The sequence below is a fragment of the Xenopus laevis genome, chromosome 3S (assembly GCF_017654675.1).
Source record: "Xenopus laevis strain J_2021 chromosome 3S, Xenopus_laevis_v10.1, whole genome shotgun sequence".
Taxonomy (NCBI): domain Eukaryota; kingdom Metazoa; phylum Chordata; class Amphibia; order Anura; family Pipidae; genus Xenopus; species Xenopus laevis.
In genome coordinates, this window is record NC_054376.1 from 83490999 (window position 1) to 83635177 (window position 144179).

Here is a 144179-nt window from a genome sequence, read left to right on the forward strand (position 1 = left end):
TAAAGCCTGTGAGTGCAGGATTTCAGCAAATCATTTTAGTTGTAGAAGTGGCCCTTTTACAGAATTTAAAGAGGAAAAAAATCTTTTTATTTTTGATTGAGCTCATTCAGTTGGGTTTCTGTAAAAAAAAAAAAAAAAAAATAGTGTTTGAAAACACTGTGCTCGTTCAAAAAATATATTCATTTTTTTGTGTTACAGTCATACCGGATTCCTCAAACTGAAAGGAACCATTGTAGTCTAACTCGTAGGAACTAGTTCCCAAACCTAACTGGCTCATTATATGTTGTATGCTATTTGTAAACAACAAACCGTGTGACGGTGAACCAAAAACCAAAAGATCCTAAAAATTAAAAGCGCAGATGAATAAAAATGCAGAAAGAATCTGAAAAAAATACTTGACTTGTAAGAATTTTCATACAATTACAAGCTGAGAATAAACCCTGAAAATCTGTAAAAGCTCAAAGCAAAGAAAGATTTTTACAACTGATTTAAGGAAGCTCCAATTGGCTTCCATATTACCTGCCAGCTTTTAGATGGTAAAGTTTTGTAGTGATTTATGTGGAGGTTTTTTTTTGTGGTTTAGAGTAATTAGTAACAGACAAGATTTGTAGCACTAAATACAATTAGGGGCTAATTCACTAAAAGACGAAGCGCCTAATGCTAGCGTTAATTCGCTAGCGTAGCGCATTTTCGTTAATTCGCTGATTCACTAACGGACACTGGCGTAAATTCACTAGTGTTACTTCGCACCCTTACGCCTGGCGAATTTGCGCAACGGAGGTAACTACGCAAATTCACTGACGCGCGCATTTTTCTGAACACTACCTTTTACGCCAGACTTCCTTCGCCACCTCAGACCAGGCGAAGTGCAATAGAGTAGATAGGGATTGCTTCAAAAAAAGTTAAAAAAAAATTTAACTCTCAAAAAACGCTGGCGTTTTTCTTTTTTTATGGGTGATAGGCTGAAAAAGATCAAAAAAATTTTTGGGGCTACCCTCCTTCCCCCCTACATTTCCTAACTCATGGCACCTTAACTATACAGTGGGCACATGTGTAGGGCAAAATAAAAATTTTATTTGATGTTTTGAAGGTTTCCCAGGCTTGTGTAGTGATGCTACATATATCTCCATTGTAACTTCAATTTGGCGCCGTATGCAAATTAAGCATCGCTAGCGTAGCTTTGCGAATTAACGCTAGTGCAACTTCGCAACCTTACGCTCCCCCTGAGCGCAACTTCGGATTTTAGGGAATTTGCGTAGCGCTGTCGAAAATACCCCTGGCGAAGTGCGGTGAAGTGGACGCTGGTGCAACTACGAATCTTAGTGAATTTGCCCCTTAGAATCAAGTACATGAAAAATACATTAAAAGGAGAGAAAGTAGCAAAAAGATCCAGAACTCCCCTGATCTAAATCACACCATGCCTCTGCGCATTGTATTTTAAAATCTATAATCCATGGCTGTCAGGCTTGAAGGAAACAATTACGTCCTGATCGACTGATCGTTCTGAACGATCAGTGGAAATTAGTGGAGATTAGTCGTTTAGTTGATTGGACAGGTAAGAAGATTTCTGTCGGCTGATGATATAGATGGGTGACTGTCGCTACTATTTGACGGACATAGCTTTCGTATGATTGCTGTCAAGGACAGAACATTGTCTGATTAGTAAGGCTTATCAGAAAGGTCCATCTAAATATACCAGTAAACCCCCAAAGTAGTGCTGCTCTGAGTCCCCTGTCAAAAGAAATACAGCATTTCTTTCCTTCTATTGTGTACACATGGGCTTCTGTATCAGACTTCCTGCCTTCAGCTTAAACATCATTGCCCTGGGCAAGAGCATGCTCAGTTTGTTCCTCTTTCCCACCCCCTCCCTTTTCTGCTGTAATCTGAGCCCAGAGCAGAGAGAGACTCAGGCAGGAAGTGATGTCACACCATGTTAATACTGCAGCTCCTATCCTAAACAAACAGAGAGCTTCTAGAGCTTTTTACTCAGGTATGGCAAAACATTATACAGAATAAATATAGCATTCTAGCTTGCACTATTGCAGCTAATCTATTGGCAATAAAATTCCTCTGTAGCTTTCCTTCTCCTTTAAGGGAGTTTCCAACACAGAAGTAAAATGTAAAGCGAGGAGCCAATCAAAGTTTTTTTTTTTTTCTTTCAAGTTGTCTTTTATTGGGCTATAGCAGGTCTAGAGAGAAGTCATGTTTTTTTCTGGCTTACATGTTATTCTATTTAGACAAATCAGAGCTTATTTTACCAAAATGAAGTAATCTAATGCCCAAGAGAGTATATGAAGTGTTTGTACAGTTTCTAAACTGTTCCAGACTTTTGATTATTTGCCAAGACTGGAATATATGTAAACTGAGTATTTGCTAATGAAGAGTCTACCTCAGTGTCACTTACTTTATACGGCGGCAAAAATGAATCTTATAGTGGACCTCTAGATTTGACATGTATAAGTGAAAACTGAATCACTGGTGCAGAATCATGACGTTCTCTTACAGTGGAGAAGTCATTTGATTCCACTGAAGGTTTCATGTTGGTCATCCTAGATTAAGGTGCATATACAGGTTTACAACAAAAAGACAATCTACAAAGTAGAAACCAAGATTTTATGTTTGTAGTGGAGCAGTAAGTAATTGGTATGGGATGAGTGTTGGTGCCATTTAGTGTTGGTCACACACATTGATGAGTTTCCCTTTTTTATTAAACATTTGTGATTGTGTGTGGTTTTCCTTTTTTAAACCACAAAAAAGTCACTTTTTAAAAAAACCATGAAAGTTATTTATTAAAAGATCCTGAAATTAAAAGTGCAGGTGAATAAAAACACAAAAATAATCCAAAAAATATGAAAACCTCAAAATCCTTGTCTTTGTAAGAATTTTCGTGCAATTACAAGCCCTGCCCGATCAACATCTGGACGATTTTTGTTGGGGAAGCCCATCTGAGGGCCCCATACACGGGTCAATAAGCTGCAGACTCGATCTGTTGCAGCTTTTATCGGCCCACGTATGGCCACCTTAAGGTAAATGTTGAAGGCTATGTGATGTTTAGACAGGTCAGAGCTAATCGAAAAGGCGGCAGGTTATAATCTGTATTTTAAGCATTTTTTGACACTGAAGATTCACCAAGTTTAGGATTTGGTTGAGATGTGGCTCCTTTTATAGAATTTTGCTTAAGCCTTGAGTGTATGGATGTGCCTTTAAATAACTGAAGATTGAAAAAAAAATGTATTCTGAATCCAGTAATTAGGTAGCCGCCATATCACTAAAGAAGAAACTGAAACCAGCGATAGGGCAAATAAAAAGGTAGAACAGACTATAAAGCAACAGGCAAGTTAATGTTGTATAGTAGAGACCCCATCATGTAAATAAAGAGCCTTATTGCAAAAAGGGCAAGAAGTCTTGGGGAGTTTTAATTATAGGAATTTCAATTATGTCGATATATTCCCTGGTGTAGCAGTAATCCCAACTAAGGGACTTCTTGTTCTAACTTTAGTATGTTAAATGTGAACCTATTCTACATAACCTTTATTCATTCTGTATGGTTTTTTAATCATTGGCATTCCTATTCAGCTTATTTCCAGCCTGCTGAAAAATCCTATCTGACCAAAAAAAAGCAAATTGACTGCGTGCCTTTAATTTTGTTCTTTTTTAACTTTTGTTTTTCCTTTAGACCTTATTTTCCAAACTGCTAACTGCTTTCTATGGTGTTTGAGTTCTGATAAAATTGATGGACAGCTGCTTATGTTAAAGGTTTGGGAGGGTGGTTAAGGGGTGCATGTTGAACACTGTAACATAATAAATTAGCTTTGTTAAACACATTATGTTCTCATTAGTTCTCATTTAAGTTGCTAAATGACCAGAGCGAAAGATAAAGTAGATGGGGTTATAGTAATACAATATTTGCATGAAAGCCACAATCCAAATTGGGCCAGAAGAGGAGAAGTAAGGAAATATACAGTAAATATTTCATGTAAGAACATTATATCTAAGGAACTGTTCCATGTATAAAATAAAGTGCCTGGTTGAGCCTGACAATAAAATGAACGTAATGGTACAGGTATGGGACCTGTTATCCAGAATGCTCTGGACCTGGGGTTTTCCGGATAATGGATCTTTCCGTAATTTAGGTCTTCATGCCTCAAGTCTACTAGAAATTCATTTAAACACTAAATAAACCCAATAGGCTGGTTTTGCTTCCAATAAGGATTAATTAAATCTTAGTTGGGATCAAGTACAAGCTACTGTTTTATTATTACACAGAAAAAGGAAATCATTTTTAAAAATTTGAATTATTTAGATAAAATGGAGTCTATGGGAGACAGCCTTTCCGTAATTCGGAGCTTTCTGGATATCGGGTTTCCGGATAAGGGATCCTATACCTGTACTTGCAAATCAGTTTTTGCAATTTACAGTCTGTATTGGGAAGGTTCACCCGGAACTGGAAATGAAAGCAAGATAGTCTGCCTCTGTTCTCATGGATGAGTTGCAGGGACTTCAAGTCCCTTTGATTGCCAGAGACTCTGTACAGCATCCATTATAGAATCCGAGAAACTCCAAGGCACTGAATCCAACACTGCACAATAGAACAAAGTGTGGGAAGGGTTGGATTACACTTGGTGTCTAAGGGGGCTTTGGAATTGGTTCTTATGATTAACATGATTTCCACAATCGGCACTCCGGAAAAAAGAAGGTTTATTGCAGTGTCCTGCGGATAACAGTCACCTTGGCTCTTACGATTAACATGGCTTCCTTTCAGTTTTCTGTATAGAGGCCCACCGTTCACTATTGATATCCATGTAATATGGAAGGAAATTAAGCAACTCAAAATTATTTTCCGCCCTGAAATATAACGGCTGTCGGGGCACTTTCGGGCCACCTTGCACCAAATACATTTCCCATACAGTTCCTGAAGTCTGTCTGAAGTGTGCAGCAAATTATCGTGGATTTCCAAATAATATCCCCGGGGGCACATAGAAGCCAGATCTGTAAAGTTCAGAAGCGCATCGTTACCTAAAGCAACATGATTGCTTACAAATGCCAATTGCAGTCATAAAATGTAGACTTGGGGCTATTCTGGTCAAGTATTTTCAAAATATTCTAAACATCTTGTTTTATTCAGAGAATAATCCACAGTCATAAAGAGCAGGTGCCCGGGGGAAAGGGGACACTTACAATCTGGTGCCAGTTGGTTCATATGAAATCATCATGGAATCTGGACCTGATTCCATTATTAGACTTGAGCTCAAACTATCCTTCACCGTAAGATGTTATTGCAGTGGAACCCACTCCACGCATTACTTTAACTTGAACTGTTTTATCACCTATTCTCAGGGCTCCCAAATCTTTTTTTTTACTCGTGAGCCACATTTAAACGTAAAAAAGAGTTGGGAGAGCAGCACAAGCATGAAAAAGTCCATGGGGATGTCAAATAAGTGTTGTGATTGGCTATTGGTAGCCCCTATATGGACAGCCTAAAGGAAGCTCTGTTTGGCATTACACCTGGTTTTTATATAACCAAAACTTACCTCCAAGCCAGGAATAATAAGCTCCTGCTTTGATGCCACTGGGAGCAACATCCAAGCGATTGGTGAACAAAATGTTGCTTGTGAGCTACTGGTTGGAGATCACTGACCTATTCTGGGTCTGCTCCATTATATAGGGAATCATGACCTCCATATTGAAACATGTACAGCTACAAGATTCGTGGCTCATGCTTAATTATCCAAACCACAAGTTGTTTAGTTACAGAGCATCAGATTCTGGGATATAACGGGACTTCACTTGCCTTACTTTTTACAGTTCCCAGCAGCATTAGGGGGTATAAAGTAGATATTGCTAGTGTGATTATTCTGGGTTGCACCAGGGGTACATGAGGATGGTTATATTGTGGAGACCTCTAATGCATTGCAGTCAGAAATACTTTGTGATTCTATGTGGCTTGTAGGACAATATTTCATTATTTCTTCCTGGATGGAGCTATTAGGTGGGAAAGTGATGCAGGTGAAGTGAAAAAAAGTCACAAAGAAAGATACTGGCCTCTGGGAAAATACTGCAGAATAGAGTAGCCTCAGAAACCTATAGGCTTCATAATGGGGCAAAACTCTATTGGAAATATGTGTGGTTGTTATGACACAACTTAACGCAATGCATTTTCCTGTTACTAAATATACTGTACAGATGCAAGGCACAGAAGGCAAAACCTTCTAAATATAGATACATGTTTAAAACCACATTAGTTAACCTTTTACCCCTTCTGTACTACTTAGTATAACTTGCTAATCTTCCTAGTGTCTTGGGTTTTCTTGAATAAACAGCAAACCAACCACAGCAAGCAGTGTAGAATTACATAAAAAAGGGAACAGGTAGAAAAAAAACCTGAACGTAAACTATAAATATAGTTCTGGTCAAGAAAGCTTACAGGAGACCTCATTCCAAACGAATGTTCAAAATATACCAAAAATTGTGTTGGGCTTTACGAGGAAGTGGAACTTTAGGAGGAAGTGTGCCATATCTATTTTTTTCTTTTTGCTTCGGGTTATTACTAATCGGCCTTATATTGTGACATTTCTATTCTGTGTACTGTATATTGTGAGTGGGTCCCTAAGCTCAGTAAGTGACAGCAGCACAGAGCATGTGCAGTGAATCAGCAGAAAAGAAAATGGGGAGCTACTGGGGCATCTTTGGAGACACAGATCTTTACTGCTAAGGGGCTGTGGTTGTCTTGGGCTGGTACAGAAGCACAAAACATAATGTACAATATTTCTAACCTACTTCTTTACTTAAGCTTTAGTTCTCCTTGAAGCTGAAAGTTAAAAGGCCAAACAAAGATGAAGTCAGTCTCAGCTCTTGCGTGAACAATCATTCTGGGGTTAGATGAGTTGCAGATTCCATTCAGGAAAAGTGAAGGGGAAGTTTATAAGACGCTGGGGCATATTTATAAAGGAGTGAAAACAGAGCTCATCACAGTTCACTAGAGGGAAATTTCACGGCTCTCCTTAACCTACACAGAATACTTAAGGTCATATTTATACAAGAGTGAAATCTCACTTTCACCGTTTAAAATGCCCTGAAAATCCTATTCAAGTAAATAGAAATAGTCATTTTTAATTCTGTTGAACTGTGCTGAGCTCTGTTTTCGCCTTTTTACAAATATGCCTCCAGTAGGAAGACTGACAGTGAAACCAGTTCAACGGACCTTGTACAACATAATTGGTAGTTATCTGTTAAAGCTGAAGTTGGTTTAATGGTCAGTCGGTATATTCCCCTTTTTAGTGGCAGCTCTGGATTAGTCGTTTATGGAATCCACTGAGTCCATATGCAGCCACCAATCTAGTAGCTGGACCTATAAAATTTTGGTTTTTTTCAGAGCAAGAACAATTTATCCCAGTGTGGAAAAGAACTGTTCAAGGGACTCTGTCATGATTTTTATGTTCTAGTTTTTATTTCTAAATCACACTTTACACTGCAAATAATTCATTCTACCATGTAAAATTTCATTCCTAACCCAAGAAGTGTATTTTTTTAGTAGTAATATTGGTGTGTAGGCTCCATCTCAGGTCTTTTTGACTGGTCATGTGCTTTCAGAAAGAGCCAGCACTTTAGGATGGAACTGCTTTCTGGCAGGCTGTTGTTTCTCCTACTCAATGTAACTGAATGTGTCGCAGTTGGACCTGGATTTTAATATTGAGTGCTGTTCTTAGATCTACTAGGCAGCTGTTATCTAGTTAAGGTGGCCATACACGGGCCTATAAAAGCTGCCGACAGACAGAGTTGGCAGCTTATTGGCCCATGTATGGGGCCCTCTGATGGGCTTCCCTGATCGATATCTGGCCGAAAGTCAACCAGATGTCGATCGGACGGGACTAAAAATCCCGTTGGTTCGCGCCCGCATCTGTTCGTTGATGCGGTCCCGCGATCCGACCACCCGTTACCCATCGTTAGGATCCGATCGTTGGGCCCTAGGGTCCACAATCGGATCAGCCCGATATTGCCCACCTCAAGGTTTCGGGTCAGAGTCCTTTCTTGAGTGACTCCCAAGTTCAATCTACAATAAGTCAGCCCCGTGTAGCACGGGCTCATCTATCGGCCTTAAAGTTGAATGGCACATAAGAATCAGGTCCAGTCACACAACAGCAGTTCAGCATCAAAACCATGGCAATGGCACATAAACCATTTTAGCTTGTGGGCAGGAAAATACCATAATAGTTACGGATGGAACGAATGCTGGATTCAGTTCAAGATTTGCCCAATTCCGAGACTTTTTTTTACCTATACAATGGTAAAAATTTACCACGCGCATCACCAGCCACATATTGGGCATTTTCAGTGCCACAGAGGGTTTGGATGTTGTTCAGTAATCAGCTGAATCCATTCCCCAGTATTCTGGTCGAACCCCCCAAATCCAGGTTCGGTAAATCCCTAATAGTCTATGAAAGGGTATTTTTATGTCAGGGAGCTAGAAATTATGTGTGGAAAATTCATGGGAAGATTCTCAATATTTGTTTGCCCCACTCAGAAAAGAAATCAGGCTCAATGTAGACAGAGAGGTGTGTCATAGGCTGTTATAGAGTTTATTTAGGCATTTTATGAAATGAAAGATTTACTTATTCTTTAAATAAAAGTTAATAAAATGTGAGCAACTTAAGTATCAAATTAAAAAGTTCTGAGAGGGTGTAAAATGAACAAATTAATTTCCAGGAAAAACTAAAAAATAAATGAAAGCCATTTTAAAAAATATTAGAGGCAATCATTCTGAAAACAATAAGGGACATATTGATAGAAAAATCCCATGAATTAGTAATGGATCTAGCAAATCAGTCGCCAAGATTTGTGAAGGTGAACTTCCCCTTAGGTAAAGTACCAACCAGACTTTAGAAAGTTAATTTGCAGATTCGTTCCCAACTCATTTTGAAGCATCATCATATGTAAATTCCCATTTATAATTCTATGTTTTGGCTATAAAATGTAACGTGTTGGTTGTACAATAAGGGGCTGATTCACTAAGGGTCGAATATCGAGGGTTAATTAACCCTCGATATTCGACTAGGAATTAAAATCCTTCGACTTCGAATATCGAAGTCGAAGGATTTAGTGCAAATACTGCGATCGTACGATCGAAGGAATATCCTTCGATCAAAAAAACTTAGGAAAGCCTATGGGGACCTTCCCCATAGGCTAACATTGACTTCGGTAGCTTTTAGCTGCCGAAGTAGGGGGTTGAAGTTTTTTTTAAAGAGACAGTACTTCGACTATCGAATGGTCGAATAGTCGAACGATTTTTAGTTCGAATCCTTCGATTCGAAGTCGTAGTCGTGGTCGAAGTAGCCCATTCGATGGTCGAAGTAGCCCAAAAAATACTTCGAAATTCGAAGTTTTTTTTACTTCGAATCCTTCACTCGAATTTAGTGAATCAGCCCCTAAATGTGGGATTAACACAGAACACACCAAAGGGCATTGTGTCAGCAAGTCATCCCTTATTTACTGTTACAGAGAGGTCCTTTCAGGATAACACATACACAATTGTTATGACAACCTCATAGCGCTCTAGCATAAAACAGTGCTCCGTTGTTTATAGCTCTACTAAATATTCCAGACAGTCTGTATTAACACTTGGCACCACAGGGACATTTTTTAGTATGACAATATTTTAAAATATTAAAGAGAAACACTCTCTCATATACTAGAGGATTAAGTTCCCCACCCGAGACTTCCATGATCATATAAGATGCAACGACACAAGCCTGAATAATTTACAATTTTTAGGGAAATATGAATTTTTTTAGTATCCTCCAACAGAATTTGGTTGCTGAAAAATATAGAAGGTGGAATACTGTGTTATGCATTCCAATAGATAAGATGATTATACATGGTGTGGTCCTGCAGGACTTTACCTTCTCCATCTTCTCCAGCGAAGCCCAGCATGCTGCAGGGAAACAGATTGGAGGCAGGGGTATTTGTGGGGTGGCATAACAAACTGATTATATTTAAAGGGGGACTATTGTGAAAATGAAAATTGAATACAAAACTTCAGCATACTGAAATGAGAAACTGTATAAATATAATCAATTAAGTATTCAACGTCATTTCTGAAATAATCAAGGTTATCTTCACTATCCCTCTCTCAGAATCTGTTTCTCTTCAAACTCTCTTCAAGCAGGAGTTGGGTGTCAGATTTTCATTGACAGTTAGATCAAAATATCTTATGGGGGGCTCCTTTTGCCTAGAAGATGTATTAGAGCTCATTCAAATAACTGATTCCAATACAAATGCAATCTAACAAAATTCTGCATGTAGAGAGACAGGATTTCTGGTGATTTTAATAAAAGTATTCAGGACTGACTCTACAATTTATAGGGACAAACAGGGAGTTATTCTCATACAAACTATCCTTACTCAATGTCTAGTTGGTCATGCATATGCATTTTGGCTAAACTCATCCTACATTCCTTTACTCTTATTTCTTATAAAACTCCATATATTAAGGAATAATCATAATATATAATAGAGAAGTCATCCCCCCAGCACACCATAGGCAGATTTTATAAAGCTTTGTAAGAAAATATACAGGCGAGTTTCACTCGCCGGGTGTAGGAAGAGGTCTAGCTGCATCTTCCTGAACCTTCAGCTAGGGGAGCGGATCAAAACGATATTGTAAATGGAGCAGTCAATCAAAGGACAGTCTTTCAGACTTGTAAAGTTTTTCTAGTTTATTGGTACAGCAGAACACAGCCTTACGCGTTTCGTATCTCACAGATGCTTATTCATAGGCTATGATTAAGTATCTGTGAGATACGAAACGCGTAAGGCCGTGTTCCAATGTACCAATAAACTTGAATAATTTTACAAGTCAGGCTGGAAGACTGTCCTTTGAGTGCCAGCTTTTATAAATCTGGCAGATAATGAAACTTGTGTTTGTGGCCTTAAGAATCCCTTTAAAATAAAACATCCGTCATTCCATCATGGCAGGTATCAAATATGGAACATATACACCCTCCTTTCAACTGTGAGATGTTGACAAAATATGGTCAGTATGGTGCAAAGTTGTGTGTGTTTTATATCTGACACTATGGAACAAGGCAGTTTTATTTAAAGTGAGGCTGAGACAAGCTCTTAACTAGTAAAACTTTTAGAAGGTCCTTCGTGAGTTATGTATGCAGACTTTCAAAATGTTATCATTTCCATATACAGAGGAATTGGTTTATAATACTTGGTCATTAGGACACCGGTGGCTCTCGGCTGATTTAAGCAGTTTTACATACAAGTGATATTTAGCCCTAAGCCCAATCTAAGATTTCAGAGCTCAGTGTAAAAATAAAAACTGGGTAAATAAATAGGCTGTGCAAAATAAATAATGTTTCTAATATAGTCAATTAGCCAAAAATGTAATGTATAAAGGCTGGAGTGACTGGATGTGTAACATAGAACAGAACTCAACTTCCTGCTTTTCAGCTCGAACTCTGAGTTAGTCAGCGACTTGAAGGGGGGCCACATGGTACATTTCTGTTCAGTGAGTTTGCAATTGATCCTCAGCATTCAGCTCAGATTCAAAAGCAACAGTTATGACATATGTGCCCCCCCTCAAGTCACTAATTGGTTACTGCCCGGTAACCAATCAGTGGAAACCAAGAGAGCTGAAAAGCAGGAAATAGTGTTCAGGCCATTATGTTACACATCCAGTCACTCCAGCCTTTATACATTACATCTTTGTCTAATTATATTGAAAACATTTTTTACAGCCTATTTAGCTAGTTTTTATACTGAATAAATCCTTTAACAAATGGACAACATGCTGGCAAATACTACATATTAGAAGCAATTATGTATGTCTAGGGCAGTAATCCCCAACCAGTGGCTCGTGAGCAACATGGATGGACCCCTTGGATGTTGCTCCCAGTCGCCTCAGGAGCTTATTTTTGAATTCCAGGCTTGGAGGCAAGTTTTGGTTTCATAAAAACCAGGTGACAGACCCTCCTGTAGGCTGGGAGTCCACATAGGGGCTATCAAGAGCCAATCACAGACTATATTTGGCACCCCCTTGGATTTTTTGCTTGCGTTGCTCTTCGCCTTTTTTTACATTTGAATATGAATCATGGGTAAAAAAAAGGTTGGGGATCCCTGGTCTAGTGTATAAGACAATAGGGGGAGCAGTCCAATAGTATTGAGTAAAAGTATTGAGACATAAGGTGGTGGTATCATGTGTGCTTGTGGGGGGTCTGGTCTGTCTAGATTTTGGCAGGAAATTGGAAGTAAAAATTGGTAAAATAGTTTTTCGTATGTGTGTGGGAGAAGAATAAGAGGGGATTGTGAAAGGGGAGCAAATTATTCAGGGCTCAGATTGCAAGCTTGGATGAAGTAGTGTGTATTAAGCAAGCTTTGGTAGCCATCGAGGCTCTGGGAATATCCAATGGGATAGAAAAGAGAATTTCGAGCAATGGGTGCACCATGTGAATAGTCCTTGATGTGGGAGTATAAAGAGGTAACAATAAAGAATGTTGTTCAGAGAAAGGTGCTCTAAAGGGGTACAAAAACTGCCCCTGAGTAGCACTCGGGGAGCAAAAGAGGTTTATGAGTCTGGCACAAGTGCTCAGGATGGATTGGAGGGAGGTGAGTTTATACAGTGGGACTTACAGCAGTCTATGAGGGATACAAATAAGCAATTTAAGACTAGTTTCATTGTCTTAAGTGGGGAGAGTAGAATGTTCCTAAGTTGATGGGGGAAGGGTTTTGTGAGAAGCAGGATGTGGGGAGTGAATATTGACGCCAGATATGTCATATTCATCACTTTATACCACCCAGACAGACACTCACACCAGAATAAAAGAAGCAAAACACAAGCTGATTAAAAGCACGGTTTTATTTTAATTCAGAGAACGGACTCAGTGTTTTAGAAATACTGGAACGATACAAATGCACGAGTCACCTAAACATAAGGGTTTAAAAGGAATAAGCTCGGACTATGGTTCATCCAATAAAATTAAGGGTTTTCCCGTTCACTTTGAGCCATAAATTAACCTGGAGCTATTCCTTGTGGGATTTTGTATTTACACCATTGCCTCTCCAGAAAACAAGCAGAAACAAGGGAGCATATCCAGGATTATCATATACTGCAAAAATGTGACAGCTTCACGTAAAAACGCCGGACACTGAAAAACAGCAAAGAGAAATCTTACGGAGAGGCCTTTTGTCAGTGATATCTTCTAGATGCGCAATATAAAAATAACAGCTTCTGCATTTAACATATACAATATATACAATTATTATTTGAACAATTAAATTAGAGCTGGATTTATTTAAAAGGCTACATTATAAATAACTTGCAGCAAGATATACTACATTTAGCTTGGTGTAAAGGTTCTCTAGGAAATACTATATTCAAAGATGATTAAGGCAATGGCACAAGGGCAGATTCCAAGTGGTTTGTTCCTGCAGTGATTAGTGGGCGGGAACCAAATGCTCGGAATCCTCCCGTGTGCCATTGTCCTTAATGTTTACCATCTGCATGTGCATAGCAATAGGCCAAACATCACAACCTGTGTGCAAAAATGGACACTTTGCAGAGATCTGAGCAATAAGTCTGAGCACCACAAAAGAAATGGAACCTTCCATGTCACCTGGGGGACTTAAAACTTGTCCTGCAGATAAAGAATCTTGCTTGACTTACTATTTAGTTCTAAGCTTCTTTATCAGAATAAATGTGTACTAGGTGATTCAATCGAAAGATGCTGGGAGAGAGTGGGCTGTCTACAAGTCTACACAAAGTTATTTATTAAAGTCCGAATGCCAAAAATTCGAAAAAAAATCGTTTTTTTTTACTATAAAATTTGAATTTTTAGTGGAAAAAAAAACCTAGAATTTTTCGCGATTTATTTTCCCCCAAGGCTGCTAAAAGTCTGAATCCGAAAATACTCCAACTCCAAGCTGTAAGTCGGGGTCCTGTAGAAGTCAATGGCAAAGGTCTCGTTTAAAATTTGAAGATATCATGGTCTGCCCTGAGTTTCGTTCAAAAATCTGAAAAAAAATCGGGGTTCTTGAGTGATTTCAGGGGGGAAAAAAATGTTTCGGGCATAAAACCCAAAAAAGTAGTGTATATTTTTCGCAAAAACCCCGTATTTTTCTAGTTTTATTCTGAACCGATTTTATTGAGTTTTTTCAGTAATACATAAGGTCAAATTGTGGATTCTAGTTTTGTCGGAATTTTTTTTACTTAAAAAATCAGAAAAAAAAAATCAGATTTTGATATATAACCCCCTAAGTGTTTAAGATAAGTAAAATCAGATTGCCAACAATGCATGTGGAAATCAGTCCAATATTCCAAGCAAATTAATATAAATCAAGGGAAAATAAACCATACTGATGTGTAAATTCAGACGCTGAATTACAAACACTAGAACAATATAAAAAAAAGAAAGTGAATTAAGGAATTTGTCATTTGAGTCAACAGTGGACACAAGTAGTGGGGTCTTCTGCAAAATGGAAATCATATGCTGGCAAGACTAATGTTCACTACAGAACTGTGCCCTATGGAATAAAACATCAAGCCTTAATGTAAACCTGTGACCCAACGCCTTAAATCTGATTTTCATTGTAAACACCACCGGGATTTGTTTGACACATTGGCAAACGCATTTCACAAATGGATAAAGTACAAAAAAGAAAAAAAAACTTTTTGTTCTGTTTTGGGCTGATGATGTAAATACACAGTTTTCATAGGAATTTAAATGATCAGGAATGATCCGGCAAACAAAATTCTTAGGAAATAATGCAGTTTTTGCCTTTGTGCCCCTTTTTCTTCTTGGATTTAGAGGTCCTTTGACTAAACTGAGAACTGGATAGTGCATTTGTTGGACTACATAAGTCATCGGAAAAATACTGATATCTCTGTGGCCGGGGCTTAGGAATAGGCTGGCCAAGAAAATAGCCTTCCTCTTCAGAATCAGAAGAGGATGAGGAACAGGTTGAACACCAAGAATCTTCATCTTCACCGTATAACCCAAGGAATTTATCCACAACTTGGCTGGGCAGTCCAACATTAGAAGCAGCATTTGAGTATTGTCCAAAGAGGTCAGCATTTTGAATATACGCCTGGACCTCGTGAGCAGATTTATTATGAAAAAGTCTCTCATAATCCTCTGCCGTGTAAGATCGTTTCCTTTCTTTCCCAGACGACTTGCTATCAGTCGCAAGATGAAGTGCATTTTCAGAACGTGATTTCCTGCTTTTCCGTCGCCGGTGATGATGATGATGATGAGGCCTCTGGCTTTGCTCTTCAGAGTTGTAAACCCTTCTCCGACTCCTTTCACTCATGGGCGGCCGACGGATTTCTATGCTGCTGTAGTCTCCATTATCAATGACGTCATCTGAAAATTTGACCTGAGGTCTTGTTTGGGATTTAGACCTTTTGAGTGCAGACGTGTGCATTGGCTTTTCCTCTGGAGGTGGCTTTTCCTGGCAAATCTCAGAATTTAAACTTTTCAGAGACTCTGTGCTTCTGTTCAACATGGATGAATTAAGAGTTCCCATATTGCTCATTTTATCAAAATCCCTGGTATTCAGTTCTTGAAAATTCTGGTAGGAAAATAGCGAAGGCCGTGACTTGCTCTCTGCATCCACAGATGCTCCTAAAGATAAACAAATGGCTGAAATTAGCAAAATGTAAAGAGAAATAACAAACACCTACTAAATAATCATTTCTATTTTATATAGGCTAAGTATATCTTAACCAATGGTTGCTTCTACTGCAGTGCTATGTCTCACTTGTTCTGGACTTTAGGTTTGCCGTCTTTTTGGTATAACTATGGTATAAGATTTACATATGTGAGGTATAGGTACCATGTACTATTACTTGTGTGTCATTTTAATGTGATAAACAAATCATTTTTAAGAGGACATAAATATAATGTGCAATATTAGGTAGAACTAGGCTGGAAAACATATTTGGTAGTTATTTGGATGAGACAGACTTGCCATAAAGGGGTTCTCCCCACCAATTCAAGCAACTTAACGGAAAATTTCACTGGATGATCATGTGATTTGATCCTTGGATCATTTCAACGGTTAAATTCCAATGAAGTACCATGTATAAGACTATTAATATCAACTTTTAAAATGAACATTCTCTGCATTATTTTGCTTCTTTAAGTAAATGCAACACATATCAATTAAATAGTCATATCTGTTTTTATGGCAAACAAGAATGCAATCATAAGGACAGTAAGTAAGAACACTCTACCTGTTATATTAGACAGTGCTAAAGAATCCATAGAGTCACAGATGTTCTCATTCTGCGGTTTCAGATTATTTGACAAACATTCCAAGGAACGTTTATACCATGGCATCTTCTCATGCATGTAACCTGAAGCTCCGTGATCCATATCCAGTTCTTGTAGCTTTCGGCTGCTAGCAGGACCAGGGTGGCTCCCATATGCAGAATCTCCAAGTCCATCCTGGGACTGGGCCCAGTACATGTCACTCTGATATTTTTTACTGGCTAAACTTTGATTACGGTTGTTCCTTTGTAAATCATTTTTGCCTTTAATATTCTCAGACATCCAGTGATCATTAGATCTGTTATCCTCAGGTGGCTGCTGAAACAGACCCTTTTCTCCAAATTTAAGAAGCAACTGAGTCATGTAATCATCATGTTCAGCCCATTCTTCGTGGTCCTCTGCAGTCTCCTGCTCATCTCTTGCTTTCCAAGTGTCATTATCAAAACCTGCTCCCTGCCTTGACATACTGAGATCATCCATCTTCCTAGACAGAGTATCGTCAGCATTGCCAAACATTCCTGGGAACTTGTAATTTACAGCAGGAGATAATAGCAGAGATTGTCTACACTGATCTGCAGATCTACTACTCTTGCCCATCCGTACACTTCTTCTGGATTCTCTTGATCTTGCAGACTGAAAGGCCGAGTCAGAAGAGTCCGATGCATGCACATCCTCTCCCAAACTGCATGCCTTGCAGCAATAAATCCGCCCCTTTTTGGGCAAGAAAGGGCAACCCAAAAGAGAAACTTTACACTGCGCACAAGAAAAACATGTCTCTGTAGCATGCCAGTGTTGCCCATCGTAGGTCATTTGTGCGTGATCCACTCCTGAGAAAAAAAAAAAAAAACATTGTCAAGAATATATGCAGTAGTATTCTTACACTTGTCCTACTAAAACAAATATGCCTGCTAAAATTTAAATCTATGAACATGGGAAAAAATCAACGCAGGAGCTGCTGAAGAAATAGTCATAAGAAAACTTATACACCTGAAATGACATTAGAGAACACTATTTACCTATATGTTCCCCACAGGATTCACAGTACTCTGCGTAATGAGATTCAAAGCAACCGCAGCAAAATGGGCGACCATCTTTCATGATGTATCTCTGGCCCCCGAGCACGGTTTCACACTCGTAGCAACAGAAATGGTTCATGTGCCAGTGGCGACCTTCAGCTTCAGTGCACTCATCTGCAAATATTATCTGCAATGTGAGAAAAAGAAACTTTATTAATATAGAATGGACCAACTTGCATTCAGATCTAGTCTATTAGGTTTCTCAATCATAAAAGAGACTTCAACTCAATATCAGAAGAGCTAAAGGGATACTGTCATGGGAAAATGTTTTTTAAATCAGTTAATAGTGTGGCTGCTCCAGCAGAATTCTACACTGAAATCCATTTCTCAAAAGAGCAAACAGATTTTTTTATATTTAATTTTGAAATCTGACATGGGGCTAGACATATTGTCAGTTTCCCAGCTGCCCCCAGTCATGCGACTTGTGCTCTGATAAACTTCAGTCACTCTTTACTGCTGTACTGCAAGTTGGAGTGATATCATCCCTCCCTTTCCCAGCTCCCTAAAAATAAAACAACGGGATGGTAACCGGATAGCAGCTCCCTAACATAAGATAACAACTGTCTGGTAGATCTAAGAACAGCACTTCATAGTAAAATCCAGGTTCCACTGAAATCACATGACCAGGCAAAATGAACTGAGATGGCTGCCTACACACCAATATTACAACAACAACAAAAAAACACTCTTGTTGGTTCAGGAATTAGATTTTATATTGTAGAGTGAATTATTTGCAGTGTAATTTAGAAATACAAACTATCTTAAAAATCATGACAGAACCCCTTAATTTTTTAAATGACCTGCTCACTTTCCTACCCCTAAGCAGAAAGTAAGAATACCTTGCTTGCAGCTGTGTAAAGCTCCTTCCACTCCAGGAAGAACAGAATGTACCATCAATATCGGCAGCAAAGGCAACGCCTAACTGTAAATGTATTTATCACATTGATTTATCCTAGGCACACAATGCTGGCGCACAGATGTCAGAGGCTATGTATTATAATGTAAAGGACAGAATGCTGGAGGTCTGACTTTATTTTATCTTTTCTGTGCCAAAGCAATGGCAACACGTAGTGCAACAAAAACTGTAAAACTTGTATGAAAAGCATGAAAAAGATGTATCCAATGAAGAGCCCTTATAGGGCGACCATAAATCCTAAACACTAAATGTACTTAATAATTGGTTCATAAAATACAATATGTCTTAATATGGTACAGTGGCCCTCAGCAAATCCAGATGGAAAGAACATGAAAGCTTGGGACATATTTTACCTCATCGCAAGCTGAGCATCTTGGCTTAAGTAGTTCCGCATGGTGCCTTCCGCAGTGTATTTTTCCATCTTGGTAGAAGTAGATTAGATCAACAAGTAACTCATTACATGTAGAACAAACAAAGCATGATGGGTGCCAGCACACCCCCGGGCCAGCTCTTGAAACAAAAATTGCGACTTCACCTCCATTAATCTTCTCTCCGCACTTGAAAGAAAAATGAAACAAAACCTTTAGCACGTTTTACCTTACCATACATGGGCCGATTGCTGCCATATTTGTTACCACTTTCATTAAAGGAAAATGTCGATATAAAACATGCAAAGAAAACTAAACATCCTAACCCTTAATAATTCAAGGCTAAAACTAAACACTAATTAATTATATTTAAAGGTGCCATTTAAACTTGGAGTCATTTTATTAAAACGAGCCTCTCGATCCTGCTGTGAATGCAGTAAGAGCCACTAAAGCTTATGTTTGATTTTCTTTTGTATCTGAAATTCACAGAATTCACAACTAATTTCTTGTGCTGCTTTAGTCACTTAATTTAGAGTTTATTAGCTACCTTCTATGAAGTGGTTACCAAACCTGCACATTGTTTCAGCATTGCCTAAGGGCCTTTCTGCTGACTGAAAATGCCCCAAATCACCTCCTGTAGTTTCAATTTAAGGTGGCCATACACTAAACGAGCAGATCTTAACCTGATATGGGTGATATCTGGTGAATACAAATGTTCGGCCCTGGGGCCGAACGATCGGATTACAATGCTACAAATGGGCGCCGACGGGTTGCAGAACCGCAACAACTAGCCGATGCGGTCCTGGATCTTACAAAAAAATCAAACTTGACCGAGCGATATCTGGCAGATTTTTGGCCCGATATCGCCCCCACACATGGACAGATAAACTGCCGAATTGGTCCATGTATGGCCACCTTAACTTGAATGGGAAACACCTGAATGTGCATATTGCCCTATGATGTCAAAAGGGTTGCCACCTGTCTGGATTTCACCCGGACAGCCCGGTTTTTGGAAGGGCTGCCCAGGTGAAAAGTTCCTGTCGGGATTTCCAAATTAGGAAATCCGGAGAGGACATCGAAGTGAATGACATAACGATCAGCCAATAGCTGATCACCACATCATCAGTCCTGCCCCCGACGTCAACCCCTATTTTCACAAAAAAAAAGTAGCAATCTTAGATGTCAAGCACCTAAAACCACCCACCTCCCGCAGGAGGCAATTTCAGGCACTTTTGAGCCTGTTGAGAAGCACCATACCTTCAGCCTAGGGGGGTAGTAATAAAAGGTGCAAGATCTAATCACCTATAGCAGCCAATCAACAGGTAGCATGGACTGGTCAACTGAGTACAGTTAAACATCTTATGCACCTGAGCACCTGCCTTCTACTACATACCGTGGCTGTTTGACTATAACCATCTATATCATCTACAGCGATCTTGTAGTATAAACCCCTTACAAGAAATCAGAAAAAAACAAGTAAAATATTCTATTATCTTTCTGCAGAAGTTGCACACCAACCAGCACCTACCTTTTCACACGTCGCATGCATCACAGCCCGTGATAACATTTTAATATTTCCTCTGCCAAGGGCCTCCTTTTTGCGTTGTGCACTAAACATCTGTAATTCCTTCTTCTCTTCTTCACTCAATGACTGACAATATCGCACCTACAAGCATAAGAGCATTTTTGTGAAAAAAAAAAACAAATAAAAGAATCACAGGTCAAATGCAAACAATTTATTTGCGGCTACCAGCGCCTCTCAAATAGTTTAGTGTAAACAGCTGACCAGTAAAATAGCATATTGTTAGGATAACCGGAAGGAAAAGTTTAGCAGTACACCAGATTTAAGGGAACAAAAGCAAACCGTTATTTTAATGATAGCAACTGCTTAAAAGATGTTTGCTATTCTAACACAACTGGCCCACATTAAACCCAGGAATTTAAACAATCCCCGTTACTAGAAGGTAGCAGCAAACACAATAAAATGGTTTACATGGAGATTCTAAAAATGGCTGCACCACAAAAACCGGAGAACGTGACAATAGACTAAAAATATCCCAACAAAAAATGTAATAACAAGCACAGAGAATGTGTATTTGGAAATTTTACAAAGAACTGAATTGCAGGAAATCCATTCCCGGTGGTGCAATTTTAAGTATAATAGAAATGCACCAATCTTGCCCTTCTATTGGTCAGCACAGTGGAATATTTTGGCGCATAATAGCAATAATAATACGTTCAGAATGAAACCTTTTTAAAGGACCTTGTGCAAAGCTATGCTCAAGATAAACTTACCTCATTGTCATGTGGAGGAAGTTGGTACAAGAGTTGTTTGATCCTATATTTCTCACCAACACTATTTACATAGGGGATTTTCTCTTCAGGCAGGCAAGCGAAGTATAACTGGACCTGAATAAATGTTAAGGACAGCCTGTTAATTACAACGTGGCACCGGGCAAGTGAGATACAATCATGATACATCATACAAACATGGACGGCAGAGACCCACAACAGCAGAGGTTTACAGTGAAATGTACATTAGTCTATAGCCGTTTGTGCTGATTTAACAAACACTGCATGAGCAAAGTCAGAAGCTACATGCTCAAGAGTTTACACCCAGCTGCTGAATTGCTCCTGAGGAATGCAACTCTCAGTGGCTATTATTGGGGTATCATAAATTATTCACATTTAATGCTGCTATTATGTCCACCTCTTCCAGAACTGGTCATCAAGCCATTGGACATTCCACCCAGGACTGTATACAATTACCTTTGCCAACATGTGAAACTAGCCAGGGAATGGCCCTTTAAACAAGTTGAATTTGCTTGGTGCATTTTACACATTGGTGAGACAAAAGCTGCTTTGTAAACTCCTGCTGGTAGATTCACCCTAAGCTTCAACTTTCATTGCCTCCATCTGAGCTTTTTACAGAAAAGCCAGACTCAACTTCTTAGAAGAGGTCACACTGCAACGTGTTTTTACCAGCTGCACATTTCACTTCCAAGGGATGCAAGAGCTATGCCAGCTGCTGTGCCAAATACACCTTCATCTGCACCAACTGCTCCTGCTGATTAAACTGCTTAACTAATAAGTCTAGAGAAAATTACTGAAAGCAGTCTTCTTGAACTGGAAATAGATTTATACCCAATAGAAATAAAACTAATAATGAATATGCCACAACCCTCCCAATAAGTGAAATAAAAGGGAAATTTGGGTGTGATTTATCATTTTTGGCACTCCGATGTTAAACTACAAGTCCTGTCCAGATGGAAAATATCACAGCTGAGTAGTGATGAGTTAATTTATTCACCATTCATGGATTTGCGGCGAAATTGCACATTTTTTCAACATGTTTTTTGCGGCAAATTTTTCCGCTGTGAATTTCCGCTGCAAAGAAACGCCCATTGACTTTAATGCATTTGGAGAAAAAAAGTCACCATAAGAAAAAACGCCCATTGACTAATGCATTAGGACAAAAAAGTTGCCATTAGAAAAAACACCCACTGACTAAAACATTAGGACAAAAATTGACTTTAATGCATTTGGAGCGAGAAAAATTATTATGCACATAAAAAATTGTCGCACATAAAAATGCTCATTGATTTCAAAGAGTTTCACTGATTTTTTTTTTTGCAGTTTCGCAAATTTTTCGGCTAGCGAAACAGGACAGATTCACTCATCACTACAGGCGAGTTGTGCAGCAACAATGTGAAGGATACTATTCTACATAACCATTTCCTCCCTGTCACAAGGACCCACAAAAATAGCTTCCAGTGTGTCTTTACTTATTTATTGATTTTTGGCCAACTGTACCTGTTCGAGCCGAAGACCTGGAGGAACCCATGTGTATTCTTCCATGGCACAACCAGAGTCATCATCTGAAGTGGAACTTCGCTGACACCCAAATGTAAGCTTGTTAACCTTCTGATCCATTTCCAAAGGCATGTATAAGGTTGTTATGGGTCGTTCCAGCTCATTAATTGCTCTGGGGAAAAATAAATGATGCCATTAAATGTGATGCTAAATCCAGCTAATTTGAGGATTCTTGAGCAGAAACACACATTTATTTCAAATCTACCAATGCAATGCACCGCAATGGAAACTTGTTTTGTAAGCTTCTATTGTGTTGCAGTTACACTTCTTTCAATGTAAATAGACGCAGAACCAAAAAATTCCTACATTTACTACTACTGAGAAAGAAAGGAGATATTTGTATACCATTACCCACAATTCATAGACAGAGGTTAGTGTTTTTTTTTAATCTTTGTGTGGAGTTGGTGGTCATTATCCACAGTAAATCTCCTAAACTTTCCAAACCTCTAGGCCGCCTCTAATATGTGATCAGATAAAAACTACTTCCTTTTCCCAGGATCACTAATGCAATCGTCATTTTGGGGTTCTAGCAGAATAAATGCAAAATAAAATAGAGTTTGTCCATGAAGAATGTGACCTTTTGGCCCTCTATAATAATAGACCACTCTGCTGCCTCTTCAACTGCTCAGCGTTAAACAAACTCCTCTACAACAGGTGCTCAACTACTGGCCTCAGCTACAAGCACTTGCTTTCCAACAGTCCTGGAAGAAATCTACAGCACTTACAAGATATAGCATGCAATCAACAATGTCTTATAGAGGTGTATTCCAAATAAACAAAGTCCTAAGTTCTGGAAGACTTTAAAGGACAACTAATTTGCTGGTTATATGTTGACTCAACTTTGTGCATAGTTTATTCTTGCCTCTCTCTAAGTCTTTTGCATGCGTCTGGCTCTACCCAAGGGTTCTGCTGCTGCTAATGGAGTAGCAAAGTACTACTCCTATTAAAAATACAATATTTATTTGTGAATATTAGAAAAACTATCCACTGTCTTTAGCAAATGTTTTCCCATTCCATTTCCACCCTTCCACTCAAGGACAAACAAATCACATAAATTCATCACACTATTATTTGCACTGTTAAAGCTTATTCTTTGTTTACAGGAATTTCTGTCAAATATACCATAGACGTAGTCATAGATACATGGCACAATTAAATGCAAGTTTAAAGTGTTTAAGACAAACCCTACTGTTAAATCAATAAGAGGGTGTGCTGAAAGGTCTACAAACAGACAATTTATTTTTCTGATTACAGAGCAGATCTCACGTATACATCTAGGTGGGCTGGTCTGATGAGAGTGGTCATTGGGCACAAAACAGATATTCACAAAATAATTTAAAAGAATCTGCACTTTCTCCACCAAAAACTCTAGAACATTCAAAATACCAAACGCAGTTTCATGCAGATCTAATGCTGGAGGCAGCCACTTGGCGGGGAATTAACACTCCACTGTGAAACATTCTGAAGCTTCAGGGGAGTCACAAAGAAGGTCTTATCCATGTGAAACATGATGGTTTCCCCAGGCTGAAACATTAGCATCCACATACACTAAACACACTGTGATTCATGTATAATAGCAGAGTTGTGCCCACAGCTGCAGGTCAAGGCTTGTGTTTTTAGAGACTTTTTAGCTTACTCTACACATTGAGGACCTAATGAGCACATCAAAATGATCACACACCACATTTGGGGCATATATATCAAAGGTCGAATTTCGAGTTTATGTGAATTTTTTTTTTTTAACTGTAATAAATTCGAATATACTCAAATAGGAGGTTATTAAAGAAAAAACTTGAACGTTGAACGAATATTACCAACCCAAAAACTCGAATTTCAATTGAATCGAATTCGACTAAACTCGAATTGAGTTTTTTTCTCCTAAAAAAAACTCGAATGTCAGGAAGGCTATTAAAGGAATTGTTCAGTGTAAAAATAAAAACTGGGTAAATAGATATGCTGTGCAAAATAAAAAATGTTTCTAATATAGTTAGTTAGCCAAAAATGTAATGTATAAAGGCTGGAGTGATTTGATGTATAACATGTCAGTCAGATCACTACTTCCTGCTTTTCAGCTCTCTTGGTTTACACTGACTGGTTGCCCTGGTTACCAGGCAGTAACCAATCAGAGACTTGAGGGGGGGCCACATGGGTCATATCTGTTGCTTTTGAATCTGAGCTGAATGCTGAGGATCAATTACAAACTCACTGAACAGAAATGTACCATGTGGCCCCCCTTCAAGTCGCTGACTAACTCAGAGTTATAGAGCTGAAAAGCAGGAAGTTGGATTCTGGCTGTTTTATTAGACATCTGTTCACTCCAGCCTTTATACATTACATTTTTGGCTAACTAACTATATTAGAAACATTTTTTTTTTGTTGCACAGCCTATCTATTTACACAGTTTTTATTTTCACACTGAACTATTCCTTTAACATCTTCAGATGGGTCACTGGACCTCTGCCATTGACTTCTATGTGGTGGTGAATAGATCAATTCAAGTTATTTCCAGGGTCCAGGTATAATCAATCTCAAATTCAAGTTTCAATTATTCCCAACTCGAATTTGTGAGTTTTGACCAAAAATCCAACTCGAAAATTAGCATTTTTTAATTTGACCGTTAATAAATCTGCCCCTTAATGTGGAATTTATCGAAGAATCAAGTTCCCTTTTGTTCTGTGATAAAGGACGTGTGTCACTAACCACAGAGAGAAAGAACAGGTCCAGGCAAAGTATATGCTATAAAATGAATCAGATAAAGGCTAAGAAGTGTTCGGTTATATGGGGTTTCAAACATTGTGCAATTTAACCTAATTGTGGTGTTGTGACAAGAAAATAATTAAAGGATGCACTACTTGAACTCAGCACCCACGTGATGTAGTAACATCTGGAGAGGAAAAAACAAGACATGAAGGCAGTGGAGATGTTGTACACTCAAACACCCAGCATCCTCTGTTTAATAAAGTTTGGGTAGGATTTTGGAGGGCTATATGACAATGGCTGGAAGGTGTGGATTGTAACATTGTTATGTGCAAACTAGTCTGCAAATAAACGTTTTAGTAATGTAAATGTTCCTCTCAGTGCAACTAGTAATAGGTTGGAAATGTGTGCCATTAATACCAACACCAATTCTGGAATGGAAAAGGCAAAACAAGAATGTAAGCTCTCACATGTGCACTCCAGTACAGTTTATGCAGAATAAAGAACAGGCAATTTACTACTCAATAATTGACTTGAATTCAAATAATAAAAAAAATACTAAGAACAACATTTTAATAAACAAAGAGGCCTGCCTTTATTTTGCTGAGGTTTAGTTAAACATATGGCCGAAGGAAAGCCGAGGAGAAGCAAACGTCCCAGAGCAGAGTCATAGGAATGAATGCTTTTACAGTTGGACACGTTCTTCAAAGGAAGTGGCCAAACTTGTGCTCATGTCAGGAGCCGTCAGCATGTTGTGTCCAACGGAGCAGCTGTGAAAACGAAGTCTGATGAAACAGTCTATTTTCAGGCCAGGCTGCAGATGACTGCAAATTGTTGCTTTGAAACAGAACTACTTGGATTTGATTAATGTTTTGCTGACACAATATTATAGTACTATTTTTTTTATCTAGGAATCAAAATGAAAGTATGCTTAAAAAAGTAATATTCGTTTTCTAGTTAATTTATAGTGTTTTATGTGTGCCAGCTCCATCTACTTACATATTTTTAGCCAGCTGAAAATTCTGCAGATACTCATGGTTGAGAAAACGGACATAGTGGAGACACCATTGCTTTAAGGTTTTTAGTTAAAGTATAAAAATAAAGTGAGAACTGGAAATTGCAGTTTTAATTATTGTAATGAGCGAGCAGCTTCTTTTCAATGGACATGATAGGAAAGCCCTGGGCAAAATATAACGCAGGTATTGGATCCGTTATCTGGAAACCCTGTATCCAAAAAGTTCACAATTACAAAATGACCATCTCCCATAGACTAAATTGTAATCATATTATCTAGATTTTTTTAAAAAGATTTCCTTTTTCTCTGCAATATTAAAACAGTACCTTGTACTAAGATATAATTAATCCTTATTGGAAGCAAAACCAGCCCATTGGGTTTATTTAATGTTTACATGATTTTCTAGTAGACTGAAGGTATGAAGATCCAAATCATGGAAAGATCCGTTATCCGGAAAAACCCCAGGTCCCCAGCATTCTGGATAACAGGTCCCATACCTGTATATGAACAGCAATTGGGCAAATGTACAGACTAATGGCAGTTGTATCAGTTTTGATACATTTTGTGGAGAGAAAAAAAGCCATTTATAATAAAATAAAAAAATCTGGGACAAAACCATGTATGTTTCCCCCAAAGTTGTATTGAAATGTCTATGGTTTAGATGATTTTATTGCAATTTTAACATTCCCATTCCACTGTTACCCCGTTCTGAACAACAGCCCCTTTGTGATTCCAAGAGAAACAAGCTTCCAGCAAAAACAAACACACAAAAAAAAGTCACATAACTGCAGATGGGAAAACAAAATTCCATTTCAAGCCTAAATTACCTTCACGAGGGAAAAACGACTTTAGGGAAGTATGCCAAATCCATGCCACAAAGTACATTTATCAGGAGCTTTATAGAGAAAAGCTACTCGTTTCCTTTGTTGTTAAATATTGCACCAGGGTTCAATCCTGTCCCAAACAGAAATTCTCAAATAACCCAGTCCATAGGAAAACGAGGGGTAATGTTACTTGGACCACCTGCGTATGAAACAAAGCTTGTGTACTGTGGCCCGCTGACAACAAAAGTGCACATGCAATGTACCAAAGCCAAGTTTGTTCAATAAAGAGGATGAAATGTGAGGCCATGTTGTATGTCACACAGAACAGACACTCACTGTGAGCAGCTCAGGCAGCCCTCACCTCTTAGCTTAGAGCTGCAGCTCAGCCATCAACCTCCAATTAACCTCACTTACAGAAAGGCCCAAGATTAAGTGACTGCAGGGAATTCATTGCAGAAAGTCCCAAGTGGAAAAAGATGCACGTGAGGGGGCAGTTCCAGGACAAAAATAAAGTATTATTTGTTTATCCCTCTACTTATAGTCAGCAAAAGTTCTAAAGCAATTCCGCAGAATCTTGTTTCAGATACCCGATAAAAAGAAAAATAGACATAACCCCAGCTGTACTCTTTGAAGCAAAACCAAAACTGCATTTAAATCCCCGTGACATGTTAGAAAAGGCAAAGCGCTTACCTTGATAAGGAAACCAAATTGCAGCATGTGGTAGCAGAGAGCAGCAGTCATTCATTTAATCGCTGCAAACATTCCTGGATGTTCCTCTCTAGCAGAAGCTCACTTTGTTTGTTTCCATTCTGTTTCTAAATGAGCTCTGCTGACTACAGCCCTACCTGTATTTAAAAAGGGCCGGCCCCTCTATTTAGTCATTGTCCCAAGCCCCGCCCCCCATTCATCCTGTGCTTACAAAAAATCCAGTCAGATGTCCAGCAGCACTGCAACTTCCTCTGCCTCAAGCCCATACATCCAGGAGTCCAGCCTGCATCAAAGCAATGGGAAGCCCTCTGTTGATTGCTCTTCAAAACACAGCAGGGGGCTCTCTACATAAACAGCCATGCATGTGAGCAAAACATTCCAGATGGACAATATGGAAACAGACTCCAAGCCAATGGGGGGGGAGGAGAAAGATAAAGCACTACTTTCCAAGCCAGACTGTGCACTTACACATTATATAAAAAAACAATTATTGATACCATTATAGCAAAACCCTTTACAACTGCATTCAAATAATGAAATAAACATCTCTCCTTGTGAGGCAACTTCGGGCGTCTTCGGCAAACAAAGCTCTACATTTGCCATCCCGCCGGCGTTTCGAATTCTTGCCGGCGGGAAGGCATTTGGGGGAGTTTAGTCGCCCGAAGAAGAGATTTCCCCCCGAATCTTACCGTGTGCCACCAGCCTAAATGGGAAAAAAAAAATCATTCCTAAATACAAGCCCAACTCAAATTGACTTCGATCAGCAGTAATTCTTCCCCAGGCGTCAGATTTAAGGTGTTGATGTAATCAGTGATAATACATGAAACGCGCAGTCCCTCAGAGTGGTTTCTCAGTTCCACCAAGTACAAGGCACTTCCACACAAATACACACAATTACACAGCCTTTAGCAAAGTTTCACTGCATGGGTTCCAACTGGTCTGACCAGACACTGGGTCTCACAACATACACATAACAAAGATGTCAGTAGGTAAAAGTGAGATCTTTTGTTTGAAAACGTTACATTACTAGCAACACAAAGGAACTTATTAACATAAAAAGGGAAAACTCCACTTTAATGGGCAAAATCGGAACAGCTTTTCTACTGATGCTCTAATATCAGCAGAACAGGGACCTATTTCTGTAGCCGAGGCCCACACTCACTGAGGAGACCCAAAGTGACTCATTTCATGAGACAAGACGGACAATTTCAAAATGGCAATGTTTATCAGAATAAACTTAATGTATGTGTGAATTTGAAACAGAACTAAAGAATGGCCAACGCCACTAATTCGAATGGAAAAGGTGCTGTTAATGGCTGTTCTAGAAGAAATATATATATAAAATACACAAAAGCCATGAATATCTTGTAAATGATAACCTTATAAATGGTGACTAGTGATGTCATCAGTTATAAATGGTGAGTAGTGATGTTATTTATGTCACATGACTCACTAAAACTTAGTAGTATAATACTTGTAAAAAAACTTGTAGTATAATAAATAAAGTACCACCTATAGTAAAATATAAGGATATTAGAAGTAATCTCGGAGTCCCATGACCTGTATAAAAGAACTCGGCCTCATGCTTTTATATGGTCTTTGAACTCCTTGGTGACTTATATTTTACAATAGGGGTACTTTAGTCACTATATATATACAAATATAGGCTGCACTCAGCATTGGTTATAGCTGGTAGGCTCCTGCATGATTCCATGGGGTATATTTATCAAACAGTGAAGATAGAGATAACCACAATCCGCTAGAGTGAAATACCGCCACTCTCCGTTGATTTCTATGGGATTTTTAAAGGCTTATTTGTCAAAGGGTGAAAGTTCATCCTTCGATAAATACGCCCTTACACTCTAGCGGACTGTAGTGATCTCTAACTTCATGTTTTGATACATATACCCCCATGTCTGAAACTCCACATGCTGACCCCTGTAGAGCAGCTATTAGCAAACAACCTGCTGCAGCTGGATTCCACTTCCATCGGGTAAACTCATTTTCCTACAGCCTCTGGGCTCCTTTATAATAGGAAATTGCCTGAAACCCTGTCATCAGAATCCAGAGTCAGACAATGTGCACAGGGGCACAGGTGAATCAATAAGAAGAGGCCCACCTGGGTTATGACTTGCTGCACCTGTGTAACAGACAAAGAGAAGGGCTGAGAAAGAGCTGAAAACTTCTGCCCAGTGCTGGACAGAACAGGCAGTTCCTTAGTATTCCTACCCAACAAGAGCAGCACTCCCACCTTGCCAAAATCAGTTATTAGAGCCGAGTGCAACATATAGCATCATGTGCAGTATAGTGCTTTATACAGAGATAGAAAATGTCATCAATATGAGTTTTTTGTTAAAGGGGTAGTTCACCTTTCAAACACCTTTTTCAGTTTAGTTGTTTTCAGATAGTTCACCATAAACAAATTATTTTTTCAATTGCTTTTCATGTTTTATTTTTTACTGTTTTCTCAAAATGTTAGTTTAAAGTTTAATGTTCCTGTTTCTAGTGTCTCAGTCTGGCAGCTCAGTGATCCAGGAGCAAGTGATGTGTGGGCCGACCCGGTCAGGTGGGTTCGGGTCAACCTCGCACTGCTCTTCGAGGCCCTTCAAATGCCGACTTCCGGCTTTACAGCGGCAGTGCGGGTTGGCAGGGGTCTATAAAAGGAACCCGGAAGTACGGGTGCGGGCGGCACGGGCTGAAGGAGGGGAGGTTAGGGTCGGGAAAACCCCGACCCGCACATCACTACCAGGAGCATTCTGAACTATTAAAATTTGCTGCATTTAGTTGATACAATTAGTTGATACATTTCTCAGCAGTACCCGTGTAATATTAGCAACAATTGTATCAATTCTAACAGCTCCTTTTAATAAAGCTCTGGGATTCTGCTCAGCAGGGACAAAGTTAACAAATGTACCAATTAAATGTATCAATTTAGAACAGTAAATGATTGGGTGACCCCCCCCCCGTCACAAATAGAAAATATAAAGCCTTTGGAAAAAGTCTTTATTTCTTGTGGACTATCTGAAAAAAAAAGTGTTTAAAGGTGAACAACTCCTTTAAGAATCCTGTGTCACAATAGGCAGGAGCAGCCAACTAGTTAATTGTCCTGCTATAAGAATGTCTGATTACTTTAAAAATGTCTGAGGGAGACTTGTACAATCAGCTTTGACTGAAATGCATTGTTATTGTCAAGGGTGAACACTTGGACAAGAAAAGGCGTGAGGCAAAACTGGGCTTCTCAACAACTGCCTTTTGTGTTGCCAGCAAACTAATGGCACCCTAAACCTGGCCCACTGCAATAACTGGGAGTCACCATTTCATGGCACCAAGGGCAAGAAAAACAGCAGTGATTACTTGAAAACAAGCTCATTTGAAATTAGTAGTTTTTACAAAATGTTATTTCTCAGGTTAACCAAATGTCAAAGAAGTGTCAGTTCCATGCGAGGGAAGCTTTCATACAAATATTCTATTATAAATAATAATATAATAATCAAAGTTTTGTATCAAGTGTATTGTGGCTCTGTGGCCTACCACATGGAACAATAAATTACAGTGGAACCTCAATTTTACATCCCCTTATTTTAAGAATTCCCTCATTTTACATTGTTGTTTTGTGATCCCACCTATATATTATGCAGAATACATTTTCCTGGTTTTACATTTTCCTTGATTTTACACCATGTTTTTCTGGTCCCCCGGAAAATGTAAAATTGGGGTTCTACTGTAGTTCATCTACAGCTTTCTTCTAGAATATAAAATAAGTATAAAATATCCATTTTTCATCAGCTTAATGGGCCATTGAAGCAATTTGTTCAATGCAGCTCTGAATATAGAAGTGGGGAACATATCATGGAGACCACAATTTGCACTTACTGCATCTAGTTCAATTCCAATATACAGAGAAGGGATGTTGTGTAAGGGAGCTAGCACACGGGCAGATTCGGGGAGATTTAGTCGCCTGGCGACTAATCGCCTCTTCTTCGGGTCGACAATCTCCCCGAACTGCCTTCCCCTTGCTATAATGAGAAAACGCCAGCGCTGATGCACTTATGGAGCTTCAATTTCTGAAGTTGCCCCGAAGTTGCCTCACAAGGAAACTTCGGGCGACTTCAGAAATCAAAGTGCCGCGAGTGCATTGGTGCTGGCGTTTTCTCATTATAGCCCATGTGCTAAAGCCCTTAAGCTGGCCATAGATGTAAAGTTTTTTAAAAGAACTTTTCGTTATAATAAGACCACGCTTATCTTGATGGACGATTTGTCCATCAACTACAAAAAAAAAAAACACTTCAAGCAATGTTGTCTAGTTGAAGCTAGGAAAACTGAGGGTAGCTGTCTGCTTGGCACTGCAAACAATTGGACAAGAGATTGATTTCACTGTGACCAAAGAAAATTTTCTAACCTGGCCGATCAATTTTCTGACCAATGTCGGACAAAAAATTGTTAGATGCACGATCGTTCGATTCCCACCAACCTCACGATAATTTGAAGGATTGGTTGGATTGCACTAAAATCGGTCATTTATCAAAAAAAATCCTTACATCTAAGGGGGCCTTAACTCTTATGGTCACGTATTGGAAACAATGAAAGAGAATCTCCACATTTTTAACCTTCAGTCTGGTTTCCTACATCAAGGGGCACATTTACTTAGCTCGAGTGAAGGATTAGAATAAAAAATACTTCGAATTTCTAAGTATTTTTTTGGCTACTTCGACCTTCGACTACGACTTCGAATCGAACGATTCGAACTAAAAATCGTTCGACTATTTGACCATTCAATAGTCGAAGTACTGTCTCTTTAAAAAAAACTTCGACCACCTACTTCGCCACCTAAAACCTACCGAGCATCAATGTTAGCCTATGGGGAAGGTCCCCATAGGCTTTCTAGCCAATTTGTGATCGAAGGGAAATCGTTCGATCAATGGATTTAAAATCCTTCGAATCGTTCGATCGAACGATTTTTCCTTTGATCGTTCGATCGTACTAAATGCGGTAAATCCTTCGACTTCAATATTCAAAATCAAAGGATTTTACTTTGACGGTCGAATATCGAGGGTTAATTAACCCTCGATATTGGACCCTAAGTAAATGTGCCCCCAAGTCACACACACACCTCCTGATGCATCAGACTACAGAGAAACAATGCACCTGCACTTACAAACAACAAGCTTACTATTGTCTGCATTTTAGAAGACTTGTACTCTAAAGTAATAGGGCTGTGAAGGGCAGTGACTGTCTGCTATTCTTCGGTCCTGTCTTAGCTCTACCTTCTCTACCATTTATACAGCTGCATACTGTCATAAGGGCTGGATTTCAGATGACATTTTTCAGCCAGTGCAAAAGTGCCCAAAATTGTCCACTGCCACTGAGTAGGGATTTGCCTAAAAGCAGAGTACATGTAGTGCCTATGCTGCTACTTTTGGCATGTCGAATTAAACTCAATGAGATGCAGAAGGTGCTTTTGCACTGCATGAAATATACCCAGTGTGTGCGCAAATTGATATTATTAAACCTTTAATGCAAATATTGTGGTCTGTTAGCCGGAAACCCATTATCAAGAAAGCTCAGAATTATGGAAAGGCTGCCTTCCATAGACTCCATTTTAGCTAAATACTTACAATGTTTAAAAATGATTTCCTTTTTCTCTGTAATAAAAAAAAACAGTATCTTGTACTTGATCCCAACTATATATACATAATTAATCGGTACTGGAAACAAAACCAGCCTATTGGGTTTATTTAATGTTTACATGATTTGCTAGTAGACTTAAGGTATGAAGATCCATATTACAGAAAGATCCCTTATCCAGAAAACCCTAGGTCCTAAGCATTCTGTATAACAGGTCCCAAACCTGTACTATAGATCAAACACGTCAAAGCTACAGTTCATTTATGAAAACTAATTTACATCTGCATGAGTCCTGAAATCAAAGCATTAAGAGGAGGTGTACGACAGCTAGTGACAGTAATTAAAGGGCACTCCTGCACATGAAACACTATCTCCCTTGGTAAATCTATAGTATAACCTGTTGTTTTGGGATTAGACAAACTACAACACGCACTGTCACCACTCCCACTTTAGCACATGGTTTTTATAATGGGCCCTGGCCTGCTCACAGTCACTCATAGCCAGAAGGGTCAATGGTTTTTCCCTGTATTTACAAGACATATAAAAAAGCGGCACACAGCACAAAGGTGGCACAAAGTGTGTTTAATGAGAAGCTGAGGAAAAAAAGCCTCCTGTTCAGATTTCCCCATTGAATACTATTTCTTTCCTTTCCTGTTCATTGGTTAGAAAATGAAATAAATGCAGATTCATGGGAACAAGCCTAAGTACAGTGTTCACTAAACTAGCACTACATTTTTTTTTGTATATGTGGGGAATTATATACACAATAAAGGCATCAACACAACTGTGTAGGACAATTTGCTCTAGAACTTACTATTGTGTGATCCCAAACCATTGTATTCATTTGGACAAAAAATCTGGCCTACCTTTGCCCCCCATCAGTGTGTGAGGTCACTGGCTGACCTGGAAGCAGCAGGAGCCCATATTCCTCCTTAACCACTTTAATACCTGTTTGGCTCACTTGGCTAAATAAATAGCAAATCAGTACAATCCATGGAGTATATTTATCCCTGGCCATCTCCTATAAGGAATGCAGGGAGGAGAAATCAAGCGCCGCACGATGGATTGCCCAATCGATTTCTGAAGAGGAGTGCAAGTGGAGTTTCGGTAAGTTGTTTTTTAATAAAGACATTACGATTTGAAAGTTTAATTTGTATTAGTGTTTTTTTTTATGTTACTGGTTCTTTAAGCACAGGAGATAAAAGGACTTAGATGCTTAAACTATGGAGCAGAACAACTGAGCTGAATACATATTTTGGGCTTTGTCATTGCACGGTTATATTCCCCCCCCCCCCCTCTCTCTCTCTCTAACTTAATATATATATTGTTAAACTCTAAAGTCCTCAGTCATTAAAAGGCTACTATGAATTATATACACCCTCTTGCGATACAGTTTAAACTATTTAACCCCTTCAGGTATATATATATATATCTACATATATATATATATATATATATATCTACATATATATATATATATATATATATATATATATATATATATATATATATATATATATATATATATATATATATATATATATATATATATATATATATATATACACAAAAGCCATGAATATCCTGTAAATTATATCCTTATAAACGGTGAGTTCTGATGTCATCAGTTATAAACAGTGAGTTCTGATGTCATTTCTGTCACATGACTCATTGAAATTTGTGTATTATAATAAATAAAGTACCCCCAGTTGTAAAATATGAGGATATTAGAAGTTACCTCGGAGTTCCATGACCTGTATAAAAACACTCGGCCTTCGGCCTCGTGTTTTTATATGGTCATGGAACTCCTCGGTAACTTATAATATCCCTATATTTTACAAAAGGGGGTACTTTATTCACTATATATATATATATATATATATATATATATATATATATATATATATATATATATATAAATTCCAGGAAATGCCAGCACTCACGAAAAAATAAATAAATTTGCCTGGGTGCGCGATCAAAAGATTTTGGTTTGTATATATATATATATATATACACACATACACACATATATAAATACATATATGAGCCAAGGTAATACATTTGGGAAGAGAATTTACACAAGGCTCTGTCCAAACAAGTACAACAAGGTCACCTAACAATGCATCACACCTGGTGGTATATACACAACTAACACAAGCAGGTTTACCTGGGGGGCTGCCCTCACATTCACAGGGAAAAGATTGCCAAAGCTGCCTAATAAACACTACACAACAACTGGAATTTATTTAATCAGTGACCTCTTTCAAACAGAAACACAATGTATCACCTATTAGCAGAGAAACCATTTTGCAGTCAATTCTACAAGGGATGATTGGCTTTCCAGGGATGCCTTATTCTGCACGGCTCACTAGTTTGATATAACAATGCACCTCTTCTTTTACAACATGGGAGGCACAAGTTAAAGGAGAACTAAAACCAAACATGGGTTTGTATGTTCTCCCTGTGTTTGAGTTTCCTCAGGCACAGGCAGGTTAATTGGTTCCCGACAAAATGGAGCAATATAGACATATAGAGAACAGAAATGGGGGACCCCAGCAAAAAGCCCAGTTTAGATCAGCATGAAAAACACCAATGCAATAAATTACCTTCAAAGTGGATTCATCTTATTTATTGTGGAGTATTTAGAGGACAGAAAATCTGCAACATTTACATGTGCAGTTATTTGGACGTGCATGATAGGTAAGCTTGAAAGACAGTGTAATGTATTGAAAATTATCTTCATCCATATAAAACGGACCATACTATAGATGTAGTATGGTCTGTATGCGACACATTTAGATAAAATGATGTCTAACGGGAGGAATCTAATGGGAACACTTTATAGCCTTTATTTCTCCTATAAATACTTACATCACCCTAGCCAGGCTATTATAAGCAGTTTAACACAGGCCATATACCATTTCAGGACACAGAAAAAGTAGGATAACATTTGTATCACCTCTCCTCTCAGTGTGATGGATAATGAGGAACACTGATGGGATTCAGGAACTGAAACCAACCTGAATCAGCTTTAAAGAAGTCCCTCACCCCTGCATTCCAATGAAACTCCCAGCAGGACACCGCTTCTCTCTGAACAAGTGGAATGTCTATAGGTTGGAAATGCCGTACACTTAGCAGGGAGTCGGAATGAAAAGAAAATATATTAGCCAAGCTTTTCTATAGTAACACCATGCAGCATGTTAGGTAACAGTATTCTGGCTGCCAGCTTCAAATCATTCCTTATTTTGAGTCAGACATTAAAAAAAAAAAAGAATTGCCATAAAACATCTAAAAAAATAAAAAACCATCAAAGGAGGAGTAGCTGCTGCCACACACAGTGGCTCCAGGCCCCTGTTATTTGGCTGGAAGAAAGCTTCATTATGCTACACAAGTATGTTTTGCCTTGATGTGGACAGACAGAGATTTAACCACAGTCCAGGCAGTAGCTGAGCCATTATAATAAATAGTAAAGTTGCACAGCACCTGAAAAAGTATAAAAAAAACGAGAATACAAAATAAAACAAGCACAAGCTCACACTAATCTGTACAATCCAATCACAGGGATGAGAAGAAGAAAGGCACTCAAGGATGAGACCAGTTCCCTGTGGGGTTTCTCTGCAGGGGACCCCAGAAACAAGATATTTACTGCAAGGGCGGAGAAGCTGTTTTGATCCTTCTGAAACTTACAATAGAATCCTTGTTCAGGGTCAGGGCAAACTAATGTTTTACTCAATTGTACACACCGTGTAACCATAGGGAACTTTAAAGCACTCTCCAAGGCGCCACCTTTGTCCTGTGCCAAGCAGCTTTTTAAAGAATCTACTAAGTATTAGTAATAGATCTAATATTTCAGATATGAAACTTGGACTTTGGACCAAATTCTAGACATTTCCACATGAATAACTATAAAGCTGAGGGTTTGCTGGTATGCTTTAGCTGTTCGTGGAATGCTGGGAGTTGTAGTCTAACAGCATTTGGAAGGCAACAGGTTGAGGTGTAATCACAGGACTGGATGGGAGACTTGCCATCTCCTACAATATCCTCTACTTGAACATATGAAAAGGCATACGTCACATTTACTATGGCAATGTCTTAATAGTTCATATATGATTTAGAATTGTGGAAACACATGCTTCATTATGCTGAAATGTAGTTTAGTTTATTGAATGGCCACTTTCCACTGGTCAGGTCTTGGTTCCCAGACTTTTTATTTAACAGCAACAGGAATGAAATGGGGTTTCCTCCCCTTGTGATTAAAATGTAAACTTTGCACTTATTTTAGATATGGTTTCTGCGTCAAAATCAGTTAGTTATATCATTTACAGCTTCAAAATGAAATTTACATAAATGTCTGATTTGCTAAGGAACAAACATATCTTCCTGATGAGATTTGTAACTTGATAATCAAATAAGTAGATGCTGCCAAGCAACCACTAAAGAAATACAGCAAAAAGGTTTCTATGAAAAAACTTTTTATTCAAAAACACATGGGGGCAGATTCCCTAAAGAGTGAAATGGCTAACGCTAGCGTCAATTCCCTGGCGTTACTGCTCGTGGGGACTTTGCCGATTTCCTAACGGGCGCAGGCTTCACTTCGTTAGCGAAGGAGACAAACGCTAATGTTGCTTCGCACGCAAATGCCTGGCGAATGGACGTAACTCCGCAAATTCACTATGATGTGGATTTTACTGAACGTTACCTCATTCACCAGACTTGCCTTCACCAGCTCAGACCAGGCAAAATGCAATGGAGTGCATAGGACTTACTCAATTTTTAGTGCAAAAAGTCCCAAAATATGCTGGCGTCTTTTCCTTTTTTCAGAGTGATAGCCTGCAAAGGTACGTAGATTTTTTTTTGGGTAACCGGGTTCCCCCCTCCATTTTCTAACATATGGAACATAAACTATACAGTGGGCTCATGTGTAGGGCAATATAACAACTCTATTTTTTATTAAGGTTCCCTGGACTTGTGTAATGTAATGTATTTCCTGCAACATATACGTTCATGTAACTTTATCATTTCCCACCATAGGCAAAATAGGCAACGATAGTGCATCTTCTTTTTGATTGCTAAAATTCGCTAGCGAAAATCAAAGATAGCAACAGCTGCCAAGACAGAACCCCATAAAATGTGTACAATCAACCTACAGAGAATTAACTACGTTAATTGAAACTTTCTTTGTGGGGAAAGTAATCTGTGTATAATTTGAAAAAAAAAAAAAAAGTACCCCAAAATGCTTGCAGATCCCCCAGAAATCATAAAAGAATGTGCTTTGCAGTGGGAAATATACAGCATGTCAGCCAATATTTTAAACAAGAATTTCTTTGTAGCCTTGGGTTATACAGATTGTTATACATGTTTCAATTAGGTTTCAACCCATACAAATGTGTTAGAGGAAAAATACATGTCTGGAATGCAGTGCAGTTGCTTTCATCTCCCACACACCCTCCAATGTCATTATGGAGACAGTCCCTTATAGCTGTCACCTTGCTGAACATTTGGCAGCTTTTACATATCTGTTGCTGTTCTAACATGTTCTTATCCAAATCAGTAAGCAGCATTATTATAACATCATTGTCTGGAAGTTTGATACTTTTGCCAACACTTCTTGCACTGCCCATAGCATCAGCATACAGGGAAGGAATGTGTTACCCTCCAGGGCTATGAACCTTACGATTGCCACATGAACCAATAATTTTGTCCATTCTGGTCATTATTAACTAATGAACAAAAAACATTAGTTACATTTTTAACAGCTAAACGTACTACTGGGACTCCAAGGGGGTTATTTATCAAAGTCCGAATTTATCTCAATATTTTTTTTTTACCCGAAAATTCCAGAGAACTCTGATGTATTGCACGAAACCCAGCTCACATCAAAAAATCATTGGGAATTCTGCCATTGACTTATATGCAACGTTGACAGGTCTGAGATGCCAGATTTTCAGATGCAGACTTTTCCCATCCTCGGGGTTTAATAAATTCCAAAAAATATTTTTTAAAAGTCAGATTTTATAAAAAAAAATCACGAATTTTTGCATTCAGAGTTTAGTAAATAACCCCTCAATTATATGACAAGAATAAGCCACAGATGCAGCCATCAGATGATTGGTTTAAAATAGAACATACTAGTTTGCTTTAAGGTTGAGCCACCCAAAATCCACTGCATTTATTTCAGAAATTGGAGGATACAGTGCCCATTGAGATATTTATATATCTATATATTATATTTAGATATTTTATGTCATATCATATGATGAGAAATGTGTGCAACACTGTGTATGTCTCAGACTATAATGGGCCCAGTTCTATAGTAGTTAAGGGGTTTGTTCACCATAAATAAATACATTTTTCCAATTACTTTATATTTTCTTTCTAATATTGAAGTGTAAAGTTTTCACTTTCTAAAGCAGCTCTGGGGTGAGGGGTTGATGAATCTGTTATTGTTCTTAATTGATACATTTAGTGGATATATTTGTTATCTTTACCCCTGCTGAGGAAAATCCCTCTGCTTCTATATAAGCGGGTTGTTAGAATTGAAACAATAGTTGCTAATATTCCACAGATCCTGCAGAGAAATGTATCAACTAATGGTATCAACTAAATGTAGCAAATTGTATCAGTTCAGAATGCTCCTGGATCACTGAGCTGCCAGACTGAAATACTACATACTGGAACATTCAACTTTAATTTTTTAGGAATACAGTAAAAAAATAAATAATAGATGGAAAGCAACTGAAAAAAAGTATTTGTTTATGATGAACAATCTGAAAACAACGCGAAATGATAAAAGTGTTTGGAAGGTGAACAACCCCTTTAAAGGAGAACTAAAGCCTAAAAAAGAAGATAAAATGCTGCACATAATATATAGGCGGGTTCTGCCAGCCCAAGGCAAATACAGTCCTTTAGCCCTGCCTTGAAAGATGCCCCTGTAGCTCCCCATTGTTTATTCTGCTGATTCACTGCACATGTTCTGTGCTGCTGTCACTTACCTAGCTTAGGGGCCGACGTATTAATTAAACTAATATAGTTTAAAACTGCATGGCAGCTCAGTGCTGTAGCATCAGCTCCTGTGAATTAAGGCTGAAACAGTAAGTGCAGCATATATATATATATATATATATATATATATATATATATATATATATATATAGGGTTTAGTACTCCTTTAAAAATCCATTCACACCTTTAGTTGCTAAGTACCCATAAGTTTGAGTTAATATGAGTTGAAACTGTACAAGAGATGTGGTGACCATTGCACATTAAGTGCAAAATACACAGTTCTTCCCTGTAAAGTTTGACCTAAAAGTGTGACTGACAGGTATTTAGTGGCATTCACATAAGTGCTTGGCAAACTACTAAATGTGGATAATCCCATAACTACGATTCCTAAAACAGTTAACAGGGTGGGATTAACCCCATGCATGCCATGGACTCCCCAGGGTACAAACTCTGAATTTCTGAATTTGGCCTTACTACTCCCTTCCCCTATAAAGTAATCTAGTTGGATTTCAAAGTGCTGCTGCATCTTTATTTGCATTTTACCTAGCTTCTGCGTTTCCTTCCTTCCTTGGAAGTGTCACCTCTATACAAAAGATCCATCAAGATAGATGCATTGTATGGGCACAGCAGTCAGGGTGAGAAAACCAGAACTCTGTGAATTCAATACAATAAACTGTCGCGTTGCTCTGCTCTGGAATTTCTATCCTATCTGTGGAGAAGGTGATTAGAATTGAAAACAGGTGAATGTGCCACTTATTTTCCAGTGTTTATCAGCTCATTTTCACAATGGCAAAAACACAGGTGTCAGCTTTGGCGCAGCATAACAATAGGATAGCCAGCAGACAGGCAGATACACACACATTACACACTCCTACATTTACATTTCTTCCTTTACACCGCTCTGTCATGTCACAACTTGTTCTGTGCAGGGCTCCTCCATTAAACCACTATTTGCTATGCTGAATAAAAGCATGATTCTTATTATTTTAACCATACAGCTATAAATGTAGAGAGGAATAATGGCAGCTTGCAAGGATATTAGCTGCAATGGAATGGTTGTAAAACTATTTTGCCCTGCACAAACATAACTATGCACACATGCTATGTACAAACAGCTTATAAATGATGCCATTAGCACCTTGTCAACACTAAACTGCCATTAGAATCCCACAGAGCCCCTGTACATACAACATTTGGGGGGCAGATTTATCAAGGGTTGAATTTTGAATTCCTGTGAGTTTTTAAAAACTCCCCTAAATTCCCATAATATTTTTTTTTTTTTTAAATAACAATTGAATTTTTTAAACTCGGATGAATGTAATCGACCTGAAAACTCTAATTGAATTCAATTCAAGTTTTAAAAACATGATTTGAGTTTTTCTCTGAAAAAAATTCGAATGTCAGGAAGGCTGCAAACAACTCAAAATTGATCCCTGGACGTCTCCCATTGACTTAGGTATGTACTCCACGGACAATCTCGGCACGATCCAACGCGTGCAGCGTCTGCATCTGATAGTCATGTTGCATCAGACGAACGTTGTGACACCATCCAACGTTCTTGATGCTTACCTTATTTCCGTCGCATCCGACTCAATGCCTGCATTTTTGCGCAGCGCGTAGGATTGCACTGAAAACGCCTGTGGAGTCCCTCCCTTAAACAGCAATTTGGCATCTTTTAGGTGGTGAATAGTCGAATTTGAGTTCTTAAAGGGACAGAGTATGATAAATCTTGAAAACTAATTACATTTTTTTTTTAAAAAAAAACTTGAAGCCCTGTTAGAATTCAATATGCTGATGGCCTCCCTGCCTTAGAGTCCATGCATGGTTCAGCCAACATAGCAACACTGAGGCCAAGATACTCCTTCTGCGGCTTCTCCATGTGAGAGCTTTCTGAGGTTGCTCCCGACTTGTGGTTTCCATAGACCAGGCCACACAAACCACTCTGTTGCAGAAGAGGAGCTGTGACAAAAATGCTTTAGACTAAGTTCCATTTGTTGTCTGGCCACATTAACTAGGTGGCAAGATGCCATAGAAGAATTATAATTGAAGTAGGCTTGGGTTTTTACAAAGGTATGCTTCTTTGCTGATGCAATTAAAATGAAGGAAAGTCATTCACTACCAGTTATTCTGAATGACATTTATGTTGCATTAACTAGGTCTCGGGGGGAACCAGGAATGAAAGGACAAAAAAGGATTTTTTGCTAATATTACCTTATACGGTAAACAAGAAAATTACATAAAAACTTAAAAAAATGTCTTTGTTAAACAACTAGGAAACAAGTATAGGACCAATTGTGTTTGCTAAGCAAAATATATACAAATCATAGGAGTGAATGAGCCAGTTCCAAAAGTAGCAACTCTGGCTAATAACATTTAGCTTGTTTTACATAGGTTTAGATCTTCTAGGGAGATTCATTGCTAAGCTATTAGGTACACAGGGACAGAACAGAGCCTTTAAACTAAATATTTAGTAAAAACGAATGTATACTCTGCATAGGGTTACACTTCAATTTATTTTACTTTAGACAGTAGTGTCTTAGTGCTGAGCTTATAGTGTGTGCACAGAACATTCATTCAATGCAGATTTAATTATACATGAATGAAAACGGTCACATTGCTAGCATCTGCTCACATGACAAAAACATAATTTTGCAACTGGTACGGGTGTGGTTACCATGGGGCAAAAAGTGGGTCCTTTCAAGGCAAGCAGTAAGTCAGCTCCCACTTATCTGCATAAAAGGTCAAACTTTGATTTATTTGCAAGAGCCACAGGCCATACAGCAGGGATTCTAAACCTATAGGACAGTAAGCAAATAACAGCCCCCCTTGATCTCCCTGAACACGGCAAAACTGCCTCCTAAATTGGGAAACAGTTATTAAAGCAAGGTACATGCCTGGTCCTTAAAGGGATTCTGTCATGATTTTTATGATGTTTTTATTTCTAAATTACACTGTTTACACTGCAAATAATTCACTTTACCATGTATAATTACATTTTTTAGTAACATTGGTGTGTCATTTTTGCCTGGTTATGTGCTTTCAGCACTTTAGGATAGAACTGCTTTCTGCCAGGCTGTTGTTTCTCCTACTCAATGTAACCGAATGTGTCGCAGTGGGACCTGGATTTTATTATTTTAACAGGCAGCTGTTATCTGGTTACCTTCTCATTGTTCTGTTGTTAGGCTGCTGGAGAGGAAAGGGAGGGGGGTGATATCACTCAAACTTGCAGTGCAGCAGTAAAGAGTGACTGAAGTTTATCAGAGCACAAGTCACATGGCTGGGGGCAAATGGGAAACTAGCAATATGTCTAGCCCCATGTCAGAATTCAAAATTAAATATAAAACAATCTGTTTGCTCTTTTGAGAAACGGATTTCAGTGCAGAATTCTGCTGGAGCAGCACTATTTACTGATGAGTTTTGAAAAAAAAAACATGTTTTCTCATGACAGTATCCATTTAAGTTATATATGTGTTGCAAAGTTGATTCTAACAATTAATTTGTGATTCCTGAGATAATGGTTCTGAAACATTGCCACAGAGCAACAATAGGCCCCTCACACTGCCATTGCATTTATAGCAGGAAGAGGTATTTCTAAATATGAACATGTAAAAATGTGGATATAATAGCAGGTGTATTGCTGACATGTAATGTCAGAGTACTAAAAATCTCATAACAGCCCAAACCTGCTAGGGGGCATGTGAAACATGCTGTTCAATCACCTTTTAAGGGCTTAAGTTTAGACATCCTTTCTGCAAAGTGCCGGTACAAATAAGAGGCAAACATGGGATTCTAAAACACTACCAGGGCTGTTCAGAACTAAGCTTTAACATTCAGATGGAAACATTTACCAAAATTGCACCCAACTAAACATCTAGTAAAAGTTAACTTTTTCAAAAGATGGGTCCTTTGCCTTCAATTTAATTTGTAATTAAAATGTTCCACAGGAAATATTTACGGCTACCTTAATTAGCCAATAAAAAATGCTCCCCCCTTTGGAACGTTTCATAGCTTTTACAGAGAACTTTAAGAACAAAATTGCAACAGGGTGCTCATTAAGTAGGTCATTCAATATAGTCTCAGTGATTGCACAGAGATCAGCATAAACCACTCAGCTGATTTCAACTCGACTTATCTTCAGTTTGTCCCTTTAAATTATATTGCAAAGTTCAATGCGGTCAGCACGATTAGTTATTTTCGGTTCAGGTATAATTCAAGTAGCAGTTTTTCCTTTCTGTGTGAAGATTGGGGTCCTGCTTTGCCAGCAATACAGGTATGGGACGTGTTATCCAGAATACGCGGAATGTGGATTTTCCAGATACAGGGTCTTTAGGTAATTTAGATTTCCATACCTTAAAGGAGAAACAAACCCATACTAGAAAAAAAACTCCTACGTCCCTACCCTGCATAGACCATTTTACTCCAGTCGTTCGTGACTGGAGTAAATTTCCGGTCATGAACGACTGCACATGCGCTGAAAGACTTTCGGCGCATGCACAGTCGTTCGTGACTAGAAATTTACTCCAACTGCGCATGCACCAAAACTCCGCTCAGATTCCAAAGAAGACCAAAAAAGAAGATGGCGCCCCTGAACTCCCGAGGCCAGATCTGCACAGAGGGGTAAGTAAAAAATTAGGGGGTTAGGCTGTGGGGGAGGTTCGTCTACGCTGGGTACGGGCGTAGGGTTTTTTCTAGTACGGGTTTTTCTCGTTTAAGGCTACAAAAAATCATTCCAACATTAAATAAACCCAAAATTAAGGATCAATTAATGATGTATCTTAGTTGGGATCGAGTACAAGGAACTGTTTTATTATTACAGGAAAAGGGAAATAATTTCTAATCTATTACTTATTTTCTTATACAAAATGTTCCACATAGAACAGTGCCTTCATTTGTTCAATTTGAATAAAGTTCTTCTCGGAAACTTGCAACACGTCATCTGCCAGTCATCTGCATACATGTACATTTCTGAGAGGAATATTACTGTATATGCAGACAATACTCTGTATGTTCAAAGAATCAAAAACCTATGGGGAATTTGGCTATCTTTGGCCATTACTGAACTGACCATTTGGTCCTAGGCACAGGGCAAATGCCGGCAGAAAGCCATGTTTACTACCAGGTTATGGCCAAATATGACCTTTTGTAAAGAGGTTATCAAATGACCAGGTCTGGACATACTCACTAATCTATAAGTAAGTGACAAGCAAATGAGAAAGGTGCAAAGGAACTCTGTACTGTCATAGGACTGTTGTATCTGGGAGATAATATAGCTGCCCTATTTGGACAATACACAATATGGACAATGACCCCTTGACAAGCAGGTCACAGTTTACCTAAGAGGCCATTAATATTACCCTATATGAGCCTAAATACGCACACCCCCAACACATACTTCCAGCTTTCGTCATTACAGTTTCACCAGTGTCCCAGATGATGTATACCACCCTCTGCTGATCACCCAGCAAAACTACAGCTTTTAAATGAGAGGGTAAAATAACGTAATGTTCCATTACATAGTAAATACATGTATTCCATACCACCTATCCTAGGCTTTTGGATCAAGTAAATAGAGGACATTCTCCAAAGACAGAAACTTACATATCTGGCCCTTGGGTGTCCTGCAAAATTTAAAAAAGTTTGGGACCTCTGGTTGGCTGATCCACAAACTGACACCGCAATATAGTAATAGAGACATTTGTTTGATACAAAGAACTATTGATATATGAGAAACTGTGCTTGGAATACCCATCACCCTCTTTCCTCTTCTCTACAATCTTTTCTTCATTCTACCTCTTTTCTATCGCACTAGAAATACAAAAGTTAATACAGAAAATCTTCCAAAAAAAAAAAAAAAACCACATTTCCATTAGTAACCTTGATGCATGTAAAATTATGCATAGCAAATGCAATATGCATTACAGCTCATTAAGCAAGTGATAGATCATGGGATGCACACACAATGCATAGACACATGCATAAATTAAATGCCCATAATTCTACATTTTAATATCATAGCACAGTTCAAAATGTGGTATTTTCAGAGATGGAAATAGACCTATAAATCTTTTTATTAAAATCTCAGCCTTGCTCTGGTTCATTCACGTTCTATGGGGTTATTGTTCTTGGAGTCGCTGCTAAAAAGGTGCCTCAGTATGCTGTATCACACCAACATGACCAGATCAATGAGATGCTTGTTGGGAGATTGGGCTTTCCTTCTGTATGGTAGCCGCAAATAAAAATTAAAGTCTCCTAAGCATAATCAACCATTATTTCACAACAAAGTAAGCTGTATTTGTAATGCTTAATTCCTTGACAACTAGCATTTTTAACTGCCATTTTCTATGTTAGAAACTCTGTGTAACATATGTTGCTGGAGGAAAGAATACAAATTTTAAAAATGCTGGAAAAAAAACTTGAAAAATGCAATATATATATGCATTTTATTTGCTTGTTCAGTAGACAAAATGATAGAATATGAGATATAGTTTGCAATAAAACCTTTTAAAAACTGTATGTTACTTTCACAGTATGTATACGCATTTTCACAGTATGTATAACACACTGCAAGATTTAATTGATTTAATAAGGCTAACAGACATAATCAGCCTAACAGAGACGTGTTTGCTAAAGATACCAGTGGAAAGTTTGGAAAGAATGGGTAAATATTTCAAGGGTAAGTATCTATAAACAGGATTTAAATGTACTTTATCTACAAATCTCATTACTAGACCAATAACTGGTGCCCCCTGAAGGCCATGTTCATTAAATTTAATAATTCTCACTTGTTATTAGCAACATTTTGGTAACAATGAAACATGTATTCAATATTTGTGCAAGTTTAACTATAACAGGAGGTGACTCGTGGCAATGTCTGCCATGTTATCCCCAAGAAACAGCTGCCATAACATGTCCTTATCATGGCACGCCAGAATTTGCATTACCAATGGACTTTTAATAAAAACCACAATGACCAAAACTCATTCCAACCCCCACAACCACTTCCCATTCTCTTGGCAAAGCCAAATTCCATATTCCTAAGCCATGCTCATCCCTGACTGGACCTTGACCTTCCAAGCCCAAAACATTTCCCATGGAAATGACATATGATGTGTTACCAAGATTTAAGTACAGGTTTCAAAGATTCAATAGTCAAGAAAATCAACCCCTTAATCACTGCTTTTACTCTTCAACTCCAGTTTTAATCACAGCCAACTAATCATACCATGTGCTACTCTGTTTTAAGAGTTGAACAATGTGGCTCCCAAACTGTGGAGTTAACCCCACAAGAAAAGCATGGAATAGATCAGGGATCCCCAACCTTTTACCCGTCAAGCACATTCAAGCGTAAATATGTTGATAAGCAACACAAGCATGAAAAAAGTTCTTGAGGGTGCCAAATATGAGCTTTGATTGGCTATTTGGTAACCCTATATTTGGACGACAGCCTCTGTTTGGCAGTACAACTGGCTTTTATGCAACTAAAACGTGCCTTCTATCTAGGAATTAATCTATAAACATCTGCTTTGAGGCCACTGGGAGTAAAGGTGGCCATACACGGGCCGATAAAAGCTGCCGACAGACCGTTTCGGCAGCTTATTGGCCCGTGTATGGCCCCCCCCCCCCCGCGACAGCCAGACCTCAATCGGATGGGACTAAAAATCCTGTCGGATGCGGCCGCATCTGTTCGTTGATGCGGTCCCGTGATCTGACCGCCCGTTCCCATTCGTTAGGATCCGATCGTTGGGCCCTAGGGCCCATGATCGGATCAGCCTGATATTGCCCACTTCAAGGTGGGCATATGGGAGAGAGATCCGCTCGTTTGGCCACCTTAACATCAAATGGGTTGGGGAGTATCATCAAATGGGTTGGGGAGCAACATGTTGCTCAAGAGCCACTGATTGGGGATCAATTGAGTAGATACTCCTTTAAACTTAGCATAAAGGTTACATTAGGATGAGTTGAAAGCTTATTGTCTGACAAACAACTATGGCTGAAAACAGAGAATAGAATTTTCATATATCTGATAATTTATGAGCGCAAGGAGAAGGACTCCAAAAAAAAAAAAAAAAAGAATAAAAACCTGTTTTAGCTACAGCATTCATCACCCTCAGTAAGCTCTATGATTCTCACTTTTCAAACGCCTAATTTTATCTTTGTGAATAACATTCTGTCACTTTGTAAGTTAATGACATTAAAAATCAATGAAGTGATTGTAATTTATTAGGAACTGTAGAACAACTGTTAAAAGTTAACCTGAAGAAAAAGTAAAATCAACAGAACCTCCAGACTGTGCTGAACAATAACTGTCATCATATTTGCATTTATACCGGTGTTTGTAAAACTGTACCACATACACAGGGATACAAAATGAATTTAGTACAACAGTTAAAGGAAAACTATACCCCAAAATGAATAAAGAAGAATCTTACCAAACTGGTAATATTTCAGAAAATCTTGCTCCTTTACATCTCTTGCCTTGAACCACCATTTCGTGATGGTCTGTGTGCTGCCTCAGAGATCACCTGACCAGAAATACTGCAACTCTAACTGTAACAGAAAGAAGTGTGGAAGCAAAAGACAGAACTCTGTCTGTTAATCTCTGAGGCAGTGCACAGACCATCACTAAATGGTGTGACCTAACATGTATGGTTTGTTTGGTATGTTTGTGTGCACAGTGAATCGTATGATCCCAGTGGATGGCCCTTATTTTTTAAAATGGCAATTTCCTATTTAAAATTACCCAATGGCACATACTACTAAAAAAGTGTATTTTTATGAAAATGGTTTATATACATGAAGCAGAGTTTTACATATTAGCTTTAGTGATGGGTGAATCTGTGCCATTTCGCTTGGGCAAAAAAATTTGCAAATTTACCACTAAATTGTCAAAACGGCCGAAATGCATTGAATTCATTTTGACACGCATCAATTTTCGCGAATTTATTTGTTGGCGGTGAAATGCAGAAATTCAAAGTGAATTAGTGCCTGGCAAATTTATTCGCACATCACTGATGAGCTGTTTTATGCATTTTATTTTTATAGTTTTCCTTTAAACAACTTCCCCCACCTCCATTTGTCTTCGTTACAGCTACACTGTTGTCTAGGGTAAAAAAAAAGAAGCTGTTAAAGGCTTTTGCTCCAGGGCAACACGTACGCTTCAGAGAGCACATGTCAGTGTTCAGTTCAAGAACCATTGGACACAATTTTCTGGAAAAAGCAGAGGGCTGGAATAAAATATTATAATCCCTAATGCTTGTATTAGTAGTGGTCACTTGTAGTTGGTTGAAAGTACACTAGATTGCCTCATATGGGGCAGAAAATGTAAAGTTTTGGTAAAATCATACAGATAAAGTGCCATGGCAAACATAAAACACATTAATACAAAAGGAGCAAAATTTTTTATCTTCTTTTGTTCTGAACATTGAAAAGTAATATTTAAGGGCAGAGACACTCGCTGCGATTCGGGGAGATTAGTTGCCCGGCTACATTAGATTAAACGGTCCCCTCCCCTTAAAAAGAGAGCGCAATCCAGAGCAAAAGGAGTGCATAGTAAAAGTGACCCCCTTGCTGGTATAAAGCTGGATATGCAGTTTCAGAAAATTACGTGAATTAAATGTTGTATATGTAGCTTTTCAACAGTAACAGGTATGAGCACACAATCACTGCATTTGCGAATCTATGCTTTAATCCATCATGGCCTACATACATACACACACATATAAAAACATACATATATATTGTATTAATAATATGCAAAACTTCATCAAAAACCTCTTCCATTAAAGCCTTTGAGAGTGTGAAAAAATAAGCATTTAGCATATTTCTGTACGTTCTAGTCACACACACCACTCCCGCAGGGCTAAGGATGAATGGCCAGGCCCTGAGTTCAGCATCTGGTTAATTGCAATAATTTACTTTCATTTGGAATAGAAAACATCTGCTTAATGATACAGTCACACTGTAATTATTTGTGGGGAAAATGTGATACAGTCAGCATAAAAGCCATCTTAAATGAAGAATTATGGCAGACAAAAACCCAAATGTAATGAGGATTGATATAGTCATTCATTATAAATGCCATATATTGCATTGTACATGGTTCATAGAACCAGCTTGTCCTTACAGGAACAGGAATGTAAGAACAACAACAGAAAACATATACTACAGTATGCCATTGACTTCGATCTTAAAGGTTTTTCCCTATGATATGGAAATTTGGTTTGTATTAGGAGCCATCTATATTTCCAGAGTATTCCCTCCAATACACATTTGGGGGTCTTGCAGGATAGCATAGATAGTTCTAATGCTCTCCAATGAGAAGTGAAATACAAGAGCAAGAAAAAGGCTGCCCTGCAGTTGCTTGTGAAGAGAGTGTGCAAATAAGCCAGACCCGTGAAGATCAATGCTCCCACCAATTATTGAAGTATATTCTTTGTTCATCTGTTTAATATTCAATGTGCTGTGGCCACCAGATACAACTTGTATTTGCAGTAACTGTGACTTTTCAGACGCAATAGTTACAATGCTTGTTGTTCAGTTTTTTTCATTTAAAGGAGCACTAAAGCTTAACTAAAGAAGTAAGTTAGAAATTTCATACATTATGTTTTGGGCTTTTGTACCAGCCCAAGGCAACCACAGCCCTTTAGCAGCAAAGATCTGTGTCTCCAAAGATGCCCCAGTAGCTCCCCATCTTCTTTTCTGATGATTCACTGCACATGTTCCGTGCTCAGGGGCGCTCTGCCAATGAGGTGAGTTGAGTAACTCGCCTCAGGCGGCAGCGCCAGATAGGTTTCCAGGGGAGGCAAAAAGACGCTCCTGGTGCCTTTAAGAGCCAAATTTCCGGTTTTTGAGCTAGTGCGAGAATGTGCTATTGCGCTCTCTGCACTAGCGTTGCTAGGAAAAGGTAAGCGGGCAGGGGGGCGGCATTACAGGAGCCGCCTCAGGCGATGTCTGTGCTGCTGTCAGTTACTGAGCTTAGGGACCAACTCACATTATACAGAACACATAGAATAGAAATGTCACAATATAAGGCTGATTAGTAATTATTACCGATACTACATGGCAGCACAGAAACCAGTGCAATCAAAATTGAATAATCATCATTGCAGCATCAGCTTATATTATAGTCTAAAATAATTTTTTTACGACAACCCCTAGCCTAAGCTTCTCAACAGCTGCTCACAGCCCACTGAGCATGTGAGTGTCGCAAACACTTTCCAAGATGGTGACTCCCTGTGACAAGTATGAAGTCCTGGATCATTGCTGCTATTGACAAGCTGAAACTTTAGGCTGGTGCAATAAGTTCAGTATATAAAATACGGCATTTTTAGCCATATTCATCTTTAGGGTTTAGTTCTCCTTTAAAGAGCAATGCCGTAATGACAAATAAGGTAAGAAGAAACAATATCAGCATCTGTCTGCACTAATCAGACTGGTTTGGACCAAATTGATTTTTAGCCAGATGAATAACCATTTGCCATCACTATGTTGGGACTTGTACTGGAGTCAAATAGCTCTGTCGGCAGCTTGCCCCAATCCAGTTTACTCAGAACTGGAAGCTCAACCCTCACTTTACTTTCCTGAGGCAGAGCTGCTATTGGACCTATTTGATCTCAAAGTTTGACTTAACTTAAATGGAATTTAAGAAATAATTGCAATGGTACATGTGTTTCCTGTGCACAACATAATGACAAGACAATTTCCCTGTACAGGGCATCAACGTCAGTTTGTGCATCAAGTCACTGCAAATCCTGCAAAAGCCACAGTTGCTACCATAAAAAATAACTTTATAAAGAAAAGATTTATAAATAATCATAGTCAAAAGCAAGTCTTTCTTCATAGATGTATAGAAAATGATTCAGTACAAATCTAGTATTTTTGCTTACTCATTGGCCCAAGAAAAAAATGTTGTGAGAGAACTGAACAAATATCCCTTTTTGAACTGGGGATATCAGCAAGCAATGGGTGATACCAGCAATCAGGCCTGTTAGCAGATGTCAGGGGTCACAGATAAACAGACAGCTTTTGTTTGATTTCGGCTCTTTGTGAGGAAGTCCATGAATCAATCTAGTCTGCTTCATATGTAAATATTGACTCCCTTAAAGACAGAGAGATGCTCAGAACATGCAGCGGTAGTGTTTGCATGAGAAATATTTCTTGGCTACATGCTGGCATCAGCTGATGCTTTCTGGTCATTCTGAAGTTTTAATGCAAATTGTGTGCTCACTGGCCTGCGAGATCTTCCAAGCTGGGCCCATCCATTTCAGTTTAATCTCATGGTTTCTATCCTCACAATGTACAATGATTGGGAAAAGCCCAGGCCTTTATTTAAAGAAACAGCACATTAGGTTACTTCTCTATGGGAAATACTGTCCTACATGCCTTCATCCTAAGTAGAACAAAACTGGGGCATTGCCATTACACTGGCCACAAAACTTATGGTCAGCAAACAGTCACATTCATTACACTTCTGTAGCATCTGCTGAGTGTTGAACAGCTGCGGGTTTCTGTAAATGCTATGGTTTTTACTTCTGGAAAACCTTCTTACATGTCAGAACATTTTATAGGTCACTGTTCTGGCCAATTCTACATGTGTTTTTACATTCAAAGCACTGCGTATCTTGACAGCGCTATATAAATAAATGATGATGATGATTTGGTGTCTCCTGCTGCCCTACTAGTATCTTGTACCCGTGAAACACTTTTAAAATGATAAGTAAATCAAGCAAATGCCCTACGATTTTTAGTTATAATACGGCCACTGGGGACAATTGATCTTAAGAAGAGGATAAATTACCAAGTGACGTAAGCAGTATGGTGAAACAATATCAAGGGTATTTGCTTTAGGACGTATTTTTTCATGAACAGCAGGCCAAGGACTAAGCTCTTGAGCAGCACTATAATTAATTTGTAGCATGAGGTCTCTAAGTTTGCTCTAGGGCAGTACAAACAGTCTGTTAACTGCTCAATAATACCTCCAGCAATGGATCAATAAAAAAAAAAAAATCACTTCTCTAAACAGAGAAGCTGCGGAGAGGTATAAATGTTGTGAAGTACAGTGTCTGGGCAACCAGTGGCCTATATAATATTAAGGCTGCAATATTATTTCTGGTAATACGGCAGCTATTGTCATGCTGCTGAACCAAAATAAAACTGTTCAACAAGAAATATTGAAGTAAATGACTGTTTTTAGACAGCAGATCTCTGGTCATTACATAAATATCTGGCGAGATTATTATGTGAATATGTGGTGATCAGCATCTTGCAGCCCTGTGGGTTATTACTCACAAACGCAATAGTTCCCAAAGAACATTAACTCTACAGAGTATTTATGGAAGGTTTAAACAGATTTCAGACCCAAACGGGAACCTCTTCACCATGTAATTATGCGTCTCTATAAGTCTATATCCCTTCCACTTGTCCTGATATTTTATATATAAAAAAGTAATGTGTTGCTTTCAGCAAAGTTTGGCAATAGAGAGGAAAATAGCTCATTACCAGCAACTGTAGATCTTCACCGAGCTTTAACAGATATTTCCATCTGGCATACCTTGTTCTGTTAAACTTGCGTTTGGCTTGCTGAATAGAACCCATGTATGCAGCAGATTAGCCTGGAAAAAAATATGGATTCCTGCAAATCTACCCATCTCCCTCAGACACATATAGGCCAACTCCAAAGGAATAGCAAAGTTCTAAGATCCTACAACGGATCTGAGCAGAGAAAAGTAGTGTGCAGTCTTTTGTTAACATTCCTCTTTTTAATCTTGTTATGGGTATGTAACCGCTTGTCTGGCAAGGATATGCATTGATTGCCAAGTTTTCTTTCTGGAAACTGGCCTGTTTCCATCTTTCCCAGGGGTCTGGATCCACTCATAGGGAGGTAGATTAAAAGGATAATGGAATGAGAGGATTTAACAGCAATGCCCAACCACTGAGCATATGCAGCTGTGAAAATGGGAGGTTGTGCAATTTATATAACCAAAAGCCGACTTCTTAGGTGTACCATCCAGATGTGATAACAGCTATGTTTTAAAGAGGAACTGAAACAAAAACTCACCCTCTCTTCATGTAGGTGTACCAGTGATCTCCAACCTGTGGCTCATTTGCAAACCTCTTGGATCTTGCTTCCAGTGTCCTCAACGCAGATGCTTATTTTTTAATTCCTGGCTTGGAGGCAAGTTTTGGCTTCATGAAAAACTTCTGGCAAACAAAGCCTCCTCTAGGCTGCCTGTCCACATAAGGACTACCAAATTGCAAACACAGTCCTTATTTTGTACCACCCAGAAACATTTTTTATGCTTGTGTTACCCCCCAACTCTTTTTTAATCTAAATGTGGCTCATGGATTTAAAAGGTTGAGGAACCCTGCAGTACACTGTAAAACTAAGCATCACTCTCCATTATGTACTATTCAAATGACTTTACCTTGAAAAAGAAGAGACGCATGACAGAAGACCCAGTCACAGTTTCTAAATTGGTCATGGTTTATTTCCAGAAATTATAAGGAACCCCCAAAGTACTTGGAAGGTTACATAAAAGTTGTCCTAGTGTAGTCAACCTAATGCCACAATTAAAATACCCTTCTAAAAAGCAGCAACTATTGAGACTCTGCTACGAGGCCACTTTTGCTGCACCCAGAGACAAAAGGCACTGCATAATGTTTGCACAGTTTTACCAAAAATATGTGAAATGACCTCATTTTAAAGTTGCCATACACAGGCCAATTTTTGGGTTATTCACACAGTTAGATGTAGAATTTGTTAAAAGGGTGGATGGCCAAACTGCACTAACCTGTTTATTAGGTTTTCAATGGAAGTAAAAGAAAAGTTAAAGAAAAGCCCCCTGCCTTTCCCAAGTCAGCAATGTTACCCTCTTCCTATTTGTAATTTTGGCTGACACAATGATATGTACAACTAACTTAAAAAATCTAGAAGTGAAAGGTAGAATGTCCCTGTAACAGACTTATCCTGGTCCCTGAACACAGCTAGTTTGTTATATATCTATCTTAGCAAAAGGAAAATGAATTACAGCAGACAATTACTGAGATCATGCTGCCTCCACTATGTTCAATTCTTATGGATATCCCCAAGGCAAGTCATACTGCCAGACAAGATAAGAATATGATAAGCAGCCAAAAACGTTTCAAGACACTAAAAGATTATGTAAGGGAAGTGAGCTAAGTGTTGTACTTTATCAAAACAGCATGCTTTGAATGCTTATCAGTTACCGGAGACTGTGTTGTTACAGACTAGGGATGGCTGGATCCCACAGACAAGTCATTTTCAGTAAAATGAACACAATTTAACTTGGAACCATAGTCCACTACATTTACTTAAAGGAAAACTATACCCCCCAAACAATGTAGGTCTCTATAAAAAGATATTGCATCAAACAGATCATATGTAAAACCCTGCTTTATGTTACTAAACCATTTTCATAATAATATACTTTTTTAGTAGTATGTGCCATTGGGTAATCCTAAATAGAAAATTGGCATTAAAAAATAAGGGCCACCCCCTGGGATCGTACGATTCACTGTGCATTCAAACACACCAAATAAACCATACATGTTAGGTCACATGAGCCAATTAACAGACTGAGTTCTGTCTTTTGCGTTCAGACATCTTCCTGTTACAGTTAGAGCTGTAGTATTTCTGGTCAGGTGATCTCTGAGGCAGCACACAGACCATCATGAAATGCTGGTTCAAGGCAAGAGATGTAAAAGGGCAGTTTTTACTTAAAATATATATTCCAGTTTGCTAAGATTCTTTCATATGCCACTTAATTTGATATAAACAATCTGTTGCGCAAGTATTCATTTTGGGGGTATAGTTTTTCTTTAAGGCTGCTGACAAAGGCCTCAACATGCACAGAGGGTCTTCTAATGGCTGTAGTAAGGCTCACAGATAGCCCCAGTTAAGGAACAGTTTTACCATTTCCATTTTGCTGGGTGTTAAATAGATAAGGCTCCACCAACCCAACAATATGCTCAGCCTGAAATCCTCACAAGTTCTAGCTATATGAGGTATAACAGCCATCTCTCCAAGAAAGCTTTGGTGCTACGATGCAATACCAGTCCTGGCCATCAGACACATAGACAGACTCCTCCCACACAACAAAGAAAACTGCAGACAAGCTCCCTAACTGGCAGCTCTGCCAAAACCCTATCCAGCCAGGGGCCCACTTGTCAACTACAACCCCTTATTGTGTGGGCAGATAGACCTGTCAATACAATTTTAATGAAATGTTTCAGTCAGTCAGTATCAATTATTATTTATATTCTACGTGCTATAAGACTTGGGTAAGTGCATTTCAGCTTAACTTCCAGCAGATGCTGTGCATTTAACTGTACAATCCTGGGTGGAATGTTTGAAATCCTTGGTGTAGCATTTCCAGATTGTGGTCCCACTGGCTAGTGGTTAAAAAACTGTATGACATACTTCGACTTCACCTTGACAGTCGAATGGTTTAACCCTCAATAGTCAGTGCTCAATAATAGCATACTGCACACGTCAGAAATTGGTAAATCAATAAAACAAAATTACAGTTGCCTCCAAGTTCTATGTTGGAAAAACAACATTTATCATATTTTTGGAAGAAAATGGGTTCTTGGCATCACACGGATTACACTCATTCATTGGCAGTTTTTATCCTACAAAAGATACCTTGTGGCACTTAATCATAGCAACTAATCCTATCTGTTATTCAAGTAATGTCTTTCTCAAACTGCTTTAACTTTTCAGATTTACCTTCCAACATTTCATTTTCATGCTCATCTAGATTTTTCCTTGAAACATTAGAATATGGCATTAACCAGTGCTTTACAAAGTAAAGGGAGACCTCTCTATTTAACATTGGAAGTCTGTAACTGCTTCATATCTTAGAGAAAACAGATACTTGTTGGGTTTACAGTACTTCAATCTAGAGGCATAACTACAGAGAAAGCAAACCCTGAGACTGCAGGGTGGCCAGGGGGTAAAGGGCTCTATGATTCTCTAATTGATATACAATTTCAATTCAATTCTCCCATTGACTTCTACATGAACTCAGCAAGTCAGAGTTAAAATACTTATTTATTCTGACTTTTAACACCCTTGGGGTTTCCCCTTTAAAAGGCCAATGAGAAAAAAAAAATCAGACTTTAATAAAAAAAAACCCCAATGAGTGCCAAAGCATCACCTGCTGAACATTCCTCCACTGAGTTCTTCTATTCATTTGTAAGTTTACTATTTCCCTGAAAGTGTAAAAAGACTGAACAATCTTTTTCCAGTCATACATCACTCCTGTGCGATCAGCCGTGACAGTTAAGGGAAATGGATTGTAGTGTGGAGAAGCCACAAAAAGGACTAACATGCTTAGTGTAATTAATGGAGAAAGCCGTCATTTATTATCCTCAGTTGAACTATGTAATTAAATGTCCTCCCCCAAAGGCTACCTCATGCTGATCACTTTACTGTCTCCTCAACAAAGGCTACAAGTATACATAAACACAAGAAAGGCCAAAATAAATATGTTTCTAATTTTTTCCATATTGGAAATCAATAGAGAAGGAATGCTAATGCTAAAAAGTGGTAGAGAATTATACATCATTTTAAAAGAGAACATTAACAGAGAAATGTGTTATTTTCTACCCCATTAAAACAGCAGTTTTGAGATTGCATCTATCATCAGTGGTTTGACGGCACCTTAAAACAGTTCATATTATTTAACAGGAAATTATACTATCCCATAATGAATTTAGCAATCAATACGCTTTTTCTTAGAATTTTCTTCATAGGCCATGTCGTTTTTATGAATTTATTTTCAGAAATGAGTAATTGGCACGCCCACGCATATTAATAAACACCTATACGCTGAGCAAAAAGATTCCCTTGGCACAGTAATGCATGGCAATAAAATTTTACTGAACATTTATAGAAGTATAAAATGAATGAAAAGTATACTTATAAAAGGGTTTTATTATTGTGACGGGGCACAGGTTAGTATGCATGGCTACAATCAGGGGCGATCCTGGCCCCTCCGCCGCCTGAGGCAGCAGCACTTGCTGCTGCCCCCCTTCCCCCGGAAATTCGCTCTTAAAGTACCAGGAGCAGCATTTTTGCTGCCGCTGGTACCTATTGGGCGCTGCCGCCTGAGGCAACAGTCTCTACTCGCCTCATTGGCGAAGCACCCCTGGCTACAATATTACTCTACATCAGTGCTGTCCAACTTCTATGGTACAGAGGGCCGGAATTTTTCTGGCCTACATAGTGGAGGGCCGATAATGGAAGCCAGCATTTACCACTGTTTTTAAACCACACCCACTTTAAACCACACCCATGTTATCACTTTATAACACTATATAAATTAGACAAAGGTCTGCTTCATAGTTGTTTTAAATTTTATTGCTGAAAACCAAATATCAAATTTATTCATTCATTTTTTCATTCAAAAATATTTTACTCTCCCATTTAGATACCCTCCCATTTAGACTGTAAGCCCTACGTGGTAGAGTCCTCCATCCTTTTGTCTCCTTGACACTGAACACTTAATCTGTATTGTAATTATATTTTATATGCATGTGAATTGTAATTCTAATACTGCATTTACTGTTACAGTGACCCCTTGTTTATAACTAATTTATTGTTTGGTTGTACAGTGCTTTGCCTTTAAGGAGAGCTATACAAATAAAAATATACATACATACAAGTTGATCTGCTTTGATTGACTGTATATTTATTTGCTCACTTTTATATAGAATGATTTTTTTTTTTAATTAAATAACACCAACATAGTCTCAGTCTTTTAGGAAACACAGACAGACAGACAGACACTGGGATAATATGTGAACATACATACTGACATATCAGCGCCGGCTGTTATAAAACCCAGAATCCCAAAACTGCAAGACATCAAATTTCATGACGCTCAACCATCAGGGTCACATGTCAAATGACAGCAGGTGGGCACAGAAAAAAACTGTCACCCTGTTAGTGGTGCTGTATTTGTCAGATGACTGGCCAGATCAATAAAGTGCAGAAGCTAGATGCATACACGTGAAAAAGTTAAAAGCATGAACCCTCATATAAATGTAAGCAATCTTTCAGCCGTCCTCTTCATTAAATACACATGCAAAATCCCACAACATGAAAAATTAAAAAAATAGAAAACATCTGCTTGACCTTTCTAAACGGGCTTCATCTGATAAAGATATTTACTTTGGCTCAGTGCTCAGCCTTTCATCATGTAACAGTTTTGGGTGCATAAACTAGTTCCAAATAAACTGTAGAAAACTATGCAGTGCACAGAGCAAAATGGCTCCCATCCCCCCCCCCCCGACACACCAAGATCAAATACAACCACCTCCATTTCTTTAGGCAACTATAAGCTAACAAGGCTACCATTCATAGTAATAAAAACCTTTGAAATGTGATATAAATATGCAAAGCCTGCAGTAAATTCATTTTCAATTATGTACTGAGGCTGCTGCCATCTATTTCTGATGTTTGGATCAGAAATCCAAAAGTTGCCACAGAAATTCAATCTAGAGGGCTGTTGAAGGGCATACAAAGACCTTTTGGTAACTTTAGCAAACTTTATAAAGTATTGATTACTATAATAAAGCAGCAAACAAATGGCAGGTAAGCAAAATGGAATTAGTGCTTTACAATGTCAAAGCAAACAATCTTCAATAAGACAATGTTCAGCTCTCTAACTCCCCACACTACATTCCTTCAGAGGGATTGTAATTTAAGGCTATTATAAAATGGCTAAGGGCTCTGCAGCTGTTGCCGTGAATCACAGTCAGAGTAACCAAAATATATCTGGCCATATAATGAGAAAACCCCAGTGGCTTTACAGATAGACGCTACAAAATGGCCATAAAAATATCCTTTGTAAAACTTGCCGCAGACAGGACAGAGAAATAGGCCAGAAGTGAGCAACATTTGCCAACACTTTCACAGGATTTACTTACCAAACCAGCAAATATCAAACCCTCTGGGCATTGCCTCTGAGGCTATTTATATTACTAAATTATAGATTTGCCACTGCACAGCCAATGCCACAAAAGTAATGAATGCAAAGCAACAGCAGAGCAGCCTTTTCTTCTTTTAGGGCAGAGACACACGCTGCTATTTCGGAGATTAGTCAACCAGCGACAAATAGTTTCTTCGTCGGGCGACTAATTTCCCCAAATTGCCTTCCCGCCGGCTAGAATGTAAATCGCTGGAGGTATGGCACTTGGATCGCTTCGGTTTTCCGAAGTAGCCCGTTGTTTCCTTGCAACTTTGGAAAACAAAGCGTTAGAGTGCCATCCCGCTGGCGATTTACATTCTATCTGGCGGGAAGGCAGTTTGGGGAGATTAGTCGCCTGTACAAGAAGTGATTTGTCGTTGGACGACTAATCTCCCAAAATAGCAGCATGTGTCTCTGCCCTTAATAAACACAAGATCCAAGAGGATCCTTTTCTTGTTAATCTGAAGGTGTGGTGCGGCTGGAGGATGAAGGTGTGGTATCCTCAGCTCAATTGAGAGGAAATTAAAAGGGAAATATGCTCATATTTACAACAGAAAAGATTGCTATGATAAAAAAAAAAAAAAATCTTGTAGGGGATATTTGCTCTATTTGTTGTCATTGTACCATTATTCTTAACCAGCCCCTTAGTATGGAGGAAGTGAATCTCATGGATTTACATTTCAAAATTCACAATTTAGTTTATTACTGACTGTGTTGGCATAAGTACACTGCCGACTCTTCTTTTCCCAATTACCATTAGCTTGGGGGTATGTCTTGGATGTTAGCAAAGATGCCCTGTTGTTCTGCCCCCACAAGTCATTCACTACTCAAGGACATGACCTCCAGCATGATTGCTTCAATAAGAACTGCCTTTTTGAAGCAGAGTTTCACCACTACCATAAATACCAATAAAATAAAGGTTGCCATATGTCCAATTGTACTCTTGAAGCAAAAACTATTACTCTGAATGAGTATTTGTAATGTTTATTGAAAGGCACCAATAGCCCTGCAGACTTTAATGTAACAAGTAGAAGGAGGGGGGGGGGGTGGCACTAGAATTTGACTAAAAGAGGTCTTTCATTTGTGAGATACACCTTGCAGATTAACCAAATTGCTATAACTGACAACTAGGAAAAGCATTCCTGTGCAGAAGGCTCACGTGGGCTCCGCGTTGCTTTCCGATAGCATTTTACAATCTTCAATAATTCAGTTACATCTACTACTAAAAAGCAGACTGCACTTTCTTTGAATCTGAGAATGTCATTGCTAAAGCAAGCAACATGGCTGCTCCAGCCGCAGGATGAGCTGGTGACAGAAAAGATTCAGTTGGTCCATTCTGGTTGCTCAAGAAATGCTTAGAAGTGTGGTTAAACAGTTTATACATTTAGGGGCCGATTCATGAAGCTCGAGTGAAGGATTCGAATTAAAAAAACTTCGAATTTCAAAGTGTTTTTTGGGCTACTTCGACCATCGAATGGGCTACTTCGACCTTCGACTAGGAATCGAACGATTCGAACTAAAAATCGTTCGACTATTCGACCATTCGATAGTCGAAGTACTGTCTCTTTAAAAAAAACTTCGACCCCCTAGTTCGGCAGCTAAAAGCTACCGAAGTCAATGTTAGCCTATGGGGAAGGTCCCCATAGGCTTGCCTAAGTTTTTTTGATCGAAGGATATTCCTTCGATTCGAAGGATTAAAATCCTTCGATTCGAAGGATTTAATCGTTCGATCGAAGGAATAATCCTTCGATCGTTCGATCGTAGGATTTGCGCTAAATCCTTTGACTTCGATATTCGAAGTCGAAGGATTTTAGTTCCTAGTCGAATATCGAGGGTTAATTAACCCTCGATATTCGACCCTTCATACATCTGCCCCTGTATGTCTCTTATGGATGAGTTTCCACCGCATCCTTCATGTTTGTTACCATACATTGCTATAGTGACAGCTTAAGTCAGTTAAGGTGTCTCATCTAAATCAGAAATACCACAGACTAAAATTCCATCTAAATAAAAGACTGGGATCAGACTTATCCAAGGATTAGAAACAATTAGCTGAAAACTGAGCCTGGGCTGCTATTCTGTTCTCCATTGTGCTTTCTTCGATACAAACAAACCAGAGCAGCTGTTCTGAGAAAGCGACTGGTTAGAAATCAAAATATTATGCAAGAATGAAATGGGAACAACGCCTCTAATCTATAGGTTAATCCACAATTGAGACTTCAAGTAAATAAAGTCAGTAAATGCCCATTTGCTCTCTCCTGGGGGTAAGACACAGGGAGTGGAGCTTAGGGCTTTTAGACACCATTTGCTGCTATTTGTACGGAGAGTCTATTAGCCTCTAACAACATAACTGCCATTAACATCAAGTTACAAACATAAATCAGTGTTTAGATCAACTAACGTGAACCTAACTCATTAAGATATCAGCGCCGGAATTGATAAAACTGGATTTGTAGAGAATATGGTTTGGCACATCTTGCGATTACAAAGGGGCCTTTAATTGTACCATTGAGAGAAGTCTACTAATGGCAGATTAGGGTGGCTATAAACAGGCTGATCTTTGGGCTGCGTACATAAACCTATTTATTCCATTAATCTGATCACAGAGTGTGGCTCCGTCTATCGCCACACTTTTCCAGTGATCCTATACATGTACTTATATTGGTCAACTAATCACAGTGACTTTGTGCATTAAACTTCATTATTATTATTTTACATACTGAGCCTCCAAACTGATCAGTACAAGTAATCAGTAAACTCCTTAAAACAACTCCACTCAAAATGTTTTTAATTAATTGAAATGGAATAATTTCAGTGTTCAATATTACAAATGTTTAATGTTTTTAAAGTTGTTTGTAATTGCATTTTAAAGCAATTTAAAGCAATACCTATCTGGTTGTTTATATTCTCTGCTCTTCTTGTTGTGATCTGGGAAACAATGTAGCAGAAACCTTCTACACTGTTTTAGGGTTGGGGCAGACGGGCAGATTCGGGGAGATTTAGTCGCCTGGCGACAATCTCCCCGACAAACTGCCTTCCGTCTGCGCTAATGCACTCATGACGCTTTGATTTCTGAAGTCGCTCGAAGTTGCCTCACGAGGAAACTTCAGAAATCGAAGCACCGCGAGTGCATTAGCGCAGACGATTCTTCATTCAAGCAGACGGAAGGCAGTTCAGGGAGATTGTCGCCACGCAGAAGAGCTGATTAGTCGCTAGGCAACTAAATCCCCCCAAATCTGCCCGTCTGCCCCAACCCTTAGCAGCCAGAATGAGATAAGAAATAATGCTTTTAGCTACATTTACAAATAAAGATAAACCTCACTTATTGTATATTGGTGAGATATTCATTATATTTTTCATTTTGGTAAAAATATAAGTGGAGATGCCCAAAAACGCTCCAAATTGGCTTGTGTCACTTCTTTCAGTATATAAGTAAGTTGCAATTCAGCTAAACTTGGCCTTGGATCTGACTTGTCTTAAAGGAACAGTAACATCAAAAAATGAAATTGTTTTAAAGTAATAAAAATATAATGCAGTGTTGCCCTGCACTAGTAAAACTGCTGTGTTTGCTTCAGAAACACTACTATTGTTTATATAAAGAAGCTGCTGCGTAGCCATGTGGGCAGCTGTTCAAAGGAGAAAAGGCTCAAGTTACACAGCAGATAGCAGATAAGCTCTGTAGAACATAATGTTATCTGTTATTCATTATTTATCCTGTGCCATATAGCCGTTTTTCAATTTACGCAATTGCTACTCAGCAGCTTGTTTATATGAACTATAGTAGTGTTTCTGAAGCAAACACATCAGTTTTACCAGTGCAGGGCAACAGTACATGATATTTTCATTACTTTAAAACACTTTTAGTTTTTGGTGTTACTGTATCTTTAAGGCAGGTGTAAAGTGTGTAAAAAGTCAACAGCCCTAAATGTGTGGGTGTGTAGAACATTCCAAAACATCCTAGACATGTTATGATACACATTTTCAAAAGAAACAGATCAAAAAATGATTTTTCTGCATGTTAAGGCTGATGGCACACTAGGAGTTTAGTTGCCCGTGATAAATCTATGCTACCGGGGGCAACTAATCTGCAAATGCTTTCCCATTGGCAACCACATAAATTGCCTGTGGAATAACATATGCATTGCTTCAGTTTTGAGAATTAGCTAGAAGTTTCCTCACAAGGCAACGTCAGGCTATTTCGGAATAACAAAGCGCTGTGTATGTTTGAATGAACCAGAGATACAGACGCTTAAAAATGTTTAGGACACCAGAATTGGGTTCTTTCCACGGGGAAAAAAAGAAATGGTGTGACAGAGCCCCTTTAAATTAAACTCAGATAAAACATGACACTATGGTGTCCTAACCCACCTTCACATTGAAGATGTAAAATCAAGATGCCCATTGACTTGCTTAAGAAAATAAATATGTATAAATATTACATTACCAATTATTTTACTGACTTTATTTATTTTACCTTGCTGTTAAAGAGGCTTAGCTACTCTAAGAACTATCATGGTAAAAAGGCAGAAAAGGGAGACTTGCACACCACCTCTCACAATCCCTCAGTGCGGGTCAGCAGAATGTTTGGTCTCAAAATAAAATATCTGGAAAGGTCTGTATTATAAGTAACTATAAACACATCATGTTATATTCATTCAGATTCTGAATACGTAAAAAGTGTTTCCTCATATTTTTTTTTGCTGCACATACAGACCTCTCACTAAAAAGTGTCACATTAGACATCTCAGTGACTTATAGAGATTTAATTAAAATCAAGAAGATGGAATGAAGCCAGAAATATATCTGGCTTGCAGCGGTCTTAAACTTTCAATAATTTGTTTATCTGGAAACATTTCAAAGTGAACAGTAGCCAAAGTAATTGGGATCTTTTAATTTGAGTGAGCTAAGAGGCAGCTGAAAAAAAAATAACATCTGGGGAACAAGCTTGTACCTACTGAAACCCCACAAACTCCAGTGACAGAAATGAATGACATAAACAAGCAAATATGCAGATGCAGATATTGTGCATGTTACTTGTTTCTTGTACTAACCTATACATATACCATCTGCCATCCTTAGGTGTGCTGGAGAAAAACAAGGAAGGGTACCAAGGCCTGTTTTAATTAATCCAGGTGTATCTACAGGAATAGTAACCAAGGGTCTTGTCCAAATCTTTGCTTCCCTCTTGATGGTAACTCAGACAGATCAAGGTTGAAACATATATCTTTGTTAACCGTTAACTTGCATTTAGTCTGCATTTTCCAGAATAACTGAACTTCCACAGTCTCAGTTATTCAGGGGATTGTGGCAAGTCCCTAATGATTAGCAGTGAGAAATCAGTATTGATCAGATTGGGTCTGTAAGTGAATAACGTTTCTGAGAAAAGCCAGGGAAGGGGGAACTGATATTTACAGCTTACAGACTGGAACAATCATACAGCCAACACAATTTCAGCAGGTAAAATTGGTGTTTGTGCATCAAAAACAGAGCTATAGTTTATATAAACAAGCAGCTGTGTAGCCATGGGATCAGCCATTCAAGCAGAATACATGACAGATAAGTTCTGAAGAATCCCATTGTATACTACCGAGCTTATCTGTTTTATACTTTGTATCCTATGCGTTTTCTCCTTTTTTCAGCTTTGAATAGCTGCCCCCATGGCTACACAGCAGCTTGTTTATATAAACTATAGCTGTGTTTCTGAAGCAAATACACCAGTTGTACCAGTGCAGGGCAACAGGACATTATATTTCCATCCGTTTAAAACACTTTCTTTTTTCTGCGTTACTGTTCCTTTAGAGTGGGTGTATGGGACCATGTGAATGTAACTGTGTGATGCCAGTGATTGTACAAACATCCCAAAGGTTGGGAGAACTGTCTATGCCAGACTGCAAATGTGTCACCTGCACAAGTAATACAATAGCAGATGCAAGTGAAATGTTAACATTTTACAATCTTACACCATTCTAGAGTTGTACAAAACGAGTGGGTTTATTAGAGTCCCAGTGAGGCTATAAGCAACCAAATGGTACGACAGACACATCCATGTCTTACCTTTAATGGATCTCTGTGCGAACAATATAAGTCCTTGTAGAGTTATTACAGCAACAGGAACATGCAGCAGCTCTACAGACCAAGCCTGTCCTACAACATTGTTAATATTGCAAACCTATGTAAATAAAATATCTATATACTTAAAACTGACTTGCCCTCCATCAAATTCAGTATACAAGCTAGTACTTAGGGCAAATAGTTTGCACACAGGCTTTACTTTTGAATCCCTCTCTAGGGGCTTCTGTGAGTGTGTAAAATATTTTGTGCCAAAATCATTGTAAAAGTTAGTGTAAGACATAGCGGCTTGTTATCCTTATGTGTGGATTAACATCGTACAATACAACCAAAAGAGCTTTTATTTGAAAGCCTAAAATGATACCATTATTTCACTACTCTAGACCTGGAATGACCTGCAAAAACATCAGCTATTATTACACATTCAGTTATTATATACATTGATACACAATTGCATAAAATGCTACAACATGCCAATGTTACACAAAATACCATTACAGCAGAAATGTAAATTCTACACTGAAGTCATTTTTATTAAGATAGCACTATAAACATACACCTAGATGATTTTGCTGTGATTGTCCTGGGTAAAGTTGAGGTAACAAATTTTAACTTCAAAATATAAATTACATTTTGGTTTCCTTTATTAAAGGAACAGTACAAGTCAGCGGTCTGTAGTCTTCCATATACAAACAATATGCCATGCAAAACAGATTCCATGACACATTGTTCTATAATTCTACAAACAAAAAAATAATTTAATAAACTCTTTTGTTCAGCTAGTGAATAGCATATATCTAAGCTAATTAGTAACAACCGGGATGTTTTAAGGTGAGTGAAGGCATTCTGATTACATCGTTACTGATATTGAAGTACAACTATTTACAGACACACTGCATTGATTAATGTTCTACTTTACAAACTGCTGTCAGATAAATCAAAATTAGGGACCCTTACAAAGGGGCGTTTTAATATACGTATATTGAAATTTCAAAACCATGAAACTGCATATATTGTGTTCCTGTGCATTTAATGCATTTTTGGGTGTTCAACATGCATTTTTCTATTGTAAAACTGAAATGAATAAATTAGCTCATTTAATGAGGTGGGATATAATTTGATGGGTGAATGACCAGTTTCGCGAAATTGTGAAAATTTTACCAAATGCATTGTTTATGGGCGACAAATTTTGTTGACATGCAACATTTTTTTGACAGTGTTTTTTTTTTGCTGCGAAAATTGACGAAAGATTTTGCTCATCAATAGGTAAATGCCTTAAATAACAGTGTACTAATAGAGTGGCCTATACTGTATTTGCATATTGTAACTTAAATGCTTTGTGGCTGAATCCTGCAAAAAGTATGATCTGGCCAAATGCCAAACGAAATTCTGGATTTGATGCATTCCTAGTTGAACGAAGTCTATTCCTGAAGTAAAGCCAAGTTGCGCAACAATATTAAAACCTGCAATAATCTTAGACATAACAATAGTTAACTCTGGGTGTGTCCAAACATTAATTAAACAACATACTTTGATGGTTTATAATCACTGAGGAACTGGCTTCATGATTAAAGTGTGTGAAATGTAATGACCCACCATGACAAGAACTTAAAAGAACTGAAACCATACAATTATTTAGCAATAATTGCACTTCCATAGCTTGAAATTAAAGCAACTTGACTAGTAAAAAAAAAATGCAAAAACGAGTTATTTTTGCCTGTATATGAAATATCCATGGTAGAACATAGTGCTGCCACGCATGTGCCACGTAGTGCTCTTAAAGGAACAGTATCAACAAACAATGAAAGTGTTTTAAAGTAATGAAAATATAATGTACTGTTGCCCTGCACTTGTAAAACTGATCTGTTTCAGTAATACAGTAATACAAGCTGTTTTGCAGCAATGGCGGAAATTGAAAAAAGGTTATATGGCACAGGTTAAATAGTGGATAACAGATAACATCATTATGTTCTACAGAGCTTATATGCTATCTGCTGAGTCTCTCCTTTGAATGGCTGTCCCGATTGCTACATAGCAGCTTATTTATATAACCAATAGTAGTGTTTCTGAAGCAAACACACCAGCAAACACTGCATTATATTTTTATTACTTAAAAAAAAAACAACTTTAATTTTTGACTTTAATGTTCCTTTAAGCAGCACTAAGCAAAAGAGATGAAAACAGACACACAGTTCAAAGAGTCATCGCAAAACACCTTACTGGCCATCTAGCGCCACATGGAAAAAAGGCAATCAAGAAAGATCAACCAGTCAATCTTTCAGTTGGTTGAAGCATGACTACCCTGGTGACTGCAGTTAGTCTCATCTTATTTTAGTTAATGCCACCTTAACTCCTTCCAAAGAACACCTCTCATTCCAATGATCATTAATTTACAAGAAATTATGCAAAAAGTTTTAATTAAATTAAGATTACCCAGTTGACCAGCTAAAACAGCCGTAACGGCAAAGATCAAGTAATCCAGACTTGAGTTCACCATAGGGACAGATTTGTGGTCAGCTCTCGGCCCTCCTAACGGACAGGACACACATATTGTCCGGTGTATAAAACCAAAACGATGTATACCCCAAACGATATCCAATTGGTGCTTCTTCCCATATTGATCAGTAGTGCCAGAAAATACCACACCAACACATGAGTGCAGTCTTCGTTCAGTACTTCTAAGCTAACAGGTTGATAAAACATGATAGAAGTCTAAGAAAACTGCAGTGGTTACATGCCAGATATTGCCACAGAAAATAGCCAAACATGTTTTAAGGCAATAATTGCCTGGATAGGTCACAACTATTCAGTTTTTTTCTTCTTCTGGGAAAACACAACTCCAAAAACTCCCTGCTGTACCAGCTGTACATTTCATGTGCCTTTTCAGGTATGGGACCTGTTATCCAGAATGCTCGGGACCTGGGGCTTTCTGGATAACAAATCTTTTTGTAATTTCATACGTTAAGTCTACTAGAAAATCATGTATACATTAAATAAACCCAATAGGCTGGTTTTGCTTCCAATACGGATTAATTATATCTTAGTTGGGATCAGGTACAAGATACTGTTTTATTATTACAGAGAAAAAGGAAATCATTTTAAAAAAATTGGATAAAATTGAGTCTATGGGAGACGGCCAATCTGTATTTCAGAGCTTTCTGGATATCGGGTTTTCGGATAACGGATCCCATACCTATCTGAAAATACAAACTTATTTTTGACCAACAATAATACAAAAACAGACATTTTTCCAACAGGGAAAATAAAAAATATCTAACAAGGCGCCTCCTCTGATTGATGTATGGGGTACTCCACTGGGCACAAATTAGCCACAAGCAAAATCCCTTGGACTGATTAGGTTTCAAGTACACTGTACCAGTATTTGACTGTACCCCAGGAATACATTTTTCCCAATAGCTGTGCACAATGATGCCATTAATTTCAAGAAAAAGCCAGTTACATTCAATCATTATCTTCCTGTGACTTTAAGAAAATCAATTTTAACAGTTTAGAATGGATTTAAAAACCACACCTTTGGTGAAAAGTCAAACATGGAACCTCCTGCAAAGAAAGAAGCAGTTTCAGTATCCAGTATCAGTGACTGAACACATGGGTTGATATTAACACTTCCCCACCATACACCTGCCGTGGCAGCTGGGCCACTCTGCAATGTATACAGAACAGGGAGCAGCTTGCAGGGCATGGAAACCAAAAATAACACTTTTGCCTATTGAAAGAAAACATTTCTAAGCAAATCCCCAATATACATTCATTAGACATATTTAATGGTTTTAATTTGTTTGTAAATTTATTACCTACTGGAAGCAGTGTGTCTTTCCCTCTAATTGGTGGATTTGAACACTCGTCAGAGCGCATCGCAATTATATTTAAAAATAATGTTAATAAAACACAGAAAATGTTTAATTAATGTATTCTAACTATCCTATGAAAATATTCAAACAAAATCAAATATAATGCAACATTGCTTTTGGTTATATTAGTTGTTACAGCCAGTTTCCGATATAAAGAGTTTTTTTTTTAAATAAACTCATCAATGTGTGACCTTCGGCTGTATTTTAGCATTGGCAAGCAGCATGGCTGCACCACAGTATGATAAAAGAAGCATAAAATACTCTTCCATAACAATACTTCTCATACTGCACTATAAATCTTATTGTGCAGTTTATTTTTTTATGTAGAGAGACTCATGTCACAGCATTCCACATATATGTAACACACTTAAAAACTAACACATACAGGGGATTACAGAGTTAATTGGCAGGAAAGGAGTCTTGGTATTCCCTATGTCCCTATTTGGCCTGCAGTTGGGAAGACCTGTTTCAAATAAATGGTTATTTTAGTTTACTTTTCAAAGATACATTTGCAAATATTGCACAACTTGCCTACATTTCAGTAAAGTATACAGCAGTGATCAAAGGCTTTTGCTTCTTGTCCTTCAACAGGCAAACACTGCAATCCAAACACCAGAGGAAAAAAAAAACATTCCTAATCTAGGACATAAACGTGACTATTTTTGGTTAAGAGGTCATCCTCCCTGTGGCACAGAAATATATTCTTTATTTCAATGCAATGCCTCTAGATTTCTCAGTCTCCTCAAAATTAAGGACAAATTTAATCCTAATGATTTTTATTTATTTTCTAAAGATGGTAGGGTCTATCTACAACACATTAAGGCTGCAGGCACAGCAACCTGAATCTCGACAGTCCCTATGCTCCGAACAGCCTACCCCTGTCTGCAGCCGGAGCCACTGTGACAGGTGCAGGCACCAAGAGCAGATTTTGGATATGAAAAGCAAACTCACGAGTTGCGGTGCCAAGATCTGTTCCATGTGCCTGCACCTGAGCTGATCCAGTGGCTTTCAGCTTTGTGTGGCCATAGCCTAAAGGTGGCCATTCACGGGCACTTTTTGTCATGTGAAATGTCACTTTTAGGATGATCCCATAACATTGTCTACTTATCGTTACACTGATGGGGCAAAACAAATGTAAAATTTATAATCATTCCAACCACATTGGCCCAACAGTCAGGTTTGAAAATGTTTGTTGTGAAACAATGAAATCGGCCCGTGGATGGAACAGTTAGATAATCAGCATTAAACAAACTCACTGTGCATGGCTTTATTTTGAAGGTTTGGGCTACATGAGAAAGTTAACAAAGGAACAGATAGCCATAGGCTGATATATGTGTGAACTTGCAACCAACACGACAAAGATTTGACAAAAGTCTCCTCACATTTTGTTAACCATTGATGGATGAATTGTTAGTTGGCCAATGAGATCATTGGCAGTGTGGTGAGAAAATTTGCCTGTGTATGGGCAACTTAAAGGGATCCTGTCATAGGAAAACATGTTTTTTTCAAAATGCACCAGTTAATAGTGCTGCTCCAGCAGAATTCTGCACTGAAATCGATTTCTCAAAAGAGCAAACAGATTTTTTTATAATCAATTTTGAAATCTGACATGGGGCTAGACATTTTGTCAATTTCCCAGCTGCCCCTGGTCATGTGACTTGTGCCTGCACTTTAGGAGAGAAATGCTTTCTGGCAGGCTGCTGTTTTTCGTTCCCAATGTAACTGAAGGAGTCTCAGTGGGACATGGGTTTTTACTATTGAGTGTTGTTCTTAGATCTACCAGGCAGCTGTTATCTTGTGTTAGGGAGCTGTTATCTGGTTATCTTCCCATTGTTCTTTTGTTTGGCTGCTGGGGGAGGGAAAGGGAGGGGGGTGATATCACTCCAACTTGCAGTACAGCAGTAAAGAGTGATTGAAGTTTATCAGAGCACAAGTCACATGACTTGGGGCAGCTGGGAAATTGACAAAATGTCTAGCCCCATGTCAGATTTCAAAATTGAATATAAAAAAATCTGTTTGCTCTTTTGAGAAATGGATTTCAGTGCAGAATTCTGCTGGAGCAGCACTATTAACTGATTCAATGTTTTTTCCCATGACAGTATCCCTTTAAGAGGTTACAAAAGCTGAACTATTTTTCTTAAGGATCTTGATGAAAACAGAGTCCCTTGTTTGGTTTTATACAGATCTGCCTCCAATCTTAATAGCTGAACCATTAACTCTATGATTCCCCCTTCAGCTGATTGTTGGCTTTTTGTAAATGCTCCAAAGACACCCTTTGCTGTTGCCACTCTGAATGTAGACACACAGCAGCACTCTGCACTTCTGATTATAAAACTGCTTTAGTTGCCCTAATAGATTGAATCTGTCACTTGGGTATATTAATTGCTTTCTCCTGAAACAGAGCCCCTTCTGATCACCAACTGGTTCAGCCCACAGTAACAGACACTGGAAACCAGAGGAAGACAAAAATCTCTACCCCAGAATTTTCGGCAAACAGAGAGAAAGAGAAAATACTACATGCCAATTTCACTTTATAAAAACACTGTCCAGCAGAGTCGTACATATTTAAAACAGACGCGAAGTCCCGTCTTTGCTCTATCTTATCTGTGTCTATGGTTCAAGACTAACCATTTCTTCCATATTCCACAATATGGACCCCCCACAGTATCGCCTTTGTTTCCTGCTGATTTCATTACGAAATAGGGCAGTTATCAGCTGTATCCACTTTTCCTTTCCTCTACCCTTCAGCAAAGGTATAATTCCAGATCTCAGAGCTAATCAACATAGGAATGGACAACAGACAGAAATGTAGACGGTGCTAAACAACAATTCTCAGCATCTAACTTTAAGCTGCCAGTGTGAACCCATATTTGGGTTAAGCCCCACTGAACTTTGCTAAACTTGCACCCGAGATAACATTTTTGTTGAGCAATGAAATCTAGGCTACTGCAAGCACATCAGCTATGGCTTTATTCTTATTCCCATAAGCACCTCCTCAGTCTAACCATGGCCAGCATGCACACAAATGCAAACTAAAAGGCTAATATCTTGAAATAGGGGTTTTATCTATAGTTGCTTTACCTCTTGATCATTTGCTTTAGGAAATTTCTATGTCATATGTATTAGTCAAACAAGACAGCCCTTCTCCCTAGAGGACAGGGTAAATTCTTAACAATAGCAAGTGGATGAAACATTGACACATTGCCGAGCATATTGGGGAAAGGAAAGGCTTACTGGGGAAAGACCAGTTGTCACCCGAGTGACAGGCAAATAGCTGAGCTGCCACATCTGGCGTCTCACTTGGGCAAATACTGAAACTCACACCCTTTAAGCTTGTCCTGAAGAGGAGGCAGACGGAAGCTCTCTTTTAAAGATTAAAAGCATATGCAGCATGTATACAAACACAGAGAAGAACGCAGAGTTTTGCCCATAACTTCAGAGTGTGATTTGCCTGCTTCCACCAAAATGATCACAAAATATATAATTACCACATATTATAACATTAGAATTATATATATACATTTAATTATCACAAATCAAAGTAAAAAAAAAAAGGGAACTCTGAATAATAAATTAGCATTTTTTAAACCTTAAATTAACAGATGTTTATGGACTACAACTCCAAGCAAATTCTGAAGAGGTAAAGCGTGCTGGGACTTGAAGTCCAGCAACATATGTGGACCCAATGTTAAAACAGCATTACAGTCTAGACACCTTCTGTCTCCCATGTATCAACAGGGCTAAATGCTTCCTCTGAGACTGCAAACCAATAAGGAGTTTTATACATCAAGGGGGATTCATTTATTATCAGAGGAGAGTGAGTTTCCTGAAATATCACAACGTTCACATACTAAAAATACAAAGTTTGATGTAATAAAAATAAATATAAAAATGGGCCCTAGTAGTTTAGTGTAAAGTACTGGAAGCTAAACAAATTTAAATGAAATTGCACACTTTATCTATTTACTCAAAGTGGCCCCCAGTGACTGGAATCGGCACCCCCTCCCACAAAATCAATCATGCTGTTTAGATTCTCTAAGCAACTAAGTGAGAATCAATATATAGGTTCAAATGCATTATGTCCATTAGAGGCAAGCCAAGCTCTTACCAGTAATCACAAATGAGAAATATAATACAATGGAGAGACGTGGTCTTAGAATGCCAGCCTTCATAGCACAATATTTATTTGGCTTCTTTTTTTTTTCCACTCAAGAAATATAAACAACTTCCATCCAGAATTCTAGGCTTTGGCGAACGGCTTGTTACTGTGCAGCCAACCCTGCTCCACAGGACAAACCCCTTTGGTTTGAGCATTATGCATTTGAGCAATGTTTAAATCCCACAAATTAACAGCGCACTGCCAGGGTAAGCATTCCCATATTGACTTTAGTCCATGCTTGTTTTTCCTTGGTTCTCTGCATTTTCACACATTTTTGCTGGATCGGATTTTTCTTTAAAATATGAAGATGGAAGTGCCCCTTTCTATCTTAACACAACTGTTACTGCATCTCTTACAATGTACTCAATTTTAGCCTTTGAATTCCAACTTTTCTCCAATCTTATTAAATGTATTTGACACTTCTTCGAATATGCAATGCAGGAGTTGGGAACACTTAGCCATAGATGTGCAGATTTACCTTTATATCGGACGAAGGATCGTTCTGTGCCTTCTCCCGACCTGCCACTAACCATTCAGATCAAATAAAGTAGTAAAAGAACAGGCGATGTTCTGCCCCTGACAGTAGTCGTATGAAAGTTATGTCCGACTGGTGACAGTCTCCCACTGATATCGTCAGAAATTTTCTAACCTGTCCGATCAACTGAACGACAGATCGCCATCTCACGAAAAATGTCGGGACACTCCACACACGGCTGAAAATCGTATGAAGCAGAGGTTTGTATGATCAAATCTTTGCGTCTATGGCCAGCTAACAGTCCAATGATTACCCAAGGATCAAGTCTGAAAGCCAAAACACTAGCTCTGCACAGCTAACAGTCCTCAGACTCTCCCCTGAAAGGACATGTGATTTAACCATCAGACTTTACCCAATTCCCTAAGGACCTGTAATTCATACTAAACTCAGTTTTCTGGGTTTTTTTTAAACAGCAACAACACTCTTATGTTTAACCCTAATAGGTGCCTCATGAGACTGGAACAGAAGAGGCCACTCATACTTTTACTGCTTATTCAAGTATCCGGAATATGTTGCTCTACAGCTGCAACTGAACTACAACCATCAACTTTCTAGAACAACTAGTGACATAGTCAGACAGGTCTTAGACGGAGCATTGTTACAGTGTCGAATAAAACATGTGCCCTTTCCTTTCTCAGGGCACGTGGGGAGCTTTAGCTGGAAATCACATGCAGAGTGGGAGCTAAGAATTTCTTTATTAAAGCGCATTCCATTTAAATGACACATATTTCCCAGCCGCCTGCAGGAGACGCTGGAGAGCAACGAGCTGCTGGACTCCCGGGAGTGAAGGGTTAAATGAGCAAGTGGTGCCCCAATCCCGGCCAGGCTGCTGTTCCCTATCCACCCCCCACTGCCGTTCCATTAATGAAGTTTCAGAAGACATTCTAGGTGACAGGATGGCCAGAGTGACTCGAATTCCTCAGCGTCACCCACCCCCACCCACCCCCACCCAGACCCTCACTACTGGAGAGACTTCAGTGCAGCCCCAGCACTCACTGGGGCTCATTTATAAACACAGGGCAAATTTGCCCTTGGGCAGTAACCCATAGCAACCAATCAGTGATTAGCCTTTTTCAGCCAGCTGCAGGTTGATCACTGAAAACAATCATCTGATTGGTTGCCATGGGTTAATGCCCAGGGGCAAATTTGCCCTGTGTTTATAAATAAGCCCCAGTCACTCACAGCTCTACACAAACTACAGTCTCCAACCTCAGCACACATCTCTCTCTCTCCTCAAACTGCATGCTGGGATTTGTAGTGCACAAACTGCCGCCCCATTATCAATTTGCACACGAGCGATAGAGAGCGCCCAGGAACTTAATGAGTAACGCAAACAGATATAAAACTTGCCCATGATCTCTCTATAGGAAGTGCAATGAATAATGAGTAGAATAGGCACATCTAAAAGCGACAACTTACCATGAAGTGACTGGGTCTCAGTACAGTGGAATATTCCTTGTATGGAGACAAGAGCAAGTTTCCAGTGTGCTTCACATGGATGGCAGAGCAGTGGAAAGGGCTTCTCAGTTAGACAGGGCGCATAGTCACTCAGTACATAACATACAACAGCCTCTAGGTGAGACTCTCCCTGACTGATCCAGAGCTCCGAGCTGCACAAGCAAAGCTGAAACGCTATGAGTTTTCCCGGCTTCGGATTGGACGCGACTTCCACTTCTTAGCCAATGAGGCCAGCGCATGATATTAGTGCTCAGAGTGTTCCATAGCTTGGCGTTTTCTAACTCCGAGCTCCCTGCAGGGGGTGTTTTCCTCACAAAAGGAATAGGTTGCACAACCTGATGCCAGAGTTCTTTTGGCAGTGGAGTAAAATAGGAAACGAAGGATGCCTTCAATGCAGCTCTATCTACCAGGCAGATAACAACTCAGCCACACCCTCCTCCCAGTCTAAACACACCTCCCCCAGCTGATTGGTCAGTACACTCCAGCATTGCTTTCAATGAAGTTGCCAGATATGGAGTGTGTGATGTCATCTGCTCCTCCCTTTGATGATGTGCTGTGTAATGTCATCTGCTGCTCCTGTTTCATGGCTGCTGAAGTCTGGAGGGAAAGTCATTTGAAAAGAGAGAGGATTCCTGCAGTGAAGCAGAATTTCAGTGAGAAGTTTTATGTAGGAGACTGCACAGAACTCTACAGAAAGTCACATACAGGTGGTAATCTGGGTGCAGGCAGGGAATCTGTGTGTGTGTGTAGGCTGTGTGTTTTTTAGTGAATTACACTGACTAATGTAACATGGAGACTCTGAGGGCAGAGAGCTGCAATTTATCTTTCTAGATCAAAACATATCTGCTTCCCAACTATACTTTTTGTATATTTGTGCAATAAATGTGCTGTACAAGCGATTGTAATGTGTTTCTTAATGCTAAAACAGTAAGTTGTAACCAGGTGCTCTCTGCCCCCCAGGATGATCTCATTTATGTTCTGCCTGTAGGATGGTGATGTCACTATATGAGGTGATAAAAGGTATTGAACCCGAAATATGTTGTGTTTACCACTGCCGGGAATAAAAAGTTGTTTGCAGTAATACTGCTGGAGTTCCTCTTCCTTCTCCTATACTTGGATCATTTGCAGCACAGAGCAACTATCAAGGAATTAGACGCATACCATTTGGAAAAGCTGTGCTAACCACCATCCCCCTCTTCTATTTGGAACCTAATACTTAACATTATTCCACAGAGGTGGGGACTAGGAGAGAATGAAGTAAACAATACTTATGTCCCTAATAAACAATTTTTTTTCCTGCATTTATGTACACAACGAGAAAGCTGCAGCACTCATAAGTTTGATTTTCTTAAAGAAATACAATAATTTCCTACATCCAGAGTATGGGCTTTGTATGTAATAGGTGCCTTTTAAATGATAAAATAAGAAATTTCACAACTCCAAAAGTACTGCAAAGTGGACACTCCCAGCATAGGAGATTGTGTGTGTTGAGCAATCTCTTTGGCCTCGCCTCCCCTCATATTTTACTATGCAATACATGGTCAAAACTTAACCATTTTTCATAAAAATTATAATTGCATCATTTGATACTCTACTGTTTTTTTATGGCAACTCCTTTAGGCTAAAGGCACACCAGACTGATTTCCCACCTGCAAAGAGACACAGGTTGAGATAAAACTGATCCATCGCTGGAAGTGAAGTGCACTGGGCAGGGAGTTGGCTTGTGTGCACATACATGTATAATGTGTTCTATGCTCAAGTCCACTCCAAGGGCAAAGTGGCTAATGCTCGCGACTTTTCCCCAGCGTTGCCACCCACACGGACATCGCTAGTGGTTATTTGCACTCTAGTTAACGGACACTACTCCGCAAATTCACTAAAATGCCGATTTTACTGAGTTACCTCTCTCAGACCAGGCGAAGTGCATTAAAGTAGCTAGATCTTCCACAATCTTCTGTCACTTACATTATATTCTGTGAGCAGAAAATGCCTCAAAGTCCAAAAAACACTGGCGACTTTTCCCTTTTTTCAGAGTGATTGCCTGCAAAAGTCCTAAAAATTTTTTTGGTGTAACTGGTTTCCCCCATACATTTTCTTACATATGGAACATTAACTATACAGTGAGCTCATGTGTAGGGCATTATATTAACTCTATTGTCTTTATTAAAGTTCCCTGGACATGTGTAATTAACAGTGGAAATGTAATGTATTTGCTGCAACACATAACATAAAGACATCCATTCAACTTAAATTTCCCACCGTATGTAAATTAACCTGAGCGCAAGACCTATAGCGAATTTGCGATAGGCAAAAATGAACGCTAGCGCATCTACTAATTGAATTTCTCGGATGGCCGAAGTAACATACCCAGGCTGAAACTCCGCATGTTAGTGAATTAGCGTTGTCTGGGCAAATTTTTGCCTGGCGAAGTGTTGCGATGGGTGCGAAGTGGTCGCTGGGGAATTTTCGCCAGTTAGTAAATTTGCCCCCATGTGTCTCCACACCTGCTGATTCCTGTCAGTATAGGCATAGAACTGCATATTTACACAGGGTAAAATAGAAAATTCTGACCAGGAAAGAAAATGGCGTATGTAGAAATGTTTATTTTTTCATATTCATTCCCTTTTTTATCATGTCCCTTAAAAATTCTGTGTCAAGGTTCTAATTCAGTTTTGCTAAAAAAAAAAAAAAGTGTCTACCAAGACAAGTTTAGAACATAGGGGTGTATTTATCAAAAAGTGAAGTTAGAAATCACCACAGTCTGCAAGAGTGAAATAGTGAAATACTGCCTTTCTCCATTCATTTCTATGTGAATTGTTGGGGGCAGCTAGTGAATTGTTGGGGGCAGTATTCCTTGCCTGCTTTTGGGGAATATTTATCATACAATGGAACTAGAGCATGCCACAGTCCCACAGAGTGAAATTCTATTGCTATTTATTTGTATGGGGGTTTGGGGAGCATATTTATTAATGGGTAAAAGTAAGAGTTTACCCTTTGATAAATACACCTTAAAATAACCTATAGAAATGAATAGAAAGTTGTGGAATATCACTTCAGGGGACTTTCTTGTTCTAGTTTCAATCTGATAAATATTCCCCAAAGGGACATTTCAAGTAGTTACACTTACATATGCAACACAACTCTCAGTTATTCACAAGTATTACGGCCAAGTTATCTGTCCCCCCTAAAAATCTGACTTTGTCAACATCAGCTTAATTTTGTTCAGTTAAAATTGTCTACTGGGGTAGTGCAAGCAAACAACTATTAGTGATTGTGTGCAAATCCAATTGCTGCTTTTACTCAAAATTTATACAGAAGACTTAAGTGCCAAGTGCAACTATACTTATGGAAATGTAAGGAGCAAGCACCTTTAATGGATTGGAACTTTTTGCTCAGTGACTGTGGGAACTTACCACAACTGCTTCTTGCAGTCCTAAGTAAGCCCTAATGTCCTACTGACCCTAACTCACCCTAACCCATCCCAAGCATGGCCCATCATGCTTATTTATATGCCTGTGCCAACATGACTGTCTCTGATCTCACAGAAGGGCAGGTGTGCATGAGTATATAAATAGCAATGGCAATTCATGCTTATTATAAGATGTTCGGTTAGGACAGGGTAGGGAAGGTCAAGAAGTGGAAGAAGTGGCAGTGAATATGGCCCACAAGTCATCAGCAGTCCTCTGCAGGCGGCCATTGTCAAGCCCATCTAAACAGGTGACAGGCCATTCTGTGCATCACTAGTTATAGTTCCATTCACATGGAGTGTAATTTATAGAAATTAACTTCTATCACCCAGCATTGCCTCAGGAAACTTCTGACGTCTTTGGAAAAACAAACCCCTGCATTTGCAGTAATAGTGATGGGAAAACAGAAGAGGAGTTTCATTGCAGGCAACTAATCTCTGAGTGTGTCAGACAATTTGTAAAACTTTTTTCTTTTTAAAAATGACACTCTGACACAGTTTAGGATCCTGTTTGATTCTGTTAGTCACGCTGTGCTGGAGGCAGTGCAATCTATAGTCCCCAGGAGTATTTTTATTTGTAATTTGCCTATTGAAGTATTGCTCCAAGTATTGCGCCAACTCCAGCCCAGTGTAACAGAAGAAACTGCTTAGCATCTGCTTCTCTTTTTCCCATGCTGACTTTTTGGTACCACTGGGCTTGGGGTGGCATGGGGGCTTTTTAATCTGGAAAAAAAGAAAACCCTAAAGTTTATATGGGATTTTATAGGAATGTGTCATAATCCCCTAAAGAATATGACCTTGGCGTTGCTGGACCACAGTTAATAGCATGCTTTAAACTTTGCCAGAATTATTATTATTAACATGTATCTATAAAGTGACAATGATTACAGTGCTGATGTTGCTTCTAAGTGACAATATAACACTAAGCTAATAAACAAGCCAATATGAAGAGGTAGCTTCACAAATTAGAGTTATAAAAAGTTAAAAGTGATTTATTAGGACTGAATATATAAAGCACCAACATATGACATAGTACTGTATAATAAATGAGATAAGTGTACACAATGAACATACAGATAACATACAAGAAGAGAACAACTGATATAAGTAGTACAGTTGGCCCTGTGCCCCCTACAGGTGTGCATGTGATTTGGGAACTGTCACATTTAGCTGCATTACTTTGGCCCCAAGGTCTGTGTAATAATTTCAAAGTAGGAGCATGAACACTGGAGGTCTACTTATGGTCCTGATGCAGTGTTCAGTGATTACTGATATGATTGCAGCACGGACAACACACTATCTGTTAAATATGGAGGGTTTTACTTTTTAGTTTGCATTTAACATCTGACAATACACTATTTACATGCCATCCATCTCAGGTGTCATTTATGTCCAAAGAGTCTGTCAGTATAGCTTACTGACATAGAAAGACACCATTCTACCAGGCAGCACATATAAACCATATCATCCTAATGGAAATAATAGGGACTACACCATTCTACCAGACAGTTCATTGGAACACCATCCTACAAGGCAGCAGAAAGGGATGACACCATCCCATCAGGCAGCACATAGAGATTACATCATCTGACCAGGCAACTCATAGGAACACCATCCTACTAGACTGCACAGAGGAATGACACCATCCACCAGGCAGCTCACTGGAATGCTATCCAAACAGGCGTATATATGTTCCCAGAGGGATATATATAAGAGAAGAGATCAGCGCCTGTGGCAACAGAAATTAAAAACAAGCATAGCGTAATATGTTCCAAATAGGTAATATCACCCTGTGCATGCACTTAGTATTAAGTCCGTGTTTTCTCCCCTTTTTCCCTTAGATAGCTGTTAGTGGGGGGGGGGGGTGATAGGGTAACAATAGAGGTGATAGGAAGATGATGGCTTCCCTGCGAAGAGTTAAATATACTCCAGGAGTGCTTCCACCTTCTATAAAAATGCCTACTTACAAACCACAGCAGTGGTGTTATGCATGTAACAGAAAGCTCTTTTCTAGTCCCTCCTTTGGGTCACGATATTCCTTCCAGGTTCCAATGCCAGAGATAAAAACCAGTGATAGTGTAATACCGTTTTATTAAAAACAACTTAAAATCAATTAAAAATTACACTCACATTTACCCTGACAGGGTTTTGCGCATTCAGTCCAATAAAAAGTCCATATGGGGTTGCGAGTAGTAGTTCTGCTTACTCACTGCCAGACTCCCTCGTGGTGCCTTGCTTCTGGGCTCTGGTGTCCCCCAAATTGTGCCTAACGCGTTTCGCTGTACGTGGTCAGCTTCCTCAGAGGCGTAGTTTCCATTAATGTTTGCTCTGCTGCTTTTTAAAACTCATTCTGGCGCGCTCGCCTGGTTTCCGCCGTCACTTCCGGTTTATGCGTTCCAATTGATGCGTTCCAGCGCATTCACTTCCTGTTTGGCGCATGAAATCCCCGGTTTTCCTTCTTTCAGTGTATTACAGTAGGGACAGCCTCTCTCCCCTTAATACTACATACAATTTAAACTTCAATGGCCTCACATCCTATCCACTTGTTTGTAGCCTATTCAATACAACAAATATACATGTGCAGGGGTACATGCTTTTTTAACAACATATACATACAATGGCCTCCAATACATTGGGAAAACCAATAGGAAATTAAGGGAAAGAATTAATGAACACGTAAGAAATATAGAGAAGGGAATCACGAATCACAGTGTGTCAAAACACTTTAAAGATTATCACAATCAGAAAGCCAAAGATTTAAAATTTTGGGGTATAAGTATAGTACAGAAAGAATGGAGAGGAGGGGATTTAACAAAGAAAACATTACAAGAAGAAAGCAGATGGATTTATAAAATGCACACTTTTATACCACAGGGGTTAAATATAGATATAAACCTAAGAGCCTTTTTATAAACACAAAACACAATTCAGCTTTACTTATGGACACATCACAAGGCAATAGCTGTAAAGTTTTTTCCACACAGATAGGAAATAGAAAGATAAAGGAATAGCACAAGGTAACTATATATATGGAATATAAGAAAATAATTTGTTAATTTAAAACATTGTCTTTACAAAAAATAAGGGAAAACTACATTTCCCATGATCCCCCGTAACTCATTTTATGTATATGTTGTATATGTTGTATATGTATATGCTGTTAAAAAAGCATGTACCCCTGCACATGTATATTTGTTGTATTGAATAGGCTACAAACAAGTGGATAGGATGTGAGGCCATTGAAGTTTAAATTGTATGTAGTATTAAGGGGAGAGAGGCTGTCCCTACTGTAATACACTGAAAGAAGGAAAACCGGGGATTTCATGCGCCAAACAGGAAGTGAATGCGCTGGAACGCATCAATTGGAACGCATAAACCGGAAGTGACGGCGGAAACCAGGCGAGCGCGCCAGAATGAGTTTTAAAAAGCAGCAGAGCAAACATTAATGGAAACTACGCCTCTGAGGAAGCTGACCACGTACAGCGAAACGCGTTAGGCACAATTTGGGGGACACCAGAGCCCAGAAGCAAGGCACCACGAGGGAGTCTGGCAGTGAGTAAGCAGAACTACTACTCGCAACCCCATATGGACTTTTTATTGGACTGAATGCGCAAAACCCTGTCAGGGTAAATGTGAGTGTAATTTTTAATTGATTTTAAGTTGTTTTTAATAAAACGGTATTACACTATCACTGGTTTTTATCTCTGGCATTGGAACCTGGAAGGAATATCGTGACCCAAAGGAGGGACTAGAAAAGAGCTTTCTGTTACATGCATAACACCACTGCTGTGGTTTGTAAGTAGGCATTTTTATAGAAGGTGGAAGCACTCCTGGAGTATATTTAACTCTTCGCAGGGAAGCCATCATCTTCCTATCACCTCTATTGTTACCCTATCACCCCCCCCCCACTAACAGCTATCTAAGGGAAAAAGGGGAGAAAACACGGACTTAATACTAAGTGCATGCACAGGGTGATATTACCTATTTGGAACGTATTACGCTATGCTTGTTTTTAATTTCTGTTGCCACAGGCGCTGATCTCTTCTCTTATATATATCCCTCTGGGAACATATATACGCTTGGTTTTGGATTCACATACAGTTGAGAGACTGTGAAGGGGTCGGCAAGAAATTATCTAAAAGACTGACATTTTTTATTGGCTGCATTTGTAAGCTGTATATTGTTTTTATCCAAACAGGCAGCTCAGAAGAACACAATTGCACTAGGCAGCTCATGGGGATGCCATCCTACTATGTACATACGATTACATCATCCTCCCAGGTAGCAAATATGGATGACACCATCCCACCAGGCAACTCGTAGGAACGCCATCCCACCAGGCAGCTCATAGAGGTGACACCATTTCAAAAGGCAGCTCATAGGGATGACACCACCCCACCAAGCATTAACAGGAATGCCATCCCACCAGGCAGCTGATAAGAACACCATCCCACCAGGCATCTCATTGGAATACCACCCTACCAGGCAGCTAATAGGAACGCCATCCTACCAGGCAGAACATAGGGAAAACACCATCCCACCAGGCAGGTCTTGGGAAAACTATCCCACCAGGCAGCTCATAGAGGTGACATCACTGGTAGGAGATCCCTGGTGAGATGTGTTCCTATGAACACCATCCCACCATGAAGTTTATTAGAACACCATCCTACCAGGCAGTATATAAAGATGGCACCATCCCACACACAGGTCATAGTAACACAGTCCTACAAGGTAGCGCATAGAAAAGGTGTCATCCCACTAGGCAGCTCATAGAAACACCATCCTACCAGGCATCTCATAAGAACACCATCCTACCAGGCAGCTCATTGAGACAACACCATCCTACCAGACAGCTCATAGGAAAACCATCCTACCAGGTAGGAGATGTGTGCTGAGGCTGGAGACGGTAGTTTGTGTAGAGCTGTAAGTGACTGGGGCTTATTTATAAACACAGGGCAAATTTGCCCTTGGGCAGTAACCCATAGCAACCAATCAGTGATTAGCTTTTTTCAGCCAGCTGCAGGTTGATCATTGAAAGCAATCATCTGATTGGTTGCCATGGGTTACTGCCCACGGGCAAATTTGCCCTGTGTTTATAAATAAGCCCCAGTCACTCACAGCTCTACACAAACTACCGTCTCCAGCCTCAGCACACATCTCTCTCTCCTCAGACTGCATGCTGGGATTTGTAGTGCATGAACTGCCGTCCCATTATCAATTTGCACATGAGCGCTAGAGAGCACCCAGGAACTAGATGAGTAACGCAAACAGATATAAAACTTGCCCATGAACTCTCTATAAGAAGTGCAATGAAAAATGAGTAGAATAGGCGCATCTAAAAGCGACAACTTAACTTACCATGAAGTGACTGGGTCTCAGGACAGTGGAACATTCCTTGTATGGAGACAAGAGCAAGTTTCCAGTGTGCTTCACATGGATGGCAGAGCAGTGGAAAGGGCTTCTCGGTTAGACAGGGCGCATAGTCACTCAGTACATAACATACAACAGCCTCTAGGTGAGACTCTCCCTGACTGATCCAGAGTTCCCAGCTGCACAAGCAAAGCTGAAACGCTATGAGCTTTCCCGTCTTCAGATTGGACGCGACTTCCACTTCTTAGCCAATGAGGCCAGCGCATGATATCAGCGCTCAGAGTGTTCCATAGCTTGGCATTTTCTAACTCCGAGCTCCCTGCAGGGGGTGTTTTCCTCACAAAAGGAATAGGTTGCACAACCTGATGCCAGAGTTCTTTGCTTTGTCTCGGCCAAATTGGATTACATCTTTCTATCCGGCTAGCAGGAATGCAGTCTTATTCATATATCCAGTCTCATTCGGGCCGTGCAGCTCCCCCCCCCCACCCTCGTCCGTGTGATTTTTCTCTGACTCCAGCCAGCTGGGCCCATGAGTGGGCCCCGACCCTCATGGGCCTAGGGTTGCCATCTGGCCGGTAAAAATGATGCTTGATGCCAATGTTATTAATAGGAAAAAATGGCAAGAATATAGGATGGCCGGTATTTTTTCCCAGAAAAGGTGGCAACCTTACATGGGCCCCTGCCAGGCTAGACACCCCTCTCCGTCATTCAGAGTTTTCCAAAAAAAAAAACAACAATTTTTCAGTGCCGTGCCATCTACGCATGTGCACCGAGAGCGCATGTGCACCGAGAGCGCATGCGCGCTGTCGCCTCGCAGTAGGGGAGGGGGTCCAGAGGGGGGCCCTGGGCCCCCCAGTCCAACTCTGTAACTGAATGTGCCCCAGTGGGTCTTGGATTTTACTATTGAGTGATGTTCTTATATCTACCAGGCAGCTGTTATCTATCAGTGTTATGGGGGGGCTGCTATCTGGTTATCTTCCCATTGTTCTACTGATGGGCTGCTGTGGGGGAGGGGGATGATATCACTCCAACTTGTAGTACAGCAGTAAAGAGTGACTGAAGTTTATCAGAGCACAAGTCACATGAATAGGGGCAGCTGGGAAACTGACAATATGTCTAGCCCCATGTCAGATTTCAAAATAAAAAAAATAAAAAATCTGTTTGCTCTTTTGAGAAACGGATTTCACTGGAGAACTCTGCTGTAGCAGCATCACTATTGACTGGTGCATTTTCAAAAAAATACCCATATTTTCCATGACAGTATCCCTTTAACACTTCATATGTAGATCTCATCCTGACACAGATATGGTACATGGTAGAGCTGTTATCTTAGCACCAATTTTCTTGCAAACAATTGCTCTGGCTGACTGTATAGAAACCAGAGATGTGCAGGAGGTGTCAATGTGGGGCCCCAAGCAGTTACTGGAACCCTCCTGATGTAAACATGTACTGTAATTACTAATATATACTGTAATTGCACTTCCCTCAGGCATCACTAGTCCCTGCACACCCCTGGGTCACCATGCAGTTACAGGGTCAGTTCCCCTCTACCCCAATATCTGCTTTATGTTAAATCAAATTGTAGTGCACACAAAGAATTTTTAATTAATTCTGACCTGCGCACACAGTCTTTAAAAACTGAGCACAAAATTTAAAAATGTGCTCAGAAAATAAATATTTTGCACACATAGCCGAGAAGGAATTAGTGGGAACATTGTCCACAGGTGAGCAATGGACATCAGCATTCCTGTCAGCAGTTTGTCAATTCCTAATCTTCTAAGATTTTCTTTAACTAAAGAAACCTACATAAACAATCTCCCTGTCCTCCTAGGACAGAGACCCAAGGTTTCCTGGAAGAATAGCATCATTGATAGTCCCTATATACACAAGAATGAGCAAATGCTGTTGTTCTGCTCCTTCGGGTCCCAAGGATCATGGAAAGTTCTGCCAAAACTGCCCTTAGCTTTTATATATATATATATATATATATATATATATATATATATATATATATATATATATATATATATATATATATATATATATATATGTATATAATTTTTTATTTTTTTTTCTTCGGGCGATTAATCTCCCCAAAATGACTTCCTGCCGTCAAGAATGTGAATCACTGGCGGTATGGCACATGGATCGCTTTGATTTTCCGAAGTTGACCGAAGTTGCTTTGTGAGGCGACGATACGTGTGCCATACCACCTGCGATTCACATTCTTGCCAGCAGGAAGGCATTTCGGGGAGATAAGTCGCCCGAAGAAGAGGAGATTTGTTGCTGGGCGACTAATCTCCCCGGAATCACCACCAGCCTAAGACTGCCTTAAAGGGTTTCTTGGCCTCTAATATTTTGTTTTGTTGTCCCTTGGGTTTGGGAATAGAAAATTAAGGTTCATCAAAATGTTTACTTATAGTGCTCTGGTTTTGTTAAAGGTACAATTCTGAACTGATGGTAAGCATATGATAGTTGCTATGCAAAGAAAAAAATATTTGATAAAATGACAGATGACTATGTAGTCAAAGATAAGAAGAAACAGATATAGAATGTATAGCACAATTACCTATGTATTTTGTGAGATATAGCCCTGGTAACAATCATTCCTTTCCCCTGCCCCTTACTCCATCATTTACTTTGTCCTGGGTTTCTTCATAGCCCTCAGGATTTGTTTGAATCTGAATCTTTCAGAAAGTTCGGTGACTGATCAAATCTTAAACCGTATCCTGGAAAACTGGCAGTTTGCCACTAGGGAACAAATGTATAACTGACCACTTGCTCCAGGATAAAGGAACGCAATGCTGAACTATAAATATAACAAAACAGGATGTGACGTGGGTGCGTAAAGAGTTTGCAATATTTGCAATATGCAGCCAAATCTATAAGAGTATTCTTTCTGTAAGTGAAACAAGCTTAATAGTTTCCAAGCAATGATCTAACCTCAGCATTACAAGGGATCAGCTGCTTTTCTCCTGTAAGTATAAAAAAAGGATAGATTAGCATAATACAAAGAAATTGAAAGAAAAGCATGGTAATAATATATTATTTATTTAGACTAAATTCAAGATAACAAAATGAAAATAAAGGTGGTATTTGCCTGTAAGCTTCATTATCTGCCACACACGTTGGCTTGTATGTTATGTGATTTGGCTGTAGTAATGAATATATTTCAGCGACTGTGTGCCTTTTATCTCTGTGTTTCAATATGTGTAAATTTTCAGTGAGTTTCATGTTGGTCCAGTACAGCTGAGTACACTTAAAGGCAGACACCTGTTTATTTATTTTGGCAGGGTTAATTCTTACAACATAACTGAAAGGACTAATCCTTTTTTTAATGGCCTAGGAATGTTGTACATGGCCTCCATTCACCCAGCCGACTAATAACTTTTCACAAACTGGAAAACCCTAATGTCAACTCTGTGCTTATATGGTGTATTGATCAATTTCCTGTATTGCCATTTTTGTTATGTTATATGGAACTGTATGTGCAAAAAGCAAATTGTTCACTATATATATATATATATATATATATATATATATATATATATATATATATATATTATATTTATATATATATATATATATATATATATATATATATACAGTGTATATATATATATATATACACACACATATAGAAATGTCCCACAGTGCCCGCACTCACACAGAATGAAGCCAGAGGTGCACGATCAATAGTCAATCGTGTATGTAAAAGCAGGACCCGCACTCTCTGTTGGTAGCGATGTTTGTGATTTATTTTACACAAAATGGCATCTTACCCGACGTTTCTGTCTCACATGGAGACCTTTCTCAAGGATACAGTGCATTGCAAATGTAACAATTTAAATACCCTCCTCCACATGTGAATTGTGGCGCCAATGTGACGTCATCAGTCCTTATACAGTTAATGGGTTGAAAAGTCCCTCTATATAAACAGAGGCGATCCTGCCCAATTCGCCGCCTGAGGCGGCCTTTGGGGCAAATTCACTAAGCGCCGAAGCGCCGAACGCTAGCGTTACTTCGCTAGCGTTTGGCATGTTCATTACTGCGCAAATTCACTAACGAACGCTGGCGTAGTTTCGCTAGTGTTACTTCGCACCCTTACGCTTGGCGAAGTTTCGCTAGCGACGTAACTACGCAAATTCACTAACGCGCGCAGTGTACTGAACGCTACCTTTTACGCTAGACTTCCTTCGCCACCTCAGACCAGGCGAAGCGCAATAGAGTAGATAGGGATTGCTTCAAAAAAAGTCAAAATTTTTTCTAAAGGTGGCCATACACGGGCCGATAAAAGCTGCCGACAGACCAAGTCGGCAGCTTATTGGCCCGTGTATGGGGGCCCCCGACGGGCTTCCCCGATCGAGATCTGGCCGAAAGTCGGCCAGATCTCGATCGGATGGGGTTAAAAATCCCGTCGGATCGCGGCCGCATCTGTTCGTTGATGCGGTCCCGCGATCCGACCGCCCGTTTGGCGAACGCTAGGATCCGATCGTTGGGCCCTAGGGCCCACGATCGGATCAGCCCGATATTGCCCACCTCAAGGTGGGCATATCGGAGGGAGATCCGCTCGTTTGGCGACATCGCCAAACGAGCGGATCTATCCGTGTATGGCCACCTTAAGTCCCAAAAAACGCTGGTGTGTTTTCTACATTATGGGTGATAGGCTGAAAAAGATCGAAAAATTTTTTGGGGCTCCCCTCCTACCCCCCTACATTTCCTGACTCATGGCAACTTACCTAGACAGTGGGCACATGTGTAGGGCAAAATAAAATTTTTATTTGATGTTTTGAAGCTTTTCTAGCCATTTGTAGTGCTGATACGTATTCCTCCATTGAAATTTGAATTTGGCGCCGTATGCAAATTAGCCTTCGCTAGCGTAACTTCGCTTTATTTAGCGAATCAACGCTAGCGCAACTTCACAACCTTACGCTACCCCTGAGCGCAACTTCGGATTTTAGTGAATTTGCGAAGCGCTGGCGAAACTACGCCTGGCGAAGTGTGGCGAAGTGCAGCGAAGTGACGGCTGGCGCAACTACGAATCTTAGTGAATTTGCTCCTTTGTTTTTGCCACACCCGCCACCCCAGGGTGGATGGGGGGTCAACATCGCTAGTGCAGAGAGCGCAATTGTGCTCTCTGCACTAGAAGAGATGAATTTCCGGGTTGAAAACCGGAAATTCGGCTCTTAGTTACCAGGAGCGGTATTTTTGCCATCCCTATCAACCAGGGGGGCACTGCCGCCTGAGGCGAGTGCCTCAACTCGCCTCATTGGCGGAGTGCCCCTGTATATATATATAAAACCATCAAAATATATATATATAAGTACAAAAGAACAGATCAGCCGATGTTCTGCCCCTGACAGCAATCGTACAAAAGTTATGTCCGACAAAAGCTAGTGACAGTCTCCCTCAGAAAATCGTACGATCGGCAATACATGCAGAGATATTACCCGCAGCCGACAGAAATCTTTTAACCTGTCTGATCGACCAAACAACCGATCTCCGCCGGACGAAAAATGTCAGGACTCTCCACACACGGTCTGAAAATCTTACGAATCCTCGATCTTTGCATCTATGGCCAGCTTAAGACTAGTCTAGAGCAAACATAGATTTTTAGTTCTGGTAAAACTTTTTTAAAAAGCTGAAAGTTAAACCTTATAAGGATAAGAATATTTTTTTCCGTTTATTATAATCCAGGCAGAAAGCAATATTCGCCAAAGTCCATCATCTGAAACATTTGAATTTCTTCTTTACTCTTGGCTTGGAAAAGGCATTCCACAGTTTCATATATTTTCATTCATATAACTTGATCGCAGTGCTGCAGCCTATTAATGTAAACCCTTTAGGGAATGTCAGTCTTCGGCAGTGTTACATAAGGATTTGCAGGGACACAGATGCTCAAATGTTTTTATTTAGTTTGTATCATTCTATCTCAAGTAAATATACAAGGACACACGCACACAGACAAATTAACAGCACACTCCCATGGATATTTCAGGAAAGCATAATTCCTTTTTACTCCTTATTCCGACCTTGGAAATAGAATAATTGTAATGTTTAACAAGAAATGGGGGGTAATGAAATACTTTTCTTGATTTGCAGAAAGGCTGTCAATGCAAGTTGGAGAGCAAAGCTTATCTACAAATTCAGTCCCACTTTTGTTCCTGGTAATTTATGGAAAAATATAGTAATATCGGGAGATGCATCTTTCTCATTAAAACAAGTCTGTCCTACCTTTTGCATTACAGACATCACAGCTTGAAATTGGTGACTGCTCAAATGAATGTGCTCTTTTTATATCCATATTGCTAACAGATTCATTTACCAGCAACATGCAATGGACTACGTTTCATCTAGATATGAAAGGCATAGCTTTCCTTATGAGTTAACATATTTACGTATGCCTTGTGCCTGTGGAAGTTCTGGCACAGATTAGGTTAGGGGACCCCAATTGATTTCTGTCTGCGTTGTCTGGAGGAGCAGACTGCTATGTTATTTCTTCCTGAGCTGTTTGTACATTGTGCTGATCAAGACTGATCACAGCAAGCGCACAAACACACAAGAGCATACATATGCCTGACCCCAGCATGTTTTCTGCTCTTAATGTTGGTTTGCTCTGCTTAGCAATACCCGGAAAAAATTCCTCAAAGTATTGTCCTAAGCATGAGTCCTAAGCAAGTTGTTATAGCATCTAACATATATCTCCAGGGCCTAAATGTGTTCATTGTATTTTTCCATATCTATACGTCACAGAAGGGGTAGGCATATGTAAGTACAGATGTCCAGATGTTGCTGTACCAGACTTCCCAGCATACTTCTGTAACTTTATCTATTAATGGAGAACTATAGCCTAACTACAAAAGTAGGCTAGAAATATTGTACATTATGTTTTGGGCTTCCTTAACAGCCCTAGGTAACCACAGCGCTTTAGCAGGGAAGATCTGTGTCTCCAAAGATGCCCCAGTAGCTCCCCATCTGCTTTTCTGCTGATTCACTGCACATGCTCTGTGCTGCTGTCACTTACTGAGCATAGGGACCCACTCACAACATACAGTACAGAATAGAATATAAATGTCACAATATAAGGCTGACTAGTAATTAATACACATAATTACTACACGGTAGCACAGAAACCAGTGCAACTAACATCAGAGTTTAATAATCAGCCTTGTCGCATAAGCTTATATTACAGGCTGACCTCATTCTCTGCTTCATAATTTGCAACAACCCCTAAGCTTAGCTTCTCAACTGCTGCTCAGAGCCCACTGAGCATGTGAGTGTCGCAGACACTTATCAAGGTGGTGACCTCCTGTGACAAGTTTGAAGTCCTGGATCATTGCTGCTATTGAGAAACTGAAACTTTAGGCTGGTGCAATAAGTTCAGTATATAAAACATGGCATTTTTATCCATATTCATTTTTTGGGGTTAGTTCTCCTTTAAGGAATGCTGGGTGTTGTGGGGTTTCAACATCTGGAGTGCTACAGGCTGCTTAACCTTCAATTTGAGGATTGGGGTTGGAACAACCATCCTTGGATAGGGTAGCTCCAGATGTAGTAGTTCTCTCTAGGCAGGATATGGCTAAATGTGATCTCAGCTGCTGCTTGTTTTTATGTTTACTTACTGATTGTCACAGCCTTGTATCCAACATAGTGTGTGTGGTCTGAAGATAGATCTGTATGTTATAAAAAGAGTAAATAACAATGAGTGTAACTGGCAAGGTACCCCCATCACCTGAGATAATGATATTTGCAGAAACATCCAAATATTCTCAGTCTGAAGCCAGTTTTGTCACCTATAGATACATGCATCTACTTATTTGCTCGGAATTCTTTTTGCGTGTGATTGGGTGCATGCTATATTGTTTTTAAGTGAAAGGTATGAAATGAATTCAAAAGTTTGTATACATGTGCCAAATACAATATATCCTTTTGCATGCATCTTCATGTATCCCAAAGCAAGACAATGCATATGCAGTTACATGGTTCAAACATTATGGCTGCCAGTGGGTTTCAAAATGTCTGTGACTTATAGCAAAAGGGAAAGTTGTGCTTACCCTAAACATCGTTGAACATGTTTAAATTAGGTTAAATTAAGTAGTTGTGCAATGAAGATGTGACCACACAATTCATATAGAATATATAAAACAAAAAGATTACAATATATAAGCAAACAATGTCTGTTTTATTTGAATTGGAGGACAATTTCTTTGTAGTCTGTTGCAAATTATGAGATGCATTTATTAAAGAGTATAACTAGTGCTTGCCAAAATTCACTAGAGGGAAATTGCATAGCTCTCTATACACTTTAATAGGAATTTAGCGGCCTATTTATCACGTGATAATGTCACCAATTAAATATGATCAATTGGTTAAATCAACCCAGTACATGGAAAAACAAGGCAGTGCTCTCTATAAATTTCTACATGCGACAGTACACTAAAATATATCTATAACTACTTTAACACACTTGGGGTTTATTTACGCTGGACAAATTTGCACCTGGGCAGTAACCCATAGCATCCAGTCAGTGATGAGCTTTTTTTTCCAGTCTGCTGCAGGTTAAACAATGATATAAAAAAGTGATTGGTAGCGTTGGGGTTGCAATGAGCCCCAAGATGTCTATTAGAATATTGTACCCGAATTACCAGCCTAATTTACTAAGCATAAGTGAAAGCCAGAACATTTTCAGACTCATGTCATCTCATTCAAGGCTGAAAGTGAAGACAGTCAGTAATATCTTTAAAGAACACCACACATTAGAAAATAAAATTGTCACATCCAGTGGATCGGAGATGTGCTTCTCTACCTCCATCTTAGATCAATATTATAGTTTCTTTCCTTCCTGAATATTTCTTACAGTTTGTAGAATGCAGTACAGGAAAAATTAATATCAATGAAAGTGATTTGTAGCTGATCATTAATCAAAGTTGTTCACAGATTTAGTGTGAACTCGAGAAAGCTAGGTGTATAGATTGTGTTAGCCTGTTGCTATGTCTATAGCCACAAAAATTAAATTTGTTATCTGATGTAAGCCAGTCTAGCAACTTGCTCTGGTTAGTCAAGTGTCTCTGGGAAAACATTTCTTAGCATATACATAAGTACCTTAAATGACACACTGTAGCTTCTATCATAGGGTTCTTGTTTTTAGCTTCTTTTTCATGATTATTAAACACCAGGGAAGGTGGCTGTTAAGCGGACCAAATGTCGGGGCAGGCATTGCAAACTTAAATAACAAAGAGGACTGACATGAAAGGGTATAATTTTAAGAAAGGCCAAATAAATTCTGTATAGGGCTGCATGAAGAACATTTACAATAAGGTATTAGCAAACATTTTTAATGTCTGCATTTGTTGTTAATACTTAAAACAGGCAATGTAAGTGCATGATGAAACAAAATCCTTCTTACACTTCTTTTTCCAGAGGTTGGGGGCACAATTATACTGAAATTAAAAGAAAGTTTAACATGCCTGATTTAGAACTGCACACACCACTTTTCTTAAAGTCGTTTTTTTTTCTGGTCAGAGTTTTAAAGGGGTCAGAAACACAGTTATTTTTTAGGAGAAACAAAAACTTGAATTTTTGTGTTTTATTAAAAAAGTCAGAATAAAAAAGTACACCATCTCAAACCTGCCATGGTCATATAGAAGTCAATGACAGATGTCCCATTTACCATTGGAAGATATCATGATCTGCGCTGGATTTGGTACAATAATCTGAAGAATTTGTGTTTTTTGGGAAATAATCTGAAAAAAATGTATGATTTGGATTTCTTTACCATTTTATGGAGTCTTTTCCCAAACCAGATTTCTTTGAGTAAATTTAATGATAAATTCAGTAAGAAAGTGGATGGGAATTTGGTAGAAGTGGTTGTAAGAAAATAATGAGACATTTTCGGATTTTAGCAACCCCCAAATGTGTGCCCTAAACAGTGTCTTTTGCAGCCTTTCAAACCCTGACCACTGCAAGTGAGCCAACTCCTTTATAATAGAGAGGTCCTGCCCCCTACCTTTCTCAGATTCTGTCCAGTTGCCTTCAACACCTTTTTCTTATTCATAAAGCACACTCTTCCAGTCAGTGAATGGGGAAGGGGGGGAGGTTATCTGTAGTATTGCTTCTTAGTAATTCGTTTTTCTATCATCAATCAATGATTGGATGGAGGTACAATTGTGAAAATATATTATATTATGCTGTGAGCCTTTTATAGCTAACCAGCCACTATTTATGTTGTCTTTGTATTTGCTGATACCAAACAATGCCTATGAGTATGTGCCTGAAGACACAAAATGCGTTAGGCCTACATAATCACTGCCTGCTGAGTCCCCATATGCGTGCCATTTTAATTTTGGATTGAATGTAGTTTGCTATCTAGTTAATAGAGAGACTTGTTTGCTCCATATCCTTCAATCTGATTGCAATGATGAATCTGAACAAGTGGAATGCAGTCAAGGATTGTGAAGTTCACTGATGCAGAGCTTTAGTTCAGAAACTGAATATTTCTTCATTTCTACAATTATTTCCAAACAGAATTGCTCTCACACACGTGCAGCTAGGGAGCCCTGCCTTTCCAATTTCCTTTGATCAAACGTGTTTGAAGCCAAAAACAAAGTTGTAATCTCTTAAGGAGAACAAGTTAATTAGTACTCTTGTCTTTGCATGTAGAAGGGAAATAGAAGTTTAAGCCACAGTAATAGATAGGAAAGGTCATACTAGTGTCAATGGGAGTGCCATAAGACATGGTACAAATTTAATATTGATATTCAAAAATGCTAATCTGAGGCAGTTAGAACCTCAGCACGCAATTAGTTTAATATGATGTAATTTTTGGCACGATAACATTTGTTAGCAGATGTGGTACAATAAATAAAAATAACTGACTGGCAAAGTAAAAAGTGCGCTATGGCTTGAATGACTTGAATGTTGTAAAAAAGATAACCTGCATTCCTACAGAAAGGAACTTTTTACAAGTGGATTTCACCCAGAAATTCTCCTGTATATGCACTGAAAGGTAGTAAGTTTTGCATAGATAATACAGTTACTTTTACTTTCCATGTCTCAGTAATCTTTCACAAGCTTTGTGCTGGAGATTTTTCAAAGACATATCAATTACATCCTTTAGGCAATGGGAGCACAGACCAATGATTTAGTATAGCTAGTAGAGCTTCCCACACAACAGACATTACTGTCTTTTTAAAGACAATATAATAATTATTTGAGTTAAATAATCTATACTAGTGACAACTGAATATTCTTCTTTGGATAACATCAACCAAACATTAAATTTTTTGGCCAGATATCAGCTGAGCAGGCCTGTTGGTGGGCCCATACTGGGGCAGACTCTGAAGGAGCCTAATCAGCAGTTTATATCTGTCCATATACTGTATGGCCACCTTAAAGTAATGTAAATACCACAGATGATAAAGTAAATCACATGAAGTAATTGTACATGATGATGACATCAGAAAAAAAAACAAAAACATTTCGGTAACATTTTAAACAATCAGCTCAGTTATGATAATGGCATATAGGTAAGTCCTATAAGGATTAGGTGGGGTAAGAGGTCAACAATCTGTTAGCCTGATGACTTCTGGGAGGCGCAGTATCAGGTAGTAATTGTTCTTGTTGTAGTGCTGCTAGATATTGGGATGATTCATGATCAAAGGATGGTTGGATAAATTTATTATTTAAAGTGGTTCAAGCTTCAGGTCTTTACAAATCAATTCATCTTAAGGTGGCCATAGACGTAACAATTACGATCTTTCTTGGAAAAGATCTTTCCAAGAAAGATCGTTCGTTTCAATACACACGTGTAGAGCTGAATCGGCAGATATACAGGTAGATATACGGGAAGAAACAATAGAATTCTACCTGTATCTGACGATTCAGCACTAACAATGGGCGATGTTTGGGTCCCTTCAAAGGCACCCGATCAAAATTTTCTGTCCAGCCAGATCGACGAGCCGACCGATATACAAGTCTTCTGCCGATATCGGTCGGCTCTTTTTCCACCATATACGCAACGAATATCGGCCGAAAATTCGTTGCGTACGATATTATCTGTGTGTCTATGGCCACCTTTAGGTGCAGTAGATAAGAACAGCTTGTAACCGAGATAAAGACATATTTGGTGTTCCAATAAAAATAATGCATTTGGTCCAGGAGAAACAGTCTAAAATATTCAATTATCGTGCCATGCATGGATGGTTTTTTCAACTTTAGAGTTTTGTAGAGATGCAATGACAAAAGGGTGTGTACCAATGGCAGCTTTGCTTTTGATACACCCTGGGCACAGAATGAGCAGATTGCATCAAAGCATAACATCACTTCAGGTTTTGTGGTTCTGTGGAATGCAAATCTTCTTATTCCTGTGCTGTGTCATACCTTTGAATCTGATTAGAGAATGCAGCCCAGATTTTAAAGCTGCCACTCCCCCACCACAGGCCCAAGGCGGTAGAGATGGTGGTGGATTGGAGCAACATGAAGGCAAGGTATTGCTGTGAGCTTTTTATACCTATAAATATTTCTATATCTCTAACCTATTAATGAGCTAAACTGTATCTTACCCCATGTTGCATCATAAAAGATGCTTGAACCCAAGTCAGAAAAATGATTTTTTTGTAACTATTGAGATAACCATAGTCTTGGGCCTACCAGAAAGTAAAAAAACATACATTTTTATGACTTCTAGATTTAGCCCACAAATAGTTCATTAACAGCCTTGCACAGCTTTTATATTAGTTATTCATCCATCTACACTATGTACTTATGGAGGCACTGAAATCAACATAACAGATCTGGATACAATTGTCATGTGTCCTCTGGGCTTCAATAAGTAGCCAAGTACAGAGGCAAAGTCTCCCAATCCTGGAAAAACAATGACTGCAGTCTATGATCCAGCCAAGTTGCAATTAAGTTATGGATTAGGCATGTATATTTTATACTCATGATACCCAAAAAGAAAGAGAATATTGCATTTTAGGTCGCTGCATGACATGCCTGGTGTAATAGCAAGATATTTTCTTACATTGTCTGAAATTTAAAAGTTCTACAATTTCTTTTACAAAGCAAAGATGAAAAATGTAACTTAACAAACAAAATAAGTTAGAAAAAGTATATATAGTAATGGTGACTCCTTGTACTATTTGCATCCATATTGTTATACTATATTTAGAGTAAATATTTACTTTCAGGTTGTGGGCACAGGCTAAAGGGCTTTGCTGCTCTCAGCCTGTGTATTTTTGCAGGCTGAGAGAAGCAAATCTGCTCTGTGCCCCTGCTCCGTTGATTTGAATCATATTAGTTTGCAGAACTGAAGTTGGGGTCATCCTGGCATCTCCGGCTGACCTCTGCTCTGTTCTTCTGTGTTTGCACATGCTGGCTGAGAGGAGCCATTCCGCCTATGTGCACACAGCCTAAAGGGCATGTAAACCACCCACAAAAATATTTAAGCAGTGAACAGTCTCTTTAAGATTCTTAAATTCCTGACACTCCAGATGCTTAATGATTAATAGTAAGGTTGAAACATCCACTTAATAACTAATAACTAATAATTAGGATTCCTTCTCCTCCTCTAACCCACTTTGCCCCTCCCTCAGGAATTTTCTTTGGCTGATGGCTACTGAGCATGCTCAGTTCTTCTCAACTAAACAATACCTCCAGTCTAGCAGCTAATAAAGCTATGGCATTTCTGGTTCCCATAGAAACTCTGCTTTAGATGTCTGCTCCTAACCTTCTCTCCTAAGCTCAGGTTTACCCTATAAAGTGCTCAATTCAAGCAGGACTATCAAAGTAATTTCTGCCAGTGTAAGCCTGCATTCTGTATTGTATGAACTTTACAGTGCACATGTGCTGTTTGCATATGTAAATGTTACTGATTATGTGTCAGAGGGAAAATGGCTGCCAGGTGAAAGCTGCTATTTGTTTCAGGAAAATGTGACGGGGCTGGCAAACGGAGGGGATATACACAATACAAATAATGAGGTTTGGGTAGGGGAGATGTCAGGATCGGATTTCCCTCTGTGGCGCCCCTAGTCTGCATGTTCCATTGTAAAATATATATGTCCAAAATGAACTTGTTAATAGCAAAATTTCAAATTTCTGAAACTATTCTATGCCCCAGTAAATAAGGGAGTGCATATCATTACTTTGTGAATAAGCCTATGCAAGTTTATTACTGCATTGATCTCCACAATACCATGCAGACCCTACAGACTATGATGATCATTGTGGGGAAGAAATCCAACAATAACTTCTTTATAGGCAGTAGAATTTAGTTCTGACATAAGAAAGCCAAGAGCATATATACAATATTACATTTGGAGCCTTTACTTGCATCTCCCGTTTCTAGTCATCACATAATGCAGCAAAAACAAGTAAAGGTAAATCAAATCAGATCCATTCTGGATTCCATTATAGGGTAAAGGTATCCACTAGTTTTTTATAAAAATGTGCAGCTTATGGGGAAAATTAAGGATAAGTTATTGACAATGAATGTAGCAAGATATAGGCTATGTTATAAATATTTCTTGCCAGTTTCTCTTCTCTTTTATATCATACGAGTGACTGACATTTTTGAGACAGCATAAGGTACATTTCTGCAGAGAATGTCAGTACTTAGCATCCACAGTCTGCCAAAAGCTTTTGCAGCAGAAGTCATTTATTGATGCATGCTTTCATCAGCTACACATATGGTATGCATATATGCATTTCATCTGCTAATAGTTTATTAATATATATTAATATTCTGTTTGGATATACAGATGAGCTGTGATCTATTACACACAACAATCGAGGGCTCCGTGTTCTATACATACACATATTTCAGTATTCGTTTATAGTGAGATGGAGAAGTCTCAGGAATGTTAATCAGCTGTGACAATTGCACTTGCAATCGTCATCTATAAACAGTTTCAGGGGATAATTGTGCTACACTAATGGGAAACAATAGGAAGTAATATGTAAAATTTCTCTACATTTATCATGAATTCTTTTCCTAGGCAAAATGTATGTATACAAAATGTCCCTTGGGACAAAAATTCTGGGCTGGAACTAGGGGTAATTCGAAGAGATGCCTGCCTAGGGCACAACAAAAGGGGGGGGGGTGCCAGGCAGGTACCTTTTGAAGGGTCGTCTGCCTACCCCTAGCTAAGGTTTGCTTGCTCTCTCTGCTCTGCTCTCCTGTGTTCTCAAGGTGGCCAGTTAATAGAGCTCCAATAATATTTCTCAAAAAAACGACCAACTTTAGGTCTGTGCAAGAGAGTTACACCACATAGGTTATACTTTCAGCTATTTCCATGGAATATAATGAGAAAATACAAGCTTCTCTCCATGCTTTGGAGTCATATTGCATCTTAACAAAAGTAGTGTTCCCACTGTCTATTTGGAATAAAAAAGATTTATTAACTGTTTCCCTTATTGTTTCTTGTGTATACTGTATGCTGATACACAAATGTAATTACAAGCTACAGAGCCTTTTAGATAAATTAATTGTTGCTCTCAATCCTAGAAAAACAATGAATGTAGTCTATGATGCAGCCAATTTACAATTAAGTTATGGATTAGGCATGTTTATATTATACTCTGTGGTCATGAAACCCAAAAGGAAAAAGAATATTACATTTTATGTATATGTCACTGCATCAGGGCCGGAACTAGGGGTAGGCAGAGTAGGCACGTGCCTAGGGTGCAAAGCTGGGGGGGCGCCAGTAGCGATCCTAGAGGGGGGCGGGCCCTGGTGCGTGATGCGCAGCCGGGCCCCGCCCCCTCCGTACGGCCACATTTGGCCACATTTCTCAGTGGTGCATGGACTGCCGGGGGGCCCTGAGGGGGTGCGTGCCCCCTGCACCCCCTGCTCCCCTGGTAGTGCCACTGGGGGGGGCCAGGCACGTACTTGCTCTGTCGCCTACCCCGTGTCCGGTCCCGTCTCTCCCCGACGGTTGCTGTTATCTTTTGCGTAAATGCGCTTCTGCGCATGCGTGCTGGAGCCAACTTTCGCACATGCGCGCTGAAGCCAAATTTCGCGCAAGCACGGTGAAGCCAAATTTCGCACATGCGCAGTACTGAGCCGGCGCCATGGCCCGACAGGTTGCCTAGGGCACCTGGCTGGGTTGGCCCGGCTCTGCACTGCATCACAAGCCTTGCAATCCATTTATTTATTGACAATGATCGATAGATCATCTAGTAATGCCAAACAGTTTCAAATGTCCACAAATGGGTTTTGGGTGATTAGCAACAAGCATTTTGTCACCACTGGATTCCTAGACAGTGTTAGCAACAAAGATCAAGATCTCATAGTGTAAGATTATAGTCTAGTCATAGTTTGTGATTATTGTAATAGCTCAGTCTACAACAGACAGTAATTATATTAACTGTGTTGTATAGATCTGCTAGTATTGACACATAATATATCTGATTACAATTCCCTGTTTTGCCTGTGTTATCCAGTTCTGTGACTCAGATTGTGCAGTTGATGGTACATGTAGCAGTGACAGAAACTATAATGCAAAGGACATCTCTGTGTTGATCTATATGTGATTCTATAATGCTGATGCCAATAGCATTCTGTGTACACAGGCCTCCTTTACCATGAACCGTAATGCAACTGGTAGGGCACCACGCACCAGTTCAGATATATCATCTCTGCAGTCTTGAGTTTAGGTTTAGAAAATAGATTTGCAGCTGAAACAAGGGAATAATTGCTAAGGTTTATCAGAGATCCACTGCAGAGGCACCAGGCATCACAGATGACTTATATTGTTGCCCTTGGTGGCTGTATTTTTGAAATGGTATTGGTTATTCATTTAAATCCATAGAACTATAAGGGAACTGCACATCAAGAATGCAGTGTTTTATTTAAATTTCAAGGCCTATAGAGAGGGTGCAAATATACACTATTGCCGCCCCCAGCATTTTGCCGCCCTAGGCCCGGGCCTATGCGGCCTGCCCACAAATCCGGGCCTGGGTTTGGACTGAATCAGAATGCTGCTAAAAAAATAGCAGACTCATAGATCTGCATCCCTACTTCAAACAGTAAATATTAATACTGAGTAAAATGCTGTCATTGTAAATAAAATGGCTTATATAATGTAAACTTCTGCCCTAGATACTAATTTATGACAGATAAATAGTCAATGGTTGTGACTTTGTTTAAACAGACAACAAATGTCAAAGTTCGATTGTAGTCTGATTAACAAGCTCTAAATTAGCCCTCAGAATTTGCTATCTTTATTTAATTCCACTACAAATGTATCTGATATAAACATTCTAACTAATGTGATAAACCAAACAGGCTTATCTTAATAGTGTAAATTATGTAGACTGCTAAAGAGCTGCAGTTGAGCTGGCAAACAAAAGAATGATAGCACACCACCTGGATCAGATTTATTTGAATAGCTACATTTAGTTTGTTTAAAAAACACATTGGGTATTTTTATTGTACTAGATTTTTTTGCAACCACAAACTGATGGAGCCATATAGAATGCCAGTAAAAGGACTGAAACATACCAAGCAGATCACTTAATAAGCCGCAAGATGCAGGATGTCACAAGAACTTGTGACGTTGTCTGTAGTTTTATATGTGTAAATCTTCATTGTCTGTCTCTTGTTAAACTTGTTATTATATGTCTGGGGGAGAACTGCAGAAGTGATATCTTTATTAGTCATGGTTGTGAAGTCCTATCATTTGGTTGTCTTGGAATTAACTTTTTTTAACTGTGTCTTTCCTTGGATTTACAGCAATGGTTCTTGTGTCTAAATTTAAGGTGGCCATACATGCTACAATTTCAATCTTTCCCACAACCATTGGCCGTAAGAAAGATAAGAGCTGAATCATCAGATATGCAGGTAAAAACTAAATGAACTTTAGCTCTATCTTACGAAAGATTTTTCATACGATAATATTGGTGAGTGTAAACCATCTTTATTGGAGTTTTGATCTGTCTAATGCACCTTCATGGATATACAGTATAGTTGTCTTTCTGAAGCAAACACACCAGTCTTACCACAGCAGGCCAATGGTTCATTATATATTAATTGCTTCATTTTTTTGGTGTTATTGTTCCTTAAAGGCCTCTTTAAAGTACTGGATGACTGCCATTGACAGTATATAACAAATGTTGTTTCATGGTGTTCAGTTAAAAAAAAAAAAATAAAGCTCCAATTCAGTATTCAGATGAATGATAAAATTTGGATTTGGCGCATCCCTCCTTTGCAGTTATCCAAATGTAGTTTCAATCAAATGCAGCAGCAATACAGATGCCATATTGACCCATACCTGTGAATGCTATCACACGCTATTTTTTATATACTTTATGAGAATCTTTCCTCCTTATTGTTAATACTGTTTAAATATTTGACATTTTCCACTTGGTTGGAAAAGAATTTCTAGTAATTGCTTCTTAAATAAAAAAAAAAAACGATCCTGAAAAAACAACGGTCTCATCAGAAATGACAGAAATGTATCAGCACAACAGTGCCAGTGGAAGACGAGTTCCAGGCAAGTTAGGAGGACTGAGAATAAAAAAAAAAACATGTAAATCAGAGCTGTTTAAAACCCATAGTCCTTGAGGTCACCATGGAAGCAACAACAGTGGGAACTGAGACTTTGAGGGTTATTTACTAAAGTCTGAATTTTTCTGGTCGGAGTTTTAAAGGAGACAACACAATTTTTTCATAGAAAAAAAACCCTTGAATTTTTTTGGAGATTTATATAACCCAGAGGCTGCTAAAAGTCCAAATAAAAAAGTTCTCCATCTCAAACCTACCATTGTCATGTAGAAGTCAATGGCAGAAGTCCCTTTTACAATTATAAGATGTCATGATCTGTGCTGGGTTCCTTACAATAATCCGAATAATTTGTGGTTTTCGAGCAATAATCGATTTTTTTCACGATTTTATCAAGATTTTTTCGAGTTACTTTATTGATAAATAAGGTAAAAATGTGGATGGGAGTTTGGTCGAAGTGGTTTTAATAAAATAATGAGAAATCTTTGGATTTTATAACCCCCTTAAAGGGATACTGTCACGGGAAAACATGTTTTTTTTTTAAATGGATCAGTTTATAGTGCTGCTCCAGCAGACTTCTGCATTGAAATCTGTTTTCAAAAGAGCAAACAGATTTTTTTATATTTAATTTTGAAATCTGACATGGGGCTAGACATATTGTCTGTTTCCTAGGTACCCCCAGTTATGTGACTCATGCTCTGATAAACTTCAGTCACTCTTTACTGCTGCACTGCAAGTTGGAGTGATACCACCCCTTCTCCACCCCAGCAGCCCATCAGCAGAACAATGGAAAGGTAACAAACAGTTCCCTGGTAGATATAAGAGCTGCACTCAATAATAAAATTCATGTCCCACTGAGACACCTTCAGTTATACTGAGTATGAGAAACAATACCCTGCATGAAAACAGTTCCATCCTGAAGTGCTGGCTCTTTCTGAAAGCACATGATCAGGCAAAATTACCTGAGATGGCTGCCTACACACCAATATTACAACTAAAAAAATAAACTTATTGGGTTAGGAATTAAATTTTACATGGTAAAATTATTTGCAGTGTAATTTAGAAATAAAAACTACACCACAAATATCATGACAAAATTCTTTTAAAGTTTAGCCAGAAATGAGCAGCTGATCTGACAATGAAAAATTTAATTTATGTGTGTCATTTTACTACTTACAAAAATATATGTAGAAAATTTTTTAAGTATATTTTGCGACTAAAGGACAGACCATGACAGATGCCCTATATGACTTAGTCTAAAACCAATGGAAGGAAAACTCAGTGGCACACAAGGCAAGTGAAGCAGGGTTAACCCCTTGCGCGTTTATTGAACTTTCGCTGAATAAACACGAAAGACTTTAACTCTGCTTCACTTGCCTTGTGTGCCACTGAGTTTTCCTTTCATTGAATCACTACCCGAGGGTGTCGATTCCTCCATCAGTGTGCACCAGGATTCGCTTCTGTCGGGAAGGTTAAAGGGTCTGAGAGGGTCTTCCCTGTTGACTTAAACCAAACCATAGTAAAAATTTTTTAGCATGATGAGTCTCTTGAGATATAATGGTACAGGCTGGTGATTTAAAAATATATTAGCACACTAGGATAGGCAGCCTGCACATGTCCAATTGACTTTCCCATGTGTAAATCAACTTGATTACCAGGAGAAAATCCGGGCACGTGGAGTTTCAAACTGACCAATTGTTTTTGGGTGATGAGCAATAGCAATGCACATTCTCCCAAGCCGTTTCAGGCACACACAAAAACCTTATTACAGAACTGATAACAGATGATGTTATTTTAATGTGAAGGCAAAAGCATTTCTGCTCTTCTGAACAGATAACAGCAATGTTGATCGTACAGTAAAAAGGGACATTTTAACATAAGAAAGAATAACTATCATAAATGAGAAAAAAATCTTTTTGTTTTTGTAGAGAATTTGAAGAAATTTGAGCTATTGAATGATTTAGGCTGAAAGGAATGCAAATCCTTCATTTCAGCAACCCACTATTTCTTCATGTTTACGAATGACCTAAAGGGCTCACATTCTGCCTTACAGTTTTAATTTGAAAAAGTGTTTCATAAGGTTTTTTTTCATGATTGTGCTTTGCTGGTACGTCTTCATAAATTCAAAGCATCTGCTTGGCATAAGAAATCCCTTGAGTTTAGATGCATAAGCATCTATGTTCATTTGTTTTATGTTGCATTGTCAAAGTGAATTCCATCCTTTATACCCTAAATGGTTACACTGGCACTAGCCACTGCTATAAAAATTTCTAGTCTGACAAATTTATTTGATGTTTGACTTTATAAGCAAGCTGGAATTGTTAACAAAGCTGTATAAACGTAACAATTAGAATTTTTAGAGTCAATATCAGCTCATGAAATATGTAAAATTATACAGTTTACATTGAACGGTGTGTTGAGAAAATCTCAAAGAGAGAAGCCAAGCCCATTGTCCTTAAGTTTGGAAAATTACCTAGGGGCAGATTTATCAAGGTTTGAATTTCAAAGTGCAAAAAACTTTGAAATTCGACCATCGAATAGGCTAGTTCGACATTCTAAGTCAAATTCATAGGATTTTTAAGATTGTACAGTTTTTGAAAAAGTGTTTCATAAGATTTTTTTCATGATTGTGCTTTGCTGGTACATAAATTAAAAGCATCTGCTTGGCATAAGGATCGTACTTCGAATTGAACGGTTTGTACGATTTCACTTCGACTATTAAAAACGTAGCCAAATGTTGGCTATATGTTCTAGGAGGTCCCCATAGGCTAATATAGCAATTCAGCAGGTTTAAGGTGGCGAAGTGTCAAAGTAGAAGTTTTTCAAAAAGACAGTACTTTGATTATCGAATAGTCAAAGTATTTTCACTTTGAATCAAAGTCGAAGTCCAATTTGGCCTATTCGATGGTCGAAGTATATTGAAATGTTGGCTATATGTTCTAGGAGGTCCCCATAGGCTAATATAGCAATTCAGCAGGTTTAAGGTGGCGAAGTGTCAAAGTAGAAGTTTTTTAAAGAGACAGTACTTTGATTATCGAATAGTCAAAGTATTTTCACTTTGAATCGAAGTCGAAGTCCAATTTGGCCTATTCGATGGTCGAAGTACCCAAAATTCAAAAAATTGAAAATTAGAAGTTTTTCAATTCGAATATTCACTTTGAATTCACTTCGACCCTTAGTAAATGTGACCCCTAGTATCTGCTAAAAGCACAGTGGTGATTCTGTCGCTGTTGCCTGAACCCCTGTGCTTACAGTTGTAACTATGGAGCTTAAGGGGGCAAATTGCTTCTGAAAAGAATACCGGCCAGGTGGAAACCCTATTCACCATGCAAGAAAGCACACTGCTTTCTGTGACTCAACAGGAAGAAACAGGATTAGAAGCTAGGGTTGAGAGTAGACCCAAATTCTTTAAAGGTAGGGTGGCTTGATGGGAAAGGCAGTCCAGAAACCGAAATTTGGGGTCCATAGGGTCTGTGCTATCCAACACTACCTATAACACCATAAATAAACACTGGCCCCAAGGTATATTTATAATAAAAAAAAAAAATATATATACATTGTTGTGTGGTCTAATGCTTATTAATGCTAATTTGTGATATTCTAAAGCTACATATATTCTGAACTATAATCTGTAAACCAGTTTATTGAATGCAATTGATTATTCCTCGCAGTAAATCACATAATCATTTATTTCTCATTATCTTTAGTGAAATGACATAGTTTACATTACAAATGAAATAAACCACAATCAGCTTAACTTTGACTAGTATTCTCCTCTTGTAATTAACTCCCAAATTAGAATCCTGCCAATTAAATCCAAAATGCAATTAAAACCTATAAAGCACATGATAAATTATGAGCTTTAAAGCAGGGAATTCTCTGTTTGTTTGATGGCCTGGCCATTACATGTGGTTTTCTGTTTTCACTTTTTTTATGAACATACTGTACTATTATGATCAAAGACTTGTGTCTCTGTTCTATTTATTCAAACATATAAAGAAAATGCAGCACAAAAAATACCATTAATCAAAAATGCATGGCATTGACACAAAGAAAGTTAGCAAAATCTTTTATAGGGTATTCCAGTACTTGATGGTTATATTGGTTCATGTTTGCACATGCTTTACTGCATATTAGGAAGTATAAAATCACCCCCTGACTTAGGTCTGTTAAAAGCATTGCAGACATGTTATACATCATTTTATTATGTTTTCTTATATTGCACCTATATGTTATACAGAGCTTTAACCACCTAAAAGGTTACACTCACATTCACTTTGGCACTGACCAGGTCAACCACAAGGCACATTGAAGGTAATGTGCTTTAAGGCATATCACAAGCTTAAAGGCAAAGATGCTGAACTACATTATGTGGTATGTTACAGGATCAGTTGTCCATAATTCTTGGGATCTAGGGTTTTTTTCGGACAAGGGATATTTCCATAATTTGGATTGCCACAAAGTTTAGGCTGTGGGAGATGACCTTTCCCGTAAGTCAAAGCTTTATAGATAACTGGCATCCAATACATGTACAAATTGCTTGTTATGGTAAAAATAATAATAATAATTATTAATTATTATTAATAATACAGTTAGGGATCCGTTATCCAGAAATCTGTTATCCAGAAAGCTCCAAATTACGGAAAGGCAGTCTCCCATAAACTACATTTCATCCAAAATAATACAAATAATAAAAAATTATGAATTTTTCTCTGTAATAATAAAGCAGTAGCTTGTACTTGATCCAAACTAAGACATAATTAATCCTTACTGGAGGCAAAACCAGCTTATTGGGTTTATTTAATGTCTACATGATTTTTTAGTAGACTTAAGGTATGAAGATCCAAATTATGGAAAGATCCATTATCTGGAATACCCCAGGTCCCAAACATTCAGGATAACAGGTCCCATACCTGTAGTAGTAAAAATAGTAGTATCATCATTATTATCATTAACTTGATGCTTGATATCTTTTGTTAAGCCATGAACAAATGTTCTTTCATAAACTGATTGGCATATCATAACTCTTCTTGCAAGAACATCACAGAACACTACAGTACATGCAGTTTCATTTTTCAGTTGTCTTCATCAGAGTTCAAAAATATTTGGATATTTATTTTATATAATTTTCCCCAACACAGAACCTCCCTTTGAAGATGAGCTGGTATTGTGTTAAGGAATTTAATTTAGTGCTAGTCTTTTAACAGCATTCAGGCTTAACTTAAGCATTAAGAAATATTTTTATTTCCTTGTAAATGCTTGTGTATGTGTAATGGCAATGACATTCTTCCTTTCCCTCCAGCTACAAATCTAGGTTTTTTTTCAGCCTCAGAATAGAATGATTATGAGCAGCCATCCCTTGTTTCATAATACACAAACATTCTCGTGTTTAGAACTGGAGATTTTCCTTTTATGATGGTTAAGCATGAGGAACAAGTTTTGTTCACAATTTGCAATGATCAAAGAATACAAAAGAAGGTCAGCACACAAAGTTGCTTTTAAAGCATTTTAGTTGGGCTTGGGTTATTTTTCCTATTATGATCTCTTAAAATGCCACAGATCTTTAAATCAGTCTGAGTTTGAGGAAACTTGGAGCTGCTCCAGAAAGCCATCTTTTCACTAATGGTTCAGATTGCTTTTTCCTGAAGGAAACGTGTATTTTCATTTAAAGCAAAACATCATTTTAATGAATGCCAAAAATGGCAGTTGAAGTCTCTCCTTAAGAGTCAGACAGAGAGGCAGATGCAAAGAAGACAAGCGAGTAACAGCAGTAAATATTTATCCACCAAATGATTTCTTAGCAACAGGTGGCCATAGGAAACTGGAACCACAAATGGGTTTGATGTGTTACATTGAAGTAATTAAATAAAATGAAAAAGCAAGAGCAATGCTTACTTTTCTTAGTGTATACAGTGCACAAGGGCATGAATGTAAATGAGGCTGAGTGACTGTGAGTGTGACTATAAAATGGGTCTCCATATTGTTGCTTTGAAACTAATTCAATCCTATATCAGTGGATCTTGTTTGCCTTGTTTTCAGATAGTGAATTTACACTAGGATGGATTCAAAGCACAAAGGGCATTTGTCATACAAGCCTATTGCAGAGGGGGTTACTTAGCCAGACTTTGACAAAGGTAAATATATGACATATTTGCAATGTATATTAGTTGATATTCTTGCATACCACATGAGGAACCTTTATCAAAGAGCTGAAAACTCGCCCCCCGACCACAGGTCCTACTCCATCTAAACCCTTCCTGTACCACTCAAAAAAATTGTCCCTATCTTTGTACCTGCTATAAATATGTACAGTTGTGCAAGATGTTTGGCAGGTACCATCTCACATTGCTGTGAATTGTCTTCTGTCAAATCACAATGCTGAGCATGCAGGAGCATGCACAGATGCAAATAATTCATTATTCTGTAATGGGGTGTGTGGCTGAGCTTGGTGTGATCTAACATAGAGCCCACATCATGACATCATGTTGGTCCACCAGAGCTATAGGCTCCAATCTAAGGGGCAAATTTACTAAAGGCGAAGTGACTAACGTGGACGAAAATTCACCAGCATGACGTCATTTCGGTACTTTGCCGATTTACTAATGGTCATTGGCGTAACTTCGCTAGTGAAGGAGATAGACTCTAGCGGTACTTCACTCCTTAACGCCTGGCGAATTTGCACTCTGGGGAATGGAATTAACTACGCAAATTCACTAAGATGTGGATTTTAATAAACGTTACATCTTGCGCCAGACTTGCCTTCGCCACCTCAGACCAGGCAAAGTGCAATAGAGTAGATAGGAGTTCCTCAAAAAATAGTTGGAAATTTTTCTAAGTCCCAAAAAAACGTTGGCGTCTATTCCTTTTTCAGTGTGATAGGCTGAAAAAGAGCGTAACATTATTTTGGGGTAACCGGCTTCCCCCCTACATTTCCTAACATATGGCACATAAACTATACACTGGGCTCATGTGTAGGGCAATATAACAACTTTATTTTATTTTATGAAGGTTTCCCAGGCTTGTGTAGTGTAATGTATTGGCTGCAACATATACATCCATTGAACTTTAACTTCCTGCCGTATGCAAATTAGGCAATGCTTGCGCAACTTTGCTTCGCTTGCCGCAGTAATGCTAGCTCAACTTTGCCAGCGTTCATCGCCCTGGACACAGATTCAGATTTTAGTGAATTAGTGTTGTCCTGGCGAATCTACGCCTGGCGAAGTGTTGCTATGTGAGCAAAGCCGTCACTGGCCAATTTTCAGAGGTTAGTGAATTTGCCCCAATGTGTTTAAAGCCCCAATTAATGCCAATACCTTGCCTGATTATATGTCTTACATTCCTAGATTTCTGGTTCTTGAAGGGAATCTTTGGTTCACTAACTCTAAGCTTGTACTTGTTTACAATGCTGCCTACCAGGCCTGACAACCCTAGACTAATCCTTGCAATGCTTCACTATTGGACTGTATTTTGGAACTCGCAAAAATGGAGATTTGTTCAAACGATCTCCACCTGTATAGATGCTCACTCTCCTATTAAGGCCACACCAGCCAGGCCAAACTTATACTCATGCAATAATGTAGGATAGGAAGGAGCTGACGATTTGCAGGCTTTGCTGCAAAATCCCTTTATTAACACAACATGTTTCGGATCATCATGGATCCTTTTTCAAGTGAAAAAGGATCCATGATGATCCGAAACATGTGTTAATAAAGGAATTTTGCAGCAAAGCCTGCGGATCGTCAGCTCCTTCCTATCCTACATTATTGCATGAGTATTTTAGAACTCCCTGCTTCTTCCTTCTGCACTTCTTTTGAAAATATTTTTTTTTTAGAAACACTAAACTCACCGAACACAGAAAAAAATTGCCAGTGTTCGATCTAACCCATGCTGTGGAGTTGACCAGCTGCTTTTTTGTTGAGATGCCTGGGCTATGAAGTTATATCATTATCATGACCATGACTCTCTGCTCATTGCATTCAGACAGAATTCATTTAGTATATAGTTACAATTTGCCAATAATAATGATGCCCTGTTATGGAATATGCTTATTGTAGAAAAATGTGTTGTTTTTTAAAGTTTGTCATGTATTAAAAGCTTCTGCTATGGAGACTGTATTCTTGGTAGAACAACTGGTAGATCTTTCAGGAAGAAGCACAAGTCTATTGTTGTCCTCATAAATGCTGCACCACAAAGCCAATTATTTGAACGATTTACTAGAGTGGAATGGATTAAAATAGTGAACAAAAGCAAATCAACTCAAAGTACACAAAAAACAGATTTAAAACAGAAACTGGAGGAATGATGAAATAAAAACCACATTGCATTGTTAAAGGCTTAATCAAAGACAATAATGGGGGAATGTAATAAAAGTCGCAAAGAGCAAAACAATTAAAACAACAAATAAGAATAAAAAGTCTAATTTCGAAATGTAATACTCTTCCTTAAACTGTTATTACATTGCGAATTTTAATTGAGCATTGCGAATTTAATTCAAGTGCTTGAAGGTGTCGTAATCTTTTGGATCAAACATAACAACTTTTTCAGTAAGAAGTTTTATTACATTCACTGCGCATTGGCGCTAACTATAAAATTCGCAAACCTTCTTCCACTGTCAGAAGTGGTCGCTAAACAGTGTCCGGGTTCACAGAAGCTATATTAAATTCGCACAAAGCAAAATTTGTTCGCATAAAGGCATAACTTTTTGTATTGCACATATTTTTTCCGTTACCGACTTTTATTACATTCCCCCCTAAGATTATAAAAAATACACAGCAGACATACAGTACTTCTCATTATTCACACAAGAACTGGTAGGCATATTTTCACTGAATAAAGATAATCTCACATGGGCAGAGGAGAATTAGCCTATTCACCCGAAAAAAAACCTTAGATTTTTTGATAAATTTTGATTGGTCTTTTTTAATTAAAATTTTGAAGTTATGGGCATTCAAAAAAACTCGACCCTTGATAAATCTGCCCCTCATTGTGAACTCAGCAGAAACAGAAACTCGTGTCAAGAGGTAGCATGCAGTATTTGTCAACAGAGCAAGCACAACAAATTGTTCCTAGAATGCAATTGTGTGTTCTCTGCTGGTGAACTATGGCTTTGTCCTTTTCACCTTCAATATATCCCTATTACAAATATGGTGAACTGCTAACTTCTACCATATGTATAGAAGATTTGCATGGCATTGTTAAGATGATCCTTGTTGCCTTGATTAGGTGGCAGATATCTGAAAGGGTGCCATAGACAAGCTGGCCTCTGTGATGAACAAGCATGTGGCTCAACACCATCACAATTGCTGGCACTGACTCTGTCAGGGGCAGGCAAAAGTGAAAAGGTACATGCCCCCCCCATTGCACCCTAGGCATGAGTTCCAGTCTTGGCAGGTATGACACCCTGGGGAAATTCCTGCCAACAGGAGTTTGGTCAGTCCACAGTATCTATAGGGAACAGATGGGTATTTATCTAGATAAGGCTTAATGAACACTGCTGCGAGGCTCATACACCTCAGCAACTGCTCCTCCTCTGCCTCGCCATTCTGTCAATCCCTGCACTGGCTTCCGTTACCTTTCAGAATCAAATTAAAATTAATGACACTGACTTTCAAAGCACTTCATAACTCTGCCCCACCCTACATCTCTGAACTCATCTCTATATACTCGCTTACTACGCTCCTCTACTGACCTGCTACTCAACTCTTCTCTCATTACCTCCTCACATGCTCGCATTCAAGACTTTGCAAGGGCTGCACCCCTCCTCTGGAATGCTCTCCCACGGTCTGTCCGACTTTCTCCTAACCTTTCAGCTTTCAAAAAATCTCTGAAAACGCACTTCTTTTGAGAAGCCTACCCTCACTCTGCTTAATTACCAAACGCAACACCACATACAGTACCACATTTCTCACCCACTTTATTCGATCTTGCCCACTCCCACACCTTGTGTATTACTCCCTTCCCTTTAGACTGTATGCCTATGCATAGGGCCTTCCTCACCTTTTTGTACCTGTATTGATTGTGATGTTTGTTACTCCATATATTCAATATATGTAATTCATGTGATGTAGTTGTATAATCACATTTACTTTACAGTGCTACGCAATATGTTGGCACTATATAAATACATGTTAATAATAATTAGGGATGTAGCGAACGTCGGAAAAAAAGTTCGCGAACATATTCGCGAACTTGCGCAAAAATGCGAGCGGTTCGCGAACGGTTCGCGAACCCCATAGACTTCAATGGGAAGGCGAACTTTAACATCTAGAAAAGACATTTCTGGCCAGAAAAATGATTTTAAAGTTGTTTAAAGGGTGCAACGACCTGGACAGTGGCATGCCAGAGGGGGATCAAGGGCAAAAATGTATCTGAAAAATCTGCCTGTGTGTGCTTGGAAGAGATAGTGTAGGGGGAGAGCTGTTAGTGATTTCAGGGACAGATGATAGTAAGTTTGCTGGCTAGTAATCTGCTTGATACTGCTCTGTATTGGAGGGACAGAAGTCTGCAGGGATTTGAGGGACATTTTATCTTAGGTAGCTTTGCTGGCTAGTAATCTACTGTTCTCTTTAAACAACTGCCATACGTTGACCTTGTAGGCATTGTTTGCCCAGTTTTTTTGGACGCAGCCACTGAAGCACAGTTGCCAGAAAAAATATGCCATATAAATGCTGAAAATAGTAATTTTTCGCCATACGTTGACCTTGTAGACATTGTTTGCCCAGTTTTTTTGGTTGCAGCCACTGAAGCACAGTTGCCAGAAAAAATATGCCATATAAATGCTGAAAATAGTCATTTTTTGCCATACGTTGACCTTGTAGGCATTGTTTGCCCAGTTTTTTTGGTCGCAGCCACTGAAGCACAGTTGCCAGAAAAAATATGCCATATAAATGCTGAAAATAGTAATTTTTTGCCATATACGTTGAGTCAACGTATGGCAAAAAATGCCTACAGGGCAAATAATGCCTAAAAGGTCAACTTATACACTACTACAGCGGTAGTAAAATAAAAAAAAGTAAAATAAAAAAAAAAATGAATATTAAAAAAAAAATTAAAGTTGGTGCTGCTGAACTACTAGGAGCAGCAGATTAGCACACCAGTCCCACTCCCCAACACTGCTAGACTAATAGCACTGGGCTCTTATAGTAGTAGTAGTAGTAGTAGTAAAACAACAAAAAAATAAATAAAAGCAGTCCTTACAAGGACTACTGTTATTGCAGCAGTCAGCAGATGAGATCAGAAGCAGGACAGCTGCCCACTGCAGCTACATACAGAGCACTACAGTAGAAGGTAGATTACTAGCCAGCAAAGCTACCTAAGCTTAAATGTCCCTCAAACCCCTGCAGACTTCTGTCCCTCCAATAACAGAGCAGTATCAAAACGATTACTAGCCAGCAAACTTTCAACTGTCCCTGAAATCACTAACAGGCAGCAGCTCTCTCCCTACACTATCTCTTCAGCACACACAGGCAGAGTGAAAAAACGCTGCAGGGCTTCGGTTTTTATAGGGAAGGGGAGTGGTCCAGGGGAGAGCTTCCTGATTGGCTGCCATGTACCTGCTGGTCTGGGGTGAGAGGGCAAAAAAAAGCGCCAACAATGGCGAACCCAAAATGGCGAACGTCGCGCGACGTTCGCGAACTTCCGGCGAGCGCGAACACCCGATGTTCGCGCGAACAAGTTCGCCGGCGAACAGTTCGCGACATCTCTAATAATAATAATAATAATAATAATAATAATAAAAAAGGCTTCAGTGCCCATTAAATAGAATGGAAGCTCTGTGATGGTTTGAACACTGTTTTGTCAAGATATGATTATAGCAAAGGAATTCAAAGATTTAAGGCAAATGAAGAGCATCTGTGTTAATACTACATATGTGCCCATGCTGATTTATATGCTCCTGTTTCAATATGCAGAGTAGACCAGTAGTGGGAAAGGAGGCAATGTGAAACATGAGCTTTAACCCTCAAATTTTCGCACTATTGGCTTTTGTAAATGACACCCTGGCACCCAGAGTCAAGACAAGTCCGGAACCATCAGCATCTGGTGCAAAGTTTTTTTTGTGCATGATATAGAACTTAAGAAAACACTATAAAGCGACACCAAACTCTTATTTCTTCATCCCTGGTTAACAAGGTGGGTGGCTAAGCCATTTTATTTGTATGACTTCACACTTCCCAGTTGTCTCACAGCTTTCCCTTCAGCAGCTGTTTCAGTACTTCTGGTACATCATAGCTTGGAACAGCAGCTTCTCACTTTGTGTCTGTCTGTGTAGCACATACATTAATCAACAATTTCCAACAAGCCCCCAAAATACTAGGAAGTTTCTGACTTTTCAGTGCTACCCCAATGTTATAAGACACATGTACTGTAGAAGTACTTCTAAATTGTTTCTAAAAATCCTAATGTCTCAATTGTACCCTAACCTTTAGTTTGTAAACTATAATTTGTAGGGCCCTCTAGTCCTATTGTACTCTGTAAACCCTTGTTTGTTATCCACCATTTAGTCCCTGTTTCTTATAACTAAGGTAAAACACTGCATATCTTGTCAGCACTTTAAAAATAAATGATGATGATGATGAAGTATTGACACTATTTATGGAACAGTTCATCACCATGGAGATGCAGCCAGATATAGTGAATTAAAAAGAGCAGACATAGAAGCAGGTGCATAGAAAATGATTACGCTGAATTTATTAGTAAATTATGTTTAGTTAGTATTGTAGCATCATGCACTTTAAGAACATATATTTTGAAATGAAATGCATCAAATACCAATTTTGTATTTTTCTCTGTGTGTGCCGAAGGTGCTTGTATTGTGGACCTTTTTTCTATTGACCTTATTTCTGTCATAGAATTCCAGTAGTATATTTATGAAATGCATGAAAGTACGTTCTCTGTGATTGTGAAGTGTACTAGCCAGTCTCGTCTTTTTTCCCTGCTATTAATTTCTTGGTCATTATTGAGCCATATCCTATGAATATCCTATGATTGAGTGGTAAAAGAAGTGGTAGTCAATTTTGGAAATTTCTCCATTTTCTGCAAGGCTAAAAAGTGATTTTGTTGGGTAATTGGAAGTGTCATTAAATTAAAAAACTTTCTCTAGCATTATTACCTATTCCAAATGATCAGACAGGTCAATAATTTGGGTTGCCCAATTTAAAGTAGTGGTTCAAGAGCAGAATTGTCTGAAAAAGATTTATTTTTACATTATAAAATCTACAGAAAATCTAGCACCAATGGCCTCACTGGTTCCTTTATCTTATTGGCCATTGAGCCGGTTTAATTCTCACTGTGTCACAGTGACATGATGTTAAATTAACTCTTAAAACAAAATATGTGACGATTCAGTAGATGAATACACAAATATACCTTTAAGGGGTTCTGTCCCTGCATTTGGATTTATTAAATGTAAAATTTAAGGGACCATCTGACTGGCCATATAAACTGCAGCAATGATCAGATATTGGTACATTAGTTAAATTTAATTTCTTACTGCATATCCCAGTTCGAGTTGCTGAGGTGCCCCAATTAACAGATTGGAGTATTCAGTCAACCAAAATGCTGACTGGGTTGTTTTGGAGAGCAGGGAGAACAGCCTGATCCATGTCTGTGTTGTTGAAGAGAATTTAGTAACCTTCATGTGACCAGAAACTGTGGAAGAAATTATCACCTCTCAATAAACACTTGTACAGCAGGGATTTTGTGGTGTATGAGTAATGGAACTAGTCTAAGTAAATAATATGATCTCTTCTTGTTGTTTGACACTGGATATTGAATTTTTAGTTTTATATAATTGCAAACGGGGCACCAGAAAAAAAAGGTTACAGAGTAAAATTTGACCAAAGGTTGGCCACTTCAGGCAATAGGCTGGATAGCTTTACTTAAAAAGTCATGGCTGAAAGCAAGGTCAACACATTTTGCCTATTGTTCCCAGTTATTTAACCTCCAATACACAGGCTTTGTTCTCCCTAAGCTCTTGTTTAAATCTAACATGATTTATGACACTGGAAAAAAACACAAAACCTGCTGCAAAGATGATCACTATTTAGTTTACAGTCTCTGACAAGGGGTTTTATCAGAGATTTAAGTCACTTGACATGCATTCAAGGCTTTTTCTTTCTCTTCGTCTGCAGTTACCGTGTTATTCAACTAGATAGGCCATTGATCCCTGGATAAGTGTTTTAGGAGTCTGCCAGTATGAGCGCAGGTTAACTAACATATTGAGTGTCATACAACAGAAATTAACAGCTGAGTCTTTTGTTCATGGTTATTGAAAACTGATACATGAGAAGTTGAAGAGATTTAGTGAAAAGCAGAAGGTAAGAAAACAAGTCTTGAATACGGATGGATTAATACTAATAAAAATAATTTTTTATGGCAAATTCTTTACTTCAGTTATATGCAGCCAGTGGAATGCCAGCTGTTGCTGAATTACAGCTCACTACCTATTGTTATGAACTATGAGCACTATGTGCAATGATGCCTTACCCTTGGTGTACAACATTATAGTTTCTGGATAATGTAGTCTTGATTACACTAATATATAGTGATGGGCGAATTTATTCGCCAGGCGCGAATTCGCGGCGAATTTGCGCGATTCGCGGCAGGCGAATAAATTCGCGAAACGCCCGCGAAAATTCGCCGAAAAAATTCGCCGGCGTCAAATTTTTTTTTTTTTTTTTAGAAAAAACGGACGCCGGCGTAAAAACGGGCGTCGGCGTCAAAAACGGGCGCCGGCGTCGAAAAAAACGGGCGTCGGCGTCAAAAACGAGACGCCGGCGCCGTTTCGCGAATTTTTCGCCTTTTCGCGAATTTCGCGCGAAATTCGCGAATTTTTCGGCGAAGCGAAACGGCACAAATTCGCCCATCACTACTAATATATCTTGTTGCTGTGATTTACTGTATTCAGTGAATCATTTTCAGTTCTCCCCCTTAGTTAAACCAGATGATGGAGATCCATAGCTTATTTTAAAATCTATATTGATGTATAAACGGGTTCATATTGGGAAGCAAGTGCTAAAATGTGTATATATATATATATATATATATATATATATATATATATATATATATATCTATATCTTTTAGTATGTTGCTATGTGTAGCTATAGTGAATAAAGTAACCACTCTTCTAAAATATAAGGATACAGAGGAGTTCCATGACTATATAAAAGCATAAAAATTGGAGCGCTCACCTCTCAGACAAACACAGTTGAAGTGCCAGGTGCTGAACTAAAAGGCCCAATCCTATCCTCGGGTCACATCAATCCATAGACAAAAATAGCAGCACACTGTTAAGTTGCAAAAGTGCTCAAGTGCATAATTTATTTAGCCCACAGCATACAAAGGCAACGTTTCGAGCCAACCAGGCCCTTTATCAAGCCCCCTGTTACACAATTATCAATCCATTTATAGTGAGGGTTTGGGGCGTGTACATGTGCTCCACCCCCATCCCACAGACAATTAATAAATTACATATTAAGTAAATTGCATGAATGATGACCTTTCAATCCCAATAAGATAAGAAATTGTTATAAAAACTCAGTGTTAATAACAAAGTGTCAATAAAAAGTGATATTAAATCATTAAAATAGAACATCCTGCGTGAATTTCAAAGAAAGTAGGTTTCAATTGATGAAACCTACTTTCTATGAAATTCACGCAGGATGCTCTATTTTAATGTTTTAATATCACTTTTTATTGACACTTTGTTATTAACACTGAGTTTTCATTCATGCAATTTACTTAATATGTAATTTATTAATTGTCTGTGGGATGGGGGTGGAGCACATGTACACGCCCCAAACCCTCACTATAAATGGATTGTTAATGGTGTAACAGGGGGCTTGATAAAGGGCCTGGTTGGCTCGAAACGTTGCCTTTGTATGCTGTGGGCTAAATAAATTATGCACTTGAGCACTTTTGCAACTTAACAGTGTGCTGCTATTTTTGTCTATATATAAAAGCATAAGGCCAAAGGCCCAAGTGATTTTATATGTCATGCAACTCCAAGGTGACTTCTAACATCGATTATTTATTATAATAAAAATCCAAAAAGCAGACGGCACTTCTGAAAGGTGGGTTTTATTGGAGATCCTGCTGGAAATACCTTACGCGTTTCGGGAGTTATCCCTTAGTCATAGGTACCTATGACTAAGGGATAACTCCCGAAACGCGTAAGGTATTTCCAGCAGGATCTCCAATAAAACCCACCTTTCAGAAGTGCCGTCTGCTTTTTGGATTTTTGATGTATATACAGTGGGGACACTGTCTGACAGAGCACCTGTTTTGAGGGGAGAGCGGCGAGTTGTTTGCGGTCCTTTTTTCTTGTCTTTCTCTATCGAACATATTTATTATAATACACAAGTTTCAGTGAATTATGTGACAGTAATGACATCACCAGAGTTGAACTGGCCCATTGGGACACTGGGAAAAATCCTGGTGGGCCCTCGACACAGTTGCCCCAAGCCACACTAATGCTTCATGCTCTGCTGCCATGCATTCCACTGTGGAATGCACGGCCATATTTAATTTTTAAAAGCAAAGTGAGTAGAGCAGGGAGCGGCATTGGATGGGGTGGAGCTGTGGTGGGCCCTTGAGTGGGGTACCAGTTGGGCCTCAGGTAACCCAGTCCAACTCTGGGCATCACTGAGCTCTGATTATAACTGATGCCATCACTAAGCACCATTTATATATATATATAATTTACAAGATATTCATGGCTCTTGTGTATTATATATTTATATGTGCATCTATAGAAGTCATCAGCATTTACATCATGCTCTGTGGTGGGTAATCTTTGCAAATACATTTCATCTGCATTAGGTACTGTGGTCCCATCAATGTTACAGTGCCCTGCTATACCAAAGAGACCCAGCATCTAAAGCTGTGCAGAGCATATATTTATGCCTTTCTGAAATTCTCACAGTACATCAGTCATACAATAATATATTCTGCTTTATATATATATATGTTTTTTCTCACATTTTTTACATAAGCTGCAATCTTTGTATGAATTCCCTTTTAGTAATTTTATTGAATGTATATATTAATTATTTTACCTTCTCTTTTTGGGGGTCCTCTCAACACCTCCTAATAATTCTCAGTTATTGTTCTGAAAGATGTATACATGTTTACTGTTATTCTTGCATCTGGAGCAGCTCCGTGCTGGCCCCACCATCTTGGACCACATGGCTGCCTTCCTTTCTTCTCTGAAGCCCTTTTGCATCTCCTACCTGTCAGCCTGCACCCAGCTAAGTGATACTTTGCTTACTAACGCACACTTACTCATGGTGGGGTAGGGGAATTTTCACAAGCACAAACAACAAACAATTTCACAAGTGTTGCCACACATACATTTTTTAACTGTATGAAAATTTTTCACTCTAAAATTGCTTTATTGGTTAGTGAGATGATGCGGTGATCCTGACTGTGTAATGTTTATTTTGGTGGATTTACTGCACCTTTTCACTTCTTTGTATTGAAATTTCAGTTCTGATTGCTTTTTTTGTGCACATAAAAACATTCAGTGAACATCAAGGGTAGTGCATCTGGGCTTTTAAATACTGATCTCACTATTCATTTGTTTTCAGTAATTTTTTTTTTTATTCTGCATTGTTTGTGTACAATATTATCAATTTGGGGTCTCTACATGCTGCAGATACTGTAGAAGAGATAGATGCTATAAAGTACAAGCTTTGGCATAATTCTCAGAGATTTGGAAAAAAATCATTTTAGCTTATTTTTGCAGTTTTGTGGGTTTTTGTAAAACTATATTTTCCTCATTTTAAAATTAATCAGAATGTGTACTTTCCAAAAATATATAGTTTTTTTAGAGGCAACTTTAACCTGTATGGTTTTATTTTCAAACAAGAATACTTCTGGGGCTGATTAGACATTACAGAAGAAATTGATTGCATGCCCCCCTTTCATAAATTATGCCTTATTTCATACATGTGATGGTATTTTAGTAAGACAGACAATCCACCATATGTGGGAATCAGTGAGAGGATACAGATGTTTAATCAGAAACAAAGAATTAAGAGAGTTAAAATATTGCTACATACAGCAAATGGGTTCAGAGCACTTGTTTTGGGCAGAACAGATTATTGTTGCTCTACTTGTTCTAAGGCAGGGCAGAAGTAACCCAAACATCATCAAAGAGAAATAATGAGTAGTGATGGGCGAATTTATTCGCCATGCGCGAATTCGCGGCGAATTTGCGCGATTCGCGTCGAGCGAATAAATTCGCGAAACGCCCGCGAAAATTCGCGGTAAAAATTCGCCGGCGTCAAAAAAAATTTTTTTCGAAAAAAGTCGCCGGCGCCAAAAACGGGCGCCGGCGTCGGAAAAACGGGCGCCGGCGACAAAAACGGGGGCCGGCGTCAAAAACGGGCGCCGGCGTCAAAAACGAGACGCCGGCGCCGTTTCGCGAATTTTTCGCCGTTTCGCGAATTTCGCGCGAAATTCGCGAATTTTTCGGCGAAGCGAAACGGCGCAAATTCGCCCATCACTAATAATGAGCTACAACCTAGTTTTACAATTGATGTGTTTGCTTTTAAGTTTGTTTTATAAACAAGCAAAATTACATTTTAAATTGTCGTTACCCATTCCTGGTTTGCAAAGGGGGCAAAAAGAAGCACCAGGCTCTCCCTCCTGATGCTCCCTAGCATCATTCCGTGTGGTTTTGGGGAGGGGGCAATTAAATGCCTCCAAGCACCCACCCCTATTGGATGGAGCAATGCCTAAGATTGACAATGCTCTAGCCTAGTGATCCCCAAACCAGTAGCTCATGAGCAACATGTTGCTCACCAACCCCTTGGATGTTGCTCCCAGTGGCCTCAAAGCAGGTGCTTATTTATGAATTCCCGGCTCGGGGGCAAGTTTTGGTTGCAAACCAGGAGTAATGCCAAATAGAGCCTCCTGTAGTGTGACAGTCCACATAGGGGCTGTCAAATAGCCAATCAAAGTTCTTATTTGGCACCTGGGAACTATTTATAAGCTTGTGTTGCTCCCCAACACTATTTTCATTTGAATGTGGCTCATGCATATAAAAGGTTGGAGTCCCTAGCTCTAGCCAATGGGCAAGCTAAAGGTATCTGCATTTCAAAAAGGAAAAGTTGTGCTCATCATTAAAACATTTTAAACCACTTAGTTCAGGAACTGTTCAGCTTAGCAATTGTGAAGGTATGTAATATTTTAATGTGCTGATGAGTGTCCTGTCCTGTAAACAGCCTTAAGAAAAATGTGTCCCTGTAAGTTTAGTATATCGGGGACATTAGACATTCACATCCATTTTAAATACAATGGAGGGGATTTATCATGGTGGGGCAGCTGTTTAATTCCTGAAAATAGTGGAGATTACTGAGCGTTTTATGTATTTGACTTTTAGACTTACATTACATTTAACAGAGCTCAGCACTTTACACAAGCTATAGGTTGTTGTTACAAATAGAGCACATGCACCCCAAAATAACCCAGCCCTTCTATGGTTTCCTCTAACTGTGTATCAATAATTGTTTGTAAGATAGTCAGGGTAGGGACCACTTTCCAAATATCTATTCCAATTCCAAGCATTTATGTATTTATTTTCACTGTTTAATTTATAACTGTACCCCTGTGCTTATGTCTTGTAAAGGACTGCCTACATTTTTGGTGCTATATAAATTAATGCAATACAATTGGTAGGAATACTAGGAGGGCCACAAGCGAACTATGGCCTGTGGGAAGCCTTCTGTGGTTTTATAAGCGCATTTCATCTAAAGTTTAAATGGTTTTCATATAAGGTTGTGAGGACATAGGACCAGAAACATTACCAACTGAAGGGTTTTGATACTCATTTCGATATAATGTTATGTTTACCTGCAGTGATTAAAATGTAGTGCCTGCTTCAGAAATACTACTATGCAAATAAGCTGTGGTATAGCCATGGGGGCACTCATTCAATGTGATTAGGGTAAAAAGGAACACAGCACACAAAACATGAGCTCTGTATAATTTAAAGGTTTTAGTCAAATGTCATTGATGCCATTTACGCAACTATAAAATAGAACATTTGTTGCCAATATATTGTTTTTCTGTAGGAGCTGGATGTATAGATGCAAACTTTTAATGCATCTGGTAATTAGTGGTCCTTTAAGAGTTTTTCTAAGACCTGTGTTGTACAATTTCAGCAGTCGCTAGTAAATCTGTTGTGTAATTTAGGACTTTTGGCAACTGAAGGGTGAAATATGATTAAGTAATATTTTTTGTTTTAATACATTCCCCCTAAGAGACAAAGGGGCAAATTCAATAACCTGCGGAAATTCGCCAGCGTTGGCTTCGTTCACATCGCAACAATAATAGATTCGTAGATTCGCCAGGACAATGCTAATTCACAAAATCCGAAGCGGCATGAAGCTTCTTCTGACTGGACAAAAAACACATAAATATTTGTATATAATAACCATTTTTTAATATCAAACTCATATTATAATTGCTATAAAAAGCCATTCATTTGCTGCTTGCTGCATGTGCTAAGGCAATGTATTACCTCTCTAATCAGTGTCATTTATTACACACTTGGAAGATGAAAACATTAATTCTTCAGTTTCCAGAAATGGAGTATACTTGTTACTATAATCGAAATAAGATAAGCTATATTTTATGAATCTTTAAGTATGAAACTGTTGGAGATCTATAAATGTCAGTCAATTCAAAGAATTGGATTTAACAATTCATTTTCTGTTCAGAGATGAAAATAATTAAAAATTTTGCTAAATGTCATGGAAGCTTTATTACATTACTAAAGTGCTGGGAATCCTTCTGTATTGCTTAGATCTATGATGAATATGTCCAAAAAACTTGAAAAATTAACTAAAATGTTCTGAAAGCTTGCTATGATTATTTTAGTTAGCCAATAAAGGTATCACCTTTATACCACCTTTTTAAAAAAATGTTTTGCCCTGTGAGTGACTGGCTAACACGGTACAACAACTTTACCATGAATTTGTCCACAAATTGTCCAGTTTTCACAATAGACTTAGTTGACCTAAAGAAAACAGAAACATTTTATTTCTATAGAAAGACACGAGAAAAAAAAGCCAACATTAATAGCAGCATTATAATCACAAAACTACCCTATATATACATAACCAAACTCGTGGTCTCATTTTATCCATGTACTCGTTTTTACTACCTAAAAACATTTTTATTGCTTGTGTTGATAGTGTATTGAAAGTGAATAAACATAGCTAAGCCATTGTTTTGACATTTTAAAAAGGGTGCAAACAAAGAAAGACTAGGAGAGGAATGTATTCAAAAGTCTTTAAGTTTGCCCACATCTAGTAACCCATAGCAACAAATGAGATGTTTGTTTTCAAACAGCTACCCAGTAAATGCTACTTGCTAATTGGTTGCTGTGGGTTACTAAACAAGCAGCAAACTTAAAGTGATACTGATGCTAAAAATTTTATTTTCAAAATATTAATTTACATTAAGAGGGTTATTTATTAAAATCAGAATTTTTTTGATTATTTAAATGAGAAAAGTCTGACCAAACTAGAATCCACGATTTGACCTTATTTAGTATTAAAAAAAAGCTTGGTTTGGGAAAAAAACCTGACCTTATTTAGTATTAAAAAAGCTTGGTTTGGGAAAAAAAACCTTATAAAATTGTTTTTCTTTGCTTTTGTATGTAATTGTTACTTGAAATCCCTAAACTTGACTGTCTTAACCTGTCAGTTAGAGTTTCTAATGCTAATGGACTATTCCAGCACAAATATGGCAGCCCCCTCATAAAGGAACATGGGGGTAAGAGAGGTAATGTAAAAGCATCAGGCAAATACTTGTATAGCAAAATCATAAATAGCATTCAAAGACAAAGATAGTTATAAAAAAGGTTATTTTCTGGTGTCGGTATCTCTTTAAGATCATTTATTACATTACTTTAGAGTGCATTAGGTGAGTATCATAGACATTTATCTTTAAAGTTTTAAAGGCATTTTTCAGGGTGAAAATAAAAACTGGGTTAATAGATTGTATGTGCAAAATAAAAAAATGTTTCGAATATAGTTAGCCAAAAATGTAATGTATAAAGACTGGAGTGACTGGATGTCTAACATAATAGTCAGAACACTACTTCCTGCTTTTTAGCTCTCTTGGTTTCCACTGATTGTTTACCCTGATGTAACCAATCAGTGACTTGGATGGGGCACATAACTGTTTGTGTTTGAATCTGAGCTGAATGCTGAGGATCAATTGCAAACTAACTGAACAGTTATGCCCCTTTCAAGTCACTGACTAACTCAGAGTTAGAGAGCTGAAAAGCAGGAAGTTGTGTTCTGTTTTGTTATATTAGACATCCAGTCACTCCAGCTTTTATACATTACATTGGCGAACTAACTATATTTGAAACATTTTTTTTTATTATTTTGCACAGCCTATCTATTGACCTAGTTTTTATTTTTACACTGAACTGTTCCTTTAAGGCAGAGCTTTTCATACATTTTATCTGCAGCTAGTGGTACTTGGTGTACTTCCTGCTGCAAAAATGTACCCTTTCCTGTTACAGTATTTTCCATAGTCTGCACAGCCTTGCATAATGACATAGTTACGTTTTGTAATAGTTATCCTAGTTTTATATAAAATAACTTAATATAAAAACAGGTGCAAAGTTGGCACCATACCTATAAACCTATAGCAGCCAAACATATGTTTGTTTTCAAACAGCAGAATGCTGCATACTGGTTGGTTTCCATTGGTTACTTAAACTACAAGCACTATGTCCACACTTAATTTCATAAATTTAGCAAATTATTATCCTTTAGGCTTAATCCAGTAGGGCAAATATGCATTTATTCCAACTTTACTGATGAATTCCATATGCAAGTACTTAAGGCTTTCAGCCATTAAATAAATCACGAGTAGTGACAGATTTCTTCAGAAAGATGCAGTTAATTGCATGCGTTTTTTAATCAGATTTATAGTTTATACCAGTAGATGATGTAAGTAAATTAGCTGCTAGTTTAAGCATGCACTGAAGTTAACAGAGTGATAAAATACCTATTTTATAACATAAATCATCAGATGTGAAGAATTTTCGAAACTGACACCTTAATGTCTATTTGAGATGGCAAAGATATCATTTCCATTAGCGCAGCCAGTCCTCGCAAAAGAAAGTGGCAAAAGCTACATGTGCAAGAATAATTTATTGCAGGGTATGTGAACCTGTAAAAACATACAGGCATTTGTAAATGCCTTTGCAAGTTTCATCTACTACACATTTATAGAAGGCTTTATACAGTTTTTAAGAATATGTTTAATATATAAACTTGAAAAAATATATTCTCTGAATAATAAGGTAATTCTTATTGGTAGAAAGCAGAAATAAAATGAAATTTGTTAACCAACTCAACCATTAGGTTAATGAAGTACAGGTTCCTCTGGCTGCGAAATAGGCTTTTTCCTTTGAGAGCACAAAGTTACTGCCAGGAGTTGTAGTTTAAAAAATTACATTAATATGGAAACATAGTAACACTTTTCGAAAACAGCCAATGGATTAAATATCCTTTCTTGGATTTGTATACAAAACATTGTTCTTATAGAAATATAAAATGATAGGAAACCTCCTCTTAGAACCAGGATCTCTTTAACCTTTCATGTTTTTCAACCTGTCGTTTTTGACTGCTTGGAGTGTCACTCCCAAAATCCAGACATCCGGTAACAGTGGTTGTAGTCCAGCAACAGATGGAGAGAGGCAGGTGCAAGATTTTGTCCTATGTGCAGAAGCAAAGTAATTCAAGACCAATTGCCTCAGTAAGCTATGACATTTTCAGGGAATACTAGGAACAAACATACTTTCATGTTTAAATATTTCTAAATGAACAAGAAGGCACCAAAGTGAGGCAGATAAAGGACTGAATGGAACAGAAAACAGCTAGAATATGTACTGGAGACTGGTTGGTGAGGAGACCAATGTGCTTGTCAGTGCAAAATATAGACAATCTATTTTGTATTACAAAGTTTACTAAACAAAGAATCAGTGGTGAGAGGCCCTGATGTGGTGGCCTGGTGGGCCCAACACCCCCCAGTCCGACGCTGAACGTCTCTACATTGAAGGTAGGTGAACAGAAAGGCACATTACCTATCACCTCACCTATCAAATTCAGCCCATCGTATATAGTTGTGCACCAAAGTCCCAGCACCTACATTTAGGGGTTATATATTACCGTAATTGCCTCATGAGGAAACTTCGGGCGACTTTGGAAAATTAAGTGTTCCGTGTGCCTGTCCCCAGGCGATTTACATTTTAGCCAGCGGAAGGCAGGGGAAGGCAGATCAGGGAGATTAGTTGCCGCGAAGAAGTGGAGATTTGGCGCCTGGCGACTAATCTCCCTGAATCTGCCCGTGTGGCCAGACCCTAAGAGGAAACTTCAAGCAATTTTGGGAAAATGAAGCAACACATAGGTTTTACCACCAGCAATTCACATTATTGCCGGTGGGAATGATTTTATAGGACATTAGACACCTGCAGAAGCAGAGATTTATCACTGGTGATTAATCTTCTGGTGTACCATTGCCCTTAGGGTGAAGACACACAGAGCTACTGGACTACTAGCAACTTGTCATGGCTTCAAAATAGACAATAGTGATAATTGGCTTTACTAAGACACTATGGGGGTTATGTAATAAAAGCCACAAGTTTGCCCAAGGGCAGTAGCCCATAGCAAACAATCAGCAGAAAGTATTTACTGGTCACCTGTTTAAAAGCAAGCATCTTATTGGTTACTAGAGATGTCGCGAACTGTTCGCCGGCGAACTTGTTCGCGCGAACATCGGGTGTTCGCGCTCGCCGGAAGTTCGCGAACGTCGCGCGACGTTCGCCATTTTGGGTTCGCCATTGTTGGCGCTTTTTTTTGCCCTCTCACCCCAGACCAGCAGGTACATGGCAGCCAATCAGGAAGCTCTCCCCTGGACCACTCCCCTTCCCTATAAAAACCGAAGCCCTGCAGCGTTTTTTCACTCTGCCTGTGTGTGCTGAAGAGATAGTGTAGGGAGAGAGCTGCTGCCTGTTAGTGATTTCAGGGACAGTTGAAAGTTTGCTGGCTAGTAATCGTTTTGATACTGCTCTGTTATTGGAGGGACAGAAGTCTGCAGGGGTTTGAGGGACATTTAAGCTTAGGTAGCTTTGCTGGCTAGTAATCTACCTTCTACTGCAGTGCTCTGTATGTAGCTGCAGTGGGCAGCTGTCCTGCTTCTGATCTCATCTGCTGACTGCTGCAATAACAGTAGTCCTTGTAAGGACTGCTTTTATTTATTTTTTTGTTGTTTTACTACTACTACTACTACTACTATAAGAGCCCAGTGCTATTAGTCTAGCAGTGTTGGGGAGTGGGACTGGTGTGCTAATCTGCTGCTCCTAGTAGTTCAGCAGCACCAACTTTAATTTTTTTTTTTAATATTCATTTTTTTTTTATTTTACTTTTTTTTATTTTACTACCGCTGTAGTAGTGTATAAGTTGACCTTTTAGGCATTATTTGCCCTGTAGGCATTTTTTGCCCAGTGTGTTATTCAACCAACTGCCATCTAGCTGTGTGACCTTGTTCACATTCTGTCTAAATATCCATAATATTACCGTCTCCAGAAAAAACACCAAACAATGCCTACAAGGTCAACGTATGGCAGTTGTTTAAAGAGAACAGTAGATTACTAGCCAGCAAAGCTACCTAAGCTAAAATGTCCCTCAAATCCCTGCAGACTTCTGTCCCTCCAATACAGAGCAGTATCAAGCAGATTACTAGCCAGCAAACTTACTATCATCTGTCCCTGAAATCACTAACAGCTCTCCCCCTACACTATCTCTTCCAAGCACACACAGGCAGATTTTTCAGATACATTTTTGCCCTTGATCCCCCTCTGGCATGCCACTGTCCAGGTCGTTGCACCCTTTAAACAACTTTAAAATCATTTTTCTGGCCAGAAATTTTTTTTTTAGATGTTAAAGTTCGCCTTCCCATTGAAGTCTATGGGGTTCGCGAACCGTTCGCGAACCGCTCGCATTTTTGCGCAAGTTCGCGAATATGTTCGCAAACTTTTTTTCCGACGTTCGCTACATCCCTATTGGTTACTATGGGTTACTGCTTCTGGGCAAACTTAGTTCCTTTTGTTACATAAGAGGTATGTGTGTTTTAGCAGAGGCAATTCTCAATATTGTCTATGGCAGGGTATTTTGTAGCCACAAAAAGTAGTTGCTACTAGTAGCTCTGTGTGTCTTCGCTGTTAATCAGAATATATTTTTGTTGTGCACAGAATAAGATTTTTGCCATTAGGATTTAGTTCCCAAGGATGAGTTCTTGGCACACTGCAATTCATTTAAGTACATGTTTCAAAATCAGCTGGTTCAGGGGCAAGCAGGTAAAGGGGCCAATGAGGCCCTAATTAATGAGTCATTTTAATATATATTTGTAAAACAGGACAACCTCTGGAGAGTTTGGTGGCCCTTCAAATTATTTTGCTGTGGGGCCCAACAACATCTAGTTATGCCACTGAACTGGTTAATAGTAAAAAGTTAGTTCTGTTCCACTGTATGTATCTCCACCTGTGATTCAGTAATAAAGTAATGGAGTATGGAATCTCAGACCCCTGCAGAGTTATGTTATTGTTGGTTGAACTGGTGATTGTTGTTTTCATCTTAATGTAGGTTCCATTTTTCATTTGTGCAAGTGCTATGAAATTCCTTCATGCCACACATGCACATGACAAAGCAGATTTTATTAACAGTACTGCAGGAGGTATTGTGTTACCGTGAAACCTATAATTTACTGTGCCACACTAAAACATTTTAATAGCAGGTTCTGAACATATTGGAAAATAATGACAAGGTCTACTTACTACCTCCTGTTACTGTACCTGTTCCTATTATGGGACATGTTAGCTGGAAAGTTTAGGTCATGAAATATCTATAGTAATAGTTCAAATCAACTGGACTTGCTGTATTTTCTTTTTTTAAAATACACAAAAGTCCAGTTGATTTAAACTATTACTATAGATATTCCATGACCTGGATGAATGAGAACCTTCACAGACATTTAGGTCAAGAGTTTTCCAGAATAGGGGTCTTTCTGTAATGTGGAACACCAATTACAATAGAATTGGTTTCCAATCAACATAAATTTGTGCTATATTAGTTTAAATTAAAGTATGAGGCTTACAAACGGGCTTACAGACTGGAAGGCTGCAAACTGCAAGAAAAATGGCTCAGTCTGCAATTTTTAGCACTTCACTACCCTGCCTTCATTTATTGATGAATTACCACCTTGTGAATACAGCACTTCCTGCATTTACTAGTGTTGTATTCTTGTCCAGATATCATAATTTGGAGGTGCAGTCATAAATGAGCCTTACTGTCTTATAAATGCAGAGAAAAAGCAACTCAGTCAAAAATGAAGGAATGTTAAAACATTATTGTAAGATGTTTCAATAGGTCTCAGCAGCGCCGGATTTCACTTCTGGGCGCCCCTAGGCCGCGCGGTCCGACCAGGCGGCCGCGCGGTCCTAGCGCCCGCCTTCCCAGCGCGCTGGCGAAAAAACGCCAGCGCAGCTGGTGTAGTTGAACGGCGGCTGGGCGGCATGCCGCCCCTATTTTTTTGCCGCCCTAGGCCCGGGCCTATGCAGCCTTGCCGCAAATCCGGGCCTGGGTCTCAGTGGTTAACTGTATTCTGGAATTTTAGTTTCTCATACCTGTATTTTTTACAGGTCTGTTAATTTCAGACTGGGAACTTAATTTTTTGCAGTTTGCGAACAAATGGGACAAATTCGCCGAACACTAATTATGTCTCCTTGGTGTTCCCATGACAAGTTGAAAGGTGATCCAGAGTAAATCTAGACACATATTTTTTAAAAGAACAAATAGCACTTCTCTGACCAAATGTATGATTATGTCTAGTGATGGGTGAATAAATTCGCCAGGTGCAAATTTGGGCCGAATTTCCGTGTTTCGCCACCCGCAAATACATTTGTGGAACAGCAATGAAAATTCGCCAGCAACAAAATCCACCGCGCCACAAATAGTGGTACGCATATGAATTGTCACGCGTCGAAATTGACGCGTGTCAAAATAATTTTGACGCTCATTGATTTCAATCCGTTTCACAAATTTTTCCGCGAACAAATGGGACAAATTCGCCGACCACTAATTCTGTCTCCTTGGTGTTCCCATTACAAGTTGAAAGGTAAAGTGAAAAATTTTCAAAAATGAATAAAGAATTATCTTTAAACCTTCTGTACATCAGGGCAATCCTTAATAAAAAGTTGACAAAATGATATATCTCTCTTTCAATGACCATCTAACTGGGGTGTGATTGCCTTCTATAATAATGTACATGTAGGGGCCGATTCATCAAGCTCGAGTGAAGGATTCGAAGTAAAAAAACTTTGAATTTGGAAGTGTTTTTTGGGCTACTTCGACCATCGAATGGGCTACTTCGACCTTCGACTACGACTACGACTTCGAATCCAAGGATTCGAACTAAAAATCGTTAGACTATTCGACCATTCGATAGTCGAAGTACTGTCTCTTTAAAAAAAACTTCGACCCCCTAGTTCGGCAGCTAAAAGCTACCGAAGTCAATGTTAGCCTATGCCTAAGTTTTTTTGATCGAAGGATATTCCTTCGATCGTTGGATTTAAATCCTTCGAATCGTTCGATTCGAAGGATTTAATCGTTTGATCGAAGGAATAATCCTTCGATCGCAGAATTTGCGCTAAATTTCAATTCCTAGTCGAATATCGAGGGTTAATTAACCCTCGATATTTGACCCTTGATGAATTGGCCCCGTAGTATAGTAGTAAATACACTTGGGGGCACATTAATAAAACTCCATTAAAAAAGGCAATAAAATAAAAACAAGATATGTTTTATGCCATTCAACTACTTAATTATTTATTTTTTACAGGGACTACATTTTAACTTCAACATGCTCCTGTAGAAAATGTATAATGCACTGGAATTCTTAATTAATCAGATGAAAGTGAGTGTAGGACAGAGATGACTTTGGCATAGTTGGACAGCTTGATTATTACATTATATGGACTAATTATCCCTGTTTTATCTAAAGAGGAGAGCAGTTTTTGGTAGCTTAATGTCTCAATGTCCTTGGTAATGAGTGAGAGCAAAGGGTCTGTTTTCGTTGTATGAATTTTGTGGTTGCACCCTCATTGCACCTTCACCTAATGGTTAAAAGTGGTGAGCACAACTTTCCCATTTTTGTCAATGTGCAACCAATTTGGTAGGACAGCCAATTCACTTCAGAAAATCAGAAAAGCCACAAGCAGAAAAGGGGATTTTCATTAACACAGTTCTCTTTGCAAAAGGCCTGCATTCTTTAAAAGACCAATTGGCTTTTATATTGTTTGCTTAGACATGTTATACCAACTTTAGCTAATGAAAGTCTGGTAAGAAATCTGTCAATGTTAGACAGTTGCAATGTAGAAACCAGAGATACTGTAAATCACATGGAACACGATGTTCCAGCTTATTGAAACTGTTTATACAGAAGAGACGCAAAGTTTGTTGGAAATGAAACAAGAACATCCTCCTTAAAATAACAGAGCTGCTAATTGCTAATGGTGACTTTGTTAATATACTTTTTTGATCATTGAAAAAAATCCTCATGCCATGCTTCTTGGTTTGGTGATGGCATAAGATGCTTGTGTTGGTGCAAAGGCCTGAAAGTTTTAACTGCAATGTTTCTAGAAAATATGCTTTGAAGAGAGAATTGAGCTTCATGAGTTTCATGTCACAGAAGGGTACATTGGGTTTGTTGTTGTTTCACACATTCATGAGCCAGTATGTTACATGCCATTAAAAGTATACTTAAATACAAAGAAAACCAAACTGCACAAACTTGTTTACGACTTTCATTGCCTACTTGTATAATGGAGAAACAAATGTTTTGACCTGCAACCATATGTCTAATTTGGGCATTAGCCTTGAGGCTGACCCACGGCCCTAGGTCACAGTCATTACTTTAAGAAAATAAATAATTCTGTTTATTCATAAATACAAAACTACTTAATCTAGTTTAACTTTGACGGTTTATGTTGTTATTATCCTAATTTGTTTTGGTAATATCCCAGAAGTATATTATGCCTGACTAGCTATGTGCTGATATTTATTTTTATATGCACTTTTTATAGGTACCCTACGTGGCTCAGTTGCTAGGAATATCACCATGCTCAGAGCTTGAATTAAACTACAAATATCTGCAGAGCATATGTAGCATAGAAAGAATAATGGTTCTGCTACTAGGTTACAAGGATTTCTGTAAAATGCTGAGGAAATGGTCAGCGTTATATAAATAACAGAAAATAAAGTAATTTTATGACATGGGCTTTTTTTTTTTACACACAGTCACCAATTTTATAGGATTTTCCGTGTCTTATGAGTGCATTTGCCCAATTTCATTAGCACTGACATTGTGTGATATGACATGTAATCTGACTTGAACTAATATTTAAAAGGTCCACTATAACTTTAGATTTTCTTGCAGAATTGTACGTAGGGCTGTCCTTTAGAGAGTTTGCCCTCTCAGGGTGTCATAAGGAAAGGGGGTCCAACAGGTTATTATCCTTAAAAAACACAAATGACAGAAAAACTGATATTTTGTAATATTAGACTCCACTAGAATGAAAAATATTGTAGGTGGTAATTTAAAGTCTTATTTCAAGGAGTGGTTTTTTTTTGCACTTTTGTGCACAAGGTACTGTTTACCCTAAGGTCACCTATAACCCTACCTATTACCCTATGGCAGTGTTCCCCAAAACAGTGTCTCGTAAGCAACATGTTGCTCTTCACTGCCACTCATATTGTTCCCAGTGACCTCATTTTGAAATTACTGACTTGAATTCAAGTTTTAAAGGCAGAGAGTTAATTTATGCAAGTCTTTAAAGTTACACAACTTTAAGGGGCATATTTATTAAAATCATCAATTCCATGATTCAAATTTATTTTGCACCCAAACTCACACATTTGAATTATATTTTCAGAAAACTCGAATGTATGTGAGTTAATAAGCAAAAAACAACCTTGAAAATTCTAAAGTAGAAATTTGCCATCTAAAGGCTGGCGAAGTAATGTAGAAGTCAATGAGAGTTGTCCTAAGCAAAGCTCAAGTTTTTGTGGTTGATTTGAGGGTTTTTATCCAAAAACTTGATCAATTCAAATTTTCGGGACATTAATTTGATCGATTTGATTTATTGTGGACATGAATTCGATCATTTGAGATTTTTTTCCTCTTCGTTTTTCATTCGAGTTTTTGACATTCGGATTTCTCCATAAATATGCAAACATTCGAAAATTCAGGTTTATCCAAGGTAGAAAAACCCTCATACAACTCACAGATTCAGTTCTTGATAGATATGCCCCTAAGTGTTCAGGTTTTGGCTGAATCTGGACCTTATAAAAAGTGCTAGGATTTGGATGAATCCCAAACCGAATCCACAATAAAATATATAATAAAGATACATTGGTCCTGTATCAGACTGTACCACTATACAAAAAACTCACACTCCTATATGAAACCGGTTGCTCAGTCCACAGCGTCCCCACTGTCTGCACTCTTTCAGAAAACAAAAAAGGGCGGCACTCCGGAAAAAACGCAGATTTATTGCAGAGTCCTACAGATATTCATCGCCTTATGCATTTCGGGAGTCAATCTCTTAATCATATCCTATTATTAAGGGATCACACAATCAGGAATTCATAATAAAGAAAAGAAAAGAAAAAAGGAACCTTGTTTGGTAACTGTATCAACGCTACACCTCTGTATTTCACCCACCTCTCTCCACGATTAGTTTCAGTTTGTTATGCAATTTAAAGGAAACCTTAATTGTTACAATAACCCAAACAGAAACTATGTTGACAATCTTTGGAATGAACTGATAACACCAGATTAACACGTTACAAAGTTGCTTATTGTTTAAAGTCTGGTGAAACTGACTCTTCTCTGCAGAATATGACAATTCATATGCCGTATTCACCTTCAAACACCTTTAACAATTGATTCTAATAAGACCCTTTACACTTGGTATTGTCCGTTATTTTATTCCAGTTTAACCCACACGGTCAATAGCCAGTTGAACTAAAGATTGGGAGTTCGTTACTCCCTATTCAATCACTTATGATTAAAGGTGCCGTTTGTCTTGTGAGGATTCAAGTTCATTCAAAGATTCAATTCACTCTCGATATTCTTAACCAATTTAACCAATAAGGGTTAACAATTATAATTCATGAATATAAAGTGACTTGCCTTTTGAAAAAGCGAATTGCGAAACGTGCGTCAGGGCAACTGACGGTCTCCTTGTTTTTAGTTTTGAACCATCGGATGGTGGGGTGGGATTGAAACAGAAAATTCTTTTAATATTCTCAGACTCTTTTACTGATCTATTTTCCTTTCTAAGGACTGTGGGGTTTGCGGTTTTATAGGTTTAGACAGCCTCTCTCAAACAGTTAGAAAAGGTACTTTTGAGACCGCAGCCTTACAGGTCCTGTCGTTCTACATCTTTGTGGTGCTCATAGGGACTTAGAAAAATTATAGCTAGAATCTTGGGAGCAACTCCACCCTCTATACAATTTCACCTTTCTCAATTTTAACCAGAGATCGATAACCAGGGGTTTTTTAATTGTGACCATAAGGATTAACTCTCAGTTTTTAATTAATTTATGCACTAATCACTAAATGGAATGGTGAACTAATTGATTGCACATGGCACTTTATTAAATAGAGCATATAAAAATTAATCAACTTTGAACCAATTGCACAGTTCACTTTATATTCATGAATTATAATTGTTAACCCTTATTGGTTAAATTGGTTAAGAATATCGAGAGTGAATTGAATCTTTGAATGAACTTGAATCCTCACAAGACAAACGGCACCTTTAATCATAAGTGATTGAATAGGGAGTAACGAACTCCCAATCTTTAGTTCAACTGGCTATTGACCGTGTGGGTTAAACTGGAATAAAATAACGGACAATACCAAGTGTAAAGGGTCTTATTAGAATCAATTGTTAAAGGTGTTTGAAGGTGAATACGGCATATGAATTGTCATATTCTGCAGAGAAGAGTCAGTTTCACCAGACTTTAAACAATAAGCAACTTTGTAACGTGTTAATCTGGTGTTATCAGTTCATTCCAAAGATTGTCAACATAGTTTCTGTTTGGGTTATTGTAACAATTAAGGTTTCCTTTAAATTGCATAACAAACTGAAACTAATCGTGGAGAGAGGTGGGTGAAATACAGAGGTGTAGCGTTGATACAGTTACCAAACAAGGTTCCTTTTTTCTTTTCTTTTCTTTATTATAACTAACCGATACCTTGCGTGACTGCAGAGTCTGAGTATCTATTTATTGGCGTAAGAGTTAACTTTTCCTCTAATACAATCAGGAATTCAACTTTTATAGTCAGTGGATTTATTAATGAGAATTACTCTCACTGCAGTAAATTCAGAATAGCTTTTAATGAACCTAAGGCCCATGACATACAGTAAATCTACACTAGCAGTAATCCATGGTGTCACATTTTAGTCTGCTACTGTCCTGGTGTGTTACATCCCTCAGTCTGCAGCTCTGCTAGAATGAGTAAAGGCACATATTTTAAAATCTTATTCATCTTAACCCAGGATCCGTTTAACAGTTATCAGTTTATGTAAATGTGTTCTCCAACCTCTCAAGCTATGGCATCAGTAATCTTTTTCTACTGAATGCTGGATCAAGACAAACTGGCAGCCAGCAGATACCATACAAATATGTGATAAACCACTTGCAACCTTATCAACATTCTTCTTTTAGAGGATATTAATAATACTGGAGTTTGTTTCAGGAAGGCTGCAGGCTGGGCATCCATCAGATAACAAATACACAGATAGAAGTGTATAAACCATGTAAACAGATTCATACAGAGACTTTATGTCACCAGAGCTTTAAAATAAAGAGCTTGAAAAATTTACCAGGACGTTTAATTTGGAAAGAAAATGAATGAGATCTAAAGGTGAATACTTACAGATGTCTTTGTTATTTTTACCCCAGAGTCCAGAGTGCCTCCAGTAATGAAACAGGGAATGTGCTTACACAAGAAAGATGATGCCCTCTATTTAAATCTCTGCAAGCCTAAAGTGATTCACTGCTTTAACCCTGCATACATGAAACCATAGTGGAGTGGCACTGACATGTTAAAACTGAATGTTATGTATACAACTGATTACAGGTTGCAGGTTACATCTTACAGTAGAGAAAAGAAAAAATTCATAAATATTACAATCAGGTTTAAAAAATTCCATTGGGGAGTACTGCAGGTATTAATGATGCTGCTTGTTTCTGTGCATCTTAAGGTGGCCATAGATGCACAGATAATGTCGTAAGAAAAAAATTTGCGTCTGATATTCGGTGCGAGTATGGTGGGAAAAGAGCCGACCGATATCGTCAGAAGACTTGGATATCGGTCGGCTCGTCGATTGGGTTGGATGGAAAATTTTGGTCGGGTGCCTTTGAAGGAACCCAAACATCAGCCATTGTTTTAGTGCTGAATCTTCAGATACAGGTAGAATTGTATTGTTTCTGACGATTCAGCTCTACACGTGTGTATTGAAATGAACGATCTTTCTTCAAAAGATCTTTTCCAAGAAAGATCGTAATTGTTACGTCTATGGCCACCTTTAGTGTCTCAGAACACCCCAGCAAGTGCCGGAATTCCCTGTCTCCTATGTGCTTTTATGGAGATAATTGGCACTATTGATCTAAAAAACATTTGCACCAGCAGTGACCAGTGGAAAAAAAAACAGGTGATGAAAAGATTGTTAAAAACATGGGAGAAAGTTTTCAGCAGAACTAAATATGAACATGTGGAGTGAACCACTACCGATGTTGCCTACGACAACCAATCAGAAATTAGATTTCAACAGATTGGTTGCTATGAGCAAGATCACCAGAAATATTTCACTCCACTTTTGCACAGCATGATAAATAGACCCCTCACATGACTTAAAATCTCTGATAATCTTAATGTGACACGTTGTTCAACATTGATTCAATGAATTTATTTTATTTTTACTGATTTGAATATAGGATTTGGGTCAGAATTTTGCCAAATCTTTTATGGAGAATTGGCCATTCGTCTGAATCCAAAATATACAGATTTTATGCATTACGAGCTTAACTTCTATATGCTCCAGCCATTGATAGTCCATAAAGGACAGCAGGGATACCATGAACAATATGCTAAGCATCTCCCCAAGCCTCGGCCTGGGAGAAATAAGAGTTGAGAGATGGAATGGGAGTGTTTCTCTATCTAAAGCTCCCCATAGACGCGACAATTATTCTTGCCGAACGACCGATTTTAGGGAAGTCTGACCAATCCTTCGAAATTATTGTGCGTTTAGTGGGATTTAAACGATTGTACATCTTACGATTTTGCGGCCGACATCTGTCAGGAAATTGATCAGCCAGGTCAAAAAATTTTTGTCGGTCCGAGTGCAATCTATCTATGTTTGCAGGGCCAAGCAAGCAGCTCCCCTTTTTTTTTCCTAGCAAATTGGTCTTTTTAGTTGATGGTAAATTTGTACGATCGTACGATCGTTCCGAGAAAATCATGGTCTCACGATGAGGATCGGATCTTTTAAAAATCTCAACATCTATGGCCAGCTTTAGACAAAAGAATGACAAGCACAGCTCCTGTACATTATAGTGCAGTGACTGATAAATGATCAAACACATTTTAGACACAGAAAGGGAGAGCATCATATAAGGATTCTGAATTTCTCTCCCAGTCCCAACCAATAAGGAGACACTCTGTTTAAAAGCATTGTATAACAAGCAGTAGTTTTAATCACAAGAAAAATAGCATGTTCTATCTCATGTCTGCTTAGTGTGTCTACGTTGCTATTACAGTACTGACTACTGAATGAACTAATTATCAAATTGCCTTGTCTACAAATTCCTAGGATTTATCAAGGTTATTCTGCAGTTTGCACCAGGATTATTACAGTCACCAAGAGTTCTTCTTTCATTAGAGTACAGAAATACTGCTTATCTACAGATAATGCAAACCTCAAATATATTTAATTATTTCATTTTTTACATGAAAAATATGGTTGCCCTACATTTCTGTCCTGATAATGCTTGTGTGGGTTAAACTTAATATATACATCAAAAGATGTTGATCCAAAAACTTTATTTAAATTTTTATATATATATAGGCCCAGGCATGGGCCGAAACGTTGGATGCACAAGTTGAAATAAAAAACTTTTTTTCACGAAACATTGGAGTGCGGGTCCTTATCCAATGATTATATATATATTCTTAATAAAACATGGACTACAATTCATATATATATATATATATATATATATATATATATATATATATATTCTTGAATATATTCTTGAATTGAGAGCTGACAGTAAATTTGTTTAAATATCCATATACCTGTATCCATATATCTATTTTATATTGGTGATTTTATTTTATTTATAACATTGTTTTTTTATTAGATTTTCATCACATGTATATCATGCAGATGCAGTAGGAAGATAGCAATTACAGTAGTAAAGTTTGCAGTATTACAATGTACAAAATGAATACAGTCAAGTGATCTACAAAATTATAGCAGACACATAGTAAGTTGGCTATACAATATGTGCTAGAAAAGCTAAACAGTGATGATAGATTAGTGAACTGAGTCAAACCATAATAGTATAGAAGTAAAAAGAAGTAACTTCCTGTACGTGAACAAATAGATTGGGTGATTTTATTTTATAACTGTGACAGTGCCCTTTTAATTCTACAGGGCCTTTATTTCCAAGTTAAATGCTAAGCACTCCTCCTTGTTTCTGATCATTATGCACCAATTTGTCCACATCTGGTCTGCACATTTTTAAGATCTGTTCCACTTTGCTGCCCCAGAGTAGTAGTTCCCATCTGCCTTTAGAGTGCCAGCTCTTTTTGTTACATAATTAAAAAATAAATCACCCATTTTTAAAAACCAGCATTGGCTTATAAAGCTTTAGATTCAATGTGTGTCATAATTATATACTCCAAACTCTTTTTATGGCAGCAATAAAAGTTTGTTGAAACCAGGCTATTTGATATTGTACTTGTCTAGATCAGGCAGAACATTAGTGTAGTGTAAAACAGCACCTTATCAGGATTGTGCTCCTTTTTTAATTGCACTTTGTTTTAGCGCATATGGATTTATGGTGACAAATGGTGTTAACTAGCTCATAATGGGTAAACAGTTGAGGGAAATTTCATTCTTAAATGCATTCCATAATTTGAATGTGGGCTGTGTACTTTTCTACGAGGCAGTTATGTCTTTGTTTAAACATTTGCAGGCTTGAAACCTGTCAAGTTCAAGTCTGTGGGAGAACATATTTGTAGGACAAAGCAATGCTGACAGCTACCAGGAGGCCAGTGACTCTCTCTGTGAATTATTCACTACTTTGCTGTGGTCTACATGCCAGGTCACCAGTATTCACAGCAGGGAGAAAAGCATTACTCATTATCAGACTAACGTTTCTCAGCAGAAGTAGACTTCTTTTTTTCTCACTTCATTGCTCTTTCAGGTTTTAACAAGACATTGCATTCTTGTTATCTTCCCCTAGGCAGCATTGCCTTGCACCTTCGAAAGGTACACTAACAATAGACATATAATGCATAGCTGTAACTAAAGGAGGCCTTTTTGTTTCCTAATTTGGCAGTAAACACATTTATTAACAATCAGGAAATTGAGAGAAGATTATTATTTTTTCATTGATTGAAGGTAACAAAAAAGGTAAAATAACTGTTAGTAAGAAGTAGAAATAAATCCCCCCCCGTCTTTCTTTTTGACCCCAACTCTTTTCTTGACTACAACATCACTGATCTGACATATTCTTTTAATTCACATGACCTTACCACCAACAGGCTTCTAATGTTAGGCCTTGCTTTAGCTTCATTACCTGATTACTTTGCTCCTCTACTTACGCACTATAATGACTATGAGGAAAATTTTATATAGTTGTTCACTTTTTAAACATCATGCTCCTACTGTAACTGTTCAGTGAGTTTGCAATTGATCCTCAGCATTCAGCTCAGATTCAAAAGCAACAGATATGACCCATGTGCCCCCCCTCAAGTCACTGATTGGTTACTGCTTGGTCACCAGGGTAACCAGTCATAGAAACCAACAGAACTGAAAAGCAGGAAGTAGTATTCTGGCTATTATGTTAGACATCCAGTTACTCCAGCCTTTTTATATTACATTTTTGTCTAACTAACTATATTAGAAAAATGTTTTATTTTGCACAGCCTATCCATTTGACCCGTTTTTATTTTTATACTGAATAGTTCCTTTAACCCGGATCATCATGCTTCTAAGAATAAGGGGAACTATACTATAATCATACATTTTGATCTTTCTGTAGCATTTGAAACTCCTACTTCTTCTCCCATATCTTCAAGTCTATATGTAAAGTTATTCTTTGCTAAAAAGTCCTTGTCAACTGTTGAACTCTCTGTTGTTTGCCCCAAGGTTTTGCTCTTAGTACTTTACAGGCAAAGTAACATAGTGAAACTTACTACCATTGCAGGCTGAATGGTGCCAGCCACCTGAAACTAGACAGAGCTTCTTATATTACTTACTAAACCAGGTCCTCTCCCAATATCACAAATGTCACCCTACATCCAATGTCCCAAGGCTGTTGCCTAGGTATCACATTAAGGTCCTCCTGTACATATTCTGTTGTACAGGAGTTCAGAATATGTTGTTGCTTTATATATATATATATATATATATATATATATATATATATATATATATATATATATATATATATATATATATATAATACACAAAAGCCATGAATATCTAAATTATATCCTCATGTCATCAGTTATCAGTAGTGATGTCATTTCTGTCACAAGAATCACTGAAACTTGTGTATTATAATAAATAAAGTACCCCCTGTTGCAAAATATGAGGATATTAGAAGTTACCCCGGAGTTCCATGACCTGTGTCATGAAACTCCTCGGTAACTTATAATATCCTTATAATTTACAAGAGGGGGTACTTTATTCACTATATATATATATATATATATATATATATATATATATATATATATATATATATATATATATATACACACACACACACATTCCATAGTGGTGCACTCTCAATCCTAGTAGGTAACTGCCTGGGTACTGGTTATACCATAGCATAACAAACCACAAAAGAAAACCCGCACACCAAGGTCTTGTTTAAAGTGAAAAAAAGTGAAAATTTATTTCAACGTTTCGGTGCACTGACTTGGGCCGTCTTCAGGAAGTGAGTTCTGTTTGACTGCTACACACTTGTGATTATATACCACCCCCCTCCAGTGTTGGACTGTCCCTCCGGGATACTAGGATCATTTCATGATCATTCCCTATTACTTTACGGGAATAAAAATTATTAATAATGGAAGACTATAGTATGTAGACATACAAGACTAGCAGAATAAAGAGGTTGAGTGAGGAGAGGAGGAATAATAGTTTGGAAAAAGGGCCCACGGTCTAAGGTTTGCTGGTGGGCCCCTGATATCCCAGTCCGACACTGCCCGCCTCCTTTTTTATTTGTGTCTCTCCCCATTTCCTGATAGGTCTTTGGGCTTATTTTCAGCAATATATTAAAATTACTGCATTTAACTATTTTCACTAGTTTAACATTAACACCAAAAAAACTAAAGCTTCAGAAACACTACTATAGTTTATATAAACAAACTGCTGTGTAGCCTACCAGGGATGACAGGGATGACTACTGATGTAGCTGGCCAGCTTAAATATATTGCAATATATGGACAAATATGGGCATTTTTTCATAGCTTAAGGCACAAAATGTCTCAATGTCTTAAATATATTGGTAATGGGTTGCTAGCAGTATGAATTTTGTGGTCACAGCCTCATTACACCCCACTTAATGTTTTGAAAATTATTGGTGAGCACAACTTTCCCTTGTTTGTTATAGATAACAGATACGTTCTTATTAATTCCATTGTATAATACATAGCTTGTCTGTTATCTGCTGTGTATCCTTTGCCTTTTCTCCTTTTTTCAGCTTTTAATGGTTCTCCCCATGGCTACACAGCAACTTGTTTATATAAACTATAGTAGTCTTTCTGAAGCATTTACTTTACACTTTTATTAGTTGCATGTTTTTGTGTTAATGTTAGTTTAATTTTGTGCTGAATACTATTTGTGACCATACCTTGCAAAGCACTCTGTACATCAAATAGTGCTATATAAATATATGCATGTATATTAATAACCTCTACCAATTCTCCAGAGAAATTATCACAATGTTTTAGTGTAGAGCCCTTCAAATTGACCGTTC

The 144179-nt window shown here is 38.5% G+C and overlaps 1 protein-coding gene and 1 long non-coding RNA gene across 3 annotated transcripts; both read right to left on the bottom strand.

The window, feature by feature from the left end:
• Nucleotides 1–12841: 12841 nt before the first annotated feature.
• On the bottom strand, nucleotides 12842–76895 carry prickle1.S (prickle planar cell polarity protein 1 S homeolog). Of its 2 annotated transcripts, none has more exons than XM_018254155.2 (8): nucleotides 76424–76895; nucleotides 22445–22616; nucleotides 20927–21040; nucleotides 20160–20297; nucleotides 18617–18820; nucleotides 17288–17474; nucleotides 16235–17098; nucleotides 12842–15623 (listed from the first exon to the last, which is right to left on the bottom strand). In XM_018254155.2, the coding sequence occupies exons 2-8, from the start codon at nucleotides 22574–22576 to the stop codon at nucleotides 14755–14757; spliced, it is 2508 nt and encodes an 835-aa protein (XP_018109644.1). In that variant the 5' UTR covers nucleotides 22577–22616; nucleotides 76424–76895; the 3' UTR covers nucleotides 12842–14754.
• A 4713-nt stretch (nucleotides 76896–81608) lies between these two features.
• Nucleotides 81609–84625, bottom strand: LOC121402189. The gene is made up of 3 exons (XR_005966671.1): nucleotides 84039–84625; nucleotides 82352–82354; nucleotides 81609–82171 (listed from the first exon to the last, which is right to left on the bottom strand). It is a non-coding gene; the product is annotated as an uncharacterized LOC121402189 (long non-coding RNA).
• Between the last annotated feature and the right edge of the window lie 59554 nt (nucleotides 84626–144179).

Bases quoted from the DNA above. Each gene is read 5' to 3' on its own strand.
- prickle1.S (XM_018254155.2), bottom strand. From the start codon at position 22,576: ATGCCTTTGGAAATGGATCAGAAGGTTAACAAGCTTACATTTGGGTGT. The intron at 21,041-22,444 runs GTACAGTTGGCC...ACATTTATTCAG, and splicing joins CAGGTCTTCGGCTCGAACAG to GTCCAGTTATACTTCGCTTG. The intron at 18,821-20,159 runs GTAGGTGCTGGT...TTTTCTTTCAAG, and splicing joins TGCATGCGACGTGTGAAAAG to TGCGGAGAGAAGATTAATGG.